Here is a 119,140-nt window from a genome sequence, read left to right on the forward strand (position 1 = left end):
ACTATGACACAGTCCATCTTCATAACCTTATTACTAAACTATCTCTAGCTTTGAAATTTAAAGATTTCACAAATTTTCAAACATATACAAAACATGAAGTAATTTGTTTTATGTTTTTTACTTCTGTCTGATATAAAATTTAAATTTTGGTTATGATATGGCCTATCTAAATGGATGAATGACTGCATTAATCACTTTCAGGTTTGAAAATTTTGACCTCTTCCAGGCATGAGAGCCCTATGTTATCATCAATGGAAAAGCTACATTCCTGTTAGCTTTCATTCTGAAATTTCAAAGAAATAAGTGGGTTACTTTTCATATTTCTGATTCCTAAGGCTGGCTGAGATTTACTATTTCACCATTAAATATATAAATATACCTATTATAAAAATTTTAATTAACCTCATAAACTATTTTATAGTAGAACATCAACATTTTCTTGATAGGTGAAAGCTTTTATATTACATTTTTATTTTGCAAGAAAATAAATTATACAACTTAAAAAATAAAATCCAAAAATTAAGCAGTTCATCAAAATATTTCAGCCTGCTGCATACAGAAACTGCTACCATTTAAAATTGTACAGCATTATCATCTCAGTAATGTAGTGGCACACATTCAAAATTGTATATACCACACGAGGAGAGGTTACAACTTAGGAACTCAAATTTGTTCAACACTCCAGACAACGGGTATAGTGTAGATGACAGGAAAGCTCTCATTGTAATGTTTATTTCACAAACATGACATTGGAAGAGTTTATAAGATAGCATCCCAGTCATGAAAATAGAAAAAACAAGCTTGAGTTTAAGATAGCAAAGCTTTCTGGAAAACTAGCAAAACTTTCACCCAAATTGAATTTTTAAAATTTGCCCTATGAGCAGGGCCAATGACATCCTACTGCAAATAATGCAAAATACTTTTTAACTACTCTGGTCATATTTTGTATTAAATTTAATAAAAGGTAAAAATAAGAAAGCTAACATTTCATTTTGGGAAATTTTAACATTTATGCACAAAATAAAGAGTAAGAGACTTAAAGTTTGACAGAATGCAGGGACCCCTCCAATAAATATAAAAATTGGAAGACTTCAGAATTTATTTCAAGATCCTCATTAAATCATTAGAAGAGCAACATTCTAAATATTTAACTCACTGTAAGCATTAAAATTGTTCTATACTTTCACTTTGTAAGTTTTGTTTCATATCTACTTACTCTGGCAATGAGATGGCAATAAAGGTTTACATTTTCAAGACGGCTCTACCTTTATATTAGAAAATGAATGTTCAGATCTTAACCTCTGAAGTGTCCTATTGCCATACTGCTCATGAAAAAAATATATACGTATATATGTATATATTTTCCCCCTTAACTATGTCAGATTTCACCCCTGCTCAGATAGCACTAATTTTAAGTGCACATTAGAGAAAAGGGACTAATAATGAAGGATACTAACTGTGATTCTGTACCTTCAGCAACTTGCTGGTAGATTTTTTTTTTCCAGATCCTTTTTATTTAAATTAGCAAATCTATTGTCAAAATATATTTAAAGAAAATTCAACAATGGTATAGGCACCTTGTCAACTAAATGGTTTTCATAAACACCAAAAAGTAGTTAGATAAACTTTCTATACATAACGAAAAAAATGATGAAAACTGTAAGTCTACAGTATCTGCTGCTGTTCTATTCCCCAAAATACAATTAGGACATAATTAGCTATTTAAAAATTTATAAAATTTAATAGAAAACTTTCCTATGGATTTAGAGTTACCCACTTTTGCATTAAATTTGCCTTTATAAATCAAAAACATCATGGCTCTCATTCTTAAATGACTAAAAAAGATTAGAAATTTCAAAAAAGTTCTGAGAACAATTCTAGTTTAAAACAACAGATCTTAAACTTTAAGAAATGGCCTGTAATTTTTCCTTCCATTGCTTCCTCCTTTGGCATTCCTGTATCAGATAAGCAAATGTGCCAATACTGACCTATTTGTTAAAGCCACAATTATTACCAAATTAACAGTTTTTAAAAATTTCAAATTTATCCATTGTTAACAGTCATCTAATTAGAGAAAACAGCGAGCACTAGTTTAATCTTCACAATATGCTTGGTCTAATTATTGATGTATGATACCTTAGAGCTCAAGAGTTCAAATTAGAAACAAAATTCCAATTTCCTATGAGTTTCAAAATAGGCCCTTGGCTTTAACCAGCAAAACCTTAAGTGTTTTAAATCTGCTTTTCTTCCTCACAGCAGGGAGCTCACACAGCCTCTCAGAGAGTGGGGACAGAGCCCATGAACTGCTCTTGAAAGCACTCTACAATAATACTGTATGCCTTTCAACACTCTAGCACTCCATGCCCTACTATCATCAAAGTCATTTAAAATATTACTTAATATCAAATAAAATATAGAATAATTTGCAAGAAAATGTGAAACGTGCACCACAATGAATAAAATTCATGTTGAGCCATTCTTTCCCAATGGGGAGTAAAAGTTTTTCTCTTTTAAGTTGTTCACGTACTCAAGTCCTAAAATCTCCATCACTCTGGGTATTCAGTTGCCAGCAACTAGTAAGTTGCTACTTTGGATTGACGGAAAGGAACAAGGTAAGTGTTGCCTTCTGAACATATTTTAAATGTTTACTTTTAAAATATATAAATATATATGTACATATATTTGGCAAGTTTACTGCTCATGTTAAGATTACAACAATTTTGCTTATGCTTTTCAGGTCTATGTTGTGGTTTTTCTCTTCCTCCTAGGTGACTAATACTTAATTATTACTTTTTAAAACAAGAATGTCTTCCTTTCCAGAAACCTGAGGTTATTAATCCCTAATCATGAGACTTGAAAATTTCAAAATATTTCTATGCTACAGATTAAGAGGTCAGTCACATAACTATATTATATTAAAGCAGGAAATTTCTGTCTTGTTTTTAATAAGTTTGAATATGAATTTGAATATGAATACCATAATAAATAATAGGTATATAAATACTAAGTGTCTTAGTAAACACTTAGTATGCTTGTTTTGCTGTTTTGACTCTGCAATCAAAATGACCTATCTCCATACATTTTTTTAAACAATTGAAATAACAAGTAATATGAGCTTCACTTTTTCAAAACAAGCTCTCTTAGCCATATAAGATAAAAAAATTCCTTATTATTTAACAATAAACAACTAAAACAGTAGTCTCCTGCTTAAAGAAAGCCAACATTTTTTAGTTGGAAAAATTTAATACCATTTTATGTCACCACTAAAATCCAGTTGTTACACTGAAGCAGTGTTTGAACATATAATTGGATACAATTAAATACTTATCTTTTCACCTATATCTGCCCTGTCCCAATGTTGTGTAGACCAGCTCACTCTTTTGATCAAAAGAAACCAAGAGTGCTATTTCTAGTTTTAATTGCATCTTTTAAAACAAAACATAACAGCAATTTTCAGCACACAAACATCTGAAGATCCTTCCTTGTGCAAGTACATTTTTCTAAGAGAGGAAAAAGAGGGGGGGAAAAAAGCAAAAGCAACAAGAACCCCACTTTCATCCTTGCCAACTGTATTTCTTCTGGTGGGTATAAATCATATTCTTAGAAGTTCATAATGGGCTCTTCATGAATGCAAGTTTCTCCACAAAACGGCATGCTGTTAAAACAGTTTGCAACATGAAGGGGAATGCCACCATGCTAACCAATGTGATTGGCAAAATATAGTTGTTTTGTTAGGTAAGGCAGAGATTTTAATATTTATGTAATCAAAGTCCAAATAAACCTTCCTCTAGCACAAACTGTAAGAACTTTCTGCCCAAGCACTCCAAAATTTGGGTTCTTAATATTCTCCATGATATTCAAAATTATGCCATATATATGAAAGTGTTGATATCAGATTCATCTCTTCTGATGTATTTGTGCTCTATTAGCCATTCTATTTGCTCTTTTATCATTTTCTTTTGTGGCAAGAACATGTTTTTCAAAATTTCTACTAATTCAGTCTGCAGCTGAGCATTACTAATTTTCTTTCTCATCTTCATTATTTGTATGATAGCTTCCTAAAAGAAAAAATAAAAATGAAATATTAAATTTTAAGTAAAACAAAACAAAAAATAGCTTTTTATGTATTTTATCCTCTATCCAAAATCTATACAAATGATTAGCAATCACTAGATTAATCCTGAGACCAGTAACAAATAAAACTCTCTTTTTTTCACTCTGAAAAATAAAATCTGCATATTATGGAGATTTTGAAAAATGAGGAAAAGCAAAATGACCCATAACTTATCTGCTGAAAGAAAATCGCACCTCATGTTTTAGTGTATTTCCTTTCATTCCTTCTATCCACACTACGTACATTTAAAAAGTTTACCTGTGAACACTATTAATATGCATATAATCTGGCAGTGTGTTAAGAAACCAACTAAGATACAACAAACCCTTTATACATACTTTTTCCCTTATATTCAGTTACTTCTTTGTATAGTAGTAGAGGCCAGTTGCTGTCTGTTTTAAAAACTAATAATTACTACTCTTCATATACTTGTCAGATTAATAAACTGTACTTATTATAAGTATCTTCAGTTTGTATTGACTCAAAAGGTTTAACTTTCTGTAGAAGTAAGCACTTTTCTTCTAAGTCAATTTTATCAATAGTTTCCTTTAATAACTATTAATCTTTTAATAAGGATAATTAGAAAACTACTAAATATTTTCTCTTTTGCCTTTTCCAGTACAACGTGTTTCCTTAGTCAACAAAAGGTGTCCATCTGCCTTAGTGGAAATTAGAATTCATTATAAAAGAAACGTGAAAACAGAAAATGAGTTACTATTTGGTTTTTAACACTGAAAATGGAGATTTGCTACAAGGTAATAGGCGTGGGAGTCAGGCGCTACTCAGTATGAGAAAGTGTACCTTCAGCTTCCCCGGTACAAACAGGAGGACTCCTACATGGCCACGGAGGTCAGGTGATACTCCTACTCTCAGTATGTCCAGATCCAGGCTCTGACTACAGAGCTTTATGTCAAGGTTCCAGATAGAAAGAAGGAAGAGGTTCAGAAACAGTCTGTCCCCTTCAGGCATTTGTACATTACAGAAATCAGTTAGGAGGAGAGGAACAACTGTAAATATTCCAATTTCTCCTTTTTTAGCTTTGGTAGAGGTGAAGATGGTGGCTGTGTTTGAGATGTTAAGAGAAAAACAGAGATTACAGGGGTTCTGGCCTTGGTCCCATTTAATATGTTGGAGGTCACTTGAAAAGTGGCATAATATGATGGAAATAATTTGCACTCCTGAATTTTTCTCAGTTCCCATATGATGCAGATAGAGTTTAGAGCTAATGGACCTGCCACAGGGCCCTGAGTGGCAGGAGAGGGGATCCTGTAGCAGCAGATGATAATAACAGGTGCCATGTAGGCCAAGGGCCACAAAGAAGATGTAGCAGAGGCCCCAAGGACTCAAGAGCTCAGTAAGAGCACAGGACAGGCAGCCAGAACAGGAAAGAGGCCATGTGGTCCTTACCAACTGGAAAAAGAATAAACCATAATCCATCTGCTACAGACATCAGCAATAGAGAGCAACAGAAAGTCAAATTCCCATAGGTGACAGATAAAGTACTCTATAGCTGACAAGAGCAAGAACCCAGAACCCTGTCACAACTGTATAGATATGACAATCCCTTCACTGTCACTGTGAGGTCAAGTGAATTTCTCTCAACCTCAATACATCCAGATGCCATCTGTGGAAACAGCAAAGAACGGAGATGGGTGGAGTAGAATCCGGGAGAAATAAAGTCTGAGCATTACCTAAAGGGACTGCTTGGATTAGTGAATTGAGCACAATTATAAATCGGATTTAGACAAAAAAAACTTCATTTTCTCTGCATATCTTATAGTGTAACTATATCTGCCCATTCCACTCCATACCTCAACTCTAAACCATTTGGATTTATCCTGGTATAGCCATAAACTAGGACTATATCATGCTTTTCCTCCCAGAAGTAAAAATTTCCAAAATCTCTTATTGAATAATACATTCTCTTTTCATGGACCATGGAAATTATTTCCTTTATTGAAAAGTTCATCTACACTTATATAGGAGGTTTAATTCTGAATTATATTCAATTAATCTGTTTATTATTCTGTTTTACTTTTGTAGATATTTTAATAAGTTTTAATATTTGGCAAGGCAAGTTCCACCACCACTAACATCTTATATTTTTAGGGTTCTCAATCATTCTCATCTATTTATTCTTTCTGATAAAACTGAGAATCAATTTTTAAAATTCTAAAAATATTCCTACTTGAATTTTTACATGAAATTCAGTACCTTGTTACTAGTATGGGAAGTTATTCAGCCCTATCATTAAAAAATATGGTATTTCAAGATAAGCAAAAGAAGCCAGATACAGAGTACGCTGTCTGATTCCATGTATATGAAGACCGAGAGCAGGCAAAACCAAGCAATGGTGACAGGACTCAGGTGGGCCAAAGGGGAAGACTGGCTGAATGAGAGACCTGGGGAAACTACTGGAGTGATAGAAATGTTCTGTATACACACTGAAAACTATGAAATGTGTACTCTGTTGTATGTAAATTATACATCAAAAAAAAATTTAGTAAGAAAAAAAGGAACGTTATCTTTCCCTTTATTCAAATCTCCTTTTGAATCTCTCAGATGAAGGCCCCTCTCTTTGTATAGGTCCAACACATTGCTTTTTAAAGCAATGCCTGTGAATTCTATGGTTTCTTCTTTTATTTTCTTAAATTTATTTATTGCTAAACAGAAAAGCATTTGATTTTTATTTACCTTTTCTCTGCTCCTTTATATGATCTACAAGTAGTGAAAAATTTTAATCTTTTCTTCTTTTTTCTTTCATGCTTGATTGCCAATAGTTTCAAACAATATTAAATGAAAATAGTAAAAGTGGGACAACTTGGTTTTAATAAGACTATTTCTAAAGTTAAAACAGTCATACATTAGCTTGTAATAGGTATCTTTATCATGTTCAAAGGTATCGTAAAAGTTTTAAAATGTTTTTTAAAATGTTCCCCAATTTCCCATTACAATGGAATTAGAAGTCTTAAAATTAAATTTTAAATACTCCGTCCTAGAATTGTAACTTTTTTGCTGACATACATATATTCTCTTTGACATGTGGTCAGAGAAGCACAGCCTTAAAACCAAGGTTTTGCCCAAATAATAGAACCTACCAGAGACCACCAAGTCATATAGACATCTCTGTCAGCAACTAAGAGAATGCTATTAATACAATTTTTAAATTTCAGTAAAATGAAAATTAGGTCTTCTGTACAAAAAAGTCTAAGTACCTATATTCCTAAAATTTCAAATAAAGATTTGAAGATTAAAACAACAACAACAAAGTTTTTCAAAATTTAGACATTCTGTCTCAGCATTACAAACCTGGGTCCTCAGTATTCTTAGTTGAACTATTCCTTCATTCTCTTCTTCTCTCATCCTTTCTGTAGTGAGCTGCAAGCGTCCAATCAAGTTGATTTTACCCCTTTTCTGAACTTTTGCATTTTTTCTATAAAAAACATTAAATCAAATATCTTACAGTGAAAGGCCTTTTAAACATCATATTATAGCAACAATGTCTAAGAGAAAATATTCAGAAATATTGTAAAAATCAATATCCAGCACAGTTTAAGGGAAAAAAAATAACTAACATGTAGCTTATTAAAATGAACCCTACAATTTCCCTCAAACATGATAAATGCTCTGTTAATAAGTGTGACTATGCTCGCTGTAATAACAAAGTTAATATAGTCTATATTGGCATGAGAGTGATTACATAACTGAAGATATGTGGGTTGCAATTCACCAGTATCTTCTAATTGGATCACAAGGAAACAGTTCTCTGTGTGGATAAAAGCTGCTTTAGAGTGCAAAAGGATGTTTACTTTAAGGACAAAAAGCAATATAGTATAATGTCAGACACCAATATGGATCCATGAAAAATACCTAAAGGAATAATAGACATCTCTATTTCATTAATATGTTTAGTAAAAAAAAGCATAAATCTAAAGTGATGACAGCATACAGGTATGTTTTAATATCATGTAAGGAAAATCATTTTGCTAAAATTCAAACAAGGTATTTTTATTTTTTATTTTAGATCAACCAACATAAACCTTACATTAAACTGAACTCCTGGTTCACTGAGAAGAGGGTACCTTCTGTAAAGTCTTTGGGTGAGTTGACTTGAGGTTCATACAATAAAACTTGCCGTTTGAGTTTTGGGAAAGCTACTAAAGACTATGAAGAATAAAGAGAAAACAGTTAGCTTCTATAAACACTACAGAATACCAAGATCAATTCTCCAACATGACCAGTATAGGTGAGAAAAAATTATAAGCACAACTTCATAATTCAAAATTTTATTTGGTACTTCCATGAATATAACAATGTAAATTCATAATGAGGAAAAAGAACGAGGAGAAAAGAGTTGGTTATGAGGAAGCAATAAATGTTCTCTTTACAGTAAAACAAAACAAAAAACAAAAAAAAAAAAAACTAGAGGGATTGGTCATATATGACCACAGCAAACACCACTGCCAGTTATAAACCAGCTGTTTCTCTCTAGGTAGTAATTTATTTTGGAACTTTTAAGAGGCACAGGAGTAGGGGGTAAAATGTAGTTTTGAACAGGAGGCTAATAAGTACATTTTACAAGCCCTCAAAAGGACCATTTCTAATTCTTAGAATTTTGGTTACCATAAAAACCTCTGAACGCCATTCTCAACATGAAATCTTTGGTCATGCTCTTCACAGGTAACATTTAAATACCAACTCAAATCTCTCTCTCTCGCCATTCTTTGTCTTAGTAACTTGCTTATATTCAATTTCTTTTTCTTCCATAAATACCTCACTAGTGTATTTTTCTTGCTTAAAAGTCATTTGAGTGTTATGAATTCTAAAATTTATTATAACACAAGCCAACACATTTTCCTGCTATGTGAGAGGATGCAATTTTAAATACAAAAAACATAAAAACAAACCAACCCATAAAGTCCTTCTAAGCTCAGCATCAGGAAGTTCAGTCGCAAGTTTTAGATTTTCAAAGCTGATTTTCTCTCTGGGTCTTTGGTTCCATGCAAACAATACAGCCAGCTGAAACGTTGTTACCTCCAAATCATATTGACCTACTTCATTCTTAAACGTTATCTATAATAGATAAAATAATTAAAAAAATAAGAATCTCTTCTTGATGATTACCATTTACTATAATATCTCTTATATGTAAAAAAAAGACTGCTAGTTTTCTTCCAATATCCATTCTTCCTTTCTCACACGGTAATAAAAATTTTAGCAGACCTTAACGACTGTCCAGAATAAAGGCTCAACTCCGAGCCTTCCTGAGCAAAATGTGGCCACGTGACTAAGTTGTGGCCAATAAGGTTTGAATGGAAATAATGGGGAAACTTCTAGAAGCTGCCGTTAAAGGAAGCTATACCCTCACATCTTTCCCTTCCTGTTGGGCTGGAAGACAGACACAGTGAGAGGATCATACTGGGTTCTGCAGGCAAGGGAATGGTGCGATAGCCAGAAGTCTATGTCCCTAATAACTTCATGGAACAGATCCACTCTACCTGGTCAGACTTTTACTTGCGAGAGAAGGAAAGATCTATCTTGTTTAAACAAATCTTTTTGGAGTTCTGCTACTTTCAGCCAAACCAATATCTGAACTAATACACCATCTACTTACAATTCCATTAGACATGAGATGATGCCAATGTAATTTTCTACCACTATGGTTTTTTTTGTAGAATTCTTCTACTTCAGGTATCAAATCTTCCAGTTCAGTAGGAAGTGAGACAAAGACTTTTTCGGAGCTTCTTGACCAGGCACCAGCATTCAGAATTTTTATATTAACTGAATCAGCTATAGGAAAGTATATCAGAAAATATAAAGCAAATAGTCTTGACAATGGATAAATACAAAATACATACAGAGAAGATAAGCTTTAGTGAAAAATAAGACTCTAAAGATGTTGTTAAAAGTGTCATTTCTAAATAAGAATTAGTAAATCTAAATTCTGCTTTGTGGGATATTTTCAAGAAATGTGGACTCTGAAACATCTTTGTATCTATCAATGATGCTTAAGTTTATTTTTAGTTTACTAGAAAACAAAGATATTCTTTTTTAAAAAGTTCCAAAAATGTATGTAATTATAAAATAATACCTGGTAAAGCCAATTTATTATTTTTGTGCATTTCCTTAAAAGCTTGGTTCAAATCTTCAGATACTTTTATGTCCTGAAACATTCTAGCAAGCTTGTTTACATAATCTGCTGGCATACCAACTTCCTATGAAAACCAAAGACAGAAGAAGTAATAAATAATATATAATCTGATGTACTATTAGAAAAAATTTTAATGGAAAACTAAGTTTTAGATGCTTTAATACAAAATTCTTCTCTATTTATACAATGTTTATAATCTAATACCTATTAAATTTGATTCTTAGGAACTAAACAGAATATACAGGCAATCCTGGCTTTCTGTGCATGACTCCAACATGGATGAATTTCAGTTACCACAGTATAGTTAGATAATACCAGTACCACAACAACACTGCTCAACTTTCAGTTACCATTATATATTAAATGTGAGTTATGCATAAAGCACAAACCTCAATTCTAGTTCCTCAATCTACAAATCACTAACAAATAACAGAGCACATCATAGCAGTGACCAATCACAATTATTTTTTCAAAATCTGTTAGGCATCTGTTTATTCACTTCACCCACAGATAGCAAAGCATGTAGCTTTGTTGCTTCCATGTCTTCCACTGATAAATCCACATGATATTTTACAAAAATGAATAATCAAAAAAGGTAACTGGTCAAGAAAGATGATGAAAGTATACACACACACACACAAACACAGAGAAGAAAACAAAGGGGGCTTCCTAGGTGGCGCAGTGGTTGAGAGTCCGCCTGCCAATGCAGGGAACATGGGTTCGATCTCTGCTGCAGGAAGATCCCACATGCCGCGGAGCAGCTAGGCCCGTGCACCACAACTGCTGAGCCTGCGCTTTAGAGCCTGTGAGCCACAGCTGTTGAGCCCATGTGCTGCAACTACTGAAGCTCATGCGCCTAGAGCCCGTGCTCCGCAATGAGAGGCCACGGCAGTGAGGAGCCCGCGCACCACAGCGAAGAGTAGCCCCTACTCACCACAACTAAAAAGAAAGCCCGTGCACAGCAAAAAAGACCCAACACAGCCAATAAAATACATAAATAAATTTATAAAAAAAAGAAAAAAGAAAAAAGAAAAGAAAAAAGAAAATAATGTTGGAAATTAAAATAAAATAGAACATAAATGGAGTTTCAGAAGAAACAGCTGACTGTGGTTGTAATATTTGTTGATAATGCCAATGTTGAACACTCTAAATATGCAGGTATAGGAACTTAATGAATGCAATTATCAATATAAATGAGAAAAGTGGTGGTGACAAAAAAAAAAAAAAAAAGACGAGGAAGTGATGCCAGCAAAAACTTTCATGACTTTGAAAGACCAAAAGACAAAAGTTTGGAAGCTGATCCAAACTTACAGAGTATGACAACTCTTCAAGGTATACAAAAGATGCTCACTAAGTAACTCATAAGCTACATGACAAGAAGACAAGTACTAGTCAAACTACTCTTCATCTCAGTAACAGTGTTATTGAGATATAAATCATCTACCTCAAAATCTGCCCTTTTAAAGTGTACAATTAATCAGGTTTTAGAATATTTACAGAGTTATGCAACCATCACCACTATCTAACTTTAGAACATTTTCATCATCCCCAAAAGAAATTCCATACTTACTAGCAGTCACTCCCCATGTTCCCCTACTCTTCCACTCCTGGAAACCATTAATTTATTTTTTTGTCTCTACGGATTTGGCTACTGTGGACACTTTGTATGAGGGGAATCATGCGGTCTTTTGTGACTGGCTTCTTTTGCTTGGCATAGTTATTTACAAAGTTCATCCATGTTGTTGCATGCATCAGTACTTCATTTCTTTTTATTTATTATTATCCATTATATGAATAAACCATATTTTATCTATTTATCAGTTGACTGATCTTTTGGGTTATTTTCACTTTTTGGCTATTATGAATAATGCTGCTATGAATATTCATGTACAAGTTTTGTGTGCTCAAATGTTGTCCTTTCTCTTGAGTGGAATTACCAGGTCAACTCTATGTTTAACTTTCTGAGGAACTGTCAGTTCTCCAAAGTGGCTGCACCATTTTACACTCCTAGCAGCAATGCATGAGGGTTCCACTTTCTCCTCTTCCTCACCAACATTTGCTATGGTCTGAATTTCTGCTACCCCAGTGGCAGTAAAGTGGCATCTCTGTGGTTTTGATTTGCATTTCCCTAATGACTAATGATGTTGAGCTCTCTTCATACACTTACTGGACATTTGTATATCTTCTGTGAAGAAACGTCTATTCTAATTCTTTGCCATTTTTAACTGAGTTGTCTTTACTGTTGAGTTGTAAGAGTTCTTTAAATGTTCTAGATACAATATTAGACGTGTGAATTGATGTATGTTTTTTACAAAGAAATACAACATTTTAAATCTGAAAGTTTATGTTTTAAATTACAGTGTACTAAATACATATTAATTTCACTAATATTTTCTTTTTCCTATATATTTATAACAGATAGTAAGAATTTTTAATATTTTGACAGAAATTTCTAAGTCACAAAACAATAATTTTTCCCAGTGATTGTTAATATTAAGATCACCTTCACAGTAATTTTTACTATCCCACACTATCATGCAAAGCAGGGCTATCTGCAAATCTTTAATTTGAAATACATTTTATAAATAAAAAAATATATAAAATACATATAATTATACACATTGTTTTATTATCATATATTAATGTACTATTATATACACCATATATATAAATGAAAGGCATATTCATTTATGTTATACTAATATAATTCTAATTCCATTAAAATTAACTGAAAGAAACAGACTTAAAATATTTTAATATGGAATTCAAGCCATAATTAGCACTGATTAACCCAAATAAGCCATCACCCTTTACCTATTGGCTATTTCCTTTATAGATGTATTTATTTACAAACATCTCTGTGGCTACATATTTAGTTCTAAGAACATCTTAAAAATGAGATGATTTGTCCATTAGCTTATTTAATAAGCTTAGTTCAACTGAAAGTGGAGATACAAAAGAGCGAAACAACAGAAGCAAAGCAAAAGCAAAGGTGCTTCACCAAAAGTCTTTATTAAGAAAATATATTTTATATAACTGATGCTGTGTTCTTATAAAACGTTCCCTATTTCTTCAACATTAACAATAGCACCAAAATGCATTATTTTAGCACACATATGAACCATGTGCTATCTTCAGAAAACCAAATATTTTTTAAAGTTTTACTTACTCTTAGCCACTCTACCATATTCTCTTCAATTTCACTATCAGCAGAGATGTCTAATATAAGACGCCGTGTCAAATGAGCTTTGTGATATCTCATAAAAACGTCTTTGTTTTGCACGTATTTAAGTACCAAGAGCTGTAGAGAAAACAAAGTTACTTTCAATTTACACACACTCATAGCCATCCCTCTCACTTAGACCTTTCTACATCCCAATTGTCAAAATTCAGAAATCTGTATAAGCATATACAGATAGGGCCTACTAAACCACCCATCTTTGAAAAATAACCAGTCCTGACTACAATACTACAATACTTTAATACTTTAGAAGTGAGCAAATTTGAGACTGTAACCAAATAACTTTTTAGTTCGTAGAAACATCAATTTTTGAGATTTTATATAAAATGTGATAAAACTTTACATGAAAATCAATGGTTCTTCCTCATATTTTTCTTCTACATTTCCTCTTCACTTTATTCTGACACTAACCTTCCCTCCAACCACCACCTCCCTCCTTTTTTTCAGCTGTGCCATGCAGCTTGTGGGATCTTAGTTCCCTGACCAGGACTGAACCTGGGCCCTGGCAGTGAAAGCGCCGAGTCCTAACCACTGGACCACCAGGGAATTCTCCCCTTTAACCCTTTTTGTCTATACTTTCTCTGTATCTTTACTTACTAATTTTTCCTCTTGGATATCCTTGGCTTATATTATAATAACAAGCAGAGACAAATAAATATGAAAGCAACTAACTTTTTATCTATACTCATTTATCCCTGCTTATCTATTTTGGGCTCTCACAAATAGAAATAAGTGAAAAACTCCTGGTCTCTCAACTATCATTCCAAACATCATCAGCTAGCTCCATTTTCCCTTTTTTTGTCCTTCAATAGGAGGTAGAATTTAATTGACTTTTAAAAAGAATCAAGAAAGGGGAAGAATTAAATGCTATTTCCCTTTCTGGCAGCTATAGAATAAAAATTTTCAGTAAGAAAAATAACTGCTCTATAGAGATCTTGCACTGGTAAAATTTCATAATATTACTTGCATATAGATGTACATTAAGAAAACTGGTATTACCACAGAAAGTCTTATAAACAAAACACAAATTCAAAGAATTTAAAAATTTGAAGTTAAAAAAAGTTTATGTACCACTTCTTTAAGCTTTGCTTCAATCTCTTCAGAGGTTAGTTTTTTGCTTAATGGCGTTTTTCTTAGCAACATGTCACAGTAATTGGCAAGCAGCTCAGGGCATTTTGATTCAGGCTGAGTTTTTAATCCCACCCTAAAAAAACAAATTAAAAGCAGCTGATGAAAAATGATTGCATCTGCAAATATTTTTTCTAAATCTGCAAATATTTTTTCTAAAGCCAATTTTTCACAAACATATTTCTTAAGTTGTATAAATCCAATGGGACTAGGGTAAGCAAGTCTATACCTAGGGTGCATAGTTTAAGGATGCATTCACTCTCAGGTTCCTGTAAGTCCACTTACAGAACACTCAGAATGAGACCTGCTTAAATTTTGTAAACTACCTGCCTCCTCGCCTTACTCTCGTGGCAGCTTTGCCAATGACCTTTAAAAGGTTTTATTCAGATGCTTCTAAAATAGTTCCAAAAAACTGTAAATCCTTGCATATTTACAAATTAACATTTAAAACTTATCTTTTTTTAAAGCACTCAGTGTTTGATTTATTTGCAAGATGTCACACAAGTAGAATTCTCCCCTGTTTTACCCTGATCTGATTCAGAACATCAATCAATATGTTAAGATAAAACTGTTACTTCACTCTTTGAAACATATGCAATGTAACCTAAATTTCACAGTGGTTTATATATATCATCATCCATTTAAAAAAACCATGAACAAACTTTCCTTAAACAATGAACTTTTATCTCTATTTCACTTTCCTAACAAAACTTTAAAGCCAGTGTATTGTATTTTACTCTTGAAAGTCTTCCACTTATTCTTTATCTTATTTCTCTAAACTACACGTGTAAATAAATTTAAATTCAACATTTTAAATCTTCTTGTGTATACATAAAATTCAACTGTTATCAGAAATGAGTTCTCCCGGACTTCCTAGGTGGCGCAGTGGGTAAGAATCCGCCTGCCAATGCAGGGGACACAGGTTCGATCCCTGCCCCAGGAAGATACCACAATGCTGCGGAGCAACTAAGCCTGTGCACCACAACTATTGAGCCTGTGCTCTAGAGCCCATGAGCCACAACTACTGAGCCCATGTGCTGCAACTACTGAAGCCCATGCGCCTGGAGACCATGCTATGCAACAAGAGAGGCCACCGCAATGAGAAGCCCGCGCACCACAAGGAAGAGTAGCTCCCACTCGCCGCAACCAGAGAAAGCCCGTGTGCAGCAACGAAGACCCAACACAGCCAATAAAATAAATAAATAAATAAATTTATATTAAAAAAAAAGAAATGAGTTCTCCAAACTATTATTAAGTACACTACTTAACAAAACAACGTAATTATATTGCGTATGTGTATAAATATATGCATATGCAAAATTTTTCTGTCTAATGAAGTGGATGAAACTTTTTTCCCTCCCAATTATGAACCCAGGAAATCAATTTTACTTCTACTTTTTGTATTTATAAATTTGTGTCTTTTCCCTAAAAAATGTTATTCACATAAGTAAACAGATAGGGACTGGATGAAGTTTTTCTTATAATGTTACTCAATTCATTGAGTACCTCCTGAGTTATTTGCTAAAAAACACATACTAATCTAACCAAAAAAACTTATTTTTTAATCAAATTAGCTATCAATTGTGTTGAAAGCAAACAGTTATAAGCCATCTGCAAAAAGACATACTATCTAGTCATTAGAAATTCATTTTCTGTACAACAATACCAATATTTCAAAATATCCCTTTCTTACACAACGGCACCATAGTAAGAATGAAGTGAGGTATGCCTTTCTTTATAAAATAGGGAAGAGTAATTCTGGAAAGGAGAAACTGCAAGTATACTTCTACCAGAGGGTTCAATTTCAGAAAAAAAGTAGATGTGGAAGTTGAGGATTTAGAAAGTGATTTCCTTAAAAGTATCTACACTGGCATACTCTTGGGAATTCTTTCTGTATCTCCTGAGGTAGACACAGCCAGTCTAAAGACCACTAATATACCTCACAAGAATCCATCCATCTCCTCCAATCTAATCATATTGCCAATGCCTAGCTTCTGACTGAACTGCCGTAATAACTGCAGTGGTCTATCTCCCTTCCTCCAGTTCAGCAGGTTGAGAAGACAGCTGTCAGTCTTTTATTGCTGTTTCTCTGAAGGTATTGTGTCATTCCCCCTACTCTCTGGCTGTTTCCGTGTTTTGTTTTGTTTTTCCCAGTTTTTAGCAGTTTACTATGATATACCTAGGAATGGCTTAATTTGTAGTTATCATGAATGGGATTCAACTAGATGCTTGAATATAAAAGTTGGCATCTTTTCTCAACTTGGAAAAATTCTGGTTAATAGCTTGTGCCTCCTTTTCTGTTCTATATGATTCCAATTACATGCTGCTATACATATTTTACCTTTCTTCAGATAATAATTTCCACCTGTTTGTCTATTAATATGTATTATTTACTCATTATTTACGATCTATTTAAGGTTATTACTGAGATATAATTCACATACCATACAATTTATCCATTTAAACTGTGCAATTCAATGTTTTTTAAAGTATATTCACAAGGTTGTACAACTATTATCAAAGTAAAAATTTAAAACATTTTCATTACCCCCAAAAGAAACCCTCATACTCATTAGCACTCGAATCTCATTCCCCAGCTACCCTTCCCCCTAGTCCCTGGTTATAACTAATCTCCTTACTGTCTCTATGGATTTCCTTACTCTGGACATCTCACATAAATGGAATCACACAATATGTGACCTTTTGTGACTGGTATCTCTTACTCAGCATAATGTTTTTATGATTCATCAGGATCACAGCACATATGTTTGTTCCTTAAAAAAAAATTATCCCTTTATCGTGGTCAAAGATTTAGCATATTAGCCATTTTAAGTGTGCAACTCAGTGGCATTAGCACATTCACAATGTCCTGCAAATATCATCACTATCTACGTCCAGAACTTTTTCATTATTCCAAACAGAAACCCTATACCCATTAAACAATAACCTTCCACTTCCTCCTATCCCCAGTCCCTGGTAATATCTATTCTATTTTCTGTATCAATAAATCTGCCTATCCTAGATACCCCATATAAGTGGAATCATAAAAAAAATTGTCCTTTTGTGTCTGGCTTATTTCACTTAGCATAATATTCTCAAGGTTTTACCCATGTTGTAGCATATGTCAGAATTTCCTTCCTTTTATGACTGAATAATATTCCATTGCATGGATATACCACATTTCTTATCCATTCATCAGATAACGGACATTTGGTTGCTTCCATTTTTTGGCTGTTAAGAATAATGCTGCTATGAACATTTATGTACAAGTTTTTGAGTGGCGCTGGTGGGTCACATGTTAACTTTATGTTAAACTTCTTAAGGAACTACAAAACTGTTTCCATAGTAGCTACACACCAACTATACACGTGATCCCAATCTCTTTTTACTTCTTCACCAAGACTTGTTAATGTGGGCATGAGTGGTGTATCACTGTGGTTAAGCTATTAATCTTAATTATCTTAAAGCCCTTATCTGCTAACTCCAATACTGGGATCATCTGAGAGTCTGCTTTTAAAATTATTTTCCTCTTACTTGACCATAAATTTCTCTGCCATCACAGGACTAGTAATGTTATACTAAATACTAGGCACTGCATATAAAAAAGAATCATGGAAGGGGGAGGCATAAATTAGAAGTTTGGGATTAACATATATACAGTATTATATATAAAATAACCAACAAGGACCTATTATATAGCACAGGGAACTATACTCAATATTTTGTAATAACCTATAAGGGAAAAGAATCTGAAAAGTATAACAATCACTTTGCTGTATACCTGAAATTAACACACTGTAAATAAACTGTACTTCAATTAAAAAAAAAAATCACAGAGGCACAAGATGATGTTTATCTTCCAATAAGAGTGTGTGTTCAGGGACTTCCCTAGTGGAGCAGTGGCTAAGAATCCGCCTGCCAATGCAGGGGACTCCGGTTTGAGCCCAGGTCCAGGAAGATCCCACATGCTGCGGAACAACTAAGCCCATGCATCACAACTACTGAACCCACACACCACGACCACTGAAGCCCATGTGCCCCAAAGCCTGCGTGTCACAACTACTGGGCCCACATGCCACAACTACTGAAGCCTGCATGCCTAGAGCCCATGCTCCACAAGAGAAGCCACCACACTGAGAAGTCCACGCACCGCAGTGAAGAGTAGCCCCGGCTCGCTGCAACTAGAGAAAGCCTGTGTGTAGTAATGAAGACCCAACATAGCCTAATACAATAAATAAATTTGGAAAAAAAAAAAAAAGCTTAAAAAAAAAGTGTGTTCACCCTTTGTTCCGCTATGGAAGAGACTGATCACTTTAATCCAATCAAATTGGGTTTAATCCAAATCCAAGGATGGGTTGTAGTTTTGGTAAGAATCCGCCTACCTCTGGTTAGCCACTGAATCTAAGGAATGTCCCTCCTGGGCTTTCAATTGAGAACCTAGCAAGCTTTGTCATTCCAGCCCTGTGTGACCACCAAAAGCTCTACTGTCCCCCAGCAGTACTGCTCAGCCTGAGCCAAACCTAATTCTCAGTTATTTCTTTTCAGGTAAACATATAGCTACAAAGCCTCAGCTAACTTCTGAAGGCTTCTCTCATTTCTATAACTTAGCTCTTTGATAACATTAATATGACTATTTCCTAAATGTACCTGATTTTCCTGGTTGTTCTCAGTGGAAGCACTGACTCACCAGGAACTACTATATTCCTCCTCAGAAGTGAGCCTCCCAAATAACCTGAATGCTGCTAGTAGCTTTATTCTTCTAGAACATTAGCCTACCACCTCCAATAGCCAGAGCACTCATGTTCTGCTGCCTGAATCAGCTAATAATACTCATTTTATTCCACAGAAATTTTCTACTTAATCTGGAGCTAAAGATAGGACATGGTCATCTTAGAATAAAAAAAATTAAGTAATCCCCATTTCTGGGAATTTAGACTGTAGAAACAGATATAAAATATTATTCTCTGGAGCACTATTAGTAACAGCAAAGTATAATAAAGGATCAATTAAACTATGCTATATCTATCAGACATAACACCATGCTGCTATTAAGAATAACAAAGTTTTTTATATATATATATATATATATATATATATATATATATATATAAAACTATAGCTAACATACTACTCAGTAATAAGACAAGGATGTCCACATTTCCACATTCACTACTGCTGTTCATCACTGTGCTAGAAGTTCTATCTAGAGCTAGAAGTTCTATTCAGAGCAATTAGGCAAGAAAAGTAAAGATATGCAAATTGAAAAGCAAGAAGTAAAAGTATCTCTATTCACAGATGTCATGACCTTCTATATATAAAGTAGTAAAGAATCCACAAAAAAGCTCCTAGAGCCAATGAATGAATTTATCAGCAAAGTTGCAGGTATAAGATCAACACATAAGAATCAGTTGTGTTTTCATACACCAGCAATGAACAATCCAAAAAGAAATTATATAAAGAATTACATTTACAATAACATTCAAAAGAAAAATATACCTAGAAATAAACTTAACCAAGAACATGAAAGCCCAAGCAGAGTAAAAGAGCCATTCTTGCAGGGTTGCAGGCTTGCATGGGGTGTCATAGCCTAAGCCTGGAAAATGAGACATCTACTAGAATCCAGGCATCAAAGACCAAACACGTAAGGGGTGTGTTTACATGAAGGAGTGGCCAGCTATGAAGAGACCAAACAGTTAAGGAGGATATCCGTGCAAGGAGAAGGCACAATGGGAGGCATTAAGGCTCCAGCTGGATGAGGAAGGCATTCATGTAGGGGTGGCCCAGTCTGGGGAGTCAGAGCCTCAGCAGGGTGAGGAATGCATCCACAAAGAAACAAGGCCGGTACTGTAGCCATTAATGCATATGTGTATCTATAGTCTGTTCACTGAGAGGCTCTAGGAGCAGTGACACCACAATAGCAATGAATATACTTAGCACCAGATTTTGTCCACTAAATATCAACGTCCACTAAAAGCAACGAGGGCTTGGTGAAAAAATGGCTAACCCTGAAGCTGGGCAAGGGAAAGAACAAAATGAATCTGAAATCCTCACATGCCAAAAAGAAAGCAAGAAATTACTGTTAAAGGGACCCAGAAACCAGCTCCCACTAGTGAAATCTAGGATAATCCAAATGTCCATCAACTGTTGAGTGAGTAAACAAACTGCAGTGCATTCACTGCATGGAATAGTACTCAGCAGTGAGGGGGACGAGCTGTGATGCCTGCAGCACCATGGATGCGTCGCTCATATTCATGCTACATAAGGGACAGCAGTCACAAAAGACCGCACGCCATGATGTTCCATTTATGTGAAACTCAAGAAAGGACAAGGCGGGAGAAGGCAACGCCTACAGAGGGGCACAAGGGAACGTTTTGGGATGACAAAATATACTGCCATGGACATGTGCACAGAAATTTTCATGTGAACACGTGTCTTCATTTCTCCTGGGTATACCCCTAGGAGTGGAACTGCTAGACTGTCTCTTACCCCAACGTGTGTCTGACTTTTGGAAGAACTGAATCACAGCTGCAGTGCTGGTTATACTCTCTATACACTTATCAGAACTTACCAAATGGCACACTTAGAAGTGGTCAATATTATTGCATGTAAATTAGACCTCAATACAGCTAATTTTTAAAGCAAAAATAAAAGTTGAAATCAAAGAGAAAAAAATGAAAATCAAAGAATAAAAGTAAATTATGGGAGTTCCCTGGTGCTCTAGTGGTTAGCATTCGGTGCTTTCACTGTTGTGGCCCAGGTTCAATCCCTGGTCGGGGAACTGAGATACTGTGAGCTGTGTGGCACAGCCAAAAAAAAAAAAAACAACACAGATGTAGAGAACAAACATATGGACACCAAGTGGGGAAAGCGGGGGGGTGAGGGAAATGAATTGGGAGATTGGGATTGCCATATATACATTACTAATAGGAAAAAAATATCAAATTGTACACTTTAAATATATGCAGTTTATTGTATGTCAACTGTATCTCAATAAAAGTTCTTAAAAAAATGAGATAGTTATAAAAAAAAAGTCAATTATAACCCATTGAATAAAAGTGATAAACTATGAGTCCATATGGAGATGATAAATCAATGTATGAACTGAAAATTTAATGAGCAATGATGGGATCTTCACATAGTTTTAAAGCACCTGTCAAAAAGTACTTAATTACAAACAGAAAAAGAATAACTGAGTGGAGAAGTCTGGCATACACCAACTTAATCAGGTGATCAAACTAAACAAAATCAGTACTGGGATAAATCAAAATCATGCACCCTCCTTCAGATAAGATACAACAGGGGAATTCCCTGGTGGTTCAGTGGTTAGGACACCATGCTTTCACTGCTGAGGGCCTGGGTTCAATCCCTGGTCTGATGCAAACCTGAATCTAATCATAAAAAACATCAGATTAACTCAAACGAAGGGACATTTTAAAAACTAATCAGACTGGAATCTTCAAAAATGTCAAGGCCATGAGAGTCAAAGGAGAGAGAGTTCCAGACCAAAGAAAAAGAAATATAACAACTAAATGCAACACATGACTCTGTACTGAACCCTTTTGCTATAAAAAAAATTACACCATGGTCAATAAATTTAAGGGATCTGAGGAGTAGATATTTATTATGCATCAAAGACAATTTTCTGCCTTTGATAGCTGTATTGTGATTATACTTGTAGAAAATATACACTAGTGTATTTGAAATAATGAAAAATTTACTCTCAAATGGTTCCTGAAAAAAAGTTAACGTATTTCCAAAGAGAAAAGGATAATAGGCTTAGAACTTCATGCACATTATTTCAACAACTGAGAAGAAAAGATTCCTTGAAAAGCACAACTTAACCAAAGCTACAACTAGATCAAATTTAAAGATTTGAAGAGCCCTGTGACTATTAAAGAAATCGAACTTGTGATCAGTATCTGCCCATGAACTCCCGGACCAATGAATTCTACTGAACACTTAAGGAAGAAGTGATGCCAATTAAACTAATTCTTACAACACATACGAAAGGAGTGAATAACTCTCAATCCTTTTTATGAGGCCAGAATAATCCTGAAACCAGAAAATGACAAAAATATAAAATGAAAACTGTACAAGGCACAAAAGCCAGAAAGAAAGTGGTAAATCCTTCAAAAATATAGACAAAAAATATTTAACAAAACATTAGCAAATTAAATCCAGGAATATATAAAAACAATAATACATCATGACCAAGTAGAATTTAACCCAAGAATTCAACCTTGGTTAAATGATTTCTTAAAAAAAAAAAAAAAATCAATGTATCCTGAGTGAAGAAAAATGGAGCTGAAGGAATCAGGCTCCCTGACTTCAGACTATACTACAAAGCTACAGTCACCAAAACAGTCTGGTACTAGCACAAAAAACCAGAAATCTAGATCAATGGTACAGGATAGAAAGCCCAGAAATAAACCCACATACCTATGGTCAATTAATCTATGACAAAGGAGGCAAGAATTATACAATGGAGAAAAGACAGCCTCTTCAATAAGTGGTGCTGGGAAAACTGGACAGCTACATGTAAAAGAATGAAATTAGAATATTCTCTAACACCATACACAAAAATAAACTCAAAATGGCTTAAAGACCTAAATGTAAGACTGGACACTATACACTCTTAGAGGAAAACATAGGCAGAACACTCTGACACAAATTGCAGCAATATCTTTTTGGATCTACCTCCTAGAGTAAGGAAAATAAAAACAAAAATAAATGGGACAGAAGCAATCTGTCCATCGACAGAGGACTGGATAAAGAAGATGTGGTATGTGTATACAATGGAATATTACTCAAGCATAAAAAAGAATGAAATAATGCCATTTGCAGCAAAATGGATGGATCTAGAAATTATCACATTAAGTAAGTCAGACAAAGACAAACATCATATGATATCACTTACATGTGAAATCTGAAAAAAATATACAAATGAACTTATTTACAAAACAGACTCACGGACTTAAAAAACAAACTTATGGTTATAAAAGGGGAAAGGTGAAAGGGGAGGGATAAATTAGGAGTTTGGGATTAACATATACACACTACTATATATAAAACAGACAATCAACAACCCTATATGGGAAAAAAGTCTGAAAAAGAATGGGTGTATGTATATGTATAACAATTACTTTGTTGTACACCTGAAACTAACACAACATGGTAAATCAACTATACTCCAATATAAAATTAAGAAAAAAAAAAAAAAAAAAGACCAAGAAACTAACGGTTTCCCTGAAGTTTCTTTCCGAGAAGAAATTCTGCCCAAAGATGTAGAATCAATTCCTGCCCAAGAATTTCCAGCCTGATAACCGGCTCTACAAACTTCAGGTTTGCCAGCCCCCTACAATTACATAAGCCAAATTCCTTTAAATAAATCTCTCTTCTATCTCCCCACCCCCTCCCCCAATCAATGTATTTCACCATATCGAAAGAATAAGGAAGAAAAACCTTATGGTCATTTCAACACGGAAAAAGTCAAAGTCATTCATTATTAAAACTATGCCCACTCTTTCTACTTCTATTCAACACTGTACTTATGATCCTAGCCAGTGCATCAAACCAGAAAAAGAAATAACTGGTATAAAGATGAGAAAGGAAGAAATAAAGCTGCCTTATTCAGAGATTACATGATTTTTTACACACAAAGGCTTTCTTAAGAAATCTAAAAAAGAATCACTAGAATAACTTCAACACGGCAACAGGACAGAAGATCAATATACAAAAATCAACCATATTTCTATATACTAGCAAAATACTAGAATATCAAAAGCACTCAAGAAAAAAAAAGAACAAATACCAGCTGACTTAAAGACTTAATGAAGAACTATACTAATCATGACTATTTGTAATGGCCTAAGGATACCCATTTAATTCAATGGAATAGGGACTTCCTTGGTGGTGCAGTGGTTGAGTCCGCCTGCCAACGAGGGGGACTCAGATTTGATCCCTGTTCCGGGAAGATCCTGTGTGCCGTGGACCAACTACTGAGCCTGCTGCACTCGAGAGCCACAACTACTGAGCCCGAGTGCTGCAACTACTGAAGCCAGTGCGTCTAGAGCCTGTACTCCACAGCAAGAGAAGCCACTGCAATGAGAAGCCCGTGCACCACAACAAAAAGTAGTCCCCACTTGCCCCAACTAGAGAAAACCCACGCGCAGCCACAAAGACCCAATGCAGCCAAAAAATAAATTTAAAAAATAAAAAATAAATAAAATGGCAACACCTTTCCCTTAAAAAAAAAAAGTTTCAATGGAATAGAATAGAAAGTCCAGAAAAACACACATATTTTTAGTCACTTGATTTTTCATAAAAGGCACCAAAGCAATGCAGTGGGGAATAGAAAGTATTCCAACAAATGGTGATGAAAACACTTGCTATCCACACAGAAAAGAAAAAAATGAAACTTAATCCCTAATTTACACTATATACAAATATCAGTTCAAGGTGGCTCTTAGATTTAAATGTGAAAGCTAAAAATTATAAAGCTTCTAGAGGAAAATAGAAGGTTATCTTCTTGTCCTAGTGGTAGAAGTAGACAAAAGTTTCCCAGGAAAAACAGAAAGCAAAATGCATAAAAGAGGGACTTCCCTGGTTGCGCAGAGGTTAAGAATCCACCTGCCAATGCAGGGACACGGGTTCTATCCCTGATCTGGGAAGATCCCACATGCCACGGAGCAACTAAGCCTTTGTGCCATAACTACTGAGCCTGCATTCTAGAGCCCGTGAGCCACAACTACTGAAGCCCATGCGCCTACAGCCTGTGCTCTGCAACAAGAGAAGCCACCACAATGAGAAGCCCACAAACTGCATGAAGAGTAGTCCCCATTCGCCAACTAGAGAAAGCCTGCGTGCAACAACGAAGACCCAATGCAAACAAACAAAAAAAATTTTTTTTTAATTTTAAAAGAAATTCACAAAAGAAAAGCATATATCTTACAAAAGACTTATATACAGAATACATGACTCATAGCTCACTAATGAAAAGGAACAACCCAATGGAAAAAAAACAGGCAAAAACTGAACACTTTTATAAAGAAAAATATAATATCAAAAACTACATGAAAAAGTGTTCAATATCAAGTCATGAGGGAAATGGGAATCAAAACTATACTGAGATATCAGACTTCCCTGGCAGTCTAGTAATTCAGACTATGCCTTTCAATGCAGGGGGTTCAGGTTGGATCCCTGGTCGGGGAGCTAGGATCCCACATGCCTCAGGGCCAAAAGATGAAAACATAAAACAGAAGAAATATTATAACAAATTCAATAAAGACTTTTAAAATGGTCCACATCAAGGAAAAGAAAAAATCTTAAAAAAAAAATCAAAATCTATATTGAGATAATATTACATACATCCAGAATGACTAAAATTAAAATGACAACACTAAACATTGGTGAAAACAAGGATTATGTGGTATTCTCATATTTTGCTGGTGGTGGGAGTATAAAGCAGTACAACCACTTTGGAAAACAAACCACTGTGATACACAAAAACATGGATAAATCTTAAAAACACTATGCTGGGTTGAAAAAAGCTTTATACAAAAAGTAAATATTGTATGAATTCCATTTATATGTAGTCCCAGATCAGGCAAAACTAACCTATGTTGAAATAATGAGAACAATAACTACCTTCTGGAAGGAGGAAGGGGTAGGGGTGGGACTGATTGGGAATGGACATGATTGAGGTAACTCTCAAGGATGATGAAGATACTGTATATCTTAATAGGGATATAGGCATTTGTGAAATCTCACAAAATTATACAGTTAAAGTTTACCTACAGTCATATCCATAAATCTTATCTCAAAACAAACACAAAATTCAATTAATGACTGCATGCTAAGGTGTTCAGGGAGTAAAGGTTACCGATGCTTGCAACTTCTTTTGAAATGCACTTAAAGTTGACTGACAGAGGCATAGGAAGATACATTAATAATAAAGCAACAGAGTGACTTTACTCTTAAATTTGAAAATTTTCATTAAAAAATGTTGGGAGCAGGGGAGAATAAGGAAGACCTTTATGTATTCATATGAAGAGATCTCTAAGATGTACTGTTATATGTTTCATATTTATAAAGAGAACACAATAAATGCCCTTGTAAACAATGCCAATTACTATAAAACTATATGACCCAGATGTCTTCCACTGTAATAGCACTCAAATAACTCACATGGCTCAAAAAATACAAAATGAAAATGAATAAAAAAAAAAAAGTCCTGAACAATTACTTTTCCTTCTTGAGAAATGCTATTTTCAAATATTTTAGCATTATGTATAAAATTTATTTAAAATTACAAAAGAAGACTTTTCCAATTAACCTTTAGTGCTACTTAGTACAACTCTGAAGATACTATAACTAGCTCAATTTAATTAACATTTCATTCAATTTTCATTTTCATATTTTCTATATTAGTTAGCAATACTAGTTAGCACAAATGAATCCATCTTACTTGAGATAAGATCTCACCAGTGAGAGAGCAACTAAAAAAAACAGTAATACAAAAATTTACATTAAAAGTGATCTCCCTTTTTTTAATCATTATGGTGAATAGAGTCATATTCCATGCTTTTGTAAGTTATAAAATAACTTTGGTGAACACTGAGGAGGGAAAAACAAGTAGAGATTCGAAAAGATTAGGAACAAAACTTTTTTTTACTTAAAAAATGTCAACATTCTTTAGTCATAAGAGATAATATAAAATTTAAAATCAAGATAGAGTTTTTAATAATCAAAGGCAGCAAAAATCATAAAAGAAAAAAAAACCTGATAGGATTAGGGAAACAGGGCACTTTGCATATCCAACAACATATTATACATGCCATAAAAAGTGAGAATTTTAAACATACTACTTAAAAAACTTACCCTTTCTGCTTCAAAGGTAATTCAAGTTTAAATATGGTAGCATCATTAACAACTGCTTTATATGCCTGCAAATAACAATGTAAAATAAAATATGAACATATTTCTAATGTTCTAATGTTTCTTAAAATACAGGTAGATAAATTATTAAAATTCTAAAAATACATAAAATATAAGTTTTTATTTTTAATGGTATATCTGGCCTGATAGAATTTTTCAAGTCAATGATTTTGACATGCTCTTTGTCATGTTATGATTATCATTATTATCAAGTGAGGTCTTAATACTGCCTGACAAGCATAACATTTTCTCTTGTCCACACATTCTCCTAGAAAACATTTTCATGCCACTTCCTTTCTTGTCAAACCTCCAATATTTCCTCCCCCATGCACACTCTCAGCTGATGATATGGCTTCCTATTTCATTGAGAAAACTGAAAGTAATAAAAATTCCCTATTTCTCCTGTATCATCAATTTCCCCTCTCCAGTATTTCTACAGCCACAATATGCATATTTTTGAAATCTTAAAAATTCTCTCTTGGCTTTGTCCACCTTCAGCTTACTGCCCTGTATTTCTTTCTCTTTAAGCAGAACTCCTAGAAGAATTATCTAACTCACTGTCACTAATTTCTCCACCACCATTCTTATTTGAAACTGTTCTAACCAGGCTTTCACACTACTACTCCAACCAAACATTCTTGTCAAAGTCACTCACGACTTTTCATGCTGCTGCAGACAACGGCTGATCCCCATCTTATCTGGCCTATCAGCAGCATTTTACAACAGCAGATCATGCCCTCTTCCTGGAAAGTCCTTTTTCCACGTGTTTTCTAGCACAGCACTCTCCTGGTCATTCCACTCATTCTCCTCTCTTCTCAGGAAAGATGGTTGGTTCCTTATCTTTCCGATAACTAACTTTAGGCCAGTCCTTGGATCTCTTCTCTTTGCTATCTTCACTCTTACTCTGGAGATCACAGCCAGTGTCAGTGCTTTAAAAACCATTTATATGCTGAAGCCCCCAAATGTATTTTTGCAGGCCCATCCCCTCCCTTAAGCTCCAGATTTGATGTTGCTATATGGATGTTTAAATAAATATTTCAAAGTTAATTTGTCCAGAACTGAGTTCCTAATCTCTCTTCAACCATCTACCCAAAACCTGCTTCTCCCAAAGTCTTCATCTTCCCTCATCTTGGCAAATATATGCTTCTAATTGATCAGAACAAAAATCTGAATGTCATCCTTGACCAGTCTCTATCACATTCCACATCTGTTTCCATTAGCAAGTCCTGTATAGTCTATTTTCACAATATAATCCAAATCCAACCACTTTTGACTACCTTCACCTACTATTGTTCTAGGCAGAGCTTCCATCCTCACTTAACTGAATTACTTAAATAGGTTCTTAACCCATATTCATGCTTCCTCTCTTGCCCCCTTCAGTCTATTCTTTTTGTAGCAGGCAGGTGCTTCTGATAAAATGTGTAAATCAGATCCTGTCACTTGGTTCAAGATCTTTTTATGCTTTTCTACCCTACTCAGAGTAGAAACGAAACTCCTTACCATGGCTCAGTCTTACATAATCTGGCCCCCTGCTATCTCTGATTTCCTACTATTCTCCCCCTCACTCAGTCCACTCTGGCCACAGTGATCTTTTTCTTCTCTGGTTCTGGAACATGACAGGTATAATCCTGCCTTAGAGCCTTTGCATCTGCTGTCCCGTCTGGCTAGAGTATTATTCCTCAGATAGCCACATGACTTATTCCTTAATCAACTTCAGTCTTGATTTGAATGTCACCTCAATAAAACCTTTGCAGGCTACTCAATTTCATATTTCAAATGACCTCATTACCTCCATACTCCCTTAACCCCTTTCCTACTTTATCCACCTATGTACCCGCCTACCTACCTGCTTTTTTCTATCTATCCATTTATTTATCTATCTAAAAACAGACAGAAAACGAATTTTAAAAAAGCTACTGGAGAAAGTTGTCTTTTTAGAGTCTAGAAAAAAATTTCACTTAGAAAGTAAGGAAAGGCAGCTGAAGAAGGGGAAAAACTAATAGTAATTTCTAGTGATAGATTTATGACATTTAAAAAGATACAACTCTAAGGATAATACTGTATTTCATTATCATTATCCTGACTATAATGATGGGAAAGAAGATATGGAAAGCAAGGATAAATGTGATATAACTCTCACAAGGAAACAGGAAAGGAAACAGGACAGAGAAATCAACTCCGCTTGGGATAGGATGTGGGAGCAGAGTATCAAGGAAGTTCCAGGAGAAGTATACTTTGATTTGAATCTTAAAGGAAGGGTGAACAGCAATTCAGTAATCAATAATATTCGAAAACAGAAAAACATTCTTGAAAAAATGAGTAAGAGAGCAACTTTCTAGCTGAATTCTGGTTCACGAGCATACCCAATGCTTACAGAAGCATGTAAGAAACCAAATATAATATGGTTGCCCTCCACTGATGAAAAATCAGAGTTGCTAGGTTTTTTAATTTGTAATTTAATAGCATAATGATACAAGTTTCTTATTAAAATTAAATTATGACAGTACTGTTAACAAAGAGGAATATATACCTTGTCTCTTGCAGTAAGAAATCGTGGATCATCTTGAAAAGCTTCTTTGACAAGTTTACTAAATCTATTAAATAGTGTAAGTAACTGCTCAACATATTTCTCAGAGTCCTAAAAATAAAGTGTTTCACACTAAGTTGAGTTTTTAAAAAGAGAATAATACAAAAAATAAGAAAATATAAACATAATTTTAATAAAACAATGTAGCTTTAAAATTTGGGAAATTTTCTGAAATTTTTTTTTTAAGTAAGGTGTTCCAGGAACTTCCCTGGTGAAGCAGTGGTTAAGAAACCACCTGCCAATGCACGGGACACAGTTAGATCCCTGGTCCAGGAAGATTCCACATGCCGCAGAGTAGCTAAGTCCGTGCACCACAACTACTGAGCCTGTGCTCTGGAGCCTATGAGCCACAACTACTGAGCCCACCTGCTGCAACTACTGAAGCCCGTGAGCCTGGAGCCCCTGCTCTGCAACAAGAGAAGCGACCGCACTGAGAAGCCCCCACACCGCAATGAACCGTAGCCCCTGCTCGCCACTAGAGAAAACCCACGCAGAGCAATGAAGACCCAACGCAACCAAAAAATAAATAAATTAAATAAAATTTTTTGAAAAGGTGTTCCAACATTACTGTTTTGCCATCAATTACTATTTTAAATACCTGATCCTGCATTTACAAAATAACTTTGATACACATCTATCATTGTCATTGAGGAAAACTTACAGTAGTAATAGTTTCAGCAGCTGCTACCATATCTGCCAGGCCCGCACTGATGATATGTTCTTCCAAGTCTTTCAACATTGGCTCTATCCCATTAGGAACTTTGTCCATCAATGAAAACATCAAATGTAATTCTGAAAGGATAGAACACACTCAGGTAATCATTTCATCCATCAGAATAAATTTTCTCTTTGATTTGTATCATGGATCTAGAATGCCTATAAGAGTGTGGGGAAATATCAGTTGGAAGCTAATAGCTGCAAAGTAGTATTCTGTGGGCACAATAGTTTAGAAGTTGTTATAATAAGTACTATAACTTCCTGATCTACCGTCTCAGTCTGACAAAAATTATTTTTAAAAGAAACTAATTAAAATGATCATACACTGCAAAACCCAACTCCTCTTAAAGGTGAGTCATTTGACCTTCAGTGAAATGGAATATATTTATTTTAAGAAATACAAATGTTTCCATAGAAGGTTAGTACATTTCATAAAGTAGATGCAATATTAAATACACAATACACAGCCACATCATTAAGGGGTAAAATAAACATGTCCCCAGATTGTTCAAAGTAACAATATAAAACTGTATTCATAAAGAATTTTTCAATTTACAAAAAAGCACTTTCTTCTGTTATCCCATTTAATTGACCATCATAATCATCTTGCCTCACAGAACGGCTACCACTAAATAAGCCCTTTGGAAGGGAACCCACCTTGGATCAGACATAACTCTACTTAGTTTGGCTTACAGAAATGCAAATATTTCATTTATGCCAAATGAGAAACTTGCTTTTACTACAAAAATACTTCTGAAGAGTGTACAGACTTAAGTGAACTGAAATACATACTTGAAATGCAACTAGAGATTAAACAGGACTTTGCAATTTTATGCAATGAAACCTAGAGAGTAATACATCAAAATGTTAAAAGTGGTTGTCTCTGAGTAGTAAGGAATATGGGTAATTTTTACTGTATTCGTTTTGGTATTAATGTACTTGCTATCTCCTAAAATATAACTTTATCATATTTAAGTAATAAAAACATAACATTTAAGTAATAAAAAATACACATCAGAAATCTTAAATTGTAAGATATTTGGGGGGAGAGGGACAAAGATTACCAACGCAGAGTGTTTTATTACTTTCTAAAAATATTTGCCACAAGATTCCACACAAAAGTCAAAATTACCTAGTTCTATCCTATACCGTATGTTTACCATTTAAATTAGACTTTAAAAGCAGAGTTCTACTTTTGAGAACAAAGTGAAATTCGCACGTGAGTACACACAAACATACTGATACCTAAGGGGGAAAAATGCTTAAAATACAAGTTTATAATCTTCTTTACAGTGTTTCTAACTATGCTAAATATTTTTTATCATTTTCTTTATGAAGCGTTTGCCATAACAAAAATATCTATGTATAAAAGAATGATCTAACAGTAATTTATTAAAAGTGATATGCTTCAAAGATATCCTCTTAGAGTATAAGAACCTCATGTGATGTTTTACCTACTTTCAGTTTCATTTCGCTTGATCATGCCTTGGCACTCTGCTAAGATAGTCTCTTTAAATGATGTCACCAGGGCATTTACACAGCATTCCATGAGCTGAAATACATCAAAAAGTGGTCAAGGCTATTATAAGCACAAATAAGGCACAAATCTATTCCACTCCACTTTTCTTTATAGTTCCCAAAAAACCACAGTGTTCAACAACAGCAAAAAACTAAGTATACTGAAAGTAGATTTTACCTACCTTTACTAAAGGATTGTTGAAGATGGATATTTTACCTTACTTTAGCAAAAAATAACTCCCCCCTAAGGAAAAGGCTACAGAACTTGGATTCTCTTTAGAAATTTTAAAAAAATCCCCAACAAGGGGAGGAAAAAAAATTTTAATATCCAAAACAAAATGAAAAAATAAACTTTACTGAACTCTTATCTGGAGACAAACCTGTGTTGGAATTAGATTCTAAAATGCAAAAAGTATGAACATTCATTCAACACATAGTAGGTTTCATTGCTTTGCTAAGAAGTGTTAGGATACAAACAAAAATAAGCTACAACCTCTGCTTTGGAGAAGATCACTGTGTTAGTGAGGGTGCGGAGGGAGTCAAACTAATAAATACAACTCTGTTAAGTGGCAAGACACACACACACACACAAAGGAATTACTGTTTTGGGGGGGTAGTTAAAAAGGTCTCATCCACAAGATGAAATCTAAATTGGATCTTGAACATCTTAAAATGGATTGGGTAATCTAAGAATAATAAGCTGAATCAGGCAGTGAAGAGACAGTGGGAGAGAAAGCTAGAAAGGTAGACTGGATCCAGATTATGAATGAAAATCTATGGTTTGGGACTTTATTCTAATAGGTAGGGAAGGCTTTAAACAGCAGATAAATGTAATGAGCTTCTATTCCCCACCTCCAAGTAATTTTTAAAAGATCAGTCTAATGTCAGCAAGACAGGTGATACTGAGTGGTGGTAGAGAGACTGACAAACATGGCTACTGAAAGATTCCAAGTAAGATGGTCAGGGTCTAACGTTCTGACTGGCCCTCAGGAAAATTCACCCCACTCTATCACGGCTCCTTCGTGTCATATATTTACTCTCCTTCCAAATACATAACAAAATGAACAGGTTGTAATTACTAACACAAGGTATACTAAGGCTGATATCGCTCTTCTGAAAAACAGATCATCTCTCTGGATTAAGGAAGGGAATTATGTATGCCTTAAAAGTTCTTTGTTAAAAATTCCTCTTGGAATTCACATAATGTTGCTAATTACTGAAGCTGAATTTAGGTAATGAAGATTCATTATACCACTGTTTCTACTTTTTAAAATGTTTAAAAAAAATTTCTGTAATAAAAGGTTTTTTTAAGGTCCCTCCCTCTTTGAGAATTACGCTAATGACTTTAAAGTCCATGTATGTCAATTTCTGTCCTAAGAAAAACAACATACATATGAAGTGGTTGAGCAATTTCTGCCAACGTGGGAAGCTCTGCCCCAGTTACTCAGTAAGCTCATCCTACACCAGCTCTGGAAGATACCCAATGGAACACTCCCACCTTCAATAGAGAATAGGCAAATCAAAATATACATAACTAATGAAGAAGAAAGAGAAAGTACAATCAGAATAAGCTCTATTTTCTAAAATATATTTTCTAAAATAAGCTCTATTTTCTAAAATCATCTCTGTTTTCTATTTCACTGAAAATTTACATTTGAACATAATCTAGTTCAGGAGTAGTCCAAATTTTGCAGACTCCAAAAATCTAGAGTCATGTGTTTCAAACTGTTTGTTGTGAAATGTTTTAATGGCTGTGACCAGCTTTTTTTTTTTTTTTAAATAATATAGAACATAACAAAAAAAATCAGTATATCACATAAAATAACAACAAATATTATCTCATAAAATTATTTCAGATATGAGCAAGTAAACAAAGCATATACTAAATCACAATAAAAAATGTATTTCTTATTGTGGATTACAATAAGGATTAAAAGGAGAGGCTAGGGACGCTAGGTGTCCAGTTGTTAGGACTCGGGCTTTCACTGCCATGGGCCTGGGTTCAATCCCTGGTCAGGGAACCAAGATCCTGCAAGCCATAGAGTGCGACCAAAAAAATAACATAACATAACATAACATAACATAACATAACATAACGGCTAAACTGACAAGATAACTGAAGTAAACTGAACAGAATTTGGTAACTGCTTAGATGAAAGGATTTCGGGATATAAAAGGTTGTTGAAGTACTTTCTAGCTTAAAAGATTAAACAAATTATTATAATAACAAATCTCTTTTAATGAGCACTTACTCTGTACCATACATTGTGCTAAATGCTTTACATACATTTTCTGATTAACCCATCTGTCATTTAACTCATGACAACCTTATGAAGCAGGTATTTAACACATGAGGAAACAAGCTTAGAGACGCTAAGTAACTTACAAATGTTACACAGTTAGTTCATAAGGTCTTGAGCTGTAATATGAGGCCAGGTATGTGACTCCAAGCTTACAACTTTCAATACTACATTGAGAGAGCAGGTATTAAGAGAGCAAGTATGTACTTAGTAATGGTTATGTGTTCAGAAACGAGTGTTGTGATGAATAGAGAAGATAAAACATGGTTTATACACTCAATGCTCTTACAGTCCAGTTGGGAATATGTAACGATAGTATATCTAAAAATGTGTGCATACTTCATACATAACAGAGGTATATGAAAAGTTCAATTTCACCAATAAAGCAAAGAAGTGGAAAATAAACAACATTATTACTACACTATAAACTTCACAAGGACAGAGACTGTGTTCTCTCCAACTACATATTCATGGACTCAACACAGTTGGTGCTTGATAAATAACACAATAAAGGAGCCTATACTGCCACTAAATCAACTTGTAGGAACAATAGGTACAGTGGGAATTCAAACAACAGGAAACAGATGAAGGCTAGAGCACTTGGAAAGACTATTGCAAGATGGGCTATGAGAATTCTGAAGGATGTGAATAGGCAGAAAAGAAGAAAAGTAAAACATTACTTAAAAGAATGAATCCAAGAAAAAAAATGAACAGAATGAGATATATGAGTAAGGAAATATTCCTTATTGGGTAGAATGACCCTTACTGGACAGTACTAACTTAGAAAAATTAGTTAGGGGCAAATTATGAAGGGCCTTGAAAATTAGAGATAGAAAATCATGATACTATGGTTTTTGAATAAAGAAGGAAAATAATGAAAGTGATGTTTATGAAAGAGTAGCCTGAACTTACAAAGAAGAAATACAAATGGTCCATAATAAGAATAAGATGTCCAGCCTCATTAACAATTTTTTGTTTTTTTTCCACGCCATGCAGCATGTGGGATCTCGGTTCCCCGACCAGGGATTGAACCCACACCCCCTGCTTGGAAGTGCGGAGTCTTAACCACTGGACCTCCAGGGATATTTCCTAGTAATTTTTAAATGCACATAAAAAAATCTTTTATAATCTATGATACTGGGAAATTGGCAAAATTAATGGATTGAAAAAACCCCCAATCAGCAATGATAAACAGGTGTATTGTTAATGGGAATCAGAATTACAACAACATTTCTGAAAATCAATTTGTTGTTACATAGCAACCTGTAAAAGGGTGCATACCCTTTCCTTCAGCAATCTCATTTCCAGGAAATTCCATTCCAAGAGAATGCCAATTGTAAGAAAGATGTATGCACAAAGATGTTAAAAATATATATAAGGATATAAGATATAAGCATGTAAATACATTCCAGGAACTACTATTTATAAAAAAAGAAACCAGAATAATAACAAATAATAATGAAAATTCCCACCATTAGAGAATTAGGTATATTACAGTACATATATATGATGAAATATATACAGGCATTAAAAATGTTATAATACAGAAGCGTTTAGAGTAAAAATGTACATCATAATTTTTTTTAAATGCTAGAGGAAAGAAAGAGAGAAAAGAAAGAAAAGAAGGAATTCCCTGGTGGTCCAGGGGTTGGAACTCGGTGCTTTCACTGCTAGGGCCTGGGTTCGATCCCTAGTCAGTGAACTAAGACCCTACAAGCTGCACAGTTTGGCTAAATAAATAAATAAAAGAAGGAAAGGGAAGGGAAGGGCACAAAAGGATAGGAAAGGAGGAAAGGGAAAAAAGAAAAGGAAAGAAAAGAAAAAAAGGATCAACCAAGCAAGTATGACAAAATGATGATCACTGTTGAGTCTGCTGCCTGGGTTTGGAGGGTGGGGTTCATTTTCTCTACTTTTGTAAATACGTGAAAAGTCTCACAACAAGTATTTAAAAAAAATAAATAAAGAGAAGAATTATGGTATAGGTCCCTGTGTATTGAAAAATCCTTTAGGAAACTATTTTATGTAGCCAAAAAGAAGAAAGAGAGGTTGCTTAATAAAGTTCTCTCCTTATTTCCAGAGTCTTGTCTTAACAAGAGGGTCAGTTTCTTCAGGGCAAGGACCATGTTATTCCTCTTTGGTATTTTTCTTCCCATCATTTACCAAAGTTCTACATAGAGAGTCAACCCTGAATACATACTTGTTACTTGAAAAATACATCTTGAATGGAAAGGATAGTGATAAACCATCTCTCTCACCTTGTGTTCCCTTTCTGTCTCCTTTTGCTAGCTTCCGTGAAGAAAAAAACTTTTTGCCATATGTCATCAACTCCTGTATTTTGCCTGAGATGAGCACAACTTCTAAATCCATAGCAATCTCCCCAGAGGTCTGCAAGGTGAAACACTTTAACTATCAATGTGCTTGATGTTTTACCTTCCTTTATAGCATAACTCTTCAAAGATGATGCCTGCCATAAAACACAGCAGGTGCTCAGTATTTGTTGAATGAATGAATGCACAGGTCTGTGAAGATGAAAGGTGGGATACGCAGGCTAACTGATGTAGTAGAGTCTTTTTTGAGTGGTATTCAATTTGCACAATTAATGCAACTTCACTGAAGTTTAATAAAAACAATAGGAAGAGTTCTGATTTTTGTTAGTTATATAATTCCATATAAGTAATAACTGCTTTTGCCTCAGCTATAAAATAGAGTTGAATTAAAAATCATTCTAGATTACTCCACTTTAAGATTCTACTTTATCATTATCAGGTCTTTAACCATACAAGGAGAGTTGTGATGTATTCAAGAATTCATGTATTCCATGTGTGGTAGGCTATTCTCAAAATTAACTTTTTTTTTTAAAAGGTTTTTTTCAACCTTTATAACCAGTGCTTCTTGCTTCATTTGTAAACTAGTTATACAAGTAACTTTCTACATAGACCAATGAAGTCAATCAAACTCACCTTGACTTTTTAAATACCACCCTTAATATACTTAAATACTGAACATTAACAAGTACTTTCCTTACTTTAATGTTAACAACAACAATCCTTGTAATCTTGTTACTAATTCCATTTTTTATCAATATTTGGCACAGGTAGTAAAATAGTTTCTGTCTGAGAATCAGTAAGCAACTTCTGTAAACCACAGTCCTCACAGTAAAAACTACCATGCCAGGCACAGCACTTAAATGTTTTGATATAATAGTTCATTAAACATAAGTGGGTATTACCCCACTTTACAGTTAGGAAAACAAGGATTACAAAGGTTGAAGAACTTGCCAAAAGGCATACAGCTGGTAAAATGACAATGGAATCTAAATCCTCATCTTCTTCCAACATGTATGCTCCTAACCAGTATAATACAATGCCTCCCTACAGAGCTCTGGTCATTGTGAAGAAATTAAGACTCACCATCACCATTCCACTCTCTATTCCATTATTCCACTGCATAAACAATCCATTTTATTCTAGTGTTAGTCTGAAGACAGGAGCCAGTTCTATCTTCTTATCCCCACTAACACAAGGCCTGACATAGTTCAGGTGCACAATAAATAAAAAATGACTGCCTTCAGGTAAAACAAAGATACACATGACTATCACCTAAAGTACTAACAGCCACAGAAAAAAAATTTTAAGTTATTTTGTTTTATACTTTTTCTTATTCTTTTTTTATTGTTATGCGTCACTTTTCTGTCCATAATGCCTCTTTAAGCTGCACAGCTCTGAAGCCTCTTACTGGTTTTACTAATATACCACTGCTCATCTGCTACAGGCCCATCCAATGATAGTCAAGTTTATTAGAACTGTGTGTGTAACTGGATTTGGGTGGGGTTAAATTGTTCTCCTATAAATAAAAGTTGAAGACTGGGCCTATCAGACATCTAAAGCAGCGCAGCTGCTCAGAATTCTCAGCCTCACGAACCTTCCAGGTTCTCCACTGAACTGCAAGGAGTTAAACTGCTAAAAGGGTTGTCTTCTGGATGAGTCAAGTATTACTATATCATTCCTACTACAAACACATACACATTGACAACTCAAGCATGCTTGCACATGTGTACAAAGACACACACACAAAGCAGTTGATCCAAGTTTGGGCACTCAACCCAAGCTAGGCCAATTAGAGCTAAACTAATTAAAACTGGTGGGGCAAGACTCCTCTCAGGTCACCAGCTGGAGGGACAAACTGGCAGCATTCATTGTCCCGACTTCAGTTCCACACAGGTTCATTGGTGACTGAGACCCTGAACAGCATCAGTATAGATGATATAAATTTATGACAATGAAAAAAACTTAAGATTCTAAACAAAAAATGTTATCGTTTCTCAATTTACATAATATCACACCTAGAAAATGAAGTGCATTACTAACATTACACAACAATGTTTTGGTTTATAAGTAAAATAAAATTAAATTCTAGATTCAGATAAGTATAAACAAGATTTTCACTTACGTTATTTTTGGGATATAGGCTAGTTCCTGTTTATGTGGGACAGTCTGAGCACTGTGAGACATGTAGCATTACTGGACCCCACTCACTAAAACTCAATCATTGTGACAACCAAAAAAAAAAAAAAAAGCCTCCACAACTTTCTATAACACTTGCTGGAAGTAGGTAAACAACCCCACTGAAAATCCCTGGCCTAGAGATTTCGGTTCAAAATATCAATATATAAGTCTATCTAAACAACTCAGAGCATAATTCACTTTGATTCATCTCTATTAGAATTTGCTGTACCAACGACAAGCAAATTCAAATGAAAGTTGAATTAAGATAAATCTATAAAAGGATCCTAAAAATATTATTGTGATTACATGCTAAACCTAACATTTAAACATTTTACATATAAAAAACTTAGTGAAAGCTCTTGAGAGTAACTTTTATTGGCTATATAGTATATGTCAAAACCCCTTTGGGGTATACATTTTTATCCATTAAAAATAGGACTTTGGGACTTCCTTGGTCATCCAGTGGTTAAGACTCCACACTTCTACTGCAGGGGCAAGGATTCCATCCCTGGTTGGGGAACTAAGATCCCACATGCCATGTACTGTGGCCACACACACACAAACAAAAAGGGTGTGGGGGGGGATTTCTGTTCATTCGTAAAATGAAAGAATGGTATCATGTTAGGAACTGTTAATGTGATTTCCTGAATTAGTTCAATGGAGGAAAATGGCATATGATCATCTCCACTGATGGTTCCTAAATAATAAAGGCATTCTTCATAATATCCTTTATTTTTTTACATTTTACTTTTATTTTAGCCTTACATAAAAGTTGTAAAAATAGCAGAGTGGGCTTCCTAGGTGGCGCAGTGGTTGAGGATCCACCTGCCAATGCAGGGGACACGGGTTGGATCCCTGCTCCAGGAAGATCCCACATGCCGCAGAGCAACTAACCCCATGCACCACAACTATTGAGCCTGCACTTTAGAGCCCGTGAGCCACAACTACTGAGCCCATGTGCCACAGCTATTGAAGCCCACATACCTAGAGCCCATGCTCTGCAACAAGAGAAGCCACAGCAATGAGGAGCCCGCGCACCATAACGAAGAGTAGCCCCTACTCATAGCAACTAAAGAAAGCCCGCACGCAGCAACGAAGACCCAACACAGCCAATAATAATAAAAAAAAAGCAGAGAGTATCCATATATCCACCACCCTATTTTCCATAATGGTAACTTTTTACATGGCTGTCAAAACCAGGAAAACAGTATTGGCATACTATTAATTAACTACAGTCCTTATTAGAAATTCACCAGTTTTTCTACTAATGTCTCTTTCCTATTCCAGGATCCTATCTACAACCCCACACTGCATTTAGTTGCTAGCTTTCCTAGTTTCCTCCAATCTGTGACAATTCCTTGGGATATAGTGGGTGGCTGGGTGTGTGTGGGTGTGTGTGTACCTGTTATGATCTCAACACATTTATTTTTTTAATTAATTTTTATTGGAGTATAGTTGCTTTACAATGTTTTTCTAGTTTCTACTGTACAGCAAAATGAATCAGCTATACATACAAACATATCTCCTCTTTTTTGGATTTCCTTTCCATTTAGGTCACCACACTGCATTAAGTAGAGTTCCCTGTGCTATATTGCATGTTCTCATTAGATATCTATTTTATACATAGTATCAATAGTGTATGTCTCAATCCCAATCTCCCAATTCCTTCCATCGCTCCCTTCCCCCTTGGTATCCGTATATTTGTTCTCTACCTCTGTGTCCCTATTTCTGCTTTGCAAATAAGATCACCTACACCATTTTTCTAGACTCTACATACATCCGTTAATATATGATATCTGTTTTCCTCTTTTCTGACTTACTTCACTCTGTATGACGGTATCTAGGTCCATCCACATCTCTACAAATGACCCAATTTTGTTCCTTTTTATAGCTGAGTAACATTCCATTGTGTATATGTATCACATCTTCTTTATCCATTCCTCTGTTAATGGACATTTAGGTTGCTTCCATGTCCTAGCTATTGTAAACAGTGCTGCAATGAACACTGGGGTGCATGTATCTTTTTGAATTATGATTTTCCCTGGGTATATGCCCAGTAGTGGGATTGCTGGGTCATATGGTAGTTCTACTTTTAGTTTTTTGAGGAACCTCCATACTGTTTTCCATAGTGGCTGTATCAATTTACATTCCCACCAACAGTGCAGGAGGGTTCCCTTTTCTCCACACCCTCTCCAGCATTTATTGTTTGTAGATTTTTTGATGATGGCCATTCTGACCAGTGTGAGGTGATACCTCATTGTAGTTTTGATTTGCATTTCTCTAGTAATTAGTGGTGTTGAGCATTTTTTCATGTTTCTTGGCTATCTGTATGTCTTCTTTGGAGAAATGTCTATTCACGTCTTCCCATTTTCTTGATTGGGTTGTTTGCTTTTTTGATATTGAGCTGCATGCGCTGTTTGTATATTTTGGAGATTAATCCTTTGTCCACTGCTTCATTTGCAAATATTTTCTCCCACTCTGAGGGTTGTCTTTTTGTCTTGTTTATGGTTTCCTTTGCTGTGCAAAAGCTTTTAAGTTTCATTACGTCCCATTTGTTTCTGTTTTTATTTTCATTACTCTAGGAGGTGGGTCAAAAAAGATCTTGCTGCGATTGATGTGAAAGAGTGTTCTCATTTTTAAAAATTTTTGACTGCGTTGGGTTTTTGCTGCATGCAAGCTTTCTCTACGTGTGGTGCGTAGGGGCTACTCTGTTGAAATGTGCGGACTTCTTGTTGTGGTGGCTTTTCTTGTTGCAGGGCATGGGCTCTAGGTTCGCGGGCTTCAGTAGTTGCAGGTGTGGGCTCAGTAGTTATGGCACACGGGCTCTAAAACACAGGCTCAACAGTTGTGGCACATGGGCTTAGTTACTCCGTGGCATGCGGGATCTTCCTGGACCAGGGATAGAACCTGTGTCCCCTGAATTGGCAAGTGGATTCTTAACCACTATGCCACCAGGGAAGTCCCATCAAAGACTGTTCTGCCTATGTTCTCCTCTAAGAGTTTTATAGTGTCTGGCCTTACACTTAGGTCTTTAATCCACTTTGAGTTTCTTTTCATGTATGGTGTTAGGGAGTATTCTAATTTCATTCTTTTACATGTAGCTGTCCAGTTTTCCCAGCACCACTTACTGAAGAGGCTGTCTTTTCTCCACTGCACTGCATTGGCAGAAAGGTTCCTTTGGTTTTTAAAATAAAAATGAAGGACACAGTTTTCATTTTCACCAAGAACTTTATTGAACAACGTATTCACCATTTTGTTCCACAAGTTTCTTCCATTCTTCAGGCAGCTTCATAATTCCATCTTCCCAAAACTTTATAACTTTTTGAGCAAAGAACTGTTCCAGGTGCCTTCTACAGTTTTCCAGGAAACTGAAATTTTTTGCATTAAGAGAATTTTGTAAAGACCAAAATAAATGGAAATCTGAAGGTGCAATGTCTGGTGAATACAGCAGATGAATCAGAACTTCCCAGCCAAGCTGTAACAGTTTTTGCCTGGTCATAAAAGAAACATGAGGTCTTGCGTTATCTTGATGGAAGATTACACATTTTCTGTTGACTAATTGTGGATGCTTTTCGTCGAGTGCTGCTTTCAGTTGGTCTCAATGGGAGAAGTAGTTCTTGGAATTAATTGCTTGGTTTTCCAGAAGGAGCTCATAATAGAGAACTCCCTTCCAATCCCACCATGTACACAACATCATCTTCTCTGGATGAAGACTGGCCTTTGGTGTGGTTGATGGTGATTCATTTCACTTGCCCCACGATCTCTTCTGTTCCACCTTGCTGTAACAGTATCCACTTTTCATTGCCTGTCACAAAATTTGTTTAAAAAACAGAATGTTTTCACTATGTTTAAGTAGAGAATCACATGAGGATATATGGTCAAGAAGGCTTTTCTTTGCTTAACCTATGTGGAACCCAAACATCAAAGGGATTAACGTAACCACGCTGGCGCAAATTATTTTTATCGCTTGATTTGGATATTTTGAGTATGTGGGCTATCTCTTGTGTGGTATAACATTGATTGTTCTCAATTAATGTCTCGATTTGATCTCTATCAACTTCAACTGATCTACCCGACCGTGGAGCATCATCCAGCAAGAAATCTCCAGCACAAAACTTCACGAACCACTTTTGACACGTTCGATCAGTGACAGCACCTTCTCCATACACTGCACAAACCTTTTTCTACATTTCAGTTGCATTTTTACCTTTCTTGAAACAATAATATGCCAAAAGTGTTGCTTTTTTTCTCTCATCAATATTAAAATGGCTGCACAAAGATTAATCAATTTTGATAAGTTTTTTTTTTAAAGGCACAGTGATATGACAGTTGTCACAATACAATAATCTAAAAAACTGGTTTCAAATGAAGTTAAAGACACCTAAGTGCTGCTTGAAGCCATCTTACGGAGAAAAACTGAATGAACTTTTTGGCCAACTCAATGTATTTTTGCCTCCTTTGTCATAGATTAAGTGACCATAGGTGCATGGGTTTATTTGTGGGCTTTCTATCCCATACCATTGATCTATATTTCTGATTCTGTGCCAGTGCCACACTGTCTTGATTACTGTAGCTTTGTAGTATTCTCTGAAATCAGACAGCCTGATTCCTCCAGCTTCATTTTTCTTTCTCAAGACTGCTATTGGGGTCTTTTGTGTTTCCATAGAAACTGTAAAATTTTTTGTTCTTGTCTGTGAAAAATGCTATTGGTAACTTGATAGGGATTGCACTGAATCTGTAGATTGCTTTGGGTAGTACAGCCATTTTCAAAATATTGATTCTTGCTTCTCTGCACTGGGAGCAGCTGTCCTGCCACAGCCCTTCATCCCTGTCCCCTAAAAATGTACACTTGTGCCAAGTTTGTCTCCACCCCCTCTCTGATCAGGAGAACCTCTCCACTGTGGAGCTGATCACTGTCTGCAGTGGTGCTGAAATGACCAGAGATCCTAACAGATGAGAGCCACAGCAGCTTGGCAGCCCCACGTCCCCTGACCACCTCACTTATTCCTAGCCGCAGCTTCCAAACCAGTGCCATTTCAAGGGACACTGACACAGCGGCCAAGTTCATTGGAGCTGGAGCTGCCACAGTAGGGGTGGCTGGCTCTGGGGCTGGAATTGGGACTGCCTCATCATTGGTTATGCCAGCACACAGGATCTCAGTTCCCGGACCAGGGATCCAGTCCACGCCCCCTGCATGGAAGCATGGAGTCCTAATCACTGCACAGCGAGGGAAGTCCCAGCCAACCTCAGGGAAAATTTGTACAGCACCAAAGACCCATACAATTTTCAGAAAGCAACTTGGCTTATGGAGTTGACCAGATTGAAAGTCTCAGAATCTTGGGTTCAAGTTGCTTTTGGTTAATTCTTCTTGTGCTTCAATTTCCTTCCCTTGTGTGAAATGAGAGGCACATTTCCTTGAGATGTACCTCCTGGAGATGTCACAGAAATAAATGAAATTAGATTAAAAAAAATATTGATTCTTCCAATCTAAGAAGATGGTATATCTCTCCATCTGTTTGTATTATCTTTGATTTTTTTCATCAGTATCTTGTAGTTTTCTGCATAGAGGTCTTTTGCCTCCTTACCTAGGATCGTGCCACTTATAAAGAATAGTAGCCAATTACTCTGCAGACTGCTCCTCAAACAGGGATTGTCTAAAATTTTCTCACTAGAATTAAGAGTATTAATTTTTGACAAGAATACCACAGAAATGACTTTGTACTCCTCTTAGTGTATCATATCAAGGGGTATGTAATATCAATATGTCCTATTACTGGTGATGTTAACCTTGATCACTTGATTAATATAGTGTGTTTTGGTTACTCCATCATAGTAACTATTTCCCCCTCACTAAATATCTTGAGGAAGATACTCTGAAACTATCAATTTTACCTCAAACTTTTGGTCATTAATTTTAGTATCCATTAGTGGAGACTGTTGGCAACAACTATTAGTGTGATTATGCTTAACCAGTGATTGTCGATTTTTCTCCATATTTATAAGGTGGAATTCTTCTCTAAAAATCTGAACATTTTCTATGCTTGATGGCCATTACTAAGCATTTATTTGTATCTTTTTTCCAATTTTTTTCTATCAGATGTTTATCATTTTTTGTTCCTCAATTTTTAAAAGTTCTTTATATAGTAGGGATATTGGGCTTTTGTCTGTGAGATATATTGCAAATACTTTTTCCCAGGTTGTGAGTTGGCTTTTAACTTTGCTGATTGTGCTTTTTGCAATTAATTTTTTTAATTAAAAAATTTTTTTAACTGAGGTATAATTGCCATATAACATTGTATTAGTTTAAAGTGTGCAACATAATGGATCGATAGTTGCATATATTGTGAATTAAATCACGACAGTAAGTCCAGTTAACATACATACATAATTACATACATAGTTACAAATTTTATTTTCTTATGATGAGAACTTTTAAGATTGCAATTTGGGCGGGGGGGGACAGTCACATTTGTCAGTCTTTTCTTTTACTGACTGAATTTTAAGTCATACTTTCTCTACACCAAAGTTAAAGAGGAATTCTTCTAGTACCTGTATGATTCCATTTTTAACACTTAGTTCCCTGACCTATTTGCCGTTTATTTTCCTGAATGGTGTAAATTACAGAGCTAAAGATATTTTTCCAAATGGCTGCTGAGTTGTCCATTTTTAAAACATCACCATTTAAAAAAAGCTCCATCTATACTGCCACTGATTTGAGATCCAACCTTTGTCATATGTTATTCTGGACTTACTATTCCATTCCACTGGTCCACTATCTATTCATGTGTCAATGCCACACTATTTTATTTTTAAAATTTATGTATTTTTATTGATATCAATTCATAATTGATTTAAAATATTGTGTTACTTTCAGTTAGGTGTACAGTTAGTTAGGTATATAGCATAGTGATTCAGTATTTTTGTTGACTATACTCCATTACAGGTATTACAATAGATATAATTCCCTATGCTTTATAGTACATCCTTGTTGCTTATCTATTTTACATATAGTAGTTTGTATCTCTGAATTCTATACCCCTAATTTATCTCTCCCCTCTTCTGTTGGCCCTTGGTTAACCACAAGTTTGCTTTCTATATCTGTGACTGTTTCTGTTTTGCATATTTGTAGTATTTTTTACATTCCACATATAAGTGATATCATACAGTGCATGTCTTTCTGTCTGACATTTCATTAAGCATAATAATCTCTAGGTCCATTCATGTTGCTGCAAATGGCAATATTTCATTTTTTTATGGCTAATAAATCACTGTATGTGTATGCAGGTGTGCACACCCCCCCACACACACACACAAACATCTTCTTAATCCAATCATCTGTTGATGGGTACCTGGGTGGTTTCCATGTCTCCGTTATTGTAAATGAACATTGTGGTGCATGTACCTTTTCAAATTAGTTTTCATCTTTTCCAGATATACACCCAGGAGTGGGATTTCTGGATGGTATTGTAACTCGATTTTTAGTTTTTCTAAGGAACCTCCATACCATTCTCCATAGTGGCTGCATTCCCACCAACACTGTATGAAGAGTACCCTTTTCTCCACACCCTCTCCAACAGTTGTCAATTGTGAACTTTTTGATGATAGGCATTCTGACAGGTGTGAGGTGGTACATCAATGTAATTTATATTTGCATTTCTCTAATAATTAGCTACATTGAACATCTTTTCATGTGCCTTGTGCCATGTGTATATCTTCTTTGGAGAAATGTCTATTCAGGTATTCTGACCATTTTTTGATTGAGTTGTTTTTCTGATATTGAGCTGTATGAGCTATTCTTACATTTTGGATATTAACACCTTGTCAGCTGCATCATTTGCAAATTATTTTCTCACAGGTTGTTTTCACTTAGTTGATGGTTTTCTTTGCTGTACAAAAGCTTTTAAGTTTAATTAGGCCCCATTTGTTTATTTTTGCTTTCATTTCATCTGCCTTGGGAGACTGATCCAAGAAAATATTGCTACAATTTATGACAAACTGTCCTGAATATGTTCTCTTCTAGAAGTTTTATGATTTCAGGTCTTACATTTATGTTTAATTTAAACCACTCTGAGTTTATTTTTGTATATGGTGTGAGGAAATGTTCTGTTTCACACGTGGCTATGCAGTTACCTCAGCCATCACTTGTTTTGTTTTTTTTTCTTAAATTAATTAATTTTATTTACTGGCTGCGTTGGGTCTTCATTGCTGCACACGGGCTTTCTCTAGTTTTTGCGAGTGGAGGCTACTCTTCATTGTGGTGTGCAGGCTCCTCATTGTAGTGGCTTCTCTTGTTCTGGAGCACAGGCCCTAGGCGCATGGGCTTCAACAGTTGTGGCACGTGGGCTCAATAGTTGTGGCTCACGGGTTCTAGAGCACAGGCTCAACAGTTGTGGTGCATGGGCTTAGTTGCTCCGTGGCATGTGGAATCTTCCCAGGGTAGGGCTCAAACCTGTATCCCCTGCATTGGCAGGCGGATTCTTTACCACTGTGCCACCTAGGAAGTCCCATCACTTGTTGAAGAGACTGTCACATGGCTTTAGCAATTCAGGGTCTTTTGTGGTTCCATATAAATTTTAGGATTATTTGTTCTAGTTCTTTAAAAAATGTAATGGGTATTTTGAGAGGGATTGCAGTAAATCTGTAGATTGCTCTGGGTAGTATGGCCATTTTCATAATATTAATTCTTCCAATCCAAGCCAGCATGGGATATCATTCCATATCTTTGATTCATCTTCAGTTTCCTTCATCAATGGTTTATAGTTTTCAGAGTATATATCATTAACCTCCTTGGTTAAGTTTATTCCTCGGTATTTAAATTTTTTGATGTAATTTTAAATGAGACTTTTTTACTTTCTCTTTCTGATATTTCATTATTAGTGTACAGAAATGTAACAGAATTCTATACATTAATCTTGAATTCTGCAACCTTGCTGAATTCATTTCTTAGTCCTAGTAGTTTTGGGGTGGAGATATTCTCTACATAGAGTATCATGTCATCTGCAAATACTGACAGTTTTACCTCTTCCCTTCAAATATGGATACCTTTTATTTATTTTTTTTCTTATTTTCTTCTTGCTGTGGCTAGGACTTCCAATACTATGTTAAACAGAAGCAGTTGGAATGGGCACCCTTATCTTGTTCCTCAATTTAGTGGGAAGGCTTTCAGCTTTTCACCATGGAGTATTACAGTGACTGTGGGTTTGTTGTATATAGCCTCTATACCCACTGTGATAAGAGTTTTTACCATGAACAGATATTGAATTTTTTCAAATGCTTTTTCTGCATCTATTGAGATGATAGTGATTTTTATCTTTCCTTTCTTTAATATGGTGTATCACATTGATTGATCTGCATATGCGGAACTATTCTTGTGACCCTGGAATAAATCTAACTTGATCATGGTGTATGATCCTTTTTATGTATTCTTGTGCTCTATTTGCTAATATTCTGATGAGGATTTCTGCATTTGTATTCATCAAAGATATTAGTCTGTAATTTTCTTTTCTTGCAGTGTCTTTGTTTGCTATTGGTATTGGGCCTCACAGAATGAATCTGGGAGTGTTCCCTCCACTTAATTTATTATATTTTTTAAATCTCTGTGGTTATCAGTTGTTCTTTCTCCTCTTTCACTTCTCATTTTGTTTATTTGGGTCCTGTCTCTTTTCTTCTTTATGATCCTGGCTAAATATCAATTTTGTTTATCTTTTCAAAATACCAGGTGTTGGTTTCAATGGTCTTTTCTTTTGGTTTTTTTGATCTTTTATTTATTTCCTCTATGATCTTTATGACTTTTTTTTCTTCTCCTGACTTTAGGTTTTGTTTGTTCTTCATTTTCTATTCCTTTTAGGTGGTTTCTCATTTCAGATTTTTCTTGTTTCTTGAGGAAGGCCTGTAATTGCTATGAACGTCCCTCTTAGAACTGCTTTTGCTGCATCCCATAGATTTTGGAAAGTTGTGTTTCCATTTTCATTTATCTAGAGGTATTTTCTGATTTCCTCTTTGATTTTCATCATTTTCCTTCTTTTTTTAAAAATAAATTTATTTATTTAATTTATTGGCTGTGTTGGGTCTTCGTTGCTGTGCATGGGCTTTCTCTAGTTGTGGCAAACAGGGGCTACTCTTCGTTGCAGTGCTCAGGCTTCTCACTGAGGTGGCTTCTCTTGTTGCAGAGCAGGGGCTCTAGGCATGCAGGCTTCAGTAGATGCAGCACATGGGCTCAATAGTTGTGGCACATGGGCTTAGCTGCCCCAAGGCATGTGGGACCTTCCTGGACCAGGGATTGAACCCATGTCCCCTGCACTGGCAGGCGGATTCTTAACCACTGCGCTACCAGGGAAGTCCCTCATCATTTTCCTTCTATAGCTGACTTCTAGTTTCACACTGTTGTGATCATAAAATACTTGACATAATTTCTATCCTCTTAAATTTGTTAAGGCTTGTTTTGTAAGTTGTGTGTGATCTATCCTGGAAAATGTTCCATGTACACTTGAAAAGAATGTGTATTCTGCTCTTTTTTTGGATGGAAATGTCCTGTAGAAAACAATTAAATCCAACTCATCTACTGTGTCATTCAGGATCTGCTGCCTTATTGATTTTGTCTAGATGACATGTCCACTGACGTCAGTGGGGTGTTCAAGTCTCCTACTTATTGTATTACCATCAATTTCTCCCTTTATATCTGTTAGTATTTACTTTGTATTTAGGTGTTTCTGGATTGGGTGTATATATGTTAACAAGTGTAATATCCTCTTCTTGTATCAATTCCTTTATCATTATATACTGCCCTTGTCTTTCATCATGGCCTTTGTTTTAAAGTTTATTTTTCCTAAAATGAGTATTGCTACCCCTGCTTTCTTGTCATTTCTATTTGCATGAAACATCTTTTTCCATCCCTTCACTTTCAGTCTGTGTGTCTTTCAACCTAAAGGGAGTTTCTTGTAGGCAGCACACTGAAGGTTCTTGTCTTTTTTTTACCCAGTCAGCCTCCCTATGTCTTTTGGTCAAAGCATTTAGTCCACTGGCATATAAAGTAATTATTAATATGTATGTACTTATTGCCCTTTTATTAACTGTTTTCCAGTTGTTTTTGTAATTCTTTTCTGTTCATTTCATCTTCTTTTTGTTTCTGCCATTGTAATACCACATTACTTAATTGTAGAGAATTTATGTAGTATGTTTTAATGTCTTGTAGGGCTAGTTCTCTTCAAAGTTTTTATTTTCCCATGTTTTCTTGGCTATTGTTACATGTTTAATTTTCCACATGAACTTTCTTATCAACTTGTCTAATTTCATGAAATAGTTGTAGGTGTTTTTATTGGAATTACAAGAAATATATAAATTAGAGAAGAACTGACATCAGGATCATTTTAAGTTACAGAATTTAAGAATAAGAGATAGCTTTCCATTTTTTTCAAGTCTATTTCTGTGTCTTTGGAGTGTTTAAGATTTTTCCTCTTATAGGTTTCACACATTTCTTACTAAATTTTTCCCAAGTATTTAATTTTCTTTGTTGCTATATTATAAGTAAGGTTTGTCCTAACCTTATGTCCTGTTTATTATTTGTGTATATGAAGACTGAGATTTGTATGTTAATTTTATATTCTGCCACTTTCCTGAATTACTTTACTGTTTGAGTCAGTTTTGTGGAGTTTTCCAGATAAAGTACTATCATATCATCTCTAAAATGAGACAGTTTTCCTCTGGCTTACCATTCTTATGCCTAAAATTGATTTCTGCAGTTTAATTACATGGGCTAATACTTCTAATGCAATGTTAAATAGCAGTAGAAACAGTGGGTGTCCTTGTCTTGTTCATAATCTTCATGGAAATGCCTCTAATGATTCTCCATAAAATAAGATACTGGCTTTAAGGCTAAGGTAGATACCTTCCTGATAATATTCTTAATAAGAGGAAAATAGGTGAATACTTTCTTAGCATCATAAAATGCATACATCATGCCAAAAAGAAGCATCATGCTTAATGGTGAAAATTCAGAAGCACTCCTATCAAAGAATGAAAGAAGATAAGGATCCCCAATCCTATTAACATTTTTCTAAAGTTAACCATTAACAGATTTAATCCACTGAAGGAAACAGGACATATTAACATTAAAAAGAAAGATATAATCAGATGCTTGGAATACCCAAGAGAACAATATAAAACTCTTATAATCAAGGAAGGAATTCAATAAGCTGCTATGCACTATATGACCATTACTTGAAATGTGTATTTGGCCTTTATTAGGCCCGGCCTCACAACTGGGTACAACCTAGGTGAGACTTGCTCTATTATACAGAATACTGGTCCAGAAATTTGTTTTCCTACGTATACTGAAAAGCAATCAGGTTTAGAAGATTAAGAGTGAGACAGTCAAAAAAGGTAACAGATAAATCATAACAATTTCCTAATTTTCAGAGAAAACACAAATGTCAAAAATGTACATAGTTTAATATTAAATTCTGGTGTGCATTACTGTGCCCATATGAACTGATAGGTAATCGTCCTCCATGAGTAAGAACAGCCCAATAGGTAAGAACAGACTAAAACTAGTATCAATAAAGCATTAAGATATAGCATAGCATGTCTGGATGGCTGATAATTCCTCTAAGACAGAATTTAGGGCAGTAACTCTGCTCCAAATAATTTTCAGTTATGGAAGTGACTTTTCTTAGTAACTATTCAAATAATACCGCTCATACTTAATGCATATTAAATTAGAACCCAAGACTTGGTGATTTTTTGGTTTATTGTTCCTTCCATTATAACATACTTCATTTTAACACAACATTCATTTCTCTTTGGAAACGGAAACTGTATATTAACAAATATATAACAAATATTATGTATATAGTATAATGGCTTTAGTTCAGTGATGCATCTTTATTAAGCCTTAAATTCCCAGTGTCACAGTTTTCATGTTTAATGTCTTCTCTGCACCAAATTTTGCTGTACAAACTATATAATGGTCACTGATTAATACTAATCTATGTTCTTAAGAGTTAGGAAAGTGATAACCTTTGGAAAAAGAGATGGTAATAATACTCTGGAGGGAGGAAGGTTTCTTAATTGCTGATAATTCTTTTTCTGGTGATTTCACAGGTATATTCACTTTGTGATAACGCACTTATAATATACTTGAGCTTTTTGTACAGTTTTCTGTATATGTTATATACGTCAATCAAAATAGTTGATTTAAAAAAATTAGCAGAAAATCAAAACAAACCATACAAACAGATCTCTTATCTTCCCAATAAAGCACAATTTCTTTGCAAGCATATCATCTAGCACTTAGGGTCTTTGTTGAAACAAAACAAAACAAAAATTTATCTTTAAACTCTAGAATCATTCAGCACAAATCTTCCAAGCCAAAACCTCAGAACACAGTTGACTCAATTCTCCCCAATATCAGTCCCAATTATACAATACAATGTTCCACCTCTGGGAAGTCTTGTCTCTACCCTCTTTCTTTCCACTCCCATTGCTATAATCATATGTTACTCCTAATACCTTGGTTGAATTATTGCACAAACTTCCCACTGCCTATTTCAAGCTATTCCCCACTCCAATTTTTTTTTTAATATTTATTTTTTTTGGCTGCACTGGGTCTTAGTTGCAGCATGAGGGATCTTCAGTTGCAACATATGGGATCTTCAGTTGCAGCATGCAGAAAATCTAGTTCCCTGACCAGGGATCGAACCCGAGCCCTCTGCATTGGAAGCATGCAGTATTAGCCACTGGACCACCAGGGAACCCCCCCTGCCAATTAACCTTTTATACTGTCACTAGATCTTTCTGAGGGATAACATTAAGCATGGCATTTGTTTAAAAAATACTCAATGGCCTCTCTTACCTTCTGAATGAAGTTCAAGCCTGGCTTTAAATCTCTAAAGAGAGCTTCTATAAACAACCACTTAATCTGCCCCCTTCTCTGGCCAATAGAGTTATTTGAAAGAGGAAATATACTGCACATAATAAAAAGCAAAACAAAACAAAAAAAAAAGCAAGGGAAAAAAGATACAACTCAATCCAATTTCTGAACAAATAAGCAGGACTATCACTCAAGATGGAAGAAGGCAAAGAAAAATCAGAAGTAAGATAAAAAGAAATCCCATCCATTGTTGAAAAATGTCTGGCTGTAAGCAAACTGGAATGTTACTTCTTTAAATGTAAATTTAAATCTAGTCCGTAGGCTCCAAAGACTGAAAGGAACTAGAGGAAATATTACTGCTATATTTGAGCAATTTTTAACACTCTATCCAAACTTGATTCTTAAATTCCTTGACAAAGCACATTAAGGTCATCATCCATGTAAAAGAAAATACCAGAATAGATATTGTAGCATGGCTACTGCCTCTGATAATTTTTTTTTTTTTTGATGAGGAACTCACAACATAAAATAAATAAAAACTACATAAAAGACTGATATTCTCTTATCAAGTAATTAATACTTTATCTCATGACAATAGGAAGGCTGAAAACGTCCTCCCATAACAAGAAGAAACATCTCCTAGTAGTAATGACTTGGTGGTCACTCATTCATTGTTCACAGCCACTATTTCACAGAATGTAATTGCCATGAATAGAGAGAACTGACTGTATCTTTCAGGATACACTCGATTCTTTTTTACTTGCCACCTGATAATCCCTAATATGGTTATTTCTAGGTATGCACAAAACATAATAAAAGGAAACTGATTAAAAATTAAGTACATTAAATACAGAAAAGTCTAGAGCAGCAATGGCAAACAGATTTTATCTTGCACATCAGCTCTGAAAAACAATGAGTTCTGAGTAAGATGCCTTCTAAAGCTGTGCTTTTGGTTCACTGGGAAAGAGAAATGTTCATCACAGAAGTGAGAAAGGATAAATAATGTTACTTGCATCATATATTTGCCACCCCTAGGCTACTGCACTTCAAATAATCTGAAAGAATAAACAATTATAAAATTACTTACTGCTTCAACAGAGTTACATTCTCGTCTTGTTTCTAAATAACGTAGGGCTCGTTTTTCTTCTTCTTTTAATTTAGCGTCTGCCTGTCCAGAAGCAAAACAGCAATCATTTTAAGAACATCAAGAAAATAGCTCAAATTATCACATATACTAAGTTCTGACTTACATATTTCATATAATTCTGTACACCATTTTGTTGTAAATACGAGGGTGCCTGTGTTCTATAAAATCTCTCTGTTGAATCCAAGTATGCCTTCTCAAAATTGTCCCTATAAATCTGAAGCTTATCCTCTGGATTAGAACAAAGGTTAACTGAAAAAAAAGAAAATAAAATTTTACTCTAAGTATAATTCAAATCAGTATTTTGAGTACAATAAATGAAATAACAAATATTGAGAAGTTATGTTTGAGGGACTGTGACAATGCTCAAGAGAACATAAAGCCATAAGACAAAATTCTTCTCTAAAAGAAACTTAAAAAGATAATAGCACAAAGTAGTGAAGTGACAAATAGTATAGATAACATGAATTATTTTATTTCTGAATAGGAAAGAGACTGACTTCTAACTGGATGATCAAGAAACTATTCACCTGAAAAGATGGGATTTGAACTGAATCCTTAGGAGCAAACTAGGATTTACATTGATCAGTAAAGGAACTAAATATTCAGAAGCAGAACAACACAATCAAATCAAGGTGTCTAAGTGGATTGCAAGGTTAATAGAAGATAAGGTAGAATAGTAAGTTAGGAATGGTAATGGAGAGCCTCAAATCTCTGGCTAAGTAACCTGAATTTAGCATGGCATACCACTAAATGGGTAAGAAAAATACTACTTAAAAATTAATATTGTGAAAGTGTATGGGTTAAATTATAGCAATAACATCACCATAAGAAGACTGTTTCAAAAATCTAGAAGTAGAATTCAAAGAAATCTTAACTGGTGGCAGATGAAATAAGAAGGAATAAACTTCAGGAATACGGTTAATGAAAATCTAGACTTGATACCTAAAGGAACACAAGGGCAATGGAGAAAGCAAGTCAAAGATAACTAAAGGTTAATATAAAAATTTCTTATTAAAAACTATTTTGTGTCAGGCATTCTATGTTCAGTGAAGATACAGTGTCAAGAACACCGTTAAGTATTACGACAGGGAAGCACAGGTACTATGAAGCACCTAACCTAGTTAGGGAATTAGGAAAGGCATTCATGAGGAAAAAGAGGATGAGGATGAGTTAGAAGATAAAAGGGGAAGAAAAGTATTCTGGTCAGAGGAAACAGCACATCTGACTGAATGAACAAATGAGAATATTACTATCAGACACTGAAAAGTTTGGAAAGGAATGTACACATGGAATTAACTGATGTCCTAAAAATATCAGTACAAAACCAGTTACTTTTTACAAGCTAGAGATACAAATCTACATTTCTCTAATTTAGGTCGCTAAAAAGATTCACTAGCCAAGAAATGAGTGAGATGGAGAAAATAAATATTAATCACACAAATATGAATTTTTGTAGGGTTCATTAAAGCAGAATATCTTTTGTGAACTCTTAAAAGCATGTGGCACTAAAAGCAGATGTGACTACATGCTAATGAACATAACTTTGGTAGTACTATTCTCTGTCTTAATTTCCATGGAAAGGAAGTCTGATCATAAAAGTTCAGAACATACCATAGGATTCTCTTACTCCAATGACAAGCTGAGAATCAAAAGCCTCTCCTAATCTCTCAGCATGTACCAGCTTCATTGCACTATCTTGAAGTCTGTTTTTTATATTTGAAAAGATTGACTCATTCCATGTATCAAGCATGAGCTAGGAAAAAAAGAACAAAACATGCAATCATTTCAATTATTAATATACCAAGTACCATCTATACACACAAAAAATTTTAAGTACAAATGCTAAAAAAGGAAATAAAATTCTTAGACCTACATTCACTTGACTACTACAGGAAAGTAGTATATTTAAATTTTGTAACTATCATGTGGTAAATAATGACAAAGAACAAGTGTTTCAACATCAAACACAACTGGATTTGAATTTCAGCTGTTAATTATTTGCCTGTTTTCTCATCTGTAAAATAGTGAAGATAATAATACAAATTTCAACTGCTTGTTGTAAAAATTAAATATGGTAATACATGGAAAATGTTACTTTCCCTATAGTTCCAAGGGTGAATTTCAGAAATACTGATAGTTTGGGATGCTTACATGCATATTTGTACAAACATATGATAAATGTGAAAAGGACCAAATGAAAATATGTTTGATAATGAATCTCAGAAAATATACAAATCCACCTTATAGATGTTCTATTTAAATGATGAAAAACGCATATACATATTCATGAGTATGCTGTCAGCATTAGTACAAGTTTCAAGGCTGGGAAAGGGCTACAAAGTCCAGGTCACTATTAGAACGCCTGAGTTGGTTGATAGAACAATCACAAGAAGTAGTAAGTTGTTCAAAGTTCAAAGGCATTTTTTACTTTTCAAATCTGTGGTTCCATTTAATTCTCACAAGTAGAAATACATATATATATATATATATATATATATATATATGAAAAATGAGGACAGCAAGGTTACGTCATTATTGATTGAAGAACTGAAAGGGAAACCTGGGATTCCTCCATTTCAGAGCTGAGTTCTTTCCATTAATTCATGAGTTGGTACTGCACACAGAGCTTTTAACTACAAACTATGCAAAATATGAAAATAAACATAGTACATACTAAGATTATAACAACTAGAATCAAGTAAAAAAAGTTATAAAGATGACAGCAGTTTAGCCACAATTAAACATAAAGATACCACAAACTAATAAAGGAAAGATTTTTTTTTTTGAACAGGAAAAAAGTAATTTAATTTACAGAAAGGTAAAAGTACAAAGCAAGAATAAGGAAATAAAATTCTGAAGATAAAAACAGGAAAAGGAGAAAGTGAAAAGGAAAAGCAAACGAGGTAATGTTCGAAGACACAGATTTATAGCTTAATACCACATAAAAGATGAAAGAACTGAAGCTAAAAATGGATGAAAGAAAACTAATATTATTCAATAAAATCCAGCAAAAGCTGAAAAGGAATTTATACATGAAGTGGAAAAACCCACTTCAGTATAAATTTCTTTCAAAAGTCTTCAACTCACCTACTTCTGAAGATTAGGGAAAAATGGGAAAACTGACTTACCTTTCTAACAATACTGTCTTCTACATTTGATTTTTTATTGCTGCCCTGTTTACCCATTAAAGTAATCTCTAATTGACAGAAAGGCTTCGGTAAAATATCACACTGTGTAAAGAATTTTCGCCATTCAACAATATAAGCTTTTAGCAAGGCTGTATCATCTTGATGGCTCAGTACTCGCTGAAAAAAAAGAATCATATCAATTTTAAATAAATACAGGTGCTTTAAAGAATAACAGAACATATTCATGTCATAAATCCAAGAGAAATTAAAACATGTTCACATAAACTTATTGTAATGAACATTTCACAATATATACATACATCAAATCATTATGTTGTACACTTGAAACTGTTAAAATGTTGTATGTCAATTATATTTCAATTAAAAAAAATCCTATATCCTTTAGCTATTACCTTCCTACCCTCCTCCCTTCCTGGGTTCCCCCTCCCCACCCAGCCCTAAGCAAACACTAATCTATTTTCTGTGTCTATACATTTGAGTATTCTGGACTTTCTTATGGATGAAATTACATAATATGTATACTTTTATGACTGATTTCTTTTGCATGGTATAGTGTTTTCGGGGCTCGTCCAAGTCATAGTAAATGTCAGTACTTTATTCCGTTTTGTTGCTAAATATTATTCCATTTTGTGGACAGGCCACATTTTGTTTGTCTGTCCACTGATGAACATTTGGGTTGTTTCCACCTTTTGGCTATCATGAATCATGCTGCTATAAATATCTGTGTAGCAAAAAAAAAAAAGTTCACAAAAAACTTGTCCACACTCACCAAGAAAAAAAGAGAGGGGACTCAAATAACTAAAACCACAGATGAAAGAGGAGACATTAAAACTGATACCACAGATACACAAAGGATCATAAGAGACTACTACGAACAATTAAACACCCAACAAATCTGACAATGTATAAGAAATGGATAAACTCCTAGAAGCAAAAAAATGGTAAAGAAAAAGAAAATCTGGACAGATTACTGGTAAATTACCAAGACTGAATTCATAATAAAAAAATTCCCAACAAATGAAAGTCCAGGAGCAGATGGCTTCACTGGTGAATTTTACCAAACATTTAAAGAACACCAATCCTTCCCAAACTCTTCCAAAAAATAGAAGAGGGAACACTTCCAAACTCATTTAATAAAGTTAGCATTACCCTGGTACCAAAATCAGACAAGGATGCCACAAGAAAAGAAAATTACAAGCCAAAATCTCTGACGAATATAGCTGCAAAAATTCTGAAAAAAAATATTAGCAAGCCAAATTCTACAGTACGTTAAAAGGATCATACACCATACACCATGGTCAAGTGGGATTTACTCCAGGGATTCAAGAATAGGTCAACATTCACAAATGAATCATTGTGATACACCACATTAACAGGATGAATAAAAATCATATGATCAGACTTCCTAGGTGGCGCAGTGGTAAAGAATCTGGCTGCCAATGCAGGGGACATGGGTTTGAGCCCTGCCCTGGGAAGATTCCACATGTCACGGAGCAACTAAGCCCATGTGCCACAACTATTGAGCCTGTGCTCTAGAGCCCGTGAGCCACAACTACTGAGCCCATGTGCCGCAACCACTGAAGCCCACGTGCCTAGGGCCTGTGCTCCACAACAAGAGAAGCCACTACAATAAGGAGCCTGTGCACCACAATGAAAAGCAGCCCCCACTCGCAGCAACTAGAGAAAGCCCGTGTGCAGCAACGAAGACCCAACGCAGCCAATAAATAAATAAAATAAATTAATTTAAAAAAATCACATGATCATCTCAATAGACGCAGAAAAGCACTTGACAAAACTCAACATTTGGGCTTCCCTGGTGGTGCAGTGGTTAAGAATCCACCCGCCAATGCAGGGGGCATGTGTTCAATCCTTGGTCCAGGAAGATCCCACAGGCTGTGGAGCAACTAAGCCCATGCGCCACAACTACTGAGCCTGCACTCTAGAGCCCGTGAGCCACAACTAATGAACCCATGAGCTGCAACTACTGAAGCCCACGTGCCTATAGCCTGTGCTCAGCAACAAGAGAAGCCACCTCAATGAGAAGCCTGTGCACTTCAATGTGAAGAGTAGCCCCCACTCACTACAACTAGAGAAAGCCTGCATGCAGTAACAAAGACCCAATACAGCCAATTAAAAAAAGAAGAAAAAGAAAAAAGAAATAAAAGTCACCCAAATTGCAAATAAAGAAGTAAAACTGTCACTATTTGCAGATAACATGATATTATATATAGAAAACTAAAGACGCCACCAAAAAATAATAAATGACTTAAGTAATACTGCAGGAGAGAAAATCAATATACAAAAATCTATTGAGTTTCTATACACTAATAACAAACTATCAGAAAGAGAAATTAGGGGGAAAAGATCCCATTTAAAATTGCATCAAGGGACTTCCCTGGTGGCACTGTGGTTAAGAAGCCGCCTGCCTATGCAGGGGACATGGGTTCGATCCCTGGTATAAGAAGATTCCACATGCCGTGGAGCAACTAAGCCCGTACACCACAACTACTGAGCCTACTCTCTAGAGCCTGTGAACCACAACTACTGAGCCCGTGTGTCACAACTACTGAAGCCTGTGCACCTAGAGCCCATGCTCTACAGTAAGAGAAGCCACTACAATGAGAAGCCCACACACTGCAACAAAGAGTAGCCCCTGCTCGCTGCAACTAGAGAAAGCCTGAGCATAGCAACAAAGACTCAACGTAGCCAATAAATAAATAAATTTATTAAAAAGAACTGCATCAAAAAGAATAAAATACCTAAGAATAAATTTAACTAAGGAGGTGGAAGACCTACACTGAAACAATGATGGAAAAAACTGAATAAGACACAAATATATTAAAAGTTATCCTGTGCTCACAGACTGTTAAAATGTTACTGTTAAAATGTCCACACTGGGACTTCCCTAGTAGTCCAGTGGGTAAGATTCTGCTCTCCCAATGCAGGGGGCCCAGATTCAATCCCTGGTTAGGGAACTATCCCATGTGCATGCCACAACAAAGATCTCCCGTGCTGCAACTAAGACCTAGTGCAGCCTAAATAAATAAATAAAAATAAATTAAAAAATAAATAAAATGTCCACACTACTCAAAGTAGTACGGATTCAGTGCAATCTCTATCAAAATTTCAATGACATTTTTCATAGAAACAGAACCAAGAATCCTAAAATTTGTATGGAACCAGAAAAACCCCCAAATAGCCAAAGCAGTCTTGAGTAACAGGAACAAAGCTGCAGGCATCATGTTTCCTGATTTCAAACTATATTACAAAACTAGTAATCAAAACAGTTTGGTATTGCCATAAAAAGACACACAGATCAATGCAGCAAAACAGAAAACTCGGAAATAAACCCACACATGTTTGGTCACTTAGTTTATGACAGAGGAGTCAAAATACATGTGGGGAAACAACAGTCTCTTCAACAAATGGTGTTAGGAAAACTGGCCAGCCACATTCAAAAGAGTGAAACTAGACCACTACCTTACAAAAATTAACTCAAAATGGATTAAAGACTTGAACATAAGACCTGAAACCATAAAACTCCTAGAAGAAAACATAGGCAGTAAACTCCTTGACATCAGTCTTGGTGATGATCTTTTGGGTTTGACACCAAAAGTAAAGGCACAAAAGCAAAAATAAACAAATGGGACTATATCAAACTGAAAAACTTCTGCACATCAAAGGAAACCATTAACAAAACAAAAGGCAACCTATGGAATGGAAGAAAATATTTGCAAATCATATATTTAATGTGGGGTTAACATGCAAAGAATATAAAGAACTCATACAATAGCAAAAAAAAAAATCTGATTAAAAATGAGCAGAGAACCTGAATAGACATTTTCCCAAAGACACAGAGATGGCCAACAGGTACATGAAAAGATGCTCAACGTCACTAATCACCAGAAAAATGCAAATCAAAACCACAAGGAGCTATCACACCATACCTGTTAGAATGGCTATTATCAAAAAGACAACACATAAGTGTTGATGAAGATGTGGAGAAAGGAAACCCCTATACGCTGTTGGTGGGAATGTAAACTGGTGCAGTCACTACAGAAAACAGCATGGGGGTTCCTCAAAAACTTAAAAATAGAATTACCGTATTTTCCAGCAATTGCACTTCTGAGTATCCAAAGAAAACAAATACATTAATTCGAAAAGATATAGGTACCCCCATATTCACTTCAGCATTATCTACAATAGCCAAGACATGGAAACAACCTAAATGTCCATCAATGGATGAATTGATAAAGAAAATGTGGTATATAGACACAACAGAGTATTATTTGGCCACAAAAGAGAATGAAATCCTGCCATCTGTGACAACATAGATGGACCTAGAGGGCATTATGCTTAGTGAAATAAGACAGAGAAAGACAAGTAAATACCTTATGATTTATATGTGGAATCAAAAACCAAACCAAAACCATCCCCCAAAAACTAAAAAAACACTCAAGCTAATAGATATAGAAAACAGATTGGTGGCTGCCAGGCAGGGGGATGGGGAGGAGAGGGGTCAAAATGGGTGAAGGGGGTCAAAAGATACAAACTTCCAGTTATAAAAATAAATTTGTCATAGAGATGTAATGTACAGCATGGTGATTATAGTTAATAACATTGTAGTATACATCTGAAAGCTAAGAAGAGTAAATCTTAAAAGTTCTCATCACAAGAAAAAAATATTTGTAATTACGTATGGTGATGGATGTGAAGTAGACTTACTGTGGTGATCACTTTGCAATATATACAAATCATATTACAAAATACACAAATATCTAATCATTATGTTGTACACCAGAAACTAGTATAATGCTATGTGTCAATTATACCTAAAACAAAACGTGAGTAGCATTATTCAAAATAGACAAAAAGTAGTAACAACCCAATGTCTATTAATGACAAATAGGCAAACAAAATACAGCACAGTCATACAATGGAATATTATTCTGCCATTAGAAGGAATGAAATAGTGCTAAATGCTAGATGCACGTTGAAAATATGTGAAAGAAGCCAGTCACAAAAGGCCACATACTGTAGGATTTCATTTATAGGAAATGTCCAGAATAAACAAACCCATAGGACAGAAAGTAGATTTGTGTTCGCCAAAGTTGGGGGGAGAGGGGGCAGATTATAGGGGAGTAACTGCTAATGGGTACAGAGCTTCTATCTGGCCTGATGAAAATGTTCTAAAATTAGTGGGTGATGGTTTTACAACTTTATGAATATACTAAAACACGCAGAATTATACACTTTTTAAAAGGGTGATTTTCTGGTATGCAAATTATATTTCAATTTTTTTCTTAAAAGATCCTAGTCTGTTTCTCCACCACTGTACTTTAGCTGGCCCTGTGACTAACTCTGACCAACAGAATGCTACAGATGTGACACTGCGAGACTGCTGAGCCAAGATCTCAAGAGGTTTGCAAGATTCCACTATCACCTCAAAAACGGGTTTCCTTGAGAACAAGAAACCACGTGAGGGGGAAAAAGCCCCAGAAGGAAGCCAGTAGAGTACCAAACACTAGGAATATGAGAAAAGCTCTCTTAGACCATCCAGTCCCTGCAGAGCCTTACTGCTGTTGCATTAATAAGCTCAGGCAAAATCAAATGTGCCTAGCCCAAATCACTAAGCCGCAGAGCTATGTATAATACATGTAGAAGGGTTACGTTAATCTTCAAAACGAAAAAAAAAGAAAAAGAAATTCAATATCCTAACAACTTTCCAAGCTTTGCATATTTATTTTTACTCCCCCTTTTTTATTTTAAATAATGTTATAATAAACATTTTAATGCTCACTGCCTGTCCTATTTGGGAGATTTGGTCCTTCCTACCAAGATAAGCTCAATTAGTCTAGTAACTGACTAGTAAAGTCACAAAGTTAGATCTTCCTAAAAGTTTTAAATGATTTAAAATGATACAACCATGTGCCGCACTGCCAGTCCCGCGGTTTAGCTGCTCTGGATAAGTGGCACTAGATCCTATCCTCATGTTCTTGCTAATAAGGTTCCCTAAGATCTCACATGCTGCATGGCACAGCCAAAAAAAAAAAAGATAATTTCCTTATAAAACCCTAATTTTTAAAAAATCATTGATCAAGACAGCAAAATAAATGGTGTCATCAATACTAAATATATGCCAATCATATATTCAATTTCAGTATCTTCCTTTAAGTTATGTATTCATTTCTAATTTCCAACTGCTAACATTTATTAATATTCAATGAGATTTCTAACAGACTTTTACTAATGTTGTACAAGACAATGATATAAAACTTCAAATAAAGAATAAGAAATTCTAGCTCTCTAGTTTTCAAACTTCATTTTATAGAAAGGAAAATAATCCTTAGGCCCTTCTTTAAACTGGTAAAGGATGCATTAGTGATGCCAGAGCTGATTTGAAATAACACTTTACCTCTGAGTTAATTTTTCCCAAAAGACAAAGGTGTTAATAAAGACAAAACAAACAAAACTCGCTCTTGCATGATTGACCTAATGCCTAAATGAGCTCTGTCTTCATTTCAAAAATATTAAACACTTATACATATTATCAACTCAAGAGTGCTGAATTTCAGCTCAGCAGTAGCAATGCAAAGGACAGTTCAAGGATTACACAGTTGGAGAAGTATCTAGAATTGAAGAAAATTGCTGTCAGCTTAAAAAAAGGTATTAATTGCGAGGAAAAAAAAAGATTTATGTGGACTGATGGGTGGCCAAAAAATAATGGTGGTGGGAATTTCTAAAGAATGTATAAAAAATGAAATTCTTCATAGCATCTTTTAATTGAGGATAATAATATATTCTTTTGAAAGAAATCTCACTGAAGGAGGGAGGAAAACAACAAACGACAATCATTTCATTAAAAGATTTAACAAGTGTGTCAAAAGTTAATGTGATATTTTAAAATTACTTCAGGAAGTCCTACATTCAAAATCAGAAAGTATGATATTCTGAGTAAAGTCTTAAACAATACATAGATGCAAAACTTACTGCCTGTGCTTGCTTAATAAACTCAAGAATATCTTCTTTTAAAGCCTGATGAATTTTTGCTGGGCCTTTATCATCCCACAGACAGACTGCATGTACATCCCTGTAAAAATAAAGCATGTAAATAAACATTAACACTGGGACAAGAACAAAGACAAAAAACTCTGTTCTGTTTCAATATAGTTTCCATGGACCACGCTAAGTATGCTTGAATCCATTCATATGAACTAAGCATTCTCTGTAAGCTGTCTCATACACAAACATTATTTCTATTTTTATTTTCTGTCATTGCTTTCCTTAAATCTTTGCCACTTACTGATTAAATTTTTAAATTACAAAAGCATCTCCCAATCAGACTCCCAAAGTTAAATACTATCAATATTTTCTTGTGCAAAGACAAGTATAAATTCTTTAATATATAACAATAAACTCCCAGTTTCCCCCATATATTCATCACATTTACACATCAATTACCACTGTGCCTCCTTTATTTAAAGTAAACAGAAACAAAAGCTCTTTAAACTATAAAGCTGACATATTTTACCCAAAGGTCATTCATTATAGAAGTATATTTAATATTAATACATGTTCACAGAGTTAAGTTTTTTAATTACTACATTGTAGAGCAGGGAAACATAACAAAAGGATACAGTCTTATACTGGGGATTCTTTTATTCAAAAATGTTCCCCAATACTTTATAGAGCCCCTACCATAAAGAAAAGTCCCAAAACCCACAAAAATCTCTCTAGAATTGTAACATTATAACAATGGCTGAACAGTTCGTTTTATATTCAGATTCTTAGGGACATAATCATAACCTAAAGTTTTGCCTGCATATCAATTTGAACCTGCTTTCATCATTTGTTAAATTCAGCTTAATAGTGGCATCTGGCCCAGAGCAGATGTAGTAGCACACAAATATTTGTTAAATAACAACATAACAGGTAACATCTAACTGCTTACTACACGCCAAACACTATTCTAAGCTGTTTTAACTCAACCTTCATAGCAACCCTACAGGAATACCATTTTATTGCCATTTTACAGATGTGGAAACTGAGGCAAAGAAACATTAAGTAACATTCCCAAAATTATACAGCTAGTACATGGTGAACACAGGCAACTGGGCTGCAGAGCCCACATCAAACTATTTCCCTTAATTTACTCTCGCACCCCTCTGATCCATCCAACAGAAGCTAAGGTGACCTTCATAAAACTCAAATTACATCTTATTGCCTCTATATTTAAAATCCTCCAATGGTTTCCCATTGCTCTTTGAATAAAGTACAAAATGGTTAATTGACCCCTGTAATACCTCTGCAATCTCACCTCAAGGCTAAAGAAATCTAGAGTCTAAAAGAAGAAACTGACCCAAAAACAGATTGATTATATTTCAATATGTTTATAACTACTAGCCTATAAACACAAGATGGTTTAGGAACCCAAGAAGAAGGAAAGGATGGAAGTGAGAGGTAAGGAGAAAAAGGGAAGACTCCCTGGAAGAGTTGATTCCTAAGCATATCTCAAAGAACAAGGAGGATTTTGCCAGGCAAAAGAGGGTGGGGGAAGGATACTCTATGAAGAAGTCACAATGTGAGTAGAAAACTATAGATCACTAGGGTATATACAATGAACTATTAACAAATCAATGTGGCTTGGGTGTCAAGTGTGAAGTGAGGAGTGATAAGCAAGAACTGGGCAAACTAACCCTTTCTAATTCGACCACAGTCCTATTGTATCCATCACCTAAATGTCTCTCCAATTTGGACATTTCCACCCATCACCACTACCACAGTCAAAATTACCATCATCTCTCACTTAATTTACTATAACACAAACTAGCAAGTACTGACTGCTTACTATGTGCCAAGCACTTTACACATATTGACCCATGCATTAGTTTAGGTTTTCCAAGAAACAGATGGGATCAGACATGCAAGAGATTTATTGAGGGTAATGCCTGTGAGGGACAATGAGAAATGAGCTACAGGAACCTGGGCAAAAGATAAGCCCACAACGCCGGTGTGATCCCTGTAGGGAAGTGTAGGAAGGAAGAATTATGGGTAGCAAGAGTCTTAGACTACAGTGCAGTTCTAGTAAAGTTTGGTAAAGCTACTGAAGAGTTTTGGAGCAAAAGTCACCCATCAGAGGAGTCCCATACCTCCCCCAACTAGGACTACCTTAGTATCCCTGCCTACTCAAACCCACTGCAGGTACATGTCAGAAGGGCTCAAACATGACCCGAGTCTCCTAAGGCAAGAGGGAATGGTGTGGAGATGGGTTCCCAAGAAAGAGTCAAAACTTGTGATCAATACATCTCCAATTCCCTTTCCTCAGCCTCCAGGTGCTCCTAATATATTGTTACATCACAGAAGAATATCCTTAATATACTCCTTCTTATTCAAAACACGATACTTCTCACCACCACACAACAGAACATGTCAAGTCTCCTGTTAACCTTCATACACATTTTGAGGAATGTATTATAATATACTGGAGGAGTGTATTATGATAATACCCTTAAAGCCCTCTATGTTCCTCTTCCTAATCCTACTCTCTCACCCCTCCCCATAAGTAACTAAGCCTGAATTTGTCATTTTATTTTCAAGTTTTACAACATACTATGAGGATTTCTGAACATTATAGAAATTGTATCAAATAATTTTTTTCAAATAATTTTCTTACTCATGCACTGTATCTTTTATATAAAATGGCACTTCAACATAAAAGGGAAGGAGTAATGGATGAGCAACAAATATCTGAAATTAAGTCTGAATGGATAAGAACACACTCTCCTGGAATACATAACCAAAGTGCTTATAAAAAGGGAAAGGCTGTAAGGGAAATTCTTTTTATCTTTTAAAATATTTATTTATTTGGCTGCACCAGGTCTTCAGTCTTGGCACATGGGATCTTCCTTGCCGCGTGCAGGATCTTCACTATGGCCTGTGGGATCTTTAGTTGTCCAGGCCCCCTGCACTGGGAGTGTGGAGTCATGACCACCGGACCACCAGGGAAGTCCCAGGGAATTCTTTTTAAATGCTTAACTGTATTAGAAAAATCAAGGAGTTGGGAAGTGGGAGAATAATGAAGTAAAAACTTTTTAAAGGTTTGAAGGGGACAGACAGAAGGGATGAGAGAAGAAGCAAGAGGTAAGAAGTATTCCAAAGGTTTCAACTTCCTTAGGTTAAAAAGGAAGTAAAAGAGAAACAGTGTGACTTTGGTGCAAAAAACACATGTTCTGCTTTTAATTAACAGTAACACTATATACTTCTGATTGAGAGTGAAAAGCAGAAAGTAACCACTAAATGGAAGTAAACTTTCAGATTAACAAAAATAAGGAAAAGGAAAAATGAGGAAACAATAGTATTTAATAAGCGATAAATTTATAAAGACAATAAAAAGAATATCAGTTATAACATTAACCCTGAACTAAATTATCCCATTAGAAGAAAATATGCCTTTCAAAAAGACAGATATTGTGATTCCACTTACACGAGAGATCTAGAATAGGCAAATTCACTGAGACAAAAAGTAGAATGCAGGTTACCAGAGACTGGGGGAAGGGAGTACAGGTAGTTACCGTTTAATGGGCACAGAGCTTCCGCTTGGGATGTTGACGTTCTAAAAATGGATAGTGTTGGTGTTTGTACAACATTATGAATGTACTCAGTGCACTGAATCATACACTTAAAAATGGCTAAAATGGTAAATTTTATGTAATATGCATCTTACCAAAAAAATTTTTAACATCAAAAAGAAAAGTGTGTCTTAAGAGATATTAGGCAAATATATGGTGGAAAATATCTGCAAACGAATCAACAGACAAAGGATTAATCTCCAAAATATATAAACAGTTCATCCAGCTCAATATCAAAAAAACAAACAACCCAATCAAAAAATGGGCAGAAGACCTAAATAGGCATTTCTCCAAAGAAGACATACGGATGGTCAAGAGGCACATGAAAAGCTGCTCAACATCACTAATTATTAGAGAAATGCAAATCAAAACTACAATGAGGTATCTCACCTCACACTGGTTAGAATGGGCATCAACAGAAACTCTACAAACAGTAAATGCTGAGAGGGTGTGGAGAAAGGGGAATGCTCTTACACTGTTGGTGGGAATGTAAATTGATACAGCCACTGTGGAGAACAGTATGGAGGTTCCTCAAAAAACTAAAAGTAGAGTTACCATATGACCCAGCAATCCCACTCCTGGGCATATACCCAGAGAACACCATAATTCAAAAAGACACATGCACCCCATTGTTCATTGCAGCACTATTTACAATAGCCAGGACATGGAAGCAACCTAAATGTCCATCAACAGATGAATGGATAAAAAAGATGTGGTACATATATACAATGGAATATTACTCAGCTGTAACAAGCAATGAAACTGGGACATTTGTAGAGACATGGGTGGACCTAGAGACTGTCATACAGAGTGAAGTGAGTTAGAGGAAAACAAATATCATATATTAACACATCCATGCCTCCTATGTTCCAGTCAGCATCTCCCAGCAATAGCAATGTTAATACTGTAAATGCTGAATTTACTACTAGGAGTTTGAATAAATTTGTAATGAGAAAAAAGGCAGGGAAAGATTAAAAGATGACTTTATACTTTGTGGCTATTGCATCTGAATATATCATAAATAAAGATATAATAAAATATTATATGCTTGTACTTTCATAAATGCTGGAGGGATCATATTAATTGGGAAAAGCTACAAAATAAAAAGTGAGACACAACTTCCTTGCTTTTTACTGCTGCTGAAAGAATTAGAATTTAAACTGTTCTGAGTATTAGAAACAGAATAAATAAATCTCCATAATGGATACTATTATTTTTACTTACTGCCACCTCAGACAAAAGGGAGAAAACATGAAAACAAAAGAAATTTCCAGATAGAAATATACTTTTGAAGTTTTAAAAGGCAGTTTTTCGTTGCTACTGAGCTCTTGTGAAATCAGATATCTGAACCTGAAAGGCTGATGATTTTCCAGCATGATGTGCATTTTATTGAGTGGATTAATTTGAACTTCAAGACTGACAAAATAAAAAGGGATTAGAAAAGTCTTGCTTGTCACTTGGACTTAGAACATGACTGTCTGGTCTGCAGCATCTTGGCTTTGCCATTGCTGAAGAAAAGTCACTGGCTTTTTTGGAATCTTGAATTCACAAATCCTAATTGCTTGGATCTGACTTTAAGCTGAAACCTGGTATTGTCTGACGCTGGGCTATTTAAACCTCAACACAAGCTGTGCTGAACTAAAGCAGGCATATGCTCAGTGAACAGGACTCAGACTTGGGGGCTACTGAAGATTTAAGATGCCCTCTGTGAAGCCATCAACTGAAAACACCATGAAATCTGGCTAGACAATGTGCATCACTTGTAGATGCTCATAGAAAAGGGCTCGTTCTCTGACGGGGCCACCTGAAACCAAGCTGCTGACAGTCTCTTTACAGACCTAAAGTGCATCCTCTCTTGTGGTCACTGCCAAAAGCTGCAAGTTGGGAGAATGCACTCTCCTCACTCCTTACAGACTGGATTCATGATCCCCTCTCAGGGATGTCTCACTGCCATGGACTTGCATCCAGCTTTCTGGATTAGTTGCCGTTCTCAGCAATGAATTAATAACCTGATTTGTTTCCCTCACCTTCACCTCACCCTTCCCTGCACACACACCTTAGTAAGGCAACTTCATCATTAAACACAGCTATCTCCAGAAAGGAGCTGATCTTCTCCAGGCTGCTCACTAGGTAAATGATCAGGACAAAAGGGGTCGAAGGTGATGTAAACTTATTTTGAAAATTTTTGAAAATTTGGGATTTTATCCAGAAATTCTTAAAGATATGTCTTTCTAGTTAAGTTGTATAAAAATGTTTTTCTATAAAAATGTTTTTGCTCCTCTTCCAGGTCTGGGTGATTGGGAAAAAAATGAAAAGTTTTCACTACTGAATGGGGCACACGGATTTTGTAAGGGAGGAAAAATAAAATTCAGCACCTGGTTAGGCACCAGGGAGGAAGATATCAATGATTTTTGTTTTTCATAAGTATTCTTGAACGCTTTCCCTTCTTCCTGAAGGAAAACCCCTGGTTTTGGCTTTCCATGCTGTTGTGAGTGTTAAATGCTGCGCTTCAATCACACCTAACAGGGCTCTGAGACAACAGCGAGCAGTCCCATTCCTACACCTTCCACAAAGAACACCTCTAAATCCACACTAGGAAGCAAATGAAATGGTGTCATGCACAAACAGTTTGGAACTAACTGCCTTCAGGCCGTCCGTGTGAAAATAAGGCCTGAATGGAATTAACTGAACTAGATGAGAACTCTAAAGGAAAGGGCCCCATGGGAGGACACTGAGGGCCCTTTTAAGCTACACTACCTATTTATGTCTTGCTTGGAGGACCCTAAAAAGTGTGAACTCTTTGTTTCCAGGGGTACCATGTGGGTCCTCTGAAACTGTATTCTTTTTGTATGTACCCTATCATGACACTGCTTTAACCCTGGAAAATTTTCAGATTAAGTTCAACTTTATACCATAATTGTGCTTTGCGTGAACTGATGTGCCTCAGGCCATGTAAAAAGGGTCCATACAGAAACTGGAGAAAGCCACCTGCTTTTCTAAGATAAACTTCATGGTTGGTGGGATTTATTTTACTTAGCCAAATTTAGGCCCTCTAAAAGGCATAACTGAGATCAACACTACAAGTTGGTATTCCCTTGTGGCACCTGTGGGTGGGGATGGGGATGGGGTGGTGCCCTACTGGTAATAGTTTTGCTGTAAAGACATTCTGGCCAAGGCCAAGAGTTAACATAACAGATCTGAGACTGTATTCCTTAGAAAAGCCTGCTTGGCCCTGGCTGGATTTGAGTTGAATGTTGAACAGTCTCCTACACTGATAGAAATTTTCCTGAAATACTGAGAATGGCTCACTGTGTCCAACCTGTCTGTACAAGCAACATGGTTTACACTGAGCACCTACTCTTTCTGAGAGTCTAGAAGTTTGGTACTTGCCAGGCAGGGGCTGCCTATGTAAGCAACCCCCAACAAAGGCCCTGAGTACTGAGTCTCCAAAGAGCTTCTTGGTGACAACTTATCATATATGCTGTCAGTCTCGTGCTGGGGAAATTAAACGTGTCCTGTACGACTCTACTGGGAGCATACTCTTGGAAGTTTGTGCACGTTTTTCTCCAGACTTGACCCCGTGTGCCTTTCTCTTTGCTAATTTTGCTTTGTATCCTTTAGCTGTGATAAATCATAGCTGTGAGCGTGACTTCATGTTCAGTCCTATGAGTCCTCTGAGCAAATCACAGTGGTCTTGAGGACCCCCAACACAACCAGTCATAATTTGAAACCGGTAAACAGTCCAATCTGGAGCCGATATTCCACTTGCATATAGCCACCAAAATTTCCTTTATGTTAGCAAAAAGTTAGAAAGAACGGATTACTTACGAAAACAGATCAAACCACTGCTGTTTTGTAACAGATTCCTGGCGTAAGAGCTTCAAAACAATTGGACGCATGAAATCCCATTTGTCTTCAAACTGAAGAGAACCTTTATTCTTTAAAAAAAAAAGAAGAAAAAAGAGTAGTTTAATTTAAGTGCAGTTAAATAAGAAGTGTCTGTTATTTTTATCTCATAAGAGACAGCTAGAGAAATTTAAAAGAATCAATTTTCCATAATGGAATCCCTATAACTTCATCTGGTATCAAGGAATCACAGGAAGACAACCATAAAAGAAAAAAACCAGTTATATGGAGTGTAGTGAAGAATTTGGCCTTGTCCAAAGAGTAGGTCTGGCCTTTGCCCTTGGTTTCTAGTAGGTAATGTGCCTGGGCCCTGGGAATGTTCTACCTGATAAAAGAGTCTTTGTTAGCCTGGGGGCCTTGGGTCACACCAGATAACCTAACAATGTGATTTAAGGAGAGGACTGGCAAACCCAGACAGTCTTAGGGTGGGAGCTGGCCAATCCAGAAACACCAACAATGAGACTTAGGGTAGGGGCCCGGGTCAATCGACCTGGAGATTGAGAACAACCACATGAGCAATGCCTGCATGACGAAGCCTTAATAAAAATTCTGGACACCAAAGGTTGTGTGAGCTTCCCTCGCTGGCAGTTTTTACATGCCCTGTCATTTAATGAGGGAAGAAGAGAAGTGTGACCTGACAACACCAGAGAGGACAAGGGAAGCTCTGTGTTTGACCCTCCTGGACAGTGACCTATGTTTCTTCCTTTAGCTGATCTTAATCTGTATCCTTTCCCTTAATAAACCATAACCATGAGAAAACTCTGGCGAACCTAAAACTGGCAGGCACAGGTTTGGTGGCCAGAGAGGTTGGAGTGGATGTGCTGCCATATTTTGACCAGGGTTATGAAGCACCTGGTATGCAGGAAGTGGCTGTGGTGTTGGTGGAGAAGGAAACTCGCAGATACCGACCTACCAAGAGCTACCTGAGCTACCTGACAGCCCCAGATTATTCCGCTTTTGAAACTGAGATAATGAGAAATGAATCTGAAAGACTGTCTTGCTTGACAACCAACTGAATTGCTCAATATGAAACGATATGAACTTCCAGCCCCTTCCTCGGGTCAGAAAAACAACATTACTGCATGGCAAAAAGGTGTAAAGCAATTCTACGGCCCAGTTAGAGCATCAAGAGGTTCGAATTGACAATCTGGAACTAATGTCACAGCATGGATGCAATGCCTGGAAAGTGTGTAGTGAAAATCTAGTTCGTATGATTGAACATGCACAGAAAGTTAAGGAAACATATTCAAGACTTAAACTGGCAGTGAAAGAATATGCAGCTCACAGATGGATCTAAATTAAGAGAAATGGAGTCAACCTGGGCACCCTGGTCAGTAAGAATTATGAGATTGAAAGGACTATTGTACAATTAGAAAAGGAACTCTTTCAAATGAAGCAATAAGTATCTCTCTCAAAATTTAGTACTGCGATTGGCTGTCCTTCTCCCCTGAACAACTGGCTTGTTTTTACCTTACTAATTTAAGTGAATCATGTAGGTAACTTTGCTTTCCTTAGTGCTGGCTAATAAGAAATTCAGTCAGATTTGTGATCCTATGGTATATATATACTTTGTGTACTAATCTTATGGCTGGCTTCACTTTTTCTGTTATTATTTTCCTATAACCATCATTTCTTCATTACTCTTTCCTCTGAGGGAAGGTTTGCAAATAAACAAACATGGAAGAACCACAGAAAAGACATGCAAATCTTTTCTTGACTATGACATGGAGAATCATAATACCCTCTTAATAAGAGAGTATTTATAATGTCAACTAGGTCTATTTCCATAAGCAATTCTGGCAACCTATAAAATTAAACATAGTAAAAATCAAATAGGATTGGGAGATTGGGATTACCATATATACATTACTAATAAGAAAAAAATATCAAATTGTACACTTTAAATATATGCAGTTTATTGTATGTCAATTGTATCTCAATAAAAGTTCTAAAAAAAATCAAAAAGGTACAGAAGACTAAACAGATATCTGAGATAAATACTGGTTAGGCTCTGAAATCTATCAGCTATGGCAAAATAACAGGAAATACTGTCTCCTGTTTGATGAAACACACAAGATTAACTACAGAAACATTTTCCTCTAATACTCAGTTAAAGGAGGAATTAAATAATTGAATTTTCCTACTAAGCTTTTATAATAGATTCCAAAAATGATGTTCCAGCAGTTCTTTGACCTATTCTCTGTTAAACTGAAGAGTATAGCATTAAGTCATTAAGCAGCAGGACACCAAACCTACTATCTACAAAAGATATTAATAAGTGAAGACACCTTCAAATTATGAACCTTGATTTATGAATGTTTCCAATGGCTAACTAAAGGCTACAAGTCTCTTCTGCTTTAATTCTTTCATTATCACTCAGAATAGCTAGTAAGTCTAGGATTATCTCATCCACTGGCTCTTTTTCACCAATAGGATGTCAACATTTGCCATATCCCTGCCCCTCTACCCTGTGCTTCTTACAGCACAACTAATTCCCTCAGAGGCACTCTTCTCAAACACGCAGATGGGCCATGGGGAAGCCAATGGGAGGTTGGCCATGGGGGATAACTGGGAGAATAGTATTCCAGGCAGAGGGAGCAGCCTTTGCAAAGACCCTACGGTAGAAGCACGTCTGATGTATTCAAGACAGAGCAAAGTAAGGACAGAGGAAAGAGTGGATGAGGTCAGGGAAGCAACATACGGCTGCATCTTGCAGGCCATTGTAAAAAGTCTGGTTTCTATTATAAGTGAGATGGGGAGCCATTAAAAAATTCTGAGCAAGAAGTGACACGATCTGACTTATATATATATATATATATATATATATATATTTTGGCCATGCCAGGCAGCATGTGGGATCTTAGTTCCCTGACCAGGGATCGAACCGGCGCCTCCTGCAGTAGAAACTCAGAGTCTTAACCATTGGACCATTAGGGAAGTCCCCTGACTTATATTTTTAAATCTCCCCGGTTGCTATTTGTGAATACATTATATGTTAAAGCTAAGTGTAGGAGACAAGGTTAGAGATAACAGTGACAAGGACCAGGGTGGTAGCAGTGGAAGTAATAAGTAGTAGTTAGAGTTTGTATGTTTTAAAGGTAGTGCTAACAAGATTGCCTGATAGTAGGCATCTGGGATGAGAGAAAGGAATAAAACATGACTTTTAAGGTTTTTGTCTGATAAAGTTAATTTGTATAATGGGACCCACAAAATGAAGGCCACCCCATTGGCCCAAACCACGTCAAAAATCTAAACCTAAATCAGCCTGCACATATGGGAAACACCTGTCAAGGAAACATATCAATCACAATCCTCTAAAACTCAGCTTTAGCTAGCTAACCTTACCTAAAAAAAATAGGACCTACTTACCTTATAAGGAAATCCCTGACCTCCTAGCCAATCATGCTTTGTTTCTGTACTGCCTCTTCTAACATTCTATAAAACTCACTTTCTCCCAAAATCCTCCAGGAATAGTGCTGCACTGCTTGTTAGGCACTGTACTATTCCAATCCATGGATTTTATTCCCTTGAATAAAGGACATCAAGCTCATTACTATATTGTTTTAGTCTGTACTATTCCAATCCATGGATTTTATTCCCTTGAATAAAGGACATCAAGCTCATTACTATATTGTTTTAGTTTGGTGATTTGACATGTCCAAAAAGTATGGCATTGCCATCAACTGAAGTGGGAAAGACTGCAGATGTAACAGGCTTAAGAAAGCAGGCTCAGGAGTACAGTAGCAGAGATGTTACAATTAGACACAGCTATCAAACAGCCATTTGGAGATGCTGAATAGGCAGTTTAATAAGCAAATCTAGAATTTAAAAGGAAGATCTGACCAGGAAATAAAAATCTGGAAGTCATCAGAGTACAGATGGGGTTTAAAACTTGTTACTGGATGAGATCACTAAGGGAGTAAATACAAATAGAGAAGAGCCAGGCCTGAGTCCTTAGGCATCTAACATTAAGAGTCAGAGAGAAGAGTAAGAATTAGGAAAGGAAAGAGAAAGTAACCAGAGAGATGGCAAGAAAATCAAGAGTGTGGTATTCTGGAAACCAACTAACAAAGCTTATCAAGAAAGAAGAAGTAATCAACTTTATCAAACATTACTGACAGATCATCTAAGATGACCACTGAAATAGCAATATGAGGGTCCCCAAGATTTTGTCAACAGCAGGTTTTGTAGGATGGTAAGGACAAAAGCCAGACTGGGGTAGAATTAAGGGCGGGGGAGGGACAGCAAGCGGGGACTAGAAAAAGTACGGACAACTCTCGACAATTTCTGCTGTAAAAAGGAGCACAGAAATAGCATGATAATGGACAGGGTGAAAGGGAATCAAAAAAATTCTTTTAAGATGGAATACAGTATGTTTGTATACTGATAAGCATGTTCCAAGATATAACATTGATGGTGTAGGAGAAAAGAAGGAAATTGTTGGAGAATTTAAAATGCCCTGGGTAGGCAAAAGGGAATGGATTCAATGCAACAGTGGAGGAACTGACTACATGCTAAGAGAAGAAGGCAAAGTATGCGGTATGTGCAGATGCTGCCAGGAGGGCAGAGGTGGTAACACTGTGAGAAGTTCCTTTTTGATTGCTTCAAGTTCTCAGTGATGTGGAAATAAGGAAAATGCCGGGGAAGATGGGGGAGGAGGTGTCAAAATTTTGAGAGAAAAGACAGACTGGAGTAGAAACAGACATATATGAAAGTGGAAGAATAAATAACTATGGAAGTGTAGTGTGACTGGGCTCAATTATAGTTTGTGGTCATGAACTTAAAGTGAAATAGCATATGTGTATCTTTTTCTCCTGCAACATTCAACTGCATAGATACTGCCACTGAAAGGTGAAGATATGGATTTAACCAGGGTTGTAGTTTTCCCCAGTGAAACAAGAGAGGAGCAAAGAAGTCAAAAGTGTATTCCAGGGAGAGATTACAATGATTGAATAGAGAATTTATGCTGGGTAAGGGGAAGAGAAAGGACAACAGGATGATGAAAGACAGAGACCTCTGCTTCTAACCAGGATGGAATAACAGCAACAGGTGCCCGATTTCCCCTCCTGCCTAAACAACTGGGAAGCCAAAGGGCAGTACAGGACAGTGTTTCCTGAGAGGAGGTAAACAAATGAGGCAAGCCCTACAAATGCCCAAGCATGCTGCCTAGAGTTTCCAGGACTGAGCATAAGCAGAGGGAACCCAAACAGCCTGGTGGTTTCACTAAGTTTAGGAAACACAGTTCAGAGTTTGGAGAGGCCAAGCTGATGAAAATGCGTGCCACAGAGTATCAGAGAAAAGGGAACTGCACAAGACAGGGAACTCTGGAGATATGTAGAGGAGTCCCCTCAAGCCTTCAACTATTAAATACTGACCTAAACGTGTGAGTGAGAAAACTATCAGAGATGGGGAAATAACTGCTTTAAAGGAGTAGACAGAACAATCACCAGAGTTCACACAGGGCTAGGAATAGTTCACGTTCTGCCAGCCAGAGTGAAATCCCTCCTCCATGTTAGGCATCAGGCAATCTCCAGAAAGGTTTTGCATCTGTAATGACACCAAAGTAGCCCCACCTTCGGTGTTGCCTGAACCCACTCTAACAAAACTTAAAAGCAAGCTTCAGAAGGATCAAACTGATTCCAAGTAACTCAACTGTGTCACAGCCAAAATATTTAAAATATTTAAAGGAAATTAAAAAAAATCCAGCCCCTAAAACAGAAAACACACAATGTCTGGCATGCAATCAAAAATTATCGAGCAGGCAAAGAAACAGGAAAATATAAACTCACCATCGAGAGAAAAACCAAACAACAGAAAATGACCCAGAAATGACGTGAGTGATAGTTTTAGTAGACAATGATGTTAAACCAGCTATTATAAATATACTTCACACATTTAAGAGAGCGGAAAGCATAATCATTATAGAAACAAAAGATATTTAAAAACGAGTATCAGGGAGGGATGAGTCAGGAGTTTGGGATCAACACACACACACTACTATAAATAAAATAGATAACCAACAAGGACCTACTTTATAGTACAGGGAACTATATTCAGCATTTTGTAATAACCTATAAGGGAAAAGAATCTGAAAAAGAATATATATATATATATAACTGAATCACTGTGCTGTACACCTGAAATTAAAGGAACACTGTAAATCAATTATACTTCAATAAATAAATAAATAAATAGATTAAAAATAAAAAGATTTGGATTTCCCTGGTGATGCAGTGGTTAAAAATCCACCTGCCAATTCAGGGGACACAGGTTCAATCCTTGGTCCAGGAAGATTATACATGCTTCAGAGCAACTAAGCCCGTGTGCCACAACTACTTAGCCTGCGCTCTACAGCCCATAACCCACAACTATTGAGCTTGTGAGCCACAGCTACTGAGCTCGTGTGCCACAACTACTGAAGCCTGTGCACCTAGAGCCCGTCCTCTGCAACAAGAGAAGCCCATGCAGCAACGAAGACCCAATGCAGCCAATAAAAAAATAAATAAATCTATTAAAAAAATAATAAAAAGAATATCAGTGAGCTGTGAGACAACATCAAATGACCTCATCTGCATAAAACCAGAATCTTAGGGTACAGTGAATATCTGAAGAAATAAAGACCAAATGTATCCTAATTTGGTGAAAACTATAAACCCACAGATTTAAGACATTAAATGACAAGGTAGAATCAATGAGTTGGAGACCGTAGTGGAGTTGGATTATCAGAATAAGAGCAGCGAGAGTGAGTTAGAAAAACAGGAGAGGGTGATCAGAGCAGGATGCTTGAAACTGGAAGAATAAAAAAAATTTCTCATTATATTTTTGTTTAATCATTCCACTGCAAGACTTTCTACTATTTCTTTCATTACAAATATATACATCTGGCTAATCTGGGGTTATAGAAGCCAATAAATTTTGTACATGTGATAAATGTGGTACAAAAGAGCATTTCCTTTTATTTTTCAATAGTTTCCTTTACATTTCCAAGGGTAGTTCAAACATTTGAGATCTCTGAAAAAATATGAGTTCAGCTATTTATACTATTATTTAACATCACTATAGATCACTCTATCACTTTGATCATTTTACTTTATAATATCTGACTGTCAATTATGTGTCAGGTTCTATTCCAAATATATACTTACAAATATTAATTCATTTAATCTTTACAACTACCCTATGTGTTAGGTAACATTATTATCATTTTAGAGGTGAAAAAACTGTACACTAACCTGGGATTAGGTTAGGTTACTTCCCTAAGGTTACAGGCAGTTTAGTTCTGTTAGAGCCACATTCTTAAGTACTCCCTGGATCTTTCCTAGAAGAGGAATGTGGGACTTCTAACCTATGGGCCAGATCCACCCCTTAGCTTCATCTCATTAGGCTTATAAATTGAAGAAAAAAAAATCTATGATTATAAAAATTTAGTCTAGAAGCCATAAGGTGGAAGCATCACTACATAAAGGACATAGTTCTCTTTAAATATGGTGGGGGAGTAAGAGGACACTATTTTCCAAAAAGTTAAACACTCTTTTCCATTGAAATGAAAAATTTTACGTTACACTTCCCTTTAAAACTTTTAGGTTTCTTTTGGCCCATAAATCGGGAGTCAAAAAAAAATAATAAGCTTTTAGGTTTATTTTATAGAGGCAAGAAAATTTTTTAAAACAAATTCTGACAATGCTTGTATTTTTAAGAACCCAAACAACTAAGTCTAGGAGAAAAAAATAACTTCTAATGAAAGAGTTTGAATTTATTTGGGGGGGGTGGTTCTCCATCATTCATTATTATACTTATTCACATTTAACAAACATCTGAGCGCCCACTACACATGAAGAATTCTCCTAGTCACTGGGACACATACATGAAAGGTCCTCAAGTAATTCACTTTCTAATATAGCATTTCGTAAATTGTGGTTCATGGATATGTGCTTTGTTCTGCCTACTGGATAATACAATCTGGCTCTCAGATTTCTGACTAGAATGAATGTCTGGTGGAATCACTGACCATAGAAGAAATGCCAGGGGAATAATGTGTTTGAGTTGGATGGTTTATAAAAGGTGATGTGTTTTGGAAGTCTTGTCCAATAAAACCAAATGCTGAAGTTATAACTCTTGGGGTTCATTTCTTTTTCCCTGCATTTTCCCTTCTTCTTTCTTTAACTTAAATAAGATAAAAGCTTATCTACTACTGAATTGCTTTTGTACTTAATGCCTCCCCCGGGAGGGTTGAGGTGGGGAAAAATCAGTATAGGGACTTCCCTGGAGGTCCAGTGGGTAAGACTCCACACTTCCAATGCAGGGGGACCCAGATTGGATCCCTGGTCGGGGAACTAGATCCCACATGCATGCCGCATCTAAGAGTTCGCACGCCACAACTAAGGAGTCTGCATACCCAACTAAGAAGTCCACCTGTTGCAACTATGAGCCTGCATGCCATAACTGAAAAGATCCCGCATACCACAACGAAGAGCCTACGAGGCGCAACTAAAACCCGGCACAGCCAAAAGTAAATAAATAAACAAATAAATTTTAAAAATCAGTGTAAAGTTTCTCACAAATGATTAGGAGAAGGTAAAAACAATAAAAGAAAGATGAAAAGAAAAAATAGGTGAACAAAGGTTCAGCTCTCTTTCCCTGCTCTAATCAGTACAAAGAAATCAGGATCTCTTACTATAACATGTTGGTTGCCCAGACCCAAATAAAATACATTCAGCTTTACCTGAAAAATATTCCCTGGTAGAAAAATCAATTCTAAAACACATTAACAGTAAAGTCCCACAATCTCTTATTTATAGCCCTGGTGATTGTTTCAAAGAAAAACAAACATGCATTAGGAAGAAAGTAAATTACAGAATAATTTTTTGTATTGTATTGGAGTGTGGGGAGGTGTTATAGACCAGTAATGAAAGATGCTATATAGATCTTTCTAGAATACATCATAGCTTAAAAAATCTGCACACCTCCCATTGAAATTCAAAGTGCTTTTTCAAGCAATGAGTTCATCTACAACAATTCCATGTTATTTAATCCCAAGAAAGAATATAATTGCTTATGTGCAAATATAAAATATGGTACCACGTTAAAAAACAGGAGTGCTTAAATAAAAACATGAAAAACAGAAAACCCCACTGGCTTGCAAAATGTTTTAAAAGTAACAGTCATTTTTAAACTACTCACTTCACAAAAAAATAATACACGTATTGACCTATTAGTTTGCCCTAAAAATGTCCAGAAATCCCTATACAACATATAGGACAAAATATACCCCCATTAAATTGTGGAAACAATATTACCTCAATATTTTATAGTGATGTCAAATGTTGCATATTTAAAAGGAAACAAAGAATGTAGTTATTATTGCTGTAGGTCTTGCTACATCTTCTTCATGATGACAAAAGTACAAAAAAAAGTTAAAGGACAAGTTGTAAGCAAGATGATAAATAATAACATTCACACAGTTGATAGCAATTATTTTTCATCACCTGTATTCTTTCATGACCACAACATTTTTAGCGTAACACAGGAGTTTAATTGTTTAAGATTTGTCTTTGTTCCCTCTTTGAAGTTCCCTGTCTGGAATTCCCTGGCGTTGCAATGGTTAGGACTCCAAGCTTCCACTGCAAGGGGCACGGGTTTGATCCCTGGTTGGGGAACTAAGGTTCCCCATGCTGCCAGGGGTGGGGGGGGGGGGGGATTTCTAGTCTACTGATTATGGATTATATCCAGTTTATACCAATGATGGCATTCTAATAACTTTCAAAAGGAAACCAATTTGTATATTTTAGGTCTTCTGTGTAAATTATGAGATCAGCTATTTGAATGTGTGGGTTCCCATAATGTCTATAAGCCACCAGTACTCCCAGTTATGTGATTTAAAATCACACTTGCAATCCCCATTAACCAAAAGAACCACAAAACTACAGTGTATATTTGAATACTGGCAATTCTCACTATGTTCCAACCACACCACCCTTTTAAAGGTGTTTCTCAAATATGCCAAGTTCACCACTGCACCTCAGACCTTTGCCAACAAAGCAGGTCATTCAGGTCTCAGCGTCAATGTTGTCTCAGAGAGGCCTTTCCAAGCCAACCTAAGAAAAATGCCCATTTTCTTTTCCTTTCTCAAGATCCAGGGCCAAGGTCTTGTGCTGGTAGGACAGTTATTTTCATTGGCTACGAGAATGAAATTTTTTATACATATTTATTTGAGTATAATTGCTTTATAATGCTGTGTTACTTCCTATTTTAAAACAAAGTGAATCAGCTGTTTTTATACATATATCCCCATATCCCCTCCCTCTTGAGCCTCCCTTCCACCCCTCTAAGGTCATCACAAAGCACCAAGCTCATCTCCTTGTGAGTCTGTCATACAGAGTGAAGCAAGTCAGAAAGAGAAAATGATATTTTAATTCAGACTAAACAGTACTTTTTTTTTCTGCCTGCACTGCTCAGCTTGTGGAATCTCAGTTCCCCCAACAGGGGCTGAACCCAAGCCCCTGGTAGTGGAAGCACAGAGTTCTAACCACTGGACTGCCAGGGAATTCCCTAAACAGTACTTTAAAAACAAAACAAAACAAAACAGAAAGCTATGGGATCTGCCTGAAATGTCATCAAGTAGCAGGGAAGGAAAATTCAACAGAACATAACTGAAAGCTATACTTAGGAGAAAAATTATTTTCTGTTCTAAATAAGTAAGTAAAATAGTGGCACCATCTTCTGAGCACTCTTGATTATATTCTTTTCATTACTATAAAAACTACCCAATGTGTTACTTGTTTCTTTGGTGTCAGTATTTATACATTAGAATATAAGCTCCTTGGTGGTGCAGTGGTTAAGAATCTGCCTGCCAATGCAGGGGACACAAGTTCAATCTCTGGTCCAGGAAGATCCCACATGCCTCAGAGCAACTAAGCCCATGAGCCACAACTACTGAGCCCATGTGCTGCAACTACTGAAGCCCAAGCACCTAGAGCCCATGCACCTCAACAAGGCAAGCCACCATAACAAGAAGCCTGTGCATCGCAACGAAGAGTAGTCCCCGCTCACCACAACTAGAGAAAGCCCTCAAACAGCAATGAAGACCCACGCAGCCAATAAATAAATGCTCCAAATGACTAGAGACCTTGTCTGTCCTATTCACTACTGTATCACTGACACTTCGAATAGTATCCAGCACAGAGTGGATACTAATGTATTTGTGGAATGAACAAGCCCAGTTATACAGATCAAATATGCCTGATGTTACCTCTATGTACTCCATGTATAATGACCAATGTTTTAACCTGAGCTGTACCTTGTTTCCTTGTTTACAGGGCCTATCAGGCACTGATTTACTCTAATCTAGTATACCCAGGCAAGAACCATGACTTTCTGTGATACAACTTAGGTTCACTAGAACCCTAACAAAATACTTAATAAGAAACACCTGTCTTTGTCTAGCTTTCTCACTCTTCTTCCCTGTCCACCAGATGGATGCCTAGTGTCCTCCTGAAACCCTATTGCAGTCTAAAATTCCTCTCTTCTAATCAACTAATAAATGACTGATCTCTCAAAGTTTGTATTAAACTGTCACTTCCTGTTGGTAGCTTTAATTAACATATATCACCTGCAGATTATAGTAACTGCTCACTCATTTATTTTCACAGCACATGAAAGATTTTCACATTTATATTTATCACAGTTTTATAGTAAGTGATGATTTGGTCCTCTATTCCCATTCCCACCCCTACCCATGGCCAACATACACATTCCCGAATTGGTTTTCTCCTTCAGCTATGAGTGCCAAATGTAACAAGGTCTCTAGGACAGGCCACTGAAGTGAAGGAAGGTGGCCCTAAGAATCACATTCCCCTTAGACGCCCATTCCAAAGGACAATTTCCATCAACCCAATTAAACGTCAGGTTCTAAATAAGGCTCTCATTTATGTTTAAATAGACATTAAAAAGAATTATCCAGCTGTATATCTTACCCACATTCACTGACCCTATTCAAATCTTGGTATCACACCCATATTCTCTGCCAATCATGTTCTACCAAATTTTCCCCTAATCATCACCTACAGAGTCTACCCATTCTTCAAAATCCAGCTACAATGCTTTCTCCATAAAACTTTCCCTTGATCTTCCCACCAGAAGTGAGGGACCAATTCAACACATGGTATCACTCCTAAAGTTCTTGCCTTAAAACAAATATTAGCACTTTTTAATCTCCTTCCTAATTTAGTATCTGGTAAATTCCCAAAGAGCATGGACACTGTTCTGCATTATCTTTGTACCTCAGTGCCTTGCACATGTGTCTATAAAATTACTTTAATAAAAAATAAATTCTACACACACTTTGAATCATTCCTTTCTATTTCCATTTTCTTTCTTCGCAAAGGGTAAAAAGAGTTTCCACTGAAAAAAGTAGTGTGCTTCACATTTCAGTTGTGTAAGTTTGGATTGTCTTGTGGGTTGGTTTTACACCTCTACTCCCTTCTCTCTTCCTCTCTCTAGATCTAATTAGAAGGGAAAAAAGCCAGAAAATTCTTCCCTTTAACCAATCAGCACTCATTTACTGAGCATCTCCAATGATGGATACTGCACTGGACTGTTCTTTTCAACCAACTATCACTCATGGACGGAGCACCTACCATGAGTAATCATCACACTAAATGGTTAAAGCATCAACAGATGATAAAGTCCCTAAACTAACAGTGCTTACAACCCAGAAAGGGAGTTAGATATGTAAACAGATTCTGTAACTAAGACAGAAGGCAGAATGTAAGTGCTAGAAGAGATTGATGCAGTGCCACGGCTGTGCAGAGTAGGCAACAATTAATTTCAAATGAGAGTACTGAGGAGAAAGGAGGGGGACCTCCCTGGTGGTCCAGCGGTTAAGACTCCGCGCTCCCAATGAAGGGGGCCTGGATTCGATCCCTGGTCAGGGAACTAGATCCCACAGGCTACAACTAAAGATCCCGTTAGTGGCAACTAAGAGCCGGTGCAGCCAAATAAATAAATATATATTTTTTTAATTTCAAAAAAAGAAGAAAGGAGGTATCTAGGCTGGGTCTTGATGACTAAACAGGATTTTAACAGGCTAATATGGGGGGGGGGGGGGTGGCATTCCTGACAGAAGAAAGAGCAAACATGAAAAGTCTGAAAGACCCTGGTATACTAGTAAACCAAGCAGTAACCAGCCACATAAAGGGAGGGGTGGGGGGGTGGGGGCCAGAGGAGAGAGAGAAGGAGAGAGATATTAGGGAGAAGGCTCAGCTAGAAAGATCTCAAAGGATCTGACTATCAAAGGTATATGAGGGCTTCCTAGGAGGCGCAGTGGTTAAGAATCCGCCTGCCAATGCAGGGGACACGGTTCGATCCCTGCTCCAGGAGGATCCCACATGCTGCGGAGCAACTAAGCCCGTGCGCCACAACTATTGAGCCCATGTGCTGCAGCTGCTGAAGCCCATGGGCCTAGAGCCCGTGCTCCGCGGTAAGAGAAGCTACGGCAATGAGGAGCCAGAGCACCACAGCGAAGAGTGGCCCCCACTCCCCACAACTAAATGAAAGCCCACGCACAGCAAAAAAGACCTAACACAGCCAATAAAATAAATAAATAAATAAATTTATAAAAAAAAAAAAGGTATATGAGCAGGAAAGTAATATGGTCAACACTGTGTTTTGGTCTAGTGCTCAGATCAGAGTTATCGGAGATAAAAATAAGTGAAATCATGGGAGTTAAGACTGACCCAGAAAAAAAAAAAGTACAAAGAAAAGGATGAAGATTAAATCCTGAGAAATAATTATATTGGGGAGGAGAGGTGAAAAACACATGAGATTTGAGAGACAGGAGACCAAGGAGAGAATGGCATAAAACCAAAAGGTGAGAAGTCGTGAGCAATAATATCAGAATAGAGGGTGAGTGTATCAGAGCAGAGTCTCCTTTGGCAATCAGGAGGGAGCTAGGGCTCCTGAGACTGACAATTTTAATATAACTGGGTCGGGATACAGGGAAAGCCAAGGCATAGGAAGGAAAGGTAAGGAAAAAGGTGAAGAATTATAAAGGCAGCAAATCGGGGGCTGAGGATTTTAGCAGGCCAATACTGGGGAAGGGGGCATTCCTGACAGAAGATATATGTGAACGGAAAGAGAGGAAAGGGCAGAGGTTTGAGGCCAAAGCAGAGTACAGGTTAAGTTTTATATGAGGGGCAGAGTATATTCTAAACAAAGCAGCCAGAGTAATCCTATAGAAACATGTCTGAGCACATCACTCTTTTGTTCAAAACCCTCACAATGGCTTCCCCCCTCACCCTGAATAAAACCCCCAATTCTTACAATAGTCTATAAGGCCTTACATGATCAGTGCTACTACCTGCCTAAACTCAGCTCATCTTGCTATGCCCCTTACTCACTCCATTAGAGCCACATCCATCTATTTGCTTTTCCTTGAACATGCCACACACATTTCACCTCAGGGCCTTAGCATGTGCTGTTTCTCTGTCTAAAACGCTCTACTCCCAGAAGTCTCCCTTATTTACCTTTTTAACATAAATAACAACTCAAATATCAACTGAAAAACAAGAGCTTCCCTGACCACCATATTTAAAATAAACTCCTTCTCTGTGCCCCTTCTCCAAACTCCCATTCTTTTTGCTTTTTATTTATTTACTCTATAAGTATCTCCACCTGACATATTTTTACTTGCTTGATAATCTAACTGTAATCCTATCTACTATAATGTAAGCAGAGACTCTGGCTCTTCTATTCACTACTATTTAGTGTCTACAATAGTGTCTGGTACACAGTAGGTGTTTATTAAATATTTACTGAATTAATGAACAGTCATATTGTAGATAGGCCATTTGGGATCACCATTTCCATCCCTATCTACATATATTTTTAACTCCCATGTATTTTCAAATGTGCAAAGCTGTTACTATACAACTGGAAGATATTGCTGACTAACTTTGTAGTACAGAACTTTCCATTTGTGAATTACTGTTACTAATGAGCATCAGAAACTGAAATAAAAAAGGTCAACCCCCCCCCCCCCCACACACACACACAAAGAGTTTATATGAGGGGGATACATGAACTTTCTTATCCTCACAGAAGTGAGAGTAAAGGAGACTGAAACGAAATAACAGGGGATATGCTACTAAGTCCTGGGGGGAAAATGAAGGCTGAACAAGAACAAGTGGAAGGAGGCAATGTAGCAGGTGCCTTGGAAAAGGGAAGAATATAGGAGAAACTAGAAAAAGCTGTGGTATTATTGACCAAGGAAGTTAAGGGAATGCAAATAGCTGGATAAAGTAATGTGCCAAGAATTAAATGGGGTTAGGGGCTTCCTAGGTGGCGCAGTGGTCAAGAATCCACCTGCCAATGCAGGGGACACGGGTTCAATCCCTGCTCCAGCAAGATCCCACATGCCTCAGAGCAACTAAGCCCGTGTGCCACAACTATTGAGTCTGTGCTTTAGAGCCCATGAGCCACAACTATTGAGCCTACATGCCACATCTACTGAAGCCCACACACCTAGAGCCCATGCTCCACAAGAGAAGCCACAGCAATGAGAAGCAATGAAGAGTAGCCCCCACTCGCCACAACTAGAGAAAACCCATGTGCAGCAATGAAGACCCAACACAGCCAGTAAATAAATAAATAAATTTATATGTTTATTTAAAACAAAAGAATTAAATGGGGTTAGACTTAACAAAATAAGATTTCAACAACAGCTATCCGGATAGGATAATCACTTAGAAGTGAAGAAAATGAGCACAGATGGCCTAGATGGTAACAGCAAAAGTAAAGGGACAAGTAGAATTATATGTTAAAACAACAAAGTAGTAATACTGAAAGGTTTTTGGAGATATAAACCCCCCAAGCAACTGATAATTGTATACGTCAAAATGTACAACATAAACCTTTGTATATCCAAAATATTTGCAAAACCCAGAAATAGTCCACTTGCTTTAGTGAATAGAATTATTATTGCAATCAAATTACAATATGAAAAAAGTGGTTTTTATTGCATTGGGTTCTGACTTTTAAGTTTCACAGCAAAGTTCTGTATCTTGTTATCTTTCATAACACATTAGCTATCCCTCCACAAACTCTTCATCCACAAACTCAATAAACTTAACTTCAACCAAGGTGCTGGTACACAGGAAAAGGACATATTTTTCCAACAGGACACTAAAGGCCTCCCTTCAGGGTTGATGATTTATTACTCACCATTCTTCAGGTACAGCTGTTTACCTGATAATCAAATTCTAACTGTATTCTCATCTAGCCCACATTTTCCATTTTGACCATAAGACACGATAATTCTGTCAAATATGCTCTGATGAAATCTAACTGCACAATGTCTAAGGCATCTTGTCTAATGAACCAGCCTATTAATCCTGTCAAAAAAGGAAATGAGGCTAATTCGGCCACTCCCCAGCCAGCTCTATTTCTATTCAAGGTACTATCAGACTTGAATTTATTATTTTTTTTACTTGAAGTATAGTTGATTTACAATGTTGTGTTAACTTCTGCAGTACAGCAAAGTGATTCAGTTATACATATATATACATTCTTTCCCATTATGGTTTATCACAGGATATTGAATATCCCTGTGCTACATAGTAGTACCTTGTTGTTTATCCATTCTATATATACTAGTTTGCATCTGCTAACCCCAAATTTCCATTCCATCCCTCCCCTACATACTCCCTCCAGACTTCAATTTAAATGATCCTATGAATTCTGTTAGGGTCTCACTCCATTTCTCCAAGAAGACAAACTTCCCATTTTTTTAATTAACTACTTCTAAATGTATAAATACAGGGCAACTCCCTACCCACCCCCTCCCCCTTCCCAATGCCCCAGTGAGAGAAAAAATAAGAAAAAAGATTTTCTGGCCAACTTGAATATGCAAACTTTTGGTGATATAGATAAAAGAATCAAATGCCTACTTATAATATCCATTTTACTATGTTAGCTGTACATATTTAAAATCACATACTATATAAAATATTTAGAAATTCCATTTCCTCCTTTTCAACATTTCATTAAATAATTTTGTTGAAAATCTTCCAGTGTATCTTTGGCATCTCTTCATGTTCACTAGAGAGACTGAGTCTTTACCAGTTTTGTCAAAGCATTATCACTTTTCTTTTATATATAAAAGTTATTTGAGTTACAGAACTGTATGAATGATGATCTTTTTAACCTAAGTCCTAAGTGCTTATTTCTAGACATTCAGGTAGTTTTTTCACTCTATAGGTAGGTGTGTGCTATAGATGTAGATTCATAATCTCTACAAGGTAACCACTTACTAGTACTGACTGAAGTAGCTTCAGACTTACATCTGCTCCAAACAATCCTTTGTAAGGCTTTGTATGGAGTAGAATAAAGTGACTCACTCTTTTCTGAGAGAGAAATCTGGGAGGAAAAAAGACCTTTCTTTATATCCAAGTAATCAACAAGTCAAAAATTCACAAAGAATGAGGAATTTAATTACTTCTTAAACACATTTCAATTAATAACATACATTACTGCTTATGTAAATACATAGATGCATTAACAGGAGTCTTTGCAAGCTAAAAGTTTTCTTTCTGAATTAACATATTAGAACTCTGCTCTACTATTATAAGAGTAGAGTAGAATTGGTTACTCAATTCCCATGAATTTGTCTTCTTAGAAAAACAGCAGGAGTAATAACTGTAATAATTTATGTGCATTGTGTACTAATTAGGTTCCAGTCACTGTTTTAAAATCTTACATATATTAACTCGATCTTCACAATGCTCCTATGAAATAGGTGCTGTTGATAATTCCACTGTATTGATGAGGAAGCCGAGGCACAGAGAGATTTAGAAACTTTCCCAAAGTCACAGAGCTAAGTGGCAGAAATCCAGTCTAGTTCTAGGTCCCTCCCCCTTTTAAAAAAGGATATATTGCCTCTTAAATTAGTAAAGTTAGGCCTACATTTTATGACAGTCCCATCTATTAGACAGTTAACATCAGTTTCTATAGAAGACATGAGTAGGGTTACAGTAAACTTTAATATATTTTCTATTCTATTGTTTTGTATTACCGACCCACAGTCTGAAGGCCTAATGATGGGTCTGAGGGAGAGGCAGTTCATCCTCTGTATTTACGTTCCCTGAGATAATCACTTACCCCCATTTCAGTCAACACTTTTAAGGCAAAAGGTTCCTACTACAAACACAGCACAGAAGAAACTAGTGCCATGTCTTCCTCCTCCTCCTCCCAACTTTTTAACTGATGGTAGAGACCCTGCCTCCCTGGGCCTAGACCTGCCTTGCTCTTTCACATACATAAGAGTAACTGTAACCGCTTTCTTGGATAAGGCAACTTCCCTATGCCCTGAGACGACGACGGCGCTTCCACCGCGCTCATTTGGCTGTGTGCTGTATGTAATGGGCTTGAGGGACAGCTCCCTAAGGAAAAAGGGGTGAAACACGGCACCCAAGGAAGGGAGACCAGGGGGAATGTGCAGCACGCAGACGAGGGAGGGAGTGCGGCGACAGGCACTGCTGTCTGACACGGAATTTCGTGAGACAGAATGAGGACGAAAACCGAGGAGGTGGGGGTCCCGTCGTTACAGCCGGTGAGGCAACGTTTGCTTGCGTTTTCCTTCCATGCGTCTCAGGCGCCCGCTTCGGAAGGAACTGAGACCCTAAAAACACGAACTCCCGAGTCTTCAGGGCCCGCCACCACGTTCCTCCCGCGGCCCAGACCGGGCCGGCCCCGCGAGCGCTGCCCCGCCGCCCCGCCGCCCCGGCCGGGCCCTCCGCACGCCGGGCAGCCGGCGGGAGGGACGACCGGGCCTGCCGACCCCGAGGCCGGAGACCCGCGTCCCGGCCCTCGGAGGCGGCGGCCCCGGCTTCCTCTCCGACAGACCCCCCCCCCCCCCCGCACACTCCCACATTCTGCCGCTGAACCTGCACAGAGCCAAACCCGCCAGCTGAGCCCACCGCCCCTGCAGTAAAACCCAAGCTGGACTGAGAGGCTTACCTTTAACAGATTAGACGTCGCCATATTCCTTCAACTTCGACTCTCGCGAGGCGGCGCGAGACTTCGTGGCGCTCGCGGCCAGGCCACGACTGCAGGCCGGAGTTCCCACCGGCCCGCGCTAGAGCTGCGGGGGGCGCCGGGGCGGCGTGCAGACAGCTCTGACCTCGTCCCGGGCACCTGGCGCTTCCTCACGCGTCCCCCCCTACATGGTCACCGGAGCCTCACCACACGAAAGCGCTCCTGCAAACACTCAGGGAGATGGCAACGGCGAATGCTGAGAGGGTAACGGGCGCCGACCTGAATCGGAAGAGGAAGCATCGACTCCACGAGCCTCCCTACCCCTTCGGATGAGCCTTTGTGGTTGCCCCCGCAAAGGCCACCGGCAACGAATTTAGCTCGGCTTGGGCCGGGCAGCTCGGGTTCGGTGGCCGAGTCACGTGACGCGCGCGGCAGGCGGGGCCGCGCTCGGGAGCGAGCGTGGGAGCCTGAAAGCCGCCTGGGCGGGGAGGCTGCGGAGGAGGGGAGAGCGCGCCCTCTGCTGGCGGGAGTGGACGTCTCCCCCCCCCCATCCCCCGCTTCTGGCGGAGACGGGGGCGGAGGGGGGTGGGGGGGGGGGTGGAGTACGTTATCCCGAGTGAAATGCTTGTAATAGCATCTTCATGAAGAACTGGCGCATAGAAGGCATCCAATCAGTATTTGTTTGCATGAATGAATGAATACATTCATGAAAGTGTTAACTATTAATATTTCTGCTCAAGAGTGCCTGGCACTGAAATACCTAGGAGAGATTGTTCAGATAATGGACATAAATCTTGGATTACCCGAAGGCGCATTATCCTAGAAGATCCTAAACCATAAGCTCCTGAACTTTATCCCTTCAGACCTCAAACCACTGGCCAAAGAAAGAGAATATAATTTATACATAGAACCTACAATATACCTGGTATTGTATTATACATGTTTCCAAACTGTGTTCATTCAGACATAATATGTTAGAAATAAACAAGAACTATAGAGTAAAATAAAGCAGGGAAAGGGAGTGAAGTTTGCAGTTTTAAGTAGAGGGATCCAAGTAGGTCTCACTGAAAAGATGGCATTGCAGGAAAAAGACTTGAAAGAGGTGAGGGAGAAGGCCAGGACCTATGTGGGAGGAGAGCATTCCAAATAGGGGAAAGCACAGGTGGCAAGTTGCCCAGAATGTCAGAGGAACAGTATGAAGGTTGGTATGTTCAGAGCAGAGAGAGTAAGAAGAGCATAAGGCCTTATAGGGCCTTGTAGGAAAAATAAAGACTGGCTTTTATTCTGAGTGAGATGGGCAATCGTAGCAGGTTTTTGAATGGAGGCATGGTATGAAACTCCCATTTCAACATGATCATTCTGAGTACTGTGTGGTGAATAGAAGGAGAAGGGTAATTTAATGTTGATTTAAGGTTAAATCAACACAATCATGCCAGCTAGGCGCCCCACATTTTACAGTGATTTATTAGAGAGTAATCTAGGCATGATTAAACAATGACTGTGTCGTAGAAGAAGGATTCAGAGCCACTAGGCCTGTAATGTCCTGCCAGAATGTCAACATAGGGATAACTCTTAGAGGTCATCTTTGTTCTACAGTTGAGAAAATGGAGCCTTCTCTCTGGTCAAGGTCACAGCTGGGTCAGAGAAAAGGCCTACTCCAGGATAAACTTTATATGATTATGGTTCCCGTTTCCAGTGAAACTGGGTTGTCTTCAGCCCTAGTCCAACTCTGCTGCTTAAAGTGTAAGTTGATTGAATTATAAGCAACTTTGTGTATCATAAAAAAAGTTAGTTGACAAACTGATATAACAACTGAATTAATTCATAAATTAATGACCCTGCTTAAAGAATCCAATTACTTGTTTGAGTACCTATTATGTACTAGGCACTGGAAATATAGGATTAAATGAGACAGAAAAGACCTCTGCCCTCCTGGAGGTTATAGTCTAATAAGGGAACTAGATATTAAGCGTAGTTATGCAAATCAAATGTTGCTTAATCAGAGTTGTGATAAATACTGCAAGGGTAAAATACAATGTGCAGTTCAGAGCATATGGTTTGGAAGGGGACTACTATCCTATGATAGTGCTATTCCTGTGATCACACTCTGAATCTTATGACTACTTTTGAAAAAGTTTCAAATATCCCACTGTCTAACAAGACATTCCTTTCTCCTAACTCGTGTGTTCTGGCAACACCACTGCTACAGAAGTCTGGCCTCAAGTGAGTTCTTCATTCCATTGACCCCACCACCTCCTTGGTATCTATCATCACCTGTTTTCACTGTCTTTCTCATCCAGTTTAGCTTCTATGAACCATCATTATTAAAATGTTTAAATTTTTAATTAATTAATTATTGACTGTGTTGGGTCTTCCTCGCTGTGCGCAGGCTTTCCCTAGTTGCGGTGAGTGTGGGCTACTCTTCGTTGCAGTGTGCAGGCTTCTTATTGCAGTGGCTTCTCTTGTTCTGGAGCACAGACTCTAGGCGTGCAGGCTTCAGTAGTTGTGGCACGTGGGCTCAGTAGTTGTGGCACATGGGCTCAGTAGTTGTGGCACTTGGGCTTAGTTTGCTCTGCGGCATGTGGGATCTTCCTGGCCCAGGGATTGAACCCATGTCCCCTGCATTGGCAGGCAGATTCTTAACCACTGCGCCACCTGGGAAGCCCCAAAATGTTTAAATATTTTAAATGCTTAAATAATTTATTTAAAGATAGAGAACACGGAACTTCCTAGGTGGCACAGTGATTAAGAACCTGCCTGCCAATGAAGGGGACACGGGTTGGAGCCCTGCTCTGGGAAGATTCCCACATGCCAGGGAGCAACGAAGCCTGTGCGCCACAACTATTGAGCCTGTGCTCTAGAGCCCATGAGCCACAACTATTGAGCCCATGTGCCACAACTATTGAAGCCCATATGCCTAGAGCCTGTGCTCCACAACAAGAGAAGCCACTACAATGAGAAGCCCGCGCACCACAATGAAGAGTAGCCCCCGCTCGCGTCAACTAGAGAAAGCCCGTGTGCAGCAACAAAGACCCAACGCAGCCAATAAAATAAATAAATAAATAAATTTATAAAAAAAAAGAGAACACAAGCACATAACATAAAACTCAGAAGGTGCTAAAAGGAATACAGTTTAAAGGTAAGCCTCCTTCCTCTTTCTGGGGTAATTTAATGTTCTGTGTTGTGGTTGGTATTTGGGTTATTCAGGTGTATGTGTTTGTCAAAACTCAGCCAGTATATCCTTAAGATTTTTGCATCTCATTTGAAGGGCAAAATAGTAAGCAAAATTTGAGTTTAGTTAATGATATTCATGCTGAAGAATTTAGGGATAACTAAAATTATGTTTACTATTTGCTTTGAAATGTATCAAAAGATAAGATGGCTTGCTGGTTGCATAGAAAGGTTGACAAAGCAAGTATAATAAAAATGTTAATGACAGAATCTGGGAATGGTTTTACTAGTGTTCTCTATGTAAATCTTTCAGCTTGTCTGTATGTTTGAAAGTTTTCATAATTAAATGTTGTGGGAAATTTTTTAATAGATCCCCCTTCCTCCACAGTCCCTCAGGTACCCATTCTCCCTTACTCAGAGACAACCACAATTATAAATTTCTTGTGAATCTCTAGGACATTCTGTGCAAATATAAACATTCATGTATGTATTTTTTTCTCTCCCCACGAATGATGGCATACCACTTACACTCTTTAACAACTTTTTTCCCCACTCAGCTGTATGATATAAATCTCTGAAAAATACATTTGTGCTTTTTTTTTTTCACACTTCCTTGTAGAAATCCAAACAAGGCTGGCAGACCCTAAAGCATCTGTTGCTTCCAGGATGTTTGGGATTGTTACTTCCAAAATAGGCTCTTGAAGTCTATTTTTAACACAATAGCTATAAAGTCAAAGCTTTTCATTCGTAAGAAGCAAAAAAACAAGACTTTGTGCATATAAAGTAATATGTGAAGTTTAATCAATAACCAATTAAAGAACTGGTGAAAAACCAGATGGGACATCAAGGGTTTTCAAGATTTTGGAGTGAGAGAGGGAGGAAGATGGCTATTGGGGCTTCCTAGACCTCTGGGTACTACATGGAGAAAAAGAAGAGATCGCCTCAAAAGACTGTACCACTGCCTGGAGCCAGGAAGACCTACAAACCCAACCCTAAACCCAACTGTAAGCCTAACCATGCCTGGAGTCTAACTGTATCCCTATATGAATTTCTACCTTATTCCTAAACCAGGAGATCCTTCTTTGCTGTACCAGAGGATGCCACACATTGCCAGTGATGACGCGTGTTATCAGTTGCCTTTCTTAGGAGAGGGTGTCTCAAAGGCAGCTGCCTTCTCCATATTGCCTGTAAGCAATCACCTGTACCTTAAATCTGCTCAGCCCACAGGACTACTCTATTTGGATGACTTCCCCTTCCAGGGCCCCAAACATTCTTAAGCTCCACTTCCATCTCCAGAAAGTGGGGCCCTGGACAAGATGGGTGGCTGGGGGATGGGGAGGTAAGGAAATGAAATCCGCACTAGCAATTTATGAAACTGAAGAGAACCATCCTAAGATTTCCACCCACAGGACAAGGTCAGGAGTGAAATGCCTACAATCTAATTTATACATGTTACGTAATCACTTTCTTGAAAATATCTGCAACAACCTAGTCCCTTTTCTCCTCTGTCATACATAGGTAATAAAAGTACAACCTTCAGTAAACCATCTCTATCTTCCTCATGCCTACACCCAAGTAGCTGAACAATGCTTTAGGAAAGCTGAAAACCTGGTTGAGTGGTTTCTCTTTAAACTCAAATGGGAACCTAACACTTCTCAACAATCCTGTCGTGTTTTTCTCTGGTGGGCTTGCTCTTCGACTGCATTGCCTAGTTCCCCTATTTCATTTCATAACCACTGCTCCCTTTCTTCCTTCAGTGGATTACCTCCATCCATACTTCACTGCAAAAATTAATGGAATCTTTCTTTTCTTCTCCCATGAAATCTTCAAACTTCCATCTTTTCATCCTTTTCTCTCAATGTACTATTGGCCAGGCCCCTCCTCCAGCCCAGTACATCTTCTTGCATTCTGGATCCTGTCTCAAGAACTAGCCATCCTCCACCTCTTTTGTATCTTCATTTTCTCCCCTTGCTCCTATTTTATTCCCATCAGCATAAAAAACATGTTTAAGAGCATCTTTCATCTTAAAAGAATCCTTCCTTTAACTCCCTCGTCAATTTTAATGGTCACTGCCCTGATTTTATTTCTCAGCATCTTTCAGTGCAGTTTTCCACTTTCCCTTTCCTGAAAGGCTCTCCTCTCTTGGCCTCCATGACACCAAACTCTCCTGTTGCCTACATCATGGTTATGTCTCTCTCATACTGTGCCCATCCCCTCTACTTAAGCTTTATGATTATAGTTCTTCGGAGCTCTGTCTTGGACCCTCTTTTCTCTATACACAATTTATCCTTCACTGATCATACCAAGATCCATAGTGTTAAATATCATCTATAATGCTGAGAACTTTCAAGTGTATATTTCCAGCCTTGAACCTCTCTCCTGGATTCCTGACTCATATCCAGCCACCTGCTTGCCATCTCTACTTGGGATCTCACAAATATCTCAAGTGTAACGTACTGACACTGTTGAACTTTACATAAGCCCTGTGCTCTTAGGAAACCGTGACAGGTAATCCCCTCTACCAAACTTTGTATTCCAGAAATGGCTTGCTACAAAGAAAGACCCTTCTCCATATGACTTAGATTGTCCATTCTTTCTCATGACTCCCTGAAGACTCACAAGTGACTCTCTCATTTACCTATCATAAGGCCAGACATAGACCCTCCAAATTCACATTCTTGGTGTAATGATTAGCTGAACTATTAGTCCCCTGTTGAAATTATCTCTAGACATAGAGATTCCCTGATTATAAAAACAACCCCAATTGTAAAAATGTTACCAAACCATACTTGGGTTGCTTACCTGCACAAAGTAAAGCCAACGTACTGACACCGGATTGTGATGAAAGAAAGTGCAGCATTTATTTCAGGGACCAAGCAAGGAGTTATGGACAGCTAGTGCCCAAAAAGCCCAAACTCCTGGATGAGATTCAGCAAAGCATTTTAAAGGCTAGGTGAGGGAGGGGCATCCCAGGGTAAGTGATGAGCTTGTGCACAATTCTCTGATTGGTTGATGGTAACAAGGTGGTGTCACATGGGTTAATATTATCAGTCTGTAGCCACCAGTAGGTCTGGGGCCACCTGTTCATGGTCATCAAGTAGTTAACTTCTTCCATTTGGTGAGGGTTTTAGCATCTGTAAAACAACTCAGGAAATGTGCATCAGATACAATTATCCAGGTACCTCAGAGAGGGGCTAAAGCAGAGGATATGGGGGAGCAGACTGTTCTGGGAAGGTCCCATAGGGTTTTGCTCAGTTACAAAATCACTTGGCTATTCTTCCAGGCAAAATCACCCTAAGGACCCTAAATCTTTGGACCAACCCAAAGATTTGGGGTCCTCTCCTCATTGCAATAACCTGAGTAAAATCAACTTCCTTACTTGATGTTTTTACCTTTGACAATATGTAAAACATAACTTCCGATCTTCTCTCTTCTCTAACAGCCATTTCCATGCCTTTTCCTGGTCCAAGCAAGTTTCTCTCTCACCTCCCCAAGGCTTCTTCATCTCAGTTTAAACAACCATCCTCCACCCAGTTGTTCAGGTCAAAAAGCTTGGGATCATCATTTCTACTTTCCCGTATCCCCCACGACCAATACATCAGCAAATCCTCTTGATTCTGTTTCCAAAACATAATTTGAATCTGTCCATTTCACTCCATAACCACTGCCATCACCTTATCACAAGCCAGGATAACTTCAACAGATCCTTAAATGGGCTTCTCTAATTCATTCTCCATATTTGTTTTTTTAAAATAAATTTAGTTAGTTATTTAGTTATTGGCTGTGTTGGGTCTTCCTTGCTGTGTGTGGGCCTTCTCTAGCTGCGGTGAGCAAGAGCTACTCTTCATTGCAGTGCATGGGCTTCTCATTGTGGCAGCCGCTCTTGTTGCAGAGCACAGGCTTTAGGCGTATGGGCTTCAGTAGTTGTGGCTCATGGGCTCTAGAGTGCAGGCTCAGTAGTTGTGGTGCATGGACTTAGTTGCTCCACGGCATATGGGATCTCCCGGACCAGGGCTTGGAACCGTGTCCCCTGCATTGGCAGGCAGATTCTTAACCACTGTGCCACCAGGGAAGCCCCCATTCTCTATGTTGTAGATGTGGATTGGAGCAGGTGGAGGAATTAGTGACCATCTGATATGCTGTGTGGTTGCCACATGATACATCAGAGAATGTGGACCTAATTTGGGGTACTGAAAGATTATTCTTTCCAATAATTAATTATTTTAAAATACAATTCTATATGTTCCTTGTGAGAAAAATGGTCATCTACACTATCATAATGTAACAGGGAAGAACTAAAAGTGGACCCCAGGTTGGAACTGTTTCTTTGACTTTAAACTTTGCTTTTTTTGCTTTTGTTACTATAATCATACATAATGGCCTTGCCTCAGGGAACTGCCCCTCTGCCTGAATGTTAACTAAAGTGCCTTTGTTCAGCTCACAGGGAGTCAATCTGACCCTGCCCACCTGTGAACCACTGCAGAAAAGAAGAAATTGACACATCCCCTCCTATTTTGCATGATAAATGGCCTTTTTACTTTACTTCCTCACCTCTTCCCCTTCTCTGTTCTATTAATGAAACTGGCATCCAGACCCTGATAAGATGGTGTTTAGGGGACTCTAGTCGGCCATCTTCTTGGTCTGCCAGTTTTCTGAATAAGGTCATATTTCCTTGCCTCAATACTCGTCTTCTGATTTACTGGCCTGGCATGCAGCGAGCAGAGTGAGCTTGGACTCAGTAACAATATCAATCTCCTTTGTAAATCACATAAATCAGTTAGCACCTTTAATTATTATTGAATCTCATTGTTATTCAGTGCAGAGAAGTTCACAAACATCTTTTTAGGGTGTCTATCTTAATGTATCAGCCAGTCCCTTTAATCAGTGAGGAGTTAGTTTAATTTTTAAGTTTCAGGAAAAGGCTAATTCACAACCTTGTTGAAATTTTTTTTCCTTCCAGTTTTATTGAGATATAATAGACACACAGCACTGTATGGGTTTAAGGTGTACAGCATAATGACGTGACTTACATACACCATGGAATGATTACCACATAAGTTTAGTGAACATCCCTCATCTCACATAGGTACAAAATTAAAGAAATGATGCCAAAAACTCAGCTTCTCTGTGCACTGGCACTGAATCCAGTCTCGGAGGCAGAGTTTTGGGTGAGGTAGAGAAGAAGAGCTTTACTACTTTGCCAGGCAAAGGGGGACACAGAGGGTTCCTGCCTCCAAAAACTATGGGTGCCCCCCTTGGAGAAGATAGTGAGAAGTTTTATAATAATCATTCAAAGAGGGTGTGATCAGCTCATGGACAGTCTTCTGATGGGCTGGTGGTGAGCTAAGTAGGAGTCAGCATCATCAACCTTCAGGTCCAGCTGGTCTGGGGTCTCCGTGTGTGTGGACAGCATACCATTGTTAATCATTAATTTCTCTCACCTGGAGGGGGTTTCAACTTCTGCAAAATAGCTCAAAGATGTTGTGTGTATTGTTGCTGGGGAAACAGGACCTGCCCCAAGGCTGCTCTTGACTGTTTGTTTCTCCCTGGTCTCACATTCTCTCCCTTCCCTAATTAACAACTGCTTCCAATTAACAATTGGAACTCAGGGAAGGTCATGGAGGCTGAATGAAGGCTGTTTCCTATAATCAAAAAATGGGGAACACAGAAAGTCTTTGTGCCCAGGAGCCCCACAGGACCCCGCTTGGTATCAATAGAAAAAAATGTTTTTCTTGTGATGAGAAGTCTTAGGATTTATTCTCAACAACTTTTAAATATAGTATACAGCAGTGTTAATTATATTTATCATGCTGTGCTTTACATCCCTAGAACTTATTCCTCTAATAACTGGAAGTTTGTGCCTTTTGACCTCCTTCATCCAATTTCCCCTCCCCCAACCCCTTGCCTATGGTGAAGACCACTCTGATATGATTTTCTATGAGTTATATTAGTTCCTGTTATACAATTTGGTATTTCTATACATTTTTAAATGATCACCATGATAAGTCTATATGTCCCCATACAAACATACTGCATAGTTATTTACTATATCCCCCACACTGTACATGCAAAATATGATTAAGTTGCTTCTCTCTTAAGTTCAGATGCACTTTAACAATACTGCATTTCTTACACCCCACCTCACCCTGCCCACCATTTATTGTTTTTGACATCACATTTTACATCTTTTTGTGTATCCCTTAACTACTTATTGTAGATATAGATGATTTTACTACTTTGTTTTTTAAATAAATAAATAAGTTTATTTATTTATTTTCTTTAATTGGCTGTGTTGGGTCTGTTGCTGCACACTGGCTTTCTCTAGTTGCAGCAAGTGGGGGCTACTCTTCCTTGTGGTGCGTGGGCTCCTCATTGTGGTGGCCTCTCTTGTTGTGGAGCATGGGCTCTAGGCATGTGGGCTTCAGTAGTTGTGGCACATGGGCTCAATAGTTGTGGCTCACGGGCTCTAGAGCACAGGCTCAATAGTTGTTGCGGCATGTGGTATCTTTCAGGGGCAGGGATTGAACCTGTGTCCCCTGCATTGGCAGGCAGATTCTTAACCACTGCGTCACCTAGGAAGTCCCAATTTTACTACTTTTCATCTTCCTATTAGCTTTATACATGGCTGACTTACTACCTTTACTATATATGTCTTTACCAATGAGTTTTTTTCCATAATTTTTATTTTTTTATTATTTTTTAAAACTTTAAACAATTTTTAAAATTTATTTATTTAGGCTGCATTGGGTCTTTGTTGCTGTGTGCGGGCTTTCTGTAGTTGTGAGGAGGAGCTTCTCTTGTTGCAGGGGGCCTCTCTTGTTGCACGGGCTCTAGGCATGTGGGCTTTGGTAGTTGTGGCACTCAGGCTTTGTTGCTCTTCAGCATGAGGGAGCTTCCCGGACCAGGACTCGAACCACTGTCCCCTGCATTGGCAGGCAGATTCTTAACCACAGGTGCCACCAGGGAAGCCCCTCTTTTGTAATTTTTATTCTTTTTTTTTTTTTTTGGTTGCACCACACAGCAAGTAGGATCTTAGCTCCACGACCAGGCATCAAACTGGAGTCCCCTGCATTGGAAGCATGGACTAACCACTGGACTGCCAGGGAAGTCCCCATCCTTTCATAATTTCATGTTTCTGTGTATAGCCTTTTCTTTCTTACTTAGAAAAGTCTCTTTAACATTTCTTGTGAAGCTGGTTTGGTGATGCTGACCTTTTTTAGCTTTTGCTTGTCTGTAAAACTGTTGCTCTCTCTGTCAAGTCTGAATGAGAGCCTTGCTGGGTAGAGTATTCTGGTTGTAAGTTTTCCCTTTCATCACTTTAAGTATGTGGTGCTGCTCCCTTCTGGCCTGCAGAGTTCCTGCTTAAAAGTGAGCTGATAGCCTTATGGGAGTTCCCTTGAAGGTAACTTGTTGCTTTTCCCTTGCTGTTTTTATTTATTTTATTTTAATTTTTTTTAGAATTATATATGTATGTATGTATGTACTTATTGGCTGTGTTGGGTCTTCATGGCTGCATGCAGGCTTTCTCTAGTTGTGAGCATAAGCTACTCTTTATTGCAGTGCGTGGGCTTCTCGTTGTGGGGCTTCTCTTGTGGAGCACAGGCTCTAGGCACATGGGCTTCAGTAGTTGTGGCACACAGGCTCAACAGTTGTGACATGCAGGATCTTCATGGGCCAGGGATTGAACCCCTGTCCCCTGCATTGGCAGGCAGTTTCTTAACTGTGCGTGCCACCAGGGAAGTCCCTCCCTTGCTGTTTTTAATGCTCTCTTTATCTTTGAGGCCAGTTTAATTACAATGTGTCTTGGTGTGGTCCTCTTTTGGTTGATCCTTTTTGAAACTCTTTGTGCTTCCTGGACCTGGATGTCTGTTCCCTTCCCCAGGTTAGGGAAGTATTTAGCTCTGATATCTTCAAATACATTCTTTATTTCTCTTCTCCTTCTAGGACTCCTGTAATGTGAATGTTAGTATACTTGATGTTGTCTCAGAGGTCTCTTAAACTGTCCTCATTTCTTTTTATTCTTTTCTCTGTTCAGCATCACTGGTTTCCACTACTCTGTCTTCAAGGTCACTGATCCATTTCTCTGTACTATTTAATCTACTCGCTGTTGCAGCCAACTATATGATTTTTAAAAATTGAATGAAAAACATTAAAATACTTTCCAAGTCATGGAAAAATATTCAAAATATAGTGTAAAGGAATAAAAGCTACTGAAAATTTAGAACAAACAAATAAAAACCTTCTAACTTCTCATTCTGTTCATCCATTCTTCTCCCAGGTTACAATCATTACCTTGAACTCTCTATAGGGTAGGTTGCCTATCTCTACTTTACGATTCTTCTGGGCCTTTTTCTTGTTTCTTTGTTTGGAAGATATTCTCTGTTTGCCTCATTTTGCCTATTTGTTGTTTTTGTTTCTAGCAGGTTGCTTACATTTCCCTACCTTGGAAAAGTGGTTCTGAGTCCTTGGAGATGTCCTGTGGTCCCAGCAGTGCACTCCCTCTGGTCACCAGAGCTATGTGCTCTTGGGGTGCCCCACATTTGGACTCCATGGGTCCCTCTGTTGTGGTGGGCTGACTACTCTGGGCATTCTGGTCATTGTGGCTGGCTGAGGTCCAGTCAGTTGCCAGGCCCTGCTTTGTACAGAGGCTGCTGGCCACTGATTGGAGGGCCTGAGTTGCAAGGCTGCTAGCTAAGGGACCTTGAGGGACTGAAGGGCTAGAGCTGGCCCACTGGTGGGTGGAGCTGGGCTCTGGAGTGGGTGGTTGTGGGGCAGGGGTCCAGGATCTAGTGTCGGCCTGCTGATAGATGGGGCTAGTTCCTGACATGACTGGCTGCAGGGTCCAAGGTGTCCCAGACCTGGTTCTCTTGGCTGGTTTTGGTGAGTGGCGCTGCATTCTGGGGCAGCTGGCCGAGGTGTCCAGAGTATGTCAGAGCTGATACTGTCCTGCTGGTCAGTGGAGCCAGGTTCCCAGGTATCTGGCTGCAGGGCCTTGGGAGTCCTGGAGCTGGTGTTGGCCTGCTGGTGGGCACAGCTGTAGCCCAGGGGATTCCTGGACTGTTGTCTGCCCACTGCGGGGTGAGGCCCAGACTGGGGTGCATGTTGGTCTACTGGTGGGTGGAGCTGGGACCTGAGGTCTCTGTCTGTAGGACCCTGAAGCCCTGGAGTTGGCATTTTGGCCTGCTGGTGCCATCCACCAGGGGCCAGGGGGTCCTGTGGCTGTGCCTACCTATTGGTGGATGAGGCTGGTCCCGAGGCTAGTGCTGGCCCACTGTGGCAGAGCTGGGCCCAGGGTCTCTGGCTGCATGGCCAGGGGCATCCCACTGCTGGTGCCGGTGCCCTGGTGTGTGGGGCCAGGTCCTGGGCCCTCTGGTGGGCAGGGTCTGGCTGAGGTGGCTGTGGTCTCAGGGGGTCTTAAGGCAGTAGTCCTATTGGTGGGTGGAGCTGTGTTCCTGCCCAGCTAGTGCTTGGCCTGAGGCGTTCCAGTGCTGGTGCTGACAGGCTGGTGGGTTGGGTCAGGTCACAGTGCTAATAAGCTTCAGGGAGGATTCCAAAATGGCATTTGCCAGCGGAAATGTCCCTGTGGTAGAACACGCTCCCCAAAATGGTTGCTGCCAGTGTCTGTGTCCCCAGGGCAAGCTCCAGCTGCTCCTGCCTCTCCAGGAGGCTCTCTGAGATCAGTAGGTGGATCTGACCCAGGCTCTTTTCAAATCCCTGCTTCTGCCCTGGGTCCCAGAGCATGTGAGATGCTGTGTGTGCCCTTTAAGAGTGGAGTCTCCAACTGGTTTGCAAGGCAGAAATAGAGACACAGATGTAGAGAACAAACATGTGGACACCAAGTGGGGAAAGGTGGGGAGGTGGAGGGGTGGGGTTGGGGTGGGATGAATTGGGAGATTGGGATTGCCATATATACATTACTAACAAGAAAAAAGTATCACATTGCACACTTTAAATATATGCAGTTTATTGTACGTCAATTGTATCTCAGTAAAAGTTTAAAAAAAAAAAAAAAGAGTAGAATCTCTATTTCCCACAGCCCTCTAGCTCTCCTGAAAGTCCTACTGCCCTTCAAAAACAAACGTTCTGAGGACTCATCTTCCTGGTGCAGGACCCCCAGGCTGGGGAGCCCAATGTGGGGCTCAACCCCTCTCTCCTTGGGGAGAACCTCTGCATTTGTGATTTTCTTCCCATTTGTGGGTTGCCTATCCAGGGGTGTAGGTTTTGACTATACCTCCTCTCTATTCTCCTACCCATCTTGTTGTGGTTCCTTCTTTATATCTTTAGTTGTAGAAGATATTTTCTGACAGCCTTCCAGTTTTCCTCATCAATATCTGTAATTTTCTTGTTCCTGTGGGAGGAAGTGAGCTCTGGGTCTTCCTACTCTGCCATCTTCAAATCTCTGGAACCACAACCTTGCTGAAAACTTTTATAACCTGTTTACTAAAGAGTAAAGTCACTAGCACTTTATTACTGTAATATTGAGATGAATCATATATTTGTGGGTATACTTTAAGATTCTATGAAATTGCGACTTCCTAGGTGGTGCAGTGGGAAAGAGTCCACCTGCCAATGCAGGGGACATGGGTTTGATCCCTGCCCCAGGAGGATACCACATGCTGCAGAGCAACTAAGCCCATATGCCACAACTATTGAGCCTGCGCTTTAGAGCCCGTGAGCCACAGCTATTGAGCCCATGTGCTGCAACTACTGAAGCCCATGTGCCTAGAGCCCGTGCTCTGCAACAAGAGAGGCCACCGCAATGAGAAGCCCGCGCACCACAACGAAGAGTAGCCCACTCTCGCCGCAACTAGAGAAACCCCGTGTGCAGCAACGAAGACCCAACACAGCCAATAAAATTAATTAATTAATTAAAAAAAAGATTCTATGAAATATATATAGGGAAAAATAAAATAATTATTCTCTGCTTTAGGTACCAAAAGTATTTTCCATCATGCTGAATATTAAGGAAAAAAGTAGAATTTTCTACTAGCATTTTCTGTTAAACCTAATGGATGTCCAATCAGTGTCAGTCTGGTTGGGGTCTCATTTAGGAGTTGGGACTCCACTCTTTTTTGAATTTTTGTTCATATACTAATTTCCAGATGATATGAAGCTGGTAAAGCTATCTAATATGTCTGAAGAAAAGAATCAGAATCCAAAATATCTCACTTGACTATAATAATGGGCTAATGCAGCTGTCCCCAGCCTTTTTGGCATCAGCGGGCGGGTGGCGGGGGGGGGGTGATTCAGGCGGTCATGCGAGTGATGGGGGGTGATGGGGCACAGTAGACGAAGCTTCGCTTCATCAGGTTCAAGCCCATCGCTCATCTCCTGCTGTGCAGCCCAGTTCCTAAAAGGCAGTGCACTGGTTCCAGCAGGGGACCCCGGGCTAATGTGACAATATCTAGTAAGAAAAGAAAAGAAAATCTAGTGCCCAGGTTCAAAAGCCACACAAGTATGAGGAGGTAGGATAGGAGCAAAGGAAGCTTAATGACAGTAAAAATATTTTAATCTGTGGGTTCAAGATTCTTAAAAATGTCCATAACCGTTTATCTTAATAAATTCTCAAATTTTGGTATAAGCACTTTCATCCCAGCAATATCAATAAGAGTAGAAAGTATAAGCAACATAAAAATATAACAACACAGGAATCAAATAATTCTTACAGATATATGGCAATTTAAAACTTACAGAAAGCTAATTACACAGGAAAATGCTCAGAATATAATACATGAAAATAGAAGATACAAAATTCCACATATGTACTAAAATTCTAACTTTGAAAAAAAACTATAATTTTATCTTCTACTCTGAATAGAGGAAAAAACTGGAACCGGAAGAAAATCTTCAAAATGTTATCAATGCTTGAATTTGTTTGGTAGAAAATAGGATAATTTTTTATTTTTTATTCATTTAAAATATTTTTAAAATCACTTGCTCATTGAAGAAAATCTAAAAATTATGTTAAATCATACATTAGCAAATGAAAGTTCTTTATAATCTCCGATCTCCCATCTCCTAAGAAATCCACTGTTAACAGTTTGCCTTATTCTCCTCATTTTTTTCCTTTGTATACATTAAAGGATATATGAAGGAGTTTCTCAAATGTGGTGGATACATCAGTTACATCAAAGTAACCTAGAGTGTTTATTAAAAAGGCAGACTTCCAGTCTCCACCCTGCGAAAATTCTGATTTCACAGGTCAGGAGTTAGGCCCCAAATCTACCTACTCCAAGTTTCCCAGGTGATTCTTATAGGTACCAATGATTTTAAGAGCATATGCTTTAGAACGCAAGAGGTCCTGCCATATACGAGCTGTGAGAGACTTTGGGTGCATTGCTAACGCTGCTGAGTCAGTTTCCTTACCTGTATAATTAGGATATAAATAGTAGCATCTGTATCATAGTTAGTGTAGGGATTAAATATGATAATAGACATGAAGTGTAATATGTTATAATGTATTACACATGAAAGCACTCAATAAAGGTAATAAGACCTAACACGTACACGATGCTTACGATATGCAAGGCACTAGTCAAACACTTTACATAGATGAATACATGTAATGCTGGAATTAAATCCCTCCTTATGGAGATCTTAAGTATCATTTAAACTTTACATCTTGAGAGAACAAACATATGGACACCAAGTGGGGAAAGCAGGCGGAAGGGGGTTGGAGTGGGATGAATTGGGAGATTGGGATTGCCATATATACATTATTAATAAGAAAAAAAATCAAATTTACACTTTAAATATATGCAGTTTATTGTATGTCAATTATATCTCAATAAAAGTTCTTAAAAAAATAAACTCCACATCTTAGAAGAGGAGGAGTAAAAAGTGGCCAATAGGAATTATACACTAAATGATGATGTGGAAGATAGAAGGGGGAGAATTTCCAGAATCATTTTCTTGATAAGGAGAGGGAACAGCACCGAGTGCACAAATGGAGAGGGGCTGGCCTTTGCTAGGGGCGCGGACAGGCACGCAGAGCAGTGGAACAGATATGTGCAGTAGATGTGCTGTTGGAAGTGAAAGTTCTCTTCTGAAGTTGGAAGCCAGCTGATAGGACGTTGTAAGTTTAAGAAAGAAAAGAAAAAAGATGTTCTCAACGGAGGCAGAGTGAAGGGACTAAGGAAATGCATTATTATTCCTAGGCAGTCCTGAGGACTCACTTGAGACTAGTGATCCTGAATTTTAGTTGAGACCACTTAGCATAGCTAAGGAAACTAAGATTCATCAGAGTTAAGTAATGTGCCTAAGGTCTCACGCCTCATAAGTGGCAACACCTATCTGGTTGTAAAACCACATTCAGCTGCTCAGGCACAGACACTAAATAGGTGTAGAATAGGATGTAACTTAGGTTGGGGTTTTGCTGAGGGAGGTGAGCATAAATGTAAAAGAGTATGATGACTGACCATGGGATTAAAGCTGAATCTGGGGGACTTCCCTGGTGGCTCAGTGGTTAAGAATCCACCTGCCAATGCAGGGGACACCAGGGTTCGATCCCTGGTCCAGGAAAATCCCACATGTCATGGAGCAACTAAGCCTGTGCGCCACAACTACTGAACCTGAGCTCTAGAGCCTGCGAGCCACAACTACTGAGTCCACGTGCCACAACTACCGAAGCCTGTGTGCTTCGAGCCCATGCTCCACAAGAGAAGCCACCTGAATGAGAAGCCTGTGAACCGCAATGAAGAGTAGCCCCTGCTCATTACAACTAGAGAAAGCCCTGTACACAGCAACAAAGACCCAATGCACCCAATAAATTAATTAATTTAAAAAGAAAACTGAATCTGGAGGGTGAAGAACAGCGAAAGATAATAGGATCAAAGGATTTTTGGAGTCAAGATACAAGAGGGAAGCAGCTAGAGGGTGAAATTGAGCTTAGGCTGTAATTGGTTGCAGGTGTTGGTAATGACAAGGGCTAAACTATGATCAGGAGCAGAATAGTTGAGGTAGGGCAGAGGACAGCATCACTGGAATACAAGAGGTCAGAGACTGAGGAGCCAGGCATTCTGGATGCTTTTGATGCCCTAGTCATATCTCCTTGACCTACTTCTACTTTCAGCAGCAGCAGCAGCTATGGTAGAAGACATTTCAGACTCCCCCTGACATCTTTGCACCTGAAAGGGGCACTTCTTCTGCTTTCACCTCAAGGTCTTCTCTGAAAGCCCAGGAGCCTGCTAGGTTCACAGGCAAGAACAAAGTACTGCAAGTATGAGGAAAATATGCTTCAGGAATCACCCGCTACCAGTAGGGTCAGAAGCAGGTGAATAAGTGCCCCAGCCTCTGGTCCTTCGACATACAATTTTGTGAGACACTCAGGATGATTCCCAGAGGCCTCATTGGACTTGAGTCTACCCCCCACTAGTTTTCCTACTGATCTTGATGCCACACCTTTACTGAGGCTTTTCCTCTTTCCCTACATCTTACTCTCCTTGCTCCCTGGTTCCTGCTTCCTAGGTTACCTCCCAAATAAACCACTTGTATCCAAAGTCCTTGTTTCAGGGTCTACCTTCAGGAGAAACCTTACTAAAACACCAGGGAACTCATAATCTTCTGTGAATATTGAAATCACTAAGAATCACGACAGCAGTCGTGTTGGAGAGAATGACAGAGTCAGGACCCAAACTAAGGAATGAGGGAGTGTGACCTGGGGGCGGGGTTCAGTCCATGACTGTGATGAGGAGGGCTAATGGATGTCAGACTCAAAGCTGAGTGCTTTTAGGAAGGAGGGGAGCAGGATGACTAGGAAGTGGCAGTGAAGAGCAAAGAAGACCAGCACACGGACTCCAGGCTCAGTGGTACATCAGCCATATCTTGAGAGAGAGGCACTGACTTCAGGGGAGAATCAAGTTTCACCTAGAATAAGAAAGTAAAAGAAGTATTAAGAGAAGAGTTTCAGGCTACAGAGGATTTTACTGCCTGTCCAGAGGCTTGCAAGTTGAGCAGAGGGTAGATGGAATCAGAAGGGGTAAGTGCTGAGGTCCATCTGGATAAGGGGTAACCCTAGGTGTTGGGCTACTTGTGGAGACAGACATAACAAAGCTAAAGGCATAATGAGATGGGTTTTAATGGTGGAAGGGAAGATAACAGGGGTGTGTCAGGCAGTTAGGGAAGGGTGGGGACCTTGCCAGAAACTCTAGGGTCCCCTTCTCTGCTGTGGTTGAAAGTGTGGAATCTGGGAAGGGGTGCTTCTACTTCATTCAAATCCACAAGGTTCTTGGGAATTCTCTTGACCCTTACTAGAGGGGGCAGGGAACCCAGGGAGAGACACAGGCTTATCTGAGGTACTGAGAATTCTGGAGAAAAAAAATTTTTTTTTGGCTGTGCCACAAGGCTTGTGGGATCTTAGTTCCCTGACCAGGGATCGAACCCATGCCCCCTGCATTGGACGTGCAGAGCCCTAACCACTGGACTGCCAGACAATTCCCTGGAGAACAAATTTTAATAACTAGTTTGGGGCTAGTCTGCTCAAAGCAACTGGTGAATAGTCACCTGTTCTTTCAAGGTCCTTCATTAACAATTGTTAACTAATACCTGAAGCTAATGCTTCGATTATACTTTCTAGACAAGCATGAATTAGATAATATGGGTCTTATGATATTCTACATCTGTAACAGAAAATCCCCCAAATGCTTGAAAATAGCACATGTCCAAAGTTTAAAAATATTGCGAAACAATATTGTAAGTCCCCACAATTATCAATTCTTGAAAAATCAGTAATTAGGTATGTGATTTCTGGAATAGATATTTTAACCAACTTGTTGGGTTGACCGACTTGTTTCCTATGAAATTGCTTGGGGTCTAATTATCTTTTACCATATCAGCGAGTTTTGTTGATTGACAGAACTGGGACTAGATCCACATCTTCAGATTTGTGATTTAATATTTTTCTTGTCTGAAGGATGGTTTCAGAAAAAAACAAGACAGACAAATACTCAAGGCACGTTTTGCTTGTCCTGTGAGGCTGAAGCCCTGGACCTAATTCTTATCTCCTCTGTGGCTGCCTCACCAAGGACTCGACTTTAGTTCCCATTTGCCCCGTGTCCACAGTGGTGACTCTCCCCTGCCTTACTCTCATGATGTATCATAACTCTCTTCACATAAGACAGGAGGGGTTAAACCAGAGACGGCTGCAAGTTTTTGGACTTCTTTTTTGCTGGACCAGTTTGCATATTCTCTGGACCACTTTGTTCCAGTGCCCGAGTCAAGCTCATCCTTTCTCTCTTACTCTCCCATTAAGTAGATTCTCTCACAGCTGGAAACTCTCCTCCATGAAAAGAGAAGACAAGTCAGAGGTTTTAACTCCAGGATCTGGAGCCCTCCAGAGACCACTGTTGGGCTTGCGGCAGCTGTGATGGAAAGTGTTCAAAACAGCATCTCACTAGCTGTTAGTGAGATGGTCTGTCAGTTAGCTACAGTGGCAGGAGCGGCCATTGGAGGTCACATTGACTTTTTGGCTTGAGGGGGATGTAAAAGACGCAGAAAAAAACACACACGTACCCCAGTGCTTCTAGTACTTGTTTCATTACCTATCACTACACAGTTATTCACTTTCTTAATATCAGGAAAAAACTTTATCTTGCCTAATCAAGTGGTAAGTAGAACAAAAATTACCCGTTGTTGGCCAATTTTAATACTTTATTCGTGGTATCACTTGGAGACTTCATCTAACTAGAGGGTTTTTTTATTGGTGTATAATTGCTTTACAATGTTGTGTCAGTTTCTGCTGTACACTGAGGTGAATCAGCTATATGTATACATATATCCACTTCCTCTTGGAACTACCTCCCCACCCCCACCCCCGCTGCCATCCCAGCCATCTAGGTCATCACAGAGCACTGAGCTGAGGTCCCTGTGCTATACAGCAAGTTCCCACTAGCTACCTACTTTACACATGGTCGTGTATTTATATCAATCCTAATTTCCCAATTCATTCCACCTTCCTCTTTCCCCTGTGTCCACATGTCCCTTCTCACATCTGTGTCTCTATTCCTGCCCCACCAATAGGTTCATCTGTGCCATTTTTTTAGATTCCACATATATGTGTAAATATGCGATATTTGCTTTTCTGTTTCTGACTTTCACTCTGTATGACAGACTCTAGGTCCATCCACATCTCTACAAATTGGGTACCAATTTCATTCCTTTTTATGGCTGAGTAATATTCCACAGTATATATGTGCTACATCTTCTTTATCCATTCATCTGTGGATGGACATTTAGGTTACTTCCATGTCCTGGCTATTATAAATAGTGCTGCAATGAACGTTGTGGTACATGTGTTTTTTTGAATTATGATTTTCTCAGGGTATATGCCCAGGAGTGGGATTGCTGGGTCATATGGTAGTTCTATTTTTAGTTTTTTAAGGAAACTCCATACTGTTTTCCATAGTGGCTATACCAATTTACATCCTCATCAACAGTGTAAGAGGGTTCCCTTTTCTCCACACTTTCTCCAGCATTTATTGTTTGTAGATTTTTTGAGGATGGCCATTCTGACCAGTGTGAGGTGGTAACTCACTGTAGTTTTAATTTGCATATCTCTGATAATTAGTGATGTTGAGCTCCTTTTCATGTGCCTCTGGGACGTCTGTATGTCTTCTTTGGAGAAATGTCTATTTAGGTCTTCTGCCCATTTTTTGATTGGGTTGTTTTTTTGTTATTGAGCTGCATGAGCTGTTTGTATATTTTGGAGATTGATCCTTTGTCAGTTGTTTCATTTGCAAATATTTTCTCCCATTCTGAGGGTTGTCTTTTCATCTTGTTTATGGTTTCCTTTGCTGTGCAGAAGCTTTTAAGTTTCATTAGGTCCCATTTGTTTATTTTTGTTTTTATTTTCATTATTCTAGGAGGTGGGTCAAAATTGATCTTGCTGTCATTTATGTCAGAGAGTGTTCTGCCTATGTTTTCCTCTAAGAGTGTTATAGTGTCTGGTCTTAAATTTAGGTGTTTAATCCATTTTCAGTTTATTTTTGTGTATGGTGTTAGGGAGTATTCTAATTTTATTCTTTGACATGTAGCTGTCCAGTTTTCCCAGCACCACTTATTGAAGATCCTGTCTTTTCTACATTGTATATTCTTGCCTACTTTGTCATAGATTAGGTGACTATAGGTGTGTGGGTTTATCTCTGGGCTTTCTACCCCATACCATTGATCTATATTTTTGTTTTTGTGCCAGTACCATACTGTCTTGATTACTGTAGCTTTGTAGTCTGAAGTTAGGAAACCTGATTCCTCCAGCTCCGTTTTTCTTTCTCAAGATTATTTGGCTGTTTGTGGTCTTTTGCATTCCCATACAAATTTTAAAATTTTTTGTTCTAGTTCTGTGGAAAATGTCATTGGTAATTGATAGTGATTGCATTGAATCTGTAGATTACTTTGGGTAGTATAGTCATTTTCACAATATTGATTCTTCCAATCCAAGAGCATGCTATATCTATCCATCTGTTTGTGTCATCTTTGATTTCTTTCATCAGTGATTTATAGTTTTCTGGGTACAGCTTTTTGCCTCCTTATGTAGGTTTATTCCTAGGTATTTTATTCTTTTTTTGCAATGGTAAATGGGATTGTTTCCTTAATTTCTCTTTCTGATCTTTTGTTGTTAGTGTATAGGGATGCAAGATATTTCTGTGCATTAACTTTGTATCCTGCAACTTTACCAAATTCATTGATTAGCTCAAGTACTTTTTTGGTGTCATCTTTAGGATTTTCTATGTATAGTATCATGTCATCTGCAAACAGTGACAATTTTACTTATTCTTTTACTTTTATTTCTTTTTCTTCTCTGACTGCTGTGGCTAAAACTTCCAAAACTATGTTGAATAGTAGTGGGGAGGGTGGACATCCTTGTCTTGTTCCTGACCTTAGTGGAAATGCTTTCAGTTTTTCACCATTGAGAATGATGCTTGCTGTGGGTTTGTCATATATGGCCTTTATTATGTTGAGGTAGGTTCCCTCTATGCCCACTTTCTGCAGAGTTTTTATCATAAATGGGTGCTGAATTTCATCAAAAGCTTTTTCAGCATCTATTGAAATGATCATATAGTTTTTATTCTTCAATTTGTTAATATGGTGTTATCACATTGATTGATTTACATATATTGAAGAATCCTTGCATCCCTGGGATAAATCTCACTTGATTTTGGTGTATGCTTCTTTTAATGTGTTGTTGGATTCTGTTTGCTGGTATTTTGTTGAGGATTTTTGCATCCATATTCATCAGTGACATTGGTCTGTAGCTTTCCTTTTTTGTGATATCTTTGTCTGGTTTTGGTATTGGTAATGGTGGCCTTGTAGAATGAATTTGGGAGTGTTCCTCCCTTGCAATTTTTTGGAAGAGTTTGAGAAGGATAGGTGTTAACTCTTTTCCAAATACTGGATAGAATTCGCCTGTGAATTCCATCAATATTCACAGCTATCTTTTCCTGGACTTTTGTTTGTTGGAAAATTTTTAATTGCAGTTTCAATATCATCACTGCATCCCATAGATTTTGGGTCCTCATGTCTTCATTGTCATTTGTTTCTATGTATTTTTTTTATTTCCTTTTGATTTCTTCAGTGATCTCTTGGTTATTTAGTAGCATATTGTTTAGGCTTCATGTGTTTGTTTTTTTAACAGTTTTTTTCCTGTAATTGATTTCTTTTTTTTTATATTTCTAAGAATTTTACTTTATTTTTTAAGGACTTTTATTGAAATATAATTGACATACAATAAACTGCATATATTAAAGTGTACAATTTGATATTTTTTTCTTATTAGTAATATAATATGGCAATCCCAATCTCCCAAATCATCACACCACAACCCTCCCCACCCCTCTGCTTTCCCCTCTTGGTGTCTATAGTGTAATTGATTTTTTTAAAAATAACTTTTATTGAGATACAATTGACATACAATAAACTGCATATATTTGAAGTGTACAATTTGATACTTTTTTCTTATTAGTAATATATATATGGCAGTCCCAATCTCCCAATTCATCCCATCACAATCCCCCCCCCAACTTTCCCCCCTTGGTGTCTATATTGTAATTGATTTTTAATCTCATAGCATTGCAGTCAGAAAAAATGTTTGATACGATTTCAATTTTCTTAAATTTACCAAGGCTTGATTTGTGACCCAAGATGTGATCTATCCTGGAGAATGTTCCATGTGCACTTGAGAGTGTTCTGTCTGCTACTTTCAGGTGGAATGTCCTATAAATATCAATTAAGTCTATCTGGTCTGTTGTGTTTCCTTATATATATTCTGTCTGGATGATTTGTCCATTGGTGTAAGTGAGGTGTTAAAGTCCCCTACTATTATTGTGTTATTGTTGATTTCCCCTTTTATGGTTGTTAGCATTTGCTTTATGTGTTGAGGTGCTCCTATATTGGATACATAAATATTTGTATTTGTTATATCTTTTTCTTGGATTGATCCCTTGATCATTATGTAGTGATCTTCCTTGTTTCTTGTAACAGTCTTTATTTTAAAAACTTCAGACTTTTTAAATCGGATATGAGTATTGCTACTCCAACTTTGTTTTGATTTCCATTTGCATGGAATATCTTTTTCAATCCCTTCACTTTCAGTCTGTATGTGTTCCTAGGACTGAAGTGGATCTCTTGTAGACAGTATATATATGAGCCTTGTTTTTGTATCCATTCAGCCAGTCTGTGTCTTTCGGTTGGAGAATTTAATCCATTTACATTCAAGGTAATTATCGATATGTATGTTCCTATTACCATTTTCTTAATTGTTTCAGGTTTGTTTTTGTGGGTCTTTTTCTTCTCTTGTGTTTCCCACCTCGACAACTTCCTTTAGCATTTGTTACAGGGCTAGTCTGGTGGTGCTGAATTCTCTTAGGTTTTGCTTGTCTGTAAATCTTTTGATTTCTCCATCCAATCTGAAGGAGATCCTTGCTGGGTAGGGTGTTCTTGGTTGTAGGTTTTTTTCTTTCATCACTTTAAATATATCCAGCTACTCCCTTCTGGCCTGCAGAGTTTCTGCTGAAAGAACAGCTAATAACCTTATGGGGATTCCCTTTTATGTTAGTTGTTGCTTTTCCCTTGCTGTTTTTAATATTTTTTCTTTGAATTTAATTTTTGTTAGGTTGATTCATATATGTCTTGTGATGTTTCTCCTTGGGTTTGGTCTGTATGGGACTCTCTGCACTTCCTGGACCTGGGTAGCTTTTTCCTTTCTCATGTTAGAGAAGTTTTCAACTATAATCTCTTCAAATGTTTTCTCAGACCCTTTCTCTTTCTCTTCTTCTTCACCTTTTTTTTTTTTTTTTTTTTTTTTTTTAATATTTATTTATTTATTTGGCTGTGCTGGGTCTTAGTTGCAGCATGTGGGAGCTTCATTGAAGCATGCAGGATCTTTTTTCTTTTCTTTTCTTTTTTTGTTTTGTTGTTGTTGTGGTGGTGGTGGTGGCACATGGCATGCAGAATTTTTTTTAGTTGCATCATGTGAACACTGAGTTCTGCTGTGTGGGATCTAGTTCCCTAACCAGGGATCAAACCCAAGGACCCTGCATTGGGAGCATGGAGTCTTAGCCACTGGACCATCAGGGAAATTCTCTCTTTCTCTTCTTCTTCTGGGACCCTATAATTTGAATGTTGGTGCATTTAATGTTGTCCCAGAGGTCTCTGAGACTGTCCTCATTACTTTTCATTCTTTTTTCTTTATTTTGCTCCTCCGTCATTATTTCTACCATTCTATCTTCCAGCTCACTTATTCATTCTTTTGCTTCTGTTATTCTGCTATTGATTCCTTCTAGTGTATTTTTCATTTTAGTTATTGTGTTGTTCATCACTGTTTGCTTGTTCTTTAGTTCTTCTAGGTCCTAGTTAACCATTCTTGTATTTTCTTGATCTGTGCCTCCTTTCTATTTCTGAGATTTTGGATCATCTTTGGTATCAGTACTCTGAATTCTTTTTCAGGTAGTTTGGTAGATTGCCTATTTCCTCTTCATTTATTTGGTCTTGTAGGTTTTTGCTTTCTTCCTTTGTTTGTACCATACTTTTTTGTCATCTCATTTTTTTTGTGATGGGTGGGGCTGTGTTCCTGTCTTGCTGGTTGTTTGGCCTGAGGTATCCAGCACTGGAGTTTGCAAGCAATTGGGTGGATCTGGGTCTTGGTGCTGAGATGAGGACCTCCAGGAGAGCTCATATGGATTAATATTCCCTGGGGTCTGAGGTTCTCTGTTAGGCTAGTGGTTTGGACTCCATGTTCCCACCACAGGAGCTCAGGCCCAAACCCCGGCCTGGGAACCAAGACTCTTAAGCTGTGTAGCAGGAGAAAAAAAAAAGAGGCAACAAACAAAAAGGTGCAGAACAATAACAAAGAATAAAAAATAAAATTGGAAAAATAAACAATATATTAGAAAAAATAAAAATGTAACAATGACAACAACAAAACAAAACAGAACAACAATAGTAGGAAAAAAGGAAAGAAAAAAAAAGCTGGAAAAGGCCTTGTGGGGGGATGGGAGGTAGGGGGTGGAGGTTGGGAGGGGCAGATCTCAGTCCTGGGAACCTCACCTGCTGGAAGAGGCCCTGGGGGGGGGGGGGGTGGCTTAGGCCCAGGATCCATGCAGCTGGAAGAGGCCCTGGCAGGAGTGGACAGGGCTTAGGCTCAGTGTGGAAAAGTCCCTGGAGGGGTGGGACTTAGACTCAAGATGGGCATGCCCAGTGGGAGGTGTGGGGGTGGGGGAGTGGGTTCAAGTTGGGTGGTTGAGGTGGGGGTTGGGGAGTAGGGAGTGGGAGGATGGGGTGGAGGATGGGGGAGATTAGGTTCAGGACCCCTGTGGGAGCCCCAGAGGGCTCAGGATTAGACCCAGAACCCCAGCAGGCTCCCTGGGGCCCAAGTGGGTGGGGGAGATGCTTGCCACTTTCCCCTCTAATCCCCCAATCCCCTGAAGCTCCCTCCCCATCTGTGCCAATCCCCCTGAACCTTGGGTCCCTCCTTGGGCCCCTCCAAGTGTGGGAATAATTCCTTTCCCCCTGCTGCCCCTCAGAGACTCTGGTCAATTCCGTCTCCACTTTTCCTCCCTCTCTCCCTCCCTTCCATGCCCCCAGGACCTGTGTGGCCAGAGGGGGCCCCCGGGGGCTGAGGTTCAGGCTTGGGACCCCAGCAGGCTGTGTGGGTGGGGGAGATGCTTGCCATTTTCCTCTCTGATCATCCAACAATCCCCTGGAGATTTCCTCCCATCCCTGCTAATCCCCTCTGAGGAGATAGCCCCTCAGATTGTGGGAACCCCTCCCCTCCCCCAGCCACCCCTCAGGGATGCCAGCCCCACCCCCCCGTACTTTTCCTCCCCCCTACCCCGCATGTCCTACCCAGTCACACAGGGATGCCTCCTGTCCTCTTAGGTGTCTGAGGTCTCTCACCAGCACCTGGTTGGTGCCCTAGTTGTGAGGAGACATGAACTCCACATCCTCCTTCTCCACTATCTTGACTCCACTCTGTCTAGTTAGAATTTTATTTTTAAATTGTATAATACTTTTTATTTAAGCAACTATCTTAAAATCCTCATGTTTAAGTTCTCATTTTAGACAATTTACAAGATAAGGATGGACTATGAAAGTAGTATTTTAGTAATCAAATTTAGAAAGTTACCTTCTATTCAATTTTTTAATTGAATTATATACAAAGTGAATCGTTAGAGTATTTTTGCTGTGCCAGAGAAACATAGTAATTACAGTACAATAGATGGGTCCTGCTGTATTTTTGGTTAATAACTTACTACCTATAAAATTAAAATATCCCCAGGCATCACAAGTCTAGGTAATGACGTCACATTAATATTAATACCTAAATTTTGCCACTTCTCCCATGGACCTTCACTTCTTCCTCCTCACTTGTTTTGTTTTATTTTGTTTTGCTCCAGGATGTGCTTTGAAATGTTCAGAATCAGTTCTGCTTATGTTCTTCAGCTTCATTCAGCTCCATCATTTAGCTGACTATTTACAATGTATTGGTGATTTCAGAGAATATACATACTTACAAATGCTAATTAGGAGACAACTGAGAACAAATATAAGGGAACAAAAAAAATATTTAAATCATGGTGGTAAAGCTATATTGGAGAATAAGTCTTGAAAGGGAGGCTAAGTGTTGTTTTTTTCTCTCTTTTCTCTGAATAGAACTTGCCCACTTAGTTGTAGGTGGGGCAGTTAGAGAACTACAGACCTCCTTCAACTCTTGCAACTTAGAAGTGACTATGGCCTGGAATGTACAAGAATTAGCTTGGACTAGCAGCAACATCCTGTTATATTTATCTTTTATATGGTTTCCCCAAAATTAATTTGTATATTCAATGAAATTAGAATAAAATACATAATTTTTATAGAAACTTTATAAGCCAATTAAAATGTGTTTGAGAGATGAAAATGTGCAAGAACTGCAAAAAATAATGTAAAAAAAAAAAGGAGGACTTGTCCAACCATATATTAAACCATATGTTACTTTTTCCATGCTGGGTTTATTTTTTAAAAAACTTTTTATTAAAGAAAATGTTACAACAGAAATGGAAACTGGGGTTTTTATGGAAACCCCAAGAGTAGGTGTGTAAGAGTTGAGCAATCCTAGTTTTACTTTAGCTGTTTCTAATCTATGGTGCAATAACTAATCTTGTCTTTCACAAAGTTAATTCCTTAATCACTCTCTGACTTTAGGTATCCTGTGCCTGGCATTCTCCCTGCCCCCCACATCCTTGTAACACTCCCTCATAACATTCTTCAGAAAGAAGATCCCAGGCGGATAACCTTGGGGAACAACCAAACCCAGTGTTGTGGCTTTTTGGGAACTTTGCAGAAGAAAGAAGAATGCAGGACTATCACTGCTCTGATTTTTATCAAATACCCCTGACCATGAGCCCCAACTATAAGACCTCTCCCTATTCCCCAGGGAAGGGGGCACAGTTCTTGAGGCCCTAGCCTGCTGTGTTCCTCTCTCTGCCTGGCAAAGAATAAAGCCACTCTTTCTTCCTCCTCCAAAACTCTGTCTCCATGTCTCATTTTGGCATCAAAAATTTCATAAAAAATAGAAA

General features: G+C 37.7%; 1 protein-coding gene and 1 pseudogene across 3 annotated transcripts; one reads left to right on the forward strand and one right to left on the reverse strand.

Moving 5' to 3' along the window:
* Positions 1 to 446: 446 nt before the first annotated feature.
* Positions 447 to 91,413, reverse strand: CUL5 (cullin 5). 3 transcript variants are annotated; one of them, XM_057748173.1, is made up of 19 exons: positions 90,906 to 91,413; positions 71,817 to 71,926; positions 64,351 to 64,450; positions 57,340 to 57,516; positions 55,823 to 55,964; positions 54,315 to 54,460; positions 54,152 to 54,232; positions 32,333 to 32,426; positions 30,819 to 30,949; positions 30,101 to 30,208; positions 27,514 to 27,578; positions 14,578 to 14,710; positions 13,435 to 13,566; positions 10,206 to 10,329; positions 9,729 to 9,904; positions 9,026 to 9,187; positions 8,160 to 8,278; positions 7,424 to 7,547; positions 447 to 4,058 (listed from the first exon to the last, which is right to left on the reverse strand). In XM_057748173.1, the coding sequence occupies exons 1-19, from the start codon at positions 90,927 to 90,929 to the stop codon at positions 3,864 to 3,866; spliced, it is 2,343 nt and encodes a 780-aa protein (XP_057604156.1). In that variant the 5' UTR covers positions 90,930 to 91,413; the 3' UTR covers positions 447 to 3,863. The 3 variants fall into 3 exon arrangements, with proteins under 3 accessions (XP_057604156.1, XP_057604158.1, XP_057604157.1); XM_057748174.1 differs by lacking the exon at positions 447 to 4,058 and adding an exon at positions 4,087 to 6,879 and having other exon boundaries at positions 90,906 to 91,354; XM_057748175.1 differs by lacking the exons at positions 64,351 to 64,450; positions 90,906 to 91,413.
* LOC130860163 (pre-mRNA-splicing factor SPF27-like) lies at positions 72,120 to 73,296 on the forward strand (annotated as a pseudogene).
* Positions 91,414 to 119,140: the final 27,727 nt, after the last annotated feature.

Source organism: Hippopotamus amphibius, chromosome 9, assembly GCF_030028045.1.
Source record: "Hippopotamus amphibius kiboko isolate mHipAmp2 chromosome 9, mHipAmp2.hap2, whole genome shotgun sequence".
NCBI lineage: Eukaryota > Metazoa > Chordata > Mammalia > Artiodactyla > Hippopotamidae > Hippopotamus > Hippopotamus amphibius.

Bases quoted from the DNA above. Each gene is read 5' to 3' on its own strand.
- CUL5 (XM_057748173.1), bottom strand. From the start codon at position 90,929: ATGGCGACGTCTAATCTGTTAAAG. The intron at 8,279-9,025 runs GTTGGTTTGTTT...TATTCTTCATAG, and splicing joins AGCTTAGAAGGACTTTATGG to TCTTTAGTAGCTTTCCCAAA. The intron at 4,059-7,423 runs GTTTGTAATGCT...TTTTTCTTTTAG, and splicing joins TAAGAATACTGAGGACCCAG to GAAGCTATCATACAAATAAT.